The 144,179-nt window shown below is 40.9% G+C and overlaps 3 protein-coding genes across 4 annotated transcripts; 2 read left to right on the forward strand and 1 right to left on the reverse strand.

Annotated features, from left to right (window-relative positions):
* Window positions 1-6,780: 6,780 nt before the first annotated feature.
* nadk2 (NAD kinase 2, mitochondrial) lies at window positions 6,781-47,316 on the reverse strand. Of its 2 annotated transcripts, none has more exons than XM_061876792.1 (12): window positions 46,489-47,316; window positions 46,322-46,410; window positions 44,360-44,448; window positions 40,813-40,894; window positions 39,995-40,078; window positions 37,235-37,378; window positions 37,049-37,090; window positions 35,812-35,907; window positions 26,882-26,937; window positions 24,544-24,597; window positions 22,576-22,699; window positions 6,781-7,333 (listed from the first exon to the last, which is right to left on the reverse strand). In XM_061876792.1, exons 1-12 carry the CDS (start codon window positions 46,723-46,725, stop codon window positions 7,195-7,197), a joined length of 1,236 nt encoding a protein of 411 aa, XP_061732776.1. In that variant the 5' UTR covers window positions 46,726-47,316; the 3' UTR covers window positions 6,781-7,194. The 2 variants fall into 2 exon arrangements, with proteins under 2 accessions (XP_061732776.1, XP_061732774.1); XM_061876790.1 differs by having other exon boundaries at window positions 37,049-37,142; window positions 37,239-37,378; window positions 46,489-47,312.
* An 11,659-nt stretch (window positions 47,317-58,975) lies between these two features.
* Window positions 58,976-101,059, forward strand: LOC133536343 (excitatory amino acid transporter 1-like). The gene is made up of 9 exons (XM_061876793.1): window positions 58,976-59,114; window positions 62,575-62,712; window positions 71,663-71,867; window positions 71,973-72,015; window positions 88,248-88,534; window positions 88,615-88,848; window positions 91,279-91,473; window positions 94,810-94,944; window positions 99,560-101,059. Exons 1-9 carry the CDS (start codon window positions 58,976-58,978, stop codon window positions 99,768-99,770), a joined length of 1,587 nt encoding a protein of 528 aa, XP_061732777.1. The 3' UTR covers window positions 99,771-101,059.
* Window positions 101,060-123,690: 22,631 nt separating this feature from the next.
* spra (sepiapterin reductase a) lies at window positions 123,691-143,633 on the forward strand. Its single transcript, XM_061876794.1, has 3 exons — window positions 123,691-124,136; window positions 136,583-136,873; window positions 141,939-143,633. Exons 1-3 carry the CDS (start codon window positions 123,845-123,847, stop codon window positions 142,127-142,129), a joined length of 774 nt encoding a protein of 257 aa, XP_061732778.1. The 5' UTR covers window positions 123,691-123,844; the 3' UTR covers window positions 142,130-143,633.
* Window positions 143,634-144,179: the final 546 nt, after the last annotated feature.

Here is a 144,179-nt window from a genome sequence, read left to right on the forward strand (position 1 = left end):
TGCATTTATGTGTCCTCTTTTTGGGATTTCACAATATGGTCAGCCTATTTTTAGGGACCGAATGTCCCTTTGGGACAGAGGACCCTATTGTATTTCTAAGGTTTTATCATTATTATACCGCCGCCTCTTTGAGCTGTAATTTGACCCCCTTAACATGCTTCAAAACTCACCAAATTTAACACACACATCAGGACTGGACTATGTTTCATACACTTACATCCTTCAGCAAAAATCAACAGGAAGTTGGCAAAAACCCTTTCAAAACAGAAGTTTCCTAAAAAAATTATTTTTTTTCCTCTTTGAGCTGTAATTTGACCCCCTTAAAATGCTTCAAAACTCACCAAACTCGACACACACATCAGGACTGGTAAAAATTGCGATCTAATAAAAAAAAGTTTAAAATAAAAAACTCAAAATTGCGCTCTAGCGCCCCCTAGGAATAAAACACTGACAAAACTGCTCCTGGGAAGAAAACACAGACAAAACTGCTTGTAACTTCCGGTAGGAATGTCAGAAAGACATGAAACAAAAACCTCTATGTAGGTCTCACTTGGACCTACATTTCATTAATAGACATCCTTCAGCAAAAATCAACAGGAAGTTGCCAATTACCCCTTCAAAACAAAAGTTTTGTAAAAACCAGTCACCTTTTTTCAAACATTATCTCCTCTGAGCGCGTTTGTTGTGTCGGCTTCAAAAACGCACTGGAAAGAGATTGAACACTTCTGATTAAAAAGTTGCGCAAATAGTTTTTCTAACTGCTCTGGTTTTGATTTTACTTGCCTTCAAAGAACTGCTGCCGCCTCAAGATGGCCGCTTAAAAGCAGGAAGCACCAGCGTGACCACACAATGCAGAGAAGGTAGGTACTGTGCGGGCAAAGATACGTTGACTGGGTGAAAGAAGGAGGCACTAGTTTGACTCCAGGATACAGAGAAGGTAGGTAATGTGCAGGTAAAGATATGTTGTCTGAGTGATGGCAAGAAGCACTAGCATGTATGGGTGAAAGAAAGAAGCACCAGTGTGACCCCAGGATGCAGGGAAGGTAGGTAAAGTGCAGGTAAAGATATGTTGAATGGGTAAAGGCAGGAAACACCAGCACAAGTCAGTCCCGTCCATTGCTGCTTGCAGCTTCAATTATCTTTAATTTTTTTCTTGCACTGGACTTTTATTTTGTAAAACTGAAATACACATGTGTAAATGTGTAAGCTATGTGATTCAAATGACATACTGAAATGTAATACACAATATGTAAATGTTAACTTTACACAAATCAAACACCATCAAACAAATACTGCTTAATGTTGAAACTATTTCGATGGTGGAAATATACGACTGGCCACCATTTTAAGTCCTCAAAACATCCATTGAAATAGTGCACAAAAATCGTTTTTCAATAAACATCTTACTATCAAATTTAACCACTTTCCACCTTGATATTGAGTTACATAAAGAAGTTAAACAGTTTACTTACAGATTTATCTTTTCCAAGGCTTGTAAGAGCTAACACAACATGTCTACTTCTCAAATGTCTTATCAACTGAAGGGACATCATCAACCCGGAAGTGCCCAAATAAATGAAGTGTAGTACTTTCCTATTGCCACAAGGTGTCAGTAAGAGTCTACAATCAAATGGGCATAAAAACGAGTAAAAAAAACCCCACAGCTTTGTAAACGTAAACCACACAGTTGGAATAGATATTTTTTTTTTTTAATTGTGCGTGTTGGGATTTCCATATCAAATTTATTGAGATTCTTATTTAATTACATTACACATATATTTATATAAGTATACATACTTTAAAACAGTATTGTATAGACCATGGGTGTCAAACTCTAGCCCGCGGGCCAAATCTGGCCTGCCGTGTAATTTCATCTGGCCCTTGAGGCAGTGTCAAATTAACATTAGAGCTGCGGTGCCGATGTAACACCGCATTCATCGCTAATACTCATACTTCCCAACCCTCCCAATTTTCCTGGGAGACTCCCCTTTTTTCAGTGCCCTTCTCGAAAATCTCCCGGGCAACCATTTTCCCGGATTTCTCCCGAATTCCAACCAGACAACAATATTGGGGGCGTGCCTTAAAGGCACTCCCTTTAGCGTCATCACGCCCGCATTTCCTCCTTACAAACAGCGTGCCGGCCTAGTCACGTAATATATGCGGCTTTTCACACACACAAGTGAATGCAAGGCATACTTGGTCAACAGCCATACAGGTCACACTGAGGGTGGCCGTGTAAACAACTTTAACACTGTTACAAATATGCGCCACACTGTGAACCCACACCAAACAAGAATGACAAACACATTTCGGGAGAACATCCGCACCGTAACACAACATAAACACAACAGAACAAATACCCAGAACCCCTTGCAGCACTAACTCTTCCGGGACACTACAAAATACACCACCCGCTACCAACAAAACAACAATTTTATTTTCAAATGTATTAGCCTGTGGAAAAAGTTATGTTGATATTTACCTCAGAAGGCTGCAAATAGAAAAGAGGCATTATTTTTTTAATTTAAATTTTCTTTATTATGCCATTGATATTTTTTTGTTTGTTTTTTGAAAGTTGATTTTGCACTATTAAGTTATATACGCGTTGCTTGTTCCATATTCAGTGTTAAAGCAAATCAGTGTAGCAAACTGAGCAATAATTAACGTTTTATTCATGCACTTTCTTTTGCTACTTCAAGGCTTGAATGTTTGATTCATTCATTATTATTATATTTTGAAATTTATTATTAACCTGTTGAAAAAGTTTATTTTGATCTTTACGTCAGAGGGCTGCAAATAGAAAAGAGGCATTCAATTTTTACTATAATTTTATTTGATATGCCATTGATATTTTTCAATTATTATTATCATTATTTGAAACTCGATTTTGGATGTCACTATATGGGTTGTACTTGTATAGCGCTTTTCTACCTTCAAGGTACTCAAAGCGCTTTGACACTACTTCCACATTTACCCATTCACACACACATTCATACACTGATCGAGGGAGCTGCCATGCAAGGCGCTAACCAGCACCCATTAGGAGCAAGTGTGAAGTGTCTTGCTCAGGACACAACGGACGTGACGAGGTTGGTACTAGGTGGGATTTGAACCAGGGACCCTCGGGTTCCGCACGGCCACTCTCCCACTGCGCCACACCGTTGTGAAGCTTTAACACAGAGCGGTCAAGCGAACAAAATAAATAAATATAAAGCTATAAAATAAAGTTATATAAGCCTTGCTTGTTCAATATTCAATGCAAAACTTGTTTGGGTCCCTATTAAAAGGTTAGTTTGTTCAACCTTGTCCCGCGGCTTCGTTCAGTTTTAAATTTTGGCCCACTCTGTATTTGAGTTTGACACCCCTGGTATAGACCCAAGGTCACCAACCTTTTTGAAACCAAGAGCTACTTCTTTGGTACTGATTAATGCGAAGGGCTACCAGTTTGATACACACTTAAAAAAATTGCCACAAATAGCCAATTTGCTCAATTTACCTTAAATATATATATATATATATATATATATATATATATATATATATATATATATATATATATATATATATATATATATATATATATATGTCTTGATTGGATTATCCAGAGAATAGTGCTCGATACCGTGGTAGAGCGCAATATGTAGGTGTGGGAAAAAAATCACAAGACTACTTCATCTCTACAGATCTGTTTCATGAGGGGTTCCCTCAATCATCAGGAGATTTTAATGGAAGTATTCACATACAATGGTTTATATAGAGCACAGAGTGGGTGGGTACAAGCAGGCGTAGGGTGTGGTGATTGGCTCATGTATTACCTAGGAGGTGTTTCCGTCTGTGGGTGAAGTTGTATCCGCTTTCATCAAGTGCTTTCTGGTACTGGCACCCTCACTTATGAACCCACTCCAGGAAACCAACCAAAAAAGAGCAGAAAACGAAACAACATCATTTGGTACAATCCGCCATTCAGCAAAGACGTCTCAACCAACATCGGCCGCAAGTTCCTCACTCTGATCGACAAACACTTCCCCAAAGGCAACACCCTAAGAAAAATATTCAACAAGAACAACATTAAATTGAGCTACAGCTGTATGAATAACATGCAACAAATCATTTCAAACCACAACAAAGCAATTGCAAAAGGACTGCCTACCCCCAGACTAAACGACTCTGAAACCAATAATGAATGTAACTGTCGCAAGAAACCTGATTGCCCTCTCAACGGAAGGTGCTTACAGACATCAGTCGTTTACCAAGCAAAGGTAATACGCAAGGACATTAACACATCCGACACGTACGTAGGATTAACCGAAGGAGCGTTCAAAACAAGATGGAATAATCACAACGCCTCCTTTAGAAACCAGACTTTGCAGAATTCTACAGAACTCAGCAAACACATTTGGAACCTCAAAGACAATAATGTTGAATATTCAATAACATGGCAAATTCTTGCATCCAGTTCACCTTACAACAGTGGTAATAAAAGATGCAACCTATGCTTAAAAGAGAAACTGTTTATTATATATCATCCAGATTTATCATCCCTCAACAAGCGCAGTGAAATCATTTCAACATGCCGCCACAGACGGAAACACCTCCTAGGTAACACATGAGCCAATCACCACACCCTACGCCTGCTTGTACCCACCCACTCTGTGCTCTATATAAACCATTGTATGTGAATACTTCCATTAAAATCTCCTGATGATTGAGGGAACCCCTCATGAAACAGATCTGTAGAGATGAAGTAGTCTTGTGATTTTTTCCCACACCTACATATATATATATATATATATATATATATATAATGTAAATGGGTATTTCTGTCTGTCATTCCGTCGTACATTTTTTTCCCTTTGACGGAAGGTTTTTTGTAGAGAATAAATTATGAAAAAAACACTTAATTTAACGGGTTAAAAGAGAAAACAGGAAAAAAACGAAAATTCAATTTTCAAACATAGTTTATCTTCAATTTCGACTCTTTAAAATTTAAAATTCAACCAAAAAAAAGAAGACAAAATCTAGCTTATTTGAATCTTTTTTTAAAAATTAAAAAAAGAATTTATGGAACATCATTAGTAATTTTTCCTGATTAAGATTAATTTTAGAGTTTTGATGACATGCTTTAAATAGGTTAAATCCAATCTGCACTTTGTTAGAATATATAACGAACTGGACCAAGCTACATTTATAACAAAGACAAATCATTATTTCTTCTAGATTTTCCAGAACAAAAAATGTAAAATAAATTCAAAAGACTTTGTAATAAGATTTAAATTTAATCTTAAAGATTTTCTAGACTTGCCAGAATAATTGAATTTTAATCATAAGTTTGAAGAAATATTTCACGAATATTATTTGTCAAAAAAAAAACACAAGCTAAAATGAAGAATTTAATAAAAATGTATTATACTTTACAATAAAAACATTTATTTTACTTAAACATTGATTTAAATTGTCAGAAAAGAAGAGGAAGGAATTTAAAAGGTAAAAATGTATATGTGTTTAAAGATCCTAAAATAACTTTTAAGGTTGTATTTTTCCTCTAAAATGGTCTTTCTGAAAGTTATTAGAAGCAAAGTAAAAAGATAAATGAATTTATTTAAACAAGACCAAGTCTTTAAAATATTTTTTGGGGTTTTCAAATTCTATTTGAGTTTTTTCTCTCTTAGAATTAAAAATGTCGAGCAAAGCGAGACCAGCTTGCTAGTAAATAAATACAAATTAAAAAGTAGAGGCAGCTCACTGGTAAGTGCTGCTGTTTAAGCTATTTTTAGAACAGGCCATCTGGTCCTTACGGGTTACCTGTTGCCCGCTGGCACCGCGTTGGTGACCCCTGGTATAGACATTGTGTGCATATACTGTATATGTACATCATATAAGTAGAAAATATGTTCATATGAATCATGTGAACACTTCAGACTCAAAAAAAAAAAAAAAAACACTTGAAAATGGTGGTGGGATTTTTCCTTGAGTGATGAAGATGACATATTTAGACAAATGTATGCATTTACACGAAACAATGCCAAAAACCTTAGCTTTTAGTTGTTTACGGTGGGAACCAAAATCATAACTGCTCTCTTCATCAAAGACGTGGAACACAAATTTAGGAACCCACACTAAGGGTGAGTTGAGTTCATGAAAAGTTTTACTTCACATAATTATCAACTGTTACCACACACACAATTGATTGTTTTTTACTGTACGTAGAGAAAATGAATAACATTATAGAGGTGGGCCAAAGAAAAGGCAAACTGAATAATACATATATTGTTATGCAGTCAGCTTTCAAAAGGCTTGGTCATGCCTTCAATACATGGATATTATCAAACGCGATAAATGCGATCGTTTTACACGCCTCTTTACATCCAAGAGGCGTTGTTAGATGGTCAGAATGTCTGCCCTGAGAGTGGTAAGTTGTGAGTGCAAACCCCATCCGAGTCATACCAAAGACTACAAAAATGGGAGCCATTACCTCCCTGCTTGGCACTCAGCATCAAGGGTTGGAATTGGGGGTTATATCACCAAAAAGGATTCCTGGGCGAGGTCACCGCTGCTGCTCACTGCTCCCCTCACCTCCCAGGGGTGATCAAGAGTGATAGGTCAAATGCAGAGAATACTTTCAGACACTACATTCAACATTCATGCAATTGAAGTACATAGTTTACTTTTTGAAGGTTTCAGCCTGAGTTGCACATGCCAACTAAACTTTTTGAAAGTGTAAAATTTCTTGAAATAAGGCTTTATAAAACAAGTGTGTGTAATGAAGTAAAAACACTCAAAAAAACCCCACATGACTTTTATTTAAAAATGATGACAAGGAAGGATGGCACATTAGATGTCACAATACTGTTGAGGTACAAGATGCATGATTTTTCAATGTATATCCATTTCAACTTATTTCAAAAATGAGATTTAATGTGTGAAAAAATTAAATCCTTATATATAAACCTCTCAATCAGCTTGGTTCTCTATTGCTCTCGCTATAAAAACACGAGACTTCCCATCGTGTGTTCCCATTAGCGCACATAATTCTCCTCTACAGCTACAAAAATTCAAACCACGTTTCAAAAATATCTTTGCATCAACTTTCTCCATCTCCGAGTGAAAAAGCTAATAAATAAGAAAGCAGCGCTTAACCACTATTTGGTGGGAGTGTGGGTTAAGTGGTTTATAGAAGAAGTCAGTCTGGTGTGCTCAGTTGTCCAGAAGCACCGTGCGCAGCTGATCCTCCTCACTCATGCTGATTGTTGCAATGGCGCCGTCATTGAACTCGAACGACGTCCCGCCGTCTACCACCATGCATGCATCCCAGCACCGAGAGCGAACGCACACTCTGAAACAGCATTTGACAGAGTTTAAAGGAGAGAAGACTGGAGCTGTGTCTCAAATCTAATACTTTTGTCAGTACACTTTTTGTGTACTTAGTTTCTGAGTGTATGAAGAATGACAGTGTAGTGCACAGGTGTCAAACTCAAGCCCGCTACATCATTTTATGTGGCCCGTGAAAGCCTGGAAATGATGAGTTAATAAAGTAATTTATCTTTTCTTAATAAAGGTATTTGTTCTTTCAATTTTGATATTTAAAAACATGTTGTGCATGGAATTTCATATCTTTTCAACTTCAACTGTATCTAATAATGCAGCAAAATAATACATTTCCATTCATTCCAAAACATTTTTTTTTTTTAAATGAAAATAAATACTTCAATATGTGCTTGACTAATAATTTAATTGTAAATTACCCATCAAATTGTACACTAAAAATGACAAGGTAAAATTCTGGGGTTAGAGCTGCTGTTTATTTTTTTTATTTTTAAATAGTTTTTCTATATAAATTAATACACTATAAAAACAACAAGTGTAGATTTTATTGTGTAAAAACTGGCAGCTCTGTTGCATGAATTGTATTGTTTAAAAAATACTAATATATATGTTTTTTTTTAAACTAAAACTGGTAAAATTCTGGAGACTGAGCTTGCAGTTTTTTTCAGTAAAATCTGAAGATTTTTTTTTAACTGTGTATTTAAAAGAATATTCCATCCATCCATCCACCTTCTTCCGCTTATCCGAGGTCGGGTCGCGGGGGCAACAGCCTAAGCAGGGAAACCCAGACTTCCCTCTCCCAGCCACTTCGTCTAGCTCTTCCCGGGGGATCCCGAGGCGTTCCCAGGCCAGCCGGGAGACATAGTTTTCCCAACGTGTCCTGGGTCTACCCCGTGGCCTCCTACCGGTTGGACGTGCCCTAAACACCTCCCTAGGGAGGCGTTCAGGTGGCATCCTGACCAGATGCCCGAACCACCTCATCTGGCTCTTCTTGATGTGAAGGAGCAGCGGCTTTACTTTGAGTTCCTTCCGGATCTCAGAGCTTCTCACCCTATCTCTAAGGGAGAGCCCCGCTACACGGCGGAGGAAACTCATTTCGGCCGCTTGTACCCGTGATCTCATCCTTTCGGTCATGACCCAAAGCTCATGACCATAGGTGAGGATGGGAACGTAGATCGACCGGTAAATTGAGAGCTTTGCCCTCCGGCTCAGCTCCTTCTTCACCACAACGGATCGGTACAACGTCCGCATTACTGAAGACGCCGCACCGATCCGCCTGTTGATCTCACGATCCACTCTTCCCCCACTCGTGAACAAGAATCCTAGGTACTTGAACTCCTCCACTTGGGGCAGGGTCTCCTCCCCAACCCGGAGATGGCATTCCACCCTTTTCCGGGCGAGAACAATGGACTCGGGACTTGGAGGTACTGATTCTCATTCCGGTCGCTTCACACTCGGCTGCCAACCGATCCAGTGAGAGCTGAAGATCCCGGTCGGATGAAGCCATCAGGACCACATCATCTGCAAAAAGCAGAGACCTAATCCTGCGGTCACCAAACCGGAACCCCTCAACGCCTTGACTGCGCCTAGAAATTCTGTCCATAAAAGTTATGAACAGAACCGGTGACAAAGGACAGCCTTGGCGGAGTCCAACCCTCACTGGAAATGTGTTCGACTTACTGCCGGCAATGCGGGCCAAGCTCTGGTACTGATCGTACAGGGAGCGGACCGCCACAATAAGACAGTCCGATACCCCATACTCTCTGAGCTCCCCACAGGACTTCCCGAGGGACACGGTTGAATGCCTTCTCCAAGTCCACAAAGCACATGTAGACTGGTTGGGCAAACTCCCATGCACCCTCAAGAACCCTGCCGAGAGTATAAAGCTGGTCCACAGTTCCACGACCAGGACGAAAACCACACTGTTCCTCCTGAATCCGAGGTTCGACTATCCGGCGTAGCCTCCTCTCCAGTACTTTATCTGAATAAACCTTACCGGGAAGGCTGAGGAGTGTGATCCTACGATAGTTGGAACACACCCTCCGGTCCCCCTTCTTAAAAGAGAGGAACCACCACCCCGGTCTGCCAATCCAGAGGTACCGCCCCCGATGTCCACGCGATGCTGCAGAGTCAGAGTCTTGTCAACCAAGACAGCCCCACAGCATCCAGAGCTCCGAGGAGCTTTTTAACTACCTCAGCGACCTCAGCCCCAGAAATAGGACAGTCCACCACAGATTCCCCAGGCACTGCTTCCTCATAGGAAGACGTGTTGGTGGGATTGAGGAGGTCTTCGAAGTATTCATTCCACCTATCCACAACATCCGCAGTTGAGGTCAGCAGAACACCATCCGCACCATAAACGGTGTTGATAGTGCACTGCTTCCCCTTCCTGAGGCGGCGGACGGTGGTCCAGAATCGCTTCGAAGCCGTCCGGAAGTCGTTTTCCATGGTTTCCCCGAACTCCTCCCATGTCCGAGTTTTTGCCTCCGCGACCGCTGAAGCTGCACACCGCCTGGCCTGTCGGTACCTGTCCACTGCCTCCGGAGTCCTATGAGCCAAAAGGACCCGATAGGACTCCAGCTTGACGGCATCCCTCACCGGACTCCAGCTTGACGGCATCCCTCACCGCTGGTGTCCACCAAGGGGTTTTAGGATTGCCGCCCCGACAAGCACCAACTACCTTGCGGCCACAGCTCCGATCAGCCGCCTCGACAATAGAGGTGCGGAACATGGTCCACTCGGACTCAGTGTCCAGCACCTCCCTCGTGACATGTTGAAAGTTCTTCCGGAGGTGGGAATTGAAACTTTGTCTGACAGGAGACTCTGCCAGACGTTCCCAGCAGACCCTCACAATGCGTTTGGGCCTCCCAGGTCTGTCCGGCATCCACTCCCACCATCGCAGCCAACTCACCACCAGGTGGTGATCGGTAGAAAGCTCCGCCCCTCTCTTCACCCGAGTGTCCAAAACATAAGGCCGCAAATCCGATGACACAACTACAAAGTCGATCATGGAACTGCGGCCTAGGGTGTCCTGGTGCCAAGTGCACATATGGACACCCTTATGTTTGAACATGGTGTTTGTTATGGACAAACTGTGACGAGCACAAAAGTCCAATAATAAAACACCACTCGGGTTCAGATCCGGGCGGCCATTCTTCCCAATCACGCCTCTCCAGGTTTCACTGTCGTTGCCAACGTGAGCGTTGAAGTCCCCCAGTAGGACAAGGGAATCACCCGGGGGAGCACTTTCCAGTACTCCCTCGAGTGCTCCCAAAAAGGGTGGGTACTCTGAACTGCCGTTTGGTGCGTAAGCACAAACAACAGTAAGGACCCGTCCCCCCACCCGAAGGCGGAGGGAGGCTACCCTTTCGTCCACCGGGTTAAACTCCAACGTGCAGGCTTTGAGCCGGGGGGCAACAAATATTGCCACCCCAGCCCGTCGCCTTTCAGAGCCAGCAACGCCAGAGTGGAAGAGGGTCCAGTCCTTCTCGAGAGAAGTGGTTCCAGAGCCCTATCTGTGCGTCGAAGTGAGTCCGACTATATCCAGCCGGAACTTCTCGACTTCGCGCACTAGCTCAGGCTCTTTCACCCCCAGTGAGGTGACGTTCCACGTCCCAAGAGCTAGCTTCTGTAGCCGAGGATCGGACCGCCAAGTGCCCTGCCTTCGGCTGCCGCCCAGCTCACATTGCACTCGACCTCTATGGCCCCTCCTATGAGTGGTGAGCCAAAAGAATATTGTAATAATCAAATGTATAGGCAATTATAAACATGTATTGTACAGGTATACATGTATATTTATATACAATTCATTATCAAGAAGCGGCCCTCTGAGAGCAACCATTAATGTGATGTGGCCCTCTATGAAAACAAGTTTGACCTGCCTGGTGTAGTGTATTCCAAATCTATTGTTGCACACTAAGGGGGAATCTCTCCTTTCAAATGGTAAATTGCAATCACTCGTTAATTCCTCCTTTTTCCTGCTACATAGCCAAGATGGCTACTAAACTATATAAGTGTCCAGCAATGTACACTCACTGTTTTGAGCCACAGATTGACAGTGTACTGCATTTTGCCGCACTACTCAGTGCAAACACACCTGTGCACTCTAAAGACTGAGTGTAAGTACAATTACGAAAATTAAAACACAGGCTTCGTCTCAAATGGAATACTTCTGCCAGTACACTTTGAAAAATATACTATACAGTGGACTAAGTTTCTGAGTGGGCCAATTTGGACAGTGCAGTGCCGCCCCAAATTGAGTACTGTCATTGTGCACCGACCAAAAATCACAATATTTATCTGCTTCTTCTTCTGTTGACTACTTTCCACTCCTACAGGTTGATCATCAGCCGCATTTATTTAAAGTTAGCCCTGACCTTTCCACTATGTAGCTAGGATGGGAACTATTAAGCGTCTATCACTGCACATTCACTATTTTGACAGCTACATCCAGGTACTGAGTGCAGTGCATTTTTCCGTCTTCTCAGTGTGACACTAATGCATTCAAAATGCTGTCAAAGTGCAAGTCTGTATATTTCTTGAAGTATACTGTGTACTAGTGATGTGCAAGTCATTCACGAATAGTTAAAACCCGCAAGTTTTTTATTGAATCGTCCTTCACGGGTTCTCGTCGCCATTAACTCGGTCAATTAAATCCCCTCTGCTCCGCTGGCCAAGTTAAAAAATAACTTTCCTGTAGGTGTCACTTCCGCTTCCTTTTTGACTTGTGTTAATGTGTGCTATCTTGTTCTCTCTGCTAACTTCAATCGGTGCTCCAATCTTCGACCAGGTGGAGGTGGTTTCATTCTAAGTGAGCCACTATTGTGGCCCCGCTCTTTAAAGTTCTTCAAACCAGGAAATGCTTAAACGCCTCTAATTAGTGGATATTCCCTGCAGGATGTGTCTCTGGCACTCCTTCTGCCACGTTGATCTGACAGGAGTCGCGGCCCCTGGGGGTCCCGCCCATCAATTACGGGGCCGTCCGTCGTAGTTGAAGAGTTAGACTCACTCAATCCCCCCCGTTTGGCCTTCGACACTTTCTGCTTGACTTTGACTTTGAAATAACAACACTGCTGTTGCTGCTGCCCTGAGGGGGCTAACGCTGCTGTTGCTGCTGCCCTGAGGAGGCTAACGCTGCTGTTGCTGCTGCCCTGAGGAGGCTAACACTGCTGTTGCTGCTGCCCTGAGGAGGCTAACACTGCTGTTGCTGCTGCCCTGAGGGGGCTAACACTGCTGTTGCTGCTGCCCTGAGGAGGCTAACACTGCTGTTGCTGCTGCCCTGAGGAGGCTAACACTGCTGTTGCTGCTGCCCTGAGGAGGCTAACACTGCTGTTGCTGCTGCCCTGAGGAGGCTAACACTGCTGTTGCTGCTGCCCTGAGGAGGCTAACACTGCTGTTGTTGCTGCCCTGAGGAGGCTAACACTGCTGTTGCTGCTGCCCTGAGGAGGCTAACACTGCTGTTGCTGCTGCCCTGAGGAGGCTAACACTGCTGTTGCTGCTGCCCTGAGGAGGCTAACACTGCTGTTGCTGCTGCCCTGAGGAGGCTAACACTGCTGTTGCTGCTGCCCTGAGGAGGCTAACACTGCTGTTGTTGCTGCCCTGAGGAATTAGCAAGCATTCACAAACATCAATTTCTCCAACTCCAGTACAGCAGCACCTACCACCAACATATCAAGCAGACTGCCATAAAGCCTGCTGATCAAGGTACTGCAAGGTTAAACTACCAACAGTAACAATGCCTCCTAGGAAGGCACAGGTTGACGAGCTGGAAGAAATAAAACTCTCGCTTAACTTTATGTCTGAAGAGTTGTCCAGAGTGGCAAACCAACAAACTGCTCTTAGTCAACTAGTGGAGGAAGTTAGAGAGCTAAAAAAAATAATTGTAGAAAAAGACAAATCAATTAAAATATTGGAAGGACGTGTTGATGAACTTGAACAATACACAAGAATGGATGATGTGATTGTCAGTGGCTTGAACACCAAACACCGCTCATATGCTCGAGCAACTGCAGGTGAAAAGAATGGTGGGGATGAGTCCACGATGGAGCTAGAAAACCTGGAGCAACAGGTCCTGCAGTTTTTTCAGTCTAAGAACATTGAAATAGACAGTAATGCTATCTCTGCCTGTCATACCCTCCCTCGAAGGGATAACTTGGCAAAACAAGCAATTATTGTAAGGTTTACGAACAGGAAAGTAAAAACTGATCTTTTGAGACAGTCTAAAAAGTTAAGAGGTACGGCAGTGTACATTAATGAGCACTTAACAAAAAAAAACTCGGACATAGCAAGACAGGCTAGGGCCCTAAAGAAACAAGGGAAAATTCAGTCCACGTGGACACGGAATTGCAAAGTCTGGATAAAACTACAGGGCACGCCTGAAGAAGCAAAGGTTCTAGTAATCAGAGAAATGGGGGAGCTTGAAAAGTACAAATGATGAAACCAGTAATCATGTTGCCAACTTGGTAATTGAATGTTAATATAACAGCAAATGAATGAGTGAAATATGAACTTTGCACTATGTTTGAAAACGATATAGACCCTGAAAAAAATTTATTCAATGGCATAGCAATGAATTGCAAATATTATACAGATGAACAATATAATGACAGTATAAAATTAAGTAACCAATTAACAATTATACATATTAATAGTAGAAGTCTGTCTGCAAACTTTCACCATATAAAGGAATTTTTAAGTCAATTTGTAAAACCTTTTAGCATTATAGCAATATCAGAAACTTGGATAACTCAAGAAAAAAGTGTAGATTTTGGTCTGAATGGATATGAATTTGTGCATTTGGATAGAATAGATAAAAAGGGAGGAGGAGTAGCACTCTATATTGATAAAAATCTAAACTTTATTAAAGTTGAAAATATGACATCTATCATTGAACAAGTAATGGAATGTATAACGGTAGAGATTATAAGGGAAGGAAGAAAAAATATCCTAGTTAGTTGTATATATAGAACTCCGGGATCCAAAATAGAAATCTTCACCAAAGCTATGGAAGGATTATTTTATAAATTGAATAACAAAGAAATATTTATTAGTGGAGACTTTAACATTGACTTAATACATACAAGTAGCAATAGAGAAACAGCAGAATTTATAGACACAATGCACAGTATGAGTTTGATATCTTTGATAAATAAACCAACAAGAATCACATCACATAGTGCCACCCTAATTGACAATATATTTACCAATATAATGGATGACAACCTAATATGTGGAATCTTGATAAATGATATAAGTGATCATCTCCCAGTCTTTGTGGTCTACAACTGTGCCAGTAAAATTAAAATCAAGAATGAATGTGAAACTGTCTATAAAAGAATCATAACAGAGAAATCGCTCAACAAATTCAAGAATGAACTACAAAAGCAAAATTGGAATACTATTTATGATAAAAAAGAAGTTAATGCAGCTTATGAAGAATTCTTAAACACATTTAAAATACTATATGATGGAAATTGTCCAGTAGTAAATTATAAAAGGAAGTCAAAGTACGGCGAGTTTAAACCGTGGATGACTAAAGGACTCCAAAATGCCTGTAAAAAAAAGAATATTTTATATAAGGAATTTATAAAAAATAGAACTTTAGTAAATGAAAATAAATATAAAAAATATAAAATTAAACTAATCAATATAATCAGAATGTGTAAAAAAGATTATTATATAAATAAACTGGAATATAACAAGAATAATATAAGAGGTGTATGGAAAATATTAAATGGTATTATTAGAAATAAAAATGATGATAATCAATACCCACCATACTTTATGGAAAATAACAATATGATTAAGGATAAGGAGGTGATAGTAAATACATTTAATGAGTATTTTATAAATATTGGACCGAAACTAGCAGAAGAGATAAAGGTAGAAGGGACAAAAATAGATGCAGCAGATTATATCAACCCAAACCCTAAAACAATGTTTTTAAAACCAGTAGTAGAAAGAGAAATCAGGGACATAGTCAAAAGTTTTAAGAAGAAAACAAGCAAAGATGTGGATGATATAGACATGCAAACTTTAAAGTGTGTGATAGATGGAATTAGTGCTCCATTAGCGTATCTATTTAACCTTTCATTTGAAATGGGAGTATTTCCTCAACTAATGAAAATTGCAAAAGTTGTTCCTATTCACAAAGCGGGAGACGGACACTTATTCACAAACTACAGACCAATCTCAATACTACCACAGTTCTCCAAAATATTAGAAAAAATATTTATAAATAGATTCGATGGCTTTGTAGAAAAAAATGAATTATTAACAGATAGGCAATATGGTTTCAGGAATAATCGATCAACAGCACAAGCATTAACAGATTTAATTGAGGAAATAACTGATAGTATTGATAAAAATAAATATACAATAGGAGTATTCTTAGATCTTAAGAAGGCTTTTGATACAGTAGACCATAGTATTCTTTTTAGAAAAATGGAAAAATATGGTTTTAGGGGTATTGTTCTGGAATGGATAAAAAGTTATTTATCTGATAGAAAGCAGTTTGTACAGATATCACAAAACAAATCATGCTGGTTAAATATTAAATGTGGGGTACCACAGGGGTCAGTTTTAGGGCCCAAGATGTTCATCATGTATATAAATGATATTTGTAAAGTAACTGAAAACCTTAAATATGTGTTATTTGCGGATGACACCAATGTACTCTGTTCTGATGTGGACTTGCAGCAGCTCCTGAGGACCGTCACCATGGAGATGTATAAACTAAAAAAATGGTTTGATGCTAATAAATTATCATTGAACCTAAATAAAACTAACTTTATGTTATTTGGAAATAAGAAAAATGATATAGATGTAAAATTGTATATAGACAATGTTAGTATAGAAAGAGTAAACAAAATCAAATTTTTGGGTGTGATCTTGGACCAAAGGATCTGCTGGAAGTCACACATTACATACATCAAAGGGAAGTTGGCCAGAAGTATTGCTGTCCTGGGTAAAACAAGGCACATTCTTAATCAAAAAACATTACACACTCTTTATTGTACACTTGTTTTACCATATTTGAGTTACTGTCTAGAAGTTTGGGGAAATACATATAAGACGAACATCCAACCACTATTCATAATGCAAAAAAGGGCCATCAGACTGATACATAACACAGGACCCCGAGAACACACTAATGGATTATTTATAAAAACATTTGATTTAAAACTACCAGATCTCATCCAACTCAAGACTGCCCAAATGATTTATAAAGCAAGTAAAGATTTACTTCCAACAGGGTTACAGAGAAGATTTTTACAAAGAGAAGGGAATTATAATTTAAGAGGAGAACTACTTTTTAAGATCCAATATTGTAGAACAACGCAGAAACGAATGAGTATAACAATAGCAGGGGTTAAAATATGGAACTGTTTAAAGGATGAAATAAAACACAGCACCAACATAAACCAGTTTAAAAAGCTTTTTAAATCATTTATCATTAGTAAATATAAGAAAGAAGAGCAAACATTGTTTTAGAAAGACAATAATATATATGTATATAAATACAATGTATGATTTCATAATTATACATATAGGTTATATTAAAATGTATATATTACCACTTTATATGGAATTTAAATGAATTGTGTATGTATAATGTATGTATGTATGTGTGTATATGTGTATGTATATGTATATATATATATATGTGTGTGTATGTATGTATGTGTATATGTATATATATATATGTGTGTGTATGTATATGTATATATATATATATATATGAGTGTACAAATGTATATGTTTGATTTAAATGTTAAACTATGTATATGAGACGTGTGCTACATATATGTTGCTTATATATTGTTTAAAAAAAAAAAAAAAGTAATATAAGTGAAGCATGTTTTAGATTTTATATATTTTGAAGCTTGTTCTTGTTGTGATGGGGTAGGTTTATATAAGCGTTGCTTCAACCTACACCCTTTCGGCTCAATCATTGCTCAAATGAGTGTTTTTTTTTTTGTTTTTTGTTTTTTGTTTTTCTTTTCTTGTTGTTGTTCTTTGTTTTATGTGAAGATTGCCGAAATAAAAAAAGGAATACATAAACCAGATACTGTATTTTTCAGAGTATAAGTTGCTCCGAGGTATAAGTCGCACCTGCCGAAAATGCATATCAAAGAAGGAAAACAATATACTGTGTATAAGTCGCACTGAAGTATAAGGCACATTTTTGTGGGACATTTATTTGATAAAACCCAACACCAAGAAGAGACATTTGAAAGGCAATTTAAAATAAAGAAAGAAGAGTGAACAACAGGCTGAATAAGTGTATGTTATATGACTCATGAAAAAACAACTGAGAAGGTGCCTGCTATGTTAACGTAACATATTATGGTAAGAGTCATTCAAATAACTATAACATATAGAACATGCTATACGTTTACCAAACAATCTGTCTTTCCTAATCGCTAAATCCCATGAAATCTTATACGTCTAGTCTCTTACGTGACTGAGCTAAATAATATTATTTGATATTTTACGGTAATGTGTTAATAATTTCACACATAAGTCACTCCTGAGTAAAACTATGAAAAAAACTGCGACTTATAGCCCGGAAAATACGGTAATATGTAATCAATTATGCCTCTGTTAGTCTAACTGCATCTATATAAATGTATTAAATCCACAGAGAAAACAACAAAAATGGTTTCTTTCCTCAAATGAACTCTTCTTTCCACTTGTTGCCCGAGCTAAGTCAATTGCTGTGCTACAGTCGGGCGCTTGCGGCTCACTGAATCACAAACACTGAGTGTACGGACTACAAAGTGAACAATGTCACTCGCTCACTGAACATTAAGGGCAGGTCCATTGACGTTGGGGAATCAGGAAGGAATCACTGTGTGAGCCCCTTTTCCTCTGTTATAGTTATTCTATTTCATATCGCATTGTTAAAACTTACTTTAATGTTGCACTATTGTCCGGGTAGTTTTTTTTACATTTAGATTTTAGTTTGTCCAGAGGATTCACTTTGCTAAACATGTTGCATGTACATAGTGATCTTATTCAAATTTAACAGTTATTATCAGTTGCATGAGGAGCCAAACAGGTAGAGGCATGAGGGTAGCGGCTGCAGTTTAGCAAGATGAGGTGAATTTATCTTTGTTTTTACAACTGTGGAATGATTACTCTTACCTCTATAGTTGTGCAGCATTAACTTCTGAGGCTGTTAGTAAATGATATTACTTGTTTCATATGTGAGCGTCTACGCATGCGCCTTCTTACGGCTGACTCATGTATCGATTTCCGTATTCAGGGAGCGAGACTGTAGTGGCCAATCATGTGGGAGGTTCAACACATGCGCTGTGTTATGAGTGAATCAAGTGAATCGATTCACTTTGAAGAGTGACTCATAAATACTCAAGTCAGTAAAGAGAATCACGTTTATTATCACTACTGTGTACACTAAGGATATTGGGTTGATAGCAACTGGACTGTTCAGATTGTCTTTGAAGAAGTTTGGCCTCTCATTTGAGAATAAATAAATAATAAATAAATGGGTTGTACTTATATAGCGCTTTTCTACCTTCAAGGTACTCAAAGCGCTTTGACACTACTTACACATTTACCCATTCACACACACATTCACACACTGATGGAGGGAGCTGCCATGCAAGGCGCCAACCAGCACCCATCAGGAGCAAGGGTGAAGTGTCTTGCTCAAGACACAACGGACGTGACGAGGTTGGTACTAGGTGGGAATTGAACCAGGGACGCTCAAGTTGCGCACGGCCACTCTCCCCACTGCGCCACGCCGTCAGGGTTTCATCAGTTCATGCTGTAAGACTTGATAGGACAGCGCTAGTCTGAAGGAATGGTGTGGGACGGACTGTGGGATGGTGTGGAACACAAAGTGTTTTTCAACCTTTTCTGAGCCAAGGCGCATTTTTTCATTTAAAAAAATCCTGAGTCACACCTACAGCAGAAAACATTAAAAAATGAAACACAGTAGACAATAAAAAGTTGTTGTCGGAATTGTTGGATATGAATTCAAACCATAAACAACCATAGTTCACTCTTGTCTCAAAGTCAAGACCATGCCATGACTTATTTTGAGTTTATTGGTGTTTTAGTTCTTGTTTTGCGCTCCTATTTTGGTGGCTTTTTCTGTTGCAGTTTCATGTCTTTCTTTGAGCACTGTTCCCCACACCTGCTTTGTTTTAGCGATCAAGAATATTTAAGTTGTTGCTATCTTTTTTGTGTGTGGACATTGTACGGGATGTACTTCGCCGTCTCTGCTCCACACGCTGTAAGTTTTTGCTGTCGTCAGGCATTCTGTTTTTGTTTACTTTGTAGACAGTTCAGTTTTAGTTTCGTTCTACATAGCCATCCCTAAGCTTTAATGCCTTTTCTTAAGGACACTCACATTTTTGTTTATTTTTGATTCAAGCATTAGTGAAGTGAATTATATTAGATATATTTTTACCTGCACAATGCCTCCCGCATATTGTGATCACCACAAACCATCGTTGACTCACATGATGTATTACCGACATCTACAAAGCAATTAGCTACCGGCTTCCACCTACCAATATGGTATGGTATAATATGGTTACTCTGCCAAGCTCTAGAAAGCTCAACAACAGCACATCATTTGCAGATTTTAATTACTGATTTGCAAAAAATATCCATCCATCCATCCATTTTTCTACCGCTTTATTCCCTATCTCAGCTACAATCGGGCGGAAGGTGGAGTACACCCTGGACAAGTCGCCACCTCATCGCAGGGCCAACACAGATAGACAGACAACATTCACACGCCAATTAAGTGTTGCCCATCAACCTATCCCCAGGTGCATGTCTTTGGAAGTGGGAGGAAGCCGGAGTACCTGGAGGGAACCCATGCATTCACGGGAAGGACATGCAAACTCCACACAGAAAGATCCCGAGCCCGAGATTGAACCCTGACTACTCAGGACCTTCGTATTGTGAGGCAGACGCACTAACCCCTCTCCCACCGTGAAGCCCAGTTGCCAGGATATAACAGGGTGAAACCTCTGCCAGCCAACAAAAGTGGTTTGTGTGGAATCTCCCTCGTTAACATTACATTTAGGGATGTAATGGTCGTGGGCATTCTGCTGTTTTGGCAATTTTTTTAGAGATTGAAATTATTCAATCCTTGAGTAAGGAAGAAATGGACAACAACAATTATATTTACTTCCGCTTTCAAAGATAAATACTTTGGATCCCACAACATTCACTTAGACTAGTGCTGTTCTATTTTGTCAGAGTATGAACTGATAAAACCTGCTCTTCGAAGACCTCCAGAACAGCCCAGTTGCTATTGATGCATTGCTCTGAGGGTGCAATGACTGATGAATCAATCAATCAATCAATCAATCAATCAATCAATCAATCAATGTTTATCTATATGAGAATATACCTGAAAGATCTAATTTTCACTATGAGGTGCTGCCAAATTGACTTATTGCTCACTTACAAGACTCAACAATCGCAACATTCAGCTGGGTACTGAGGGTGTACAACATTCACAAACTTCTCGGTGTGATCACACTTATGTGCTCAAAAGACTAAGGGCCAGATCTATAATATTCAAATAATACGCCCTAAACAGCACGTGCAAAATATAAAATTGTGTGTACTATTAGTGGCCGTGTTGCGTGGGATCTACTGAAACCACATGTACAATTGAACAGTGGTGCAGACCGCCTTATTTAAATGTTTTTTTTTGCGTGCACTTAGCGGCTTTCACCATGTAAACACTCCATCATTTACTGCACCGTTTTGCTGTTTGTGAACAAGCAGCAGACATCTTTTTCTGGGCATTTTAGAAGCAGTACAGCGGTGCATCGACAACGGAAGTTGTGGTCATGGTAGAGGCTGGCATTAACTGCGAGTGTCCACTCCAGAGTCCAGACGCAAGAAAATGCACATTACAAGAAGTTTTTTCGCATTGAGGATGTGTTAATTAATATTTGATATGAAAAGACTAACGTCATTTTAAAACACCAACAGACACCAAAACGCATCGTTTGAATTTGTTTTAATCAGCTCCTTTAGTCATCCATCAGCTATAACATTTGATTGCTAATATAGATTTTTTGACAGTTCATAAATGTTGACAAGCATACATAGTATGAGTGTCCCACGATTCGATTCAATATCGATTCTTGGGTCACGATTCGATTCAAAATGGATTTTTTTCAATTCAACACGATTCTCAATTCAAAAATGATTTTTCCCCGATTTAAAAGGATTCTCTTTTCAATCAATACATAGGATTTCAGCAGGATCTACCCCAGTCTGCTGACATGCAAGCAGAGTAGTAGATTTTTGTAAAGGACAATGTTTTATTAACTGATTTCAATAATGTAAATTTGTTTTAACTATTAAACAAACCAAAAATATAACTTATTTTATCTTTGTGAAATTATTGGACACAGTGTGTTGTCAAGCTTATGAGATGCAATGCAAGTCTAAGCCACAGTGACACTATTGTTCTTTTTTTCTTCTTTTTTTTTATAAATGTCTAATGATAATGTCAGTAAGGGATTTTTAATCACTGCTATGCTGAAATTATAACTAATATTGATATTGTTGTTGATAATATTCATTTTTGTTTCACTACTTTTGGTTTGTTCTGTGTCGTGTTTGTGTCTCTTCTCAATTGCTCTGTTCATTGCAGTTCTGAGTGTTGCTGGGTCAAGTTTTGTTTTGGAATTGTTTTGTTGGATTGATAAAAAAATAAAAAAAATAAAATAAAATATTAAAAAATGAGAATCGATTCTGAATCGCACAACGTGAGAATCGCGATTCAAATTCGAATGGATTTTTTCCCACACCCCTAATACATAGGCTGGAGTGCTGCACAATCGCCTCCTTTTCTCACAGCCGTGTGTAACCGTTTTAGATATGCTAAATAAAAATGCAAAATATCACTTGGTTTAATTTTAATCATGATAAATTACAGTGCGTGTCCTAAATAATATTTACATCTTCTTTTCCCTGTATTGTGGGCATTCTGATGATCAGCATATATTCTGCATATTCATGAAGACAGACTCGCTAAATGGATTGTGCACCTTATTCTGCTCACTACAAAAGACACCATCCTCGGCACAGAAGTTTAGTAAAACAGCTCTGCCTGTGCTATCACATTTGCATATGTTTTAATACACGTAAACCTTTAGTTGATCAGGCCATAAGTAGGTAAGGAAAAGTATGAATTGAGACAGCATTAAATTGTGTCATATTATGAATTGAGGAACATTGACTGACTTGCTTGCGAAGCCTCTCTGCCGGCTGCTGGAGAACACTCTGTTGACGATTGGCTCCCGAATGCTGAAGAACAAACGTCTGTCCTCAGGACTGAACACCAGCGACTCGTTGTACTCATCAGTAACTATACACACACATACAAGGCAGTGAAAAGACTACAATGAATAGGAATTGTACAGGGTGTACCGAAAGTCTGAACAAGTAATATATACATAAAAACCACACAATATATATTAATATTCAAAGTAATACAATAAAAGAAAAAAATATATTTTAATTAAATTAATATTATTAGGGATGCAACGGTATTGTTGATACCCCGGTATTGCGGTTTCAAAGTCTTCAATATGCTGTGCTGTGTAGTTTTTTTCTGGTGCTTTAGCAGAGGTCAGGTCTAAAAAATTAACTACATCCATCTCTCAGAATCCTCTGCGCAGCATTGTACCAGCAAAGTGGGGGCGTAGAATAGCGTAAGCAGGAAGTAAATGTTAGTAGTACATAAGAGGAACTGTTTTTGTGGACATTTCCTGACAATTTCATCAAACTATGTCCATAACAGAGTTATATTGCTATGAAAGACACAAACAAACACTGGTGAAAACAGAACCTCTTTGGCAGGGGTAAGAAAGTCTGCGTTTTGCAACGCAAAGCGCGCCACTTTCGTCACGATCGCTTCCAAGCCGATACAGAGCCACCCGGACATGACGCACCACACAGTGTGCAGGGTCTGAATAGTTATGTAAATGGGATTGTTCAGTTTTTGTTTTTAATACATTTTTAAAACATGTTTTTTCTGTCAAGATGGAGTGCTGACTGTACATTAATGAGACATGAAATTAACTTTTTTTGATTTGAACAAAGGGCTACAATAAAACAGTGAAAAAATGTAAAGGGGTCTGGATACTTTCTGTACCCACTTTCGTGATTTAGGAGTAGCCAACGTTGGACGTTAGCTACTAGGTAGCTAGCCAGCTATGTTTTAAAGCACCTCTATCAGAGCGCCGCTTCAGTGTTTGTACAGTCACCTTCATCGTTAGTTTTAAAGCCAAATTGCATCCATTCTCCATATTCTGTCTCCACGTGGCCTGCTTATAAGTACTCAGTGTGAGTGCATGTTGCCTAACATGCGCCTCTGCTCCTTTTACCAGCAATGTCACGACGGCGCGCCGTTATGTACATAAAAAAAACAAAAATGTACCAGTATTGTTCAGAAACAGTACGGTACGGTTTTTAATTCATTAGTACCGGTATACGGGCTCCGAATTCGGGAGATGTGGTGGGGTTGAGGTGGGCGGGGTTGGGGCGGCGGGGTTTGGTGGTAGCGGGGGTGTATATTGTAGCATCCCGGAAGAGTTAGTGCTGCAAGGATTTCTGGGTATTTGTTCTGTTGTGTTTATGTTGTGTTACGGATGCGGATGTTCTCTCGAAATGTGTTTCTCATTCTTGTTTGGTGTGGGTTCACGGTGTGGCGCATATTTGCAACAGTGTTAAAGTTGTTTATACGGCCACCCTCAGTGTGACCTGTATGGCTGTTGACCAAGTATGCATTGCATTCCCACGTGTGTGCAAAAGCCGTATATATTATGTGACTGTGCCGGCACGCTGTTTGTACGAAGGCAAACCGGACGTGACGACAGGTTTTAGAGGACGCCAAAGGCAGTGCCTTTAATGCACGCCCCCAATATTGTTGTCCGGATGGAAATCGGGAGAAATTCGGGAGAATGGTTGCCCTGGGAGATTTTCGGGAGGGGCACTGAAATTCGGGAGTCTCCCGGGAAAATCGGTAGGGTTGGCAAGTATGCCATACAACATTTATACTGTACGTACATACACACACACACATACATAAATCTGGGATGTTAAAGAAAATTATAGTAAACTAGTTTTAATCAAGTTAACTTTGACACCTCTAACATACATGTGTGCATGCGCGCGCACGCACGCACACTCATAGTGTTATAAACTCACCTTTTTCAATGAATTGGCGGTTTAGTGGAATATCAAGGCCAGTCTGATACTTTCCTAAAAGAAAAAAAAATATGCTGTGATTAGGCTGGAGGCTAAGGTTACATATAATCAAATGCGAACTGCACTTTTATTTAAAATTTTGGCCATCGTTTACAATCATTATTAAAGACCTATGGATTTTTTAAAATGCATTCTAACTTGTAAATACAAGTAAACATCTTTCAGCGGACCCAATGGGAAGTCCGCCCATAAAACCCAATAAATTAACGTCTAAGAAACACCAACAATACTCCATTTAAGTTACGTGACCAAAATATTAACCAAGTATTGGTGATATTGTTATTATAAGCGCTAACGCAGACAATCTATTTATAGCAGCGCCGTGATCACTACAGTGAGTGCCGATGCTTACTTGCTCGTCAAACTTTATTGTAGATCATAAATTGTGCCTTTCACCTGGATAGAAGAAGGGCGATGATGTATTCTGACAAGTTCGTACACTTTGACAGACAAATTAGACCCGGAAATGGCAAGAATGACACAAAGACCCTTGGTTCCATCCTTTGTCTCTTTGCGAGGATTATGAGTCATTCTTCGAGTATATGAACATCCTAGCAGTCGGCATCCTAATGACAGCTGACAGTGTACAGTAAGAGATGTTTTATTATGTTTGTTGGCCTCTCATGAAGTCTGCCGTGAGTACTAATCAATTATTTTTTTAAAGAAAAAAAAATAAGCCAATGCCATGAAGCATTTTTTAATGTATGCTTGGAATGATCAAAATACATAAATAATAAATGTGCCTGTTACTACATTACATATATACTTACAGCATATACTATATAAAACCTTAATGGAGGTGTTTGGATGTTTTTATATGCTTTAAAGGCAGAATGGAGCGGCTCCCGCGGACTTATTACAGTATAAGCAGGCTTTTGATAAAATGTATTAAATATCCATCCATCCATCCATCATCTTCCGCTTATCCGAGGTCGGGTCGCGGGGGCAACAGCCTAAGCAGGGAAACCCAGACTTCCCTCTCCCCAGCCACTTCGTCTAGCTCTTCCCGGGCGATCCCGAGGCGTTCCCAGGCCAGCCGGGAGACATAGTCTTCCCAACGTGTCCTGGGTCTTCCCCGTGGCCTCCTACCGGTTGGACGTGCCCTAAACACCTCCCTAGGGAGGCGTTCGGGTGGCATCCTGACCAGATGCCCGAACCACCTCTTCTGGCTCCTCTCGATGTGGAGGAGCAGCGGCTTTACTTTGAGTTCCTCCCGGATGGCAGAGCTTCTCACCCTATCTCTAAGGGAGAGCCCCGCCACCCGGCGGAGGAAACTCATTTCGGCCGCTTGTACCCGTGATCTTATCCTTTCGGTCATGACCCAAAGCTCATGACCATAGGTGAGGATGGGAACGTAGATCGACCGGTAAATTGAGAGCTTTGCCTTCCGGCTCAGCTCCTTCTTCACCACAACGGATCGGTACAACGTCCGCATTACTGAAGACGCCGCACCGATCCGCCTGTCGATCTCACGATCCATTCTTCCCTCACTCGTGAACAAGACTCCTAGGTACTTGAACTCCTCCACTTGGGGCAGGGTCTCCTCCCCAACCCGGAGATGGCACTCCACCCTTTTCCGGGCGAGAACCATGGACTCGGACTTGGAGGTGCTGATTCTCATTCCGGTCGCTTCACACTCGGCTGCGAACCGATCCAGCGAGAGCTGAAGATCCCGGTCAGATGAAGCCATCAGGACCACATCATCTGCAAAAAGCAGAGACCTAATCCTGCGGTTACCAAACTGGAACCCCTCAACGCCTTGACTGCGCCTAGAAATTATGTCCATAAAAGTTATGAACAGAATCGGTGACAAAGGACAGCCTTGGCGGAGTCCAACCCTCACTGGAAACGTGTTCGACTTACTGCCGGCAATGCGAACCAAGCTCTGGCACTGATCGTACAGGGAACGGACCGCCACAATAAGACAGTCCGATACCCCATACTCTCTGAGCACTCCCCACAGGACTTCCCGAGGGACACGGTCGAATGCCTTCTCCAAGTCCACAAAGCACATGTAGACTGGTTGGGCAAACTCCCATGCACCCTCAAGAACCCTGCCGAGAGAATAGAGCTGGTCCACAGTTCCACGACCAGGACGAAAACCACACTGTTCCTCCTGAATCCGAGGTATTAAATATTTAGAATGAATTAAAAAAAATACATCCTGACGATTGATGTATTTTTAGACAGGCAACACTTTTTTTTAAAGTGCAGTTTCCCCTTAAATGTTTCACATTATTCAGGTTTCATACTGTATGTCTAGATGAGAACACATTACCTATTTTTAGGATCTCATTCACTGCTTGTTCAGCAAGTTTGTTGATGTTGTAGGACCTATGGACAGAAAGAAAGACAAATTAGTTCAAACACATTTCATCTCTCTCGGCATACTAAAATGCTCCAAATCGCATGTTGTGTGTGGAGAGAAGTTTGTTTTTCTGTCATTCAGATGAAATTCAAAGGAACTATCCAGAACTTTCCATGATGGCAATGAGATGTTTTTGACATTCCTGTATAATTATTGCAGGGGGAATGGATTTTCAACACTTACCACTACCAAAATAAAATGCATCAGCAAAATGGACATTAAAGTCATGCTGGACCTGTCACTCAAACATAGGGATGGGTGCTTTCACAAGTGAACCAACGCGGTACCAATTCTCAGTACCTAATTATCGATACTGGTACTCAACTTTACACATTTTTGGTACTTTTGTACTTTTCGTTAATGTGGTAATTATTTAAAGGGGTCATGGTTATGATTTTTTTACTACACTTCCTTGTGGTCTACTAGGCATGTAATGGTGGTTCTTTGGTCAAAATTTTGCATAGAATTTTTTTTTTACAGACCGCTTCAAACCACTGTCTGATGCACCGTTTTGTAGGCAGGCTTATTTACGTGCCACTACTTCGACTGTGTCTTGACCCAGTCAGCCCTGTTGTAATTTTTAGCACTTCCATATGGAGTCTACTGACTAGAGGTGGGAATTTTTGGGCACCTAACGATTCAATTATGATTCAGGAGCTACGATTCGATTAAAAATCGATTAATGATGCATCTTTAATTTATGCATATTATTGCAGGTTTACATTGATTTTTGTTTCACTAAATAAGCGTTTATCACTTGCAACTTTTAAAAACAGTGCTTTTGTAAGGCCGTGTCCACATGAACAAGGATAGTTTCAAAAAATCACAATCGGGGTTAAAACGATCTCCATCCATACAAGTATAGTTTTAAAACTGTCTATGTCTACACACAAATGCATAAACTTGCCGTCATGCACATTTAGTCTAATCAGAAGCCTGGAAAAGCAGCCACAGCTGATTTGGTGGCATTAAACCTCTTAAACCATTATAATGTTTATTTTGATATACTAGACGTACATTACATTATCTTTAAAAGCAGCCTGCATTCATTATGTATCTTTTTTTTTTAGTGTTTAAAGCGCGCATGCACACCTGTGCTGCTGAAACCCAACACTCATGGAATTATAATATGTTTAATAAGACACATGGTAATACATTACATGTGGAGTGAAATGTACATTACTTCTAAAATCAGCACGCACTAACGAGCCAAGGAAAAAACTCTTGCATGTTTAAGTGCCAATATAAAGCGCACAAACATGAATGTGCCGCTGCAAAACTCTCATGGAATTATAACTCATAATGATAACCATACATATACATGTGCAATGAGGTGTATATTGTCTTTAACATTACCAAGGAGAAAGGATACATCAAGTTTTTTTTGTTTTGTTTTTTAGGTGATCGGTTGCGTTATGTGCCTACCTCCATCTACACAAATGGAAGAAACACACGTAAGTTAACATCATGATCTGTCATTAACAAAGGATAAAAAACATGAGATAATGTTGTAGCTTACTTATGACAAAACGCAAAAGGTCTTGCTTGTCAAAGTTGTCCCATCAGCTGGAGGTCCGACAGCAATCGTGACCAAAACAGCTGACTGTCAAATTGACGGTGACAGGAGTGTCGTGAAGCCCATTTTGATGAGTTTTTTTCATTTTTTAAACTAATTTAGAGTTAAAATAGCAGCATGTTTACATTCAAACATAAAGTAAATGTTCTTATAATGTTTTAAAGGCAGCAAGGCAGTGTTGTTTGAGCTTTGGAAATGACAGCTTACAACCATGACGTCAACAGAGGAGTACAAATCTCCGTTTGTGCCGTGTACACGCATACGTTGACTGGAGAGTTTTGGAACTCTACACTTTGGCCAACGTTTGCAAAAGTCTGCATTTTTAAGGACAATAATTATGCGTTTGCGTGTGGACAAGAGGCCAAAACGCAGGGATAAGTATGCCTTCATTAGGCATCCCTGTTCCTATGGACATGGCCTAATAAGAAACAGTTAAATTAATTACCATTACATTAATCAAATTAATAGAAATGTTTTCAAAACTGGAACTTAAGTGCCTTAAAATAAGAAGCTGATCGGATCGCTCGGTGAGGTGGCTTGCTGCTGTCAGCCAAATTATATAACAGTCTGAATTATTTTTACAATAAATAAATCAATTGACGTTTACTAATTGACTTTATAATCGTCCATATCCGAATTGCGATGCATCTAAAAATCGCTTATTTCCCCCACCTCTACTACTGACAAATATAAGTTGCTAGTACTACGCTACTTTGTATGAGAAATGGCACCAGCTGAGGATGCATTTGCATGTACACACCAGACTGCCTCACAACAAGAAGATAGAGGATAAATAAACTTATTGACTACAATATTTGACTACAATAGCGGACTCGTGCAAAGCTCTTTGGCTAAAATTCTACACCTTTTTTGGCAAGAATATAGTGTGTGGGAATCTCCATATGTCAATAGAGATTGCCTTCACAGGATAGGGGGTTAACCAGAAGTTAATCCTAGCCACGACCAAACCCTAACCCTTGGGAGTAAACCAACCCCTCACCCTAATACGATTTAAAATTGTGCAGTCCGAGTAGTAGACCAAACACAATTAAAACAAAAGCAAAAAGTGAAGTGAATTTATTCATCCATCCAACTTCTACCGCTTATCCAAATTCAGGTGGCGGGGGCAGCGCCCTAATAGAAGCCCAGACTTCCCTCTCCCCAGCCACTTTGTCCAGCTCCTCCTGGAGGGGTCCCGAGGCATTCTCAGGCCAGCTGGGAGACATAAGATGTGTTTAAATTTGACAGTTGCATCCTTCGCAGTGCGCATTTGTGGAGTGCTAACGTCATCGCAGTGTGCGAAGACTGTCCAAATTCAAAAAAGCTCACTCCACACCGCATTTTCCTGAAGGAACTCTCCTGAAGGAATCAATAAAGTACTATCTATCTATTTATCTATCTATCTATCTATCTATCTAACTATCATTCATATCCCAAGATCATTTGACCACTCAACTCTGAAAATTATTTTCAACATGGCAGTGCTATGCGCAGCAAAAAATGCAACTTTAAAATGTAATTATAGCTTTATTTATTAATTTAAAACACCTAAAACCAGACATGTCAAGCTGGGCTGTCAGTAATGATATACATTTGTATTAAAATATGAGACCTCGACTATTGCAATGTTTACTGACCTCCATGCCTCTTGCTCATTTCTTTCTTTAAGAAGTTGACGTAATTATATCCTACTAATGTGTGACGGAATAGTAAAGTATTGTAAATGTGTGCATCAATGTACCGATATTAGTTATTGCTGTTTTTTTGTGTACATTTGCATGTTATTTGAAAATGTTTACTTTTACAAATGATTAATATGATCCTGCGTTTAGCTTTTGTGTTTTGTTTTCTGATTTTGCTGTGAAGAACAATCAAAGAGTTGAACAAGGGAATTCAAAGGACAACAAACCAAAAATAAATGACACAAAACACCCCTATGGATAATCATTTAAAAACTAAATATCTTTATAATTTTTATAAATGAATAAACTTGTGCTGTAACGGCAGTTGTGATTAATTTCCTTTGTCTTCATTGCAAATACGGATATGATAATAATATCATTATGCCATCCTAATTGATATCCCACCCAATATTTACTATTGCTGGGTATTGTGTTTCATCTGACATCACATTGACAAAGATAAGACCTTCTGGAGTAAAGTTCTATGGTCAGATGAAACAAAAATTGAGCTGTTTGGCCACAATTCCCCAGCATTAATGTTTGGAGGAGAAAATGTCAGACCTTTAATCCCAGGAACAGTAGTATTATGCTCTGGGCCTGTTTTGCTGCCAATGCAAACTGGTGCTTTAAAGAGAATTAATGGGACAATGAAAGAGGAGGATTACCTCCAGATTCTTCAAGACAACCAAAAATCATCAGCCCAGAGGTTGGGTCTTGGGCGCAGTTGGGTGTTCCAACAGGACAATGACCCCAAACACACGTCAAGTGGTAAAGGAATGGCTAAATCGGGCTAGAATTAAGGTTTTAGAATGACCTTCCCAAAGTCCTGACTTAAACATGTGGACAATGTTGAAGAAACAAGTCCAACAAATTTAGCTTAACTGCACCAATTTTGTCAAGAGGTGTGGTCAGAAGCTTGTGGATGGCTACCAAAAGCGCCTTATTGCAGTGAAAATTGCCAAGGAACATGTCACCAAATATTAACATTGCTGTATGTATACTTTTGACCCAGCAGATTTGCTCACATTTTCAGTAGACCCATAATAAATTCATAAGAGAACCAAACTTCATGAATGTTTTTGAGAGCAACAAGTATGTGCTCCAATCACTCTATCAGAATAAAATAAGAGTTGTACAAATTATTAGAAAGTCAGGACAGCAGCCATGGCATTATGTTCTTTACAAGTCTATGTAAACTGTTGACCACGACTGTACACTATATACCTTGTGTATATATTACCGATAAGAGTACCAATAAATACAGGTATTGGTAAGAAACATCGACAAGGGTATTGTATCTATAAAATCCTAACGATATACATCCCTACCAACAAATATTAAATCTAAAGTGTGGCAAACGATTGGATATTTTAAAAAGAATGGTCAGTAGGATTAAAGTACGGCCTCAAGCCGGCGATGAGGGAACTAGGGATGCTAACGCTAGCAGAGCATCTGGCAAGACAAGGGCACTGATTTGAAAGTCTTCCAGCCCCAACTTTGCGAGGTAATTATAGTATATACAATCAGTAATTGGCAGAGTGGTATTTAGAAAAATATTACATTTTCTTTACTAAAGCTGCTGTTTATCTTTGTGGCACTTAATTGTATATTGCACTTGTGTTACTGTGGTGTTATTAAACATCTGCGTGATGCACAGCTTGCTTTTCTATGTATTTAATTGTTGCTACCTGAGCAAACAAGAGTAAATACTGGTAGCTTTTACAAAAGTGTTTTGTTTACATCTTTTTGTAAAGTTTATGGATTGCAATGCCTTGAAACTGATGGTTTTACTATTTGCTCATAATTTATACAGGAACCGCCTAATTTAGATGTGTCTATTTAAAGGGGAACATTATCACCAGACCTATGTAAGCGTCAATATATACCTTGATGGTGCAGAAAAAAGACCATCTATTTTTTTAACCGATTTCCGAACTCTAAATGGGTGAATTTTGGCGAATTAAACGCCTTTCTGTTTATCGCGCTGGAGGCGATGACGTCAGAATGTGACGTCGCCGAGGTAACACACCCGCCATTTTCATTTTCAACACATTACAAACACTGGGTCTCAGCTCTGTTATTTTCCGTTTTTTTGACTATTTTTTGGAACCTTGGAGACATCATGCCTCGACAGTGCGTTGTCGGAGGGTGTAACAACACTAACAGGGAGGGATTCAAGTTGCACCACTGGCCCGAAGATGCGAAAGTGTCTGCCGCCAGACCCCCATTGAATGGGCCAGAGTGTCTCCACATTTTACCAGCGATGCTAAGGCAGACATGGCACAGAGATGTATGGATAACCTGCAAATGCATTTGCAACGATAGTCAACAAAATCACAAAGGTGAGTTTTATTGATGTTGACTGCCAGCTAATGGATGCTAACATGCTACGCTAATGGATGCTAACATGCTATTTACCGGCGGTGCTAAAGCAGACATGGTACAGAGATGTATGGATAACCTGTAGATGCATTTGCAACTATATTACGTTTCCTTCCACCCACATTTAATGCGAAAAAAACACATACCAATCGACGGATTTAAGTTGCTCCAGTGTCAAAAGATGTGAAAGTCCTGATCGTTTGGTCCGCACATTTTACCGGCGATGCTAACGCAGCTATTCGGCCATGCTATGGCTATGAATAGCGTCAATAGCTATTCGCTCAATAGCTTCAGTTTCTTCTTCAATATTTTCATACTCCAACCATCTGTTTCAATACATGCGTGATCTGTTGAATCGCTTAAGTTGCTGAAATCCGAGTTTGAGTCCAAGCTAATGTCACTATATCTATCCATCCATCCATCCATCTTCTTCCGCTTATCCGAGGTCGGGTCGCGGGGGCAGCAGCCTAAGCAGGGAAGCCCAGACTTCCCTCTCCCCAGCCACTTCGTCTAGCTCTTCCCGGGGGATCCCGAGGCGTTCCCAGGCCAGCCGGGAGACATAGTCTTCCCAACGTGTCCTGGGTCTTCCCCGAGGCCCCCTACCGGTTGGACGTGCCGTAAACACCTCCCTCGGGAGGCGTTCGGGTGGCATCCTGACCAGATGCCCGAACCACCTCATCTGGCTCCTCTCGATGTGGAGGAGCAGCGGATTTACTTTGAGTTCCTCCCGGATGACAGAGCTTCTCACCCTATCTCTAAGGGAGAGCCCCGCCACACGGCGGAGGAAACTCATTTCAGCCGCTTGTACCCGTGATCTTATCCTTTCGGTCATGACCCAAAGCTCATGACCATAGGTGAGGATTGGAACGTAGATCGACCGGTAAATTGAAAGCTTTGCCTTCCGGCTCAGCTCCTTCTTCACCACAACAGATCGGTACAACGTCCGCATTACTGAAGACGCCGCACCGATCCGCCTGTCGATCTCACGATCCACTCTTCCCCCACTCGTGAACAAGACTCCTAGGTACTTGAACTCCTCCACTTGGGGCAGGGTCTCCTCCCCAACCCGGAGATGGCACTCCACCCTTTTCCGGGAGAGAACCATGGACTCGGATTTGTAGGTGCTGATTCTCATTCCGGCCGCTTCACACTCGGCTGCGAACCGATCCAGTGAGAGCTGAAGATCCCGGCCAGATGAAGCCAACAGGACCACATCGTCTGCAAAAAGCAGAGACCTAATCCCGCGGGCACCAAACCGGAACCCCTCAATGCCTTGACTGCGCCTAGAAATTCTGTCCATGAAAGTTATGAACAGAATCGGTGACAAAGGGCAACCTTGGCGGAGTCCAACCCTCACTGGAAACGTGTCCGACTTACTGCCAGCAGTGCGGACCAAGCTCTGACACTGATCGTACAGGGATCGGACTGCCATAATAAGACAGTCAGATACCCCATACTCTCTGAGCACTCCCCACAGGACTTCCCGAGGGACACGGTCGAATGCCTTCTCCAAGTCCACAAAGCACATGTAGACTGGTTGGGCAAACTCCCATGCACCCTCAAGAACCCCGCCGAGAGTATAGAGCTGGTCCACAGTTCCACGACCAGGACGAAAACCACACTGTTCCTCCTGAATCCGAGGTTCGACTATCCGGCGTAGTCTCCTCTCCAGTACACCTGAATAAACCTTACCGGGAAGGCTGAGGAGTGTGATCCCACGATAGTTGGAACACACCCTCCGGTCCCCCTTCTTAAAGAGAGGGACCACCACCCCGGTCTGCCAATCCAGGGGTACCGCCCCCGATGTCCACGCGATGCTGCAGAGTCTTGCCAACCAAGACAGCCCCACAGCATCCAGAGCCTTAAGGAACTCTGGGCGGATCTCATCCACCCCTGGGGCCTTGCCACCGAGGAGCTTTTTAACTACCTCAGCAACCTCAGCCCCAGAAATAGGAGAGTCCACCACAGATTCCCCAGGCACTGCTTCCTCATAGGAAGACGTGTTGGTGGGATTGAGGAGGTCTTCAAAGTATTCCTTCCACCTATCCACAACATCCGCAGTTGAGGTCAGCAGAACACCATCCGCACCATACACGGTGTTGACAGTGCACTGCTTCCCCTTCCTGAGGCGGCGGATGGTGGTCCAGAATCGCTTCGAAGCCATCCGGAAGTCATTTTCCATGGCTTCCCCAAACTCTTCCCATGTCCGAGTTTTTGCCTCTGTGACCGCCGGAGCTGCACACCGCTTGGCCTGTCGGTACCTGTCCACTGCCTCTGGAGTCCTATGAGCCTCACTATATCTTGCTGTGGTATTCCCATTGGTTGTTTACATTGGCAGCACTGTATGACGTCACAGGGAAATGGCCAGTGTCTTCGCAGAGAGCGAAAATAAGGGACTTTAAAGCTTTATTTAGGGATATTCCGATACCGGTAAAATTAAAAAAAAAACTTCAAAAAATACAACAAGCCACTGGGAACTGATTTTTATTGTTTTTAACCTTTTTGAAATTGTGATAATGTTCCCCTTTAAAAAAAAAAAAAAAGACAATTACATTGTTCTGAGCTGATACATGATAATTTTTTCATCACCATGCAATGCTTCCATTTGTATCAAATCGCAATGTTTTAAAAAGTATTTTAAGTATATTGTATCAGACTAATGTATCTATACGGCGTGGCGCAGTGGGAGAGTGGCCGTGCGCAACCAGAGGGTCACTGGTTCAAATCCCACCTAGAACCAACCTCGTCACGTCCGTTGTGTCCTGAGCAAGACACTTCACCCTTGCTCCTGATGGGTGCTGGTTGGCGCCTTGCATGGCAGCTCCCTCCATCAGTGTGTGAATGTGTGTATGAATGGGTAAATGTGGAAGTAGTGTCAAAGCGCTTTGAGTACCTTGAAGGTAGAAAAGCGTTATACAAGTACAACCCATTTAACCCATTTATCATTTATATTCATATTGAATTGCCATTGAAGGTAGAGATGCATACCCCAATCAATTACAATTTAGATTTTACTAACAGAGCACAGGTTCTTATTGCATGCTTTACATTGAAGTCATTGGAAGTTAGTGTCTTGTCCCCATGCAGAAAAAAGCTTTCCTGATATTCTTAACTGTAACATCAGAGTACAGTGCTAAGGCTGTAAATAAAAGTTCTTCAAAGTGAAGGGAAAAATAAATATTGTGTATGTGTGTGAGTACCATGCTTTGGATCCTGTTCCAGTGCAAATACTGAGGCCTGAACTCTTCTGCTTTTCCCATGGACCGTCATCCACAGAGATCTCATAGTACGATGCTCTGGATCAAAGTAACAGAATGGGAGCTAATGTTGATTTTGTCACACAAATACAAATACACACATTTACATTTGCATATATAGTATTTCAGACTAGAAGGCGCACTCAAAATCCTTACATTTTCTCAAAAATCGAAACTGCCCCTTATAACCTTGTGAGCCTGATGTATGGATTAATTCTGGTTGTCCTTACTATTTTATTTGGTAACTGGTGTAATGATAAGTGTGACCAGTAGATGGGAGTCACACATAAAAAATACACGTGGACTGCAGGTTGAAGCCTCCTGTTCATAGAAGCACAGGTTAGCAAGCAAGCCTAAAACTTTGGTATTTCCTTGACAAAATAAAACATTACACAAAGCGCTAAAAAATCTCTAAAAATGTTTTAGTGCGACTTTGGTAAGCCACGCTGCTTGATGGATTGTCGCCGCATTACAGCTACAGTAGTAAGATGTGCTGTGCGTCAACATGGTATCATTATGGTGTGTGTATTAGGACCCCAAAATGGCACCTATTAGTAGACATTATCTGGCGTTTTGTATGCAAAACCAACTTTTGGTTCCTACCGTTATGTATTTGGGATCTGCATAAGTCCTGAAAATTTGCATGTGTCCGGAATTGTAGCCAGGCGCCATAGTCAAGAAACTCCTCCTTTTTACTCGTTGTGGGGCATTCATCCTCCGCTGGTGTCATTTGTAATATAAAGTAGCGTACAGTTTTAACTTATCTTTCATTAGCCTGCTAGGGAGGTGCTAAACACTACCGGTACAACAAAAATGACAGGAAGAAGCTGTGGAAGTGGAGCCACGTAAAAAGGAAACACCCACAAAACGGCAGATCCTGAGGAGATAGTTAGAAAGAGGCCTAGAAGATTGTCTGTAAAACATAATTTATGCAATATTTTGACCAAAGAACAACTATTATAAGTAGACCACAAAGAACTGATTTAAAATGTGGTACAAAAAAAATCATATTACCCCTTTAACGTGCCTTATAATCCAGTGCGCCTTTTGCATGAAAATAGACCTAAATAGATCCCCTCATTGGCAGTGCGCATTAAAATAAGGTGCGCCATATGGTCCGAAAAATATGATAGACACACACAAAGACAGAGTTGATAGGACTATTTTGTATAACAAGTACCTGGAGGACAAAGATTCTCCAATGAAGATTTCATTCAGGCTCCTGATGGGAAGAAGACTGGGCTTAGAGACGCTGTCATTCAGTATTCCCATCTCTGTAAACCAACCCAAATTACCAGAAGAACACAACCATTTAAGACCGATCTAAACAGAAACACCAGAGAAGTTGGTAATACAATACTGATACCTACTCTGCTGGTTATCCATGGTGGTGATGCGATGGGCTTGGCTGTGCTGCTCCAGGCTCAGCTGCTGCTCGTGCAAATCTAGAGAAGTGGGATTTATGCCGGTGCCCTCAAGGTGCAGTCGAATCCTCTGACGCCACTGCCACCTGAATGAGAACAGATGAGGTAAGGACCCAAGAGGAGCAAGGTAAAAAAAAAAAAAAAAATGTTCTGAAATTATCTTTTTAAACAAAAATAATCTTGGTTTCACAGCAAACATGCCAACCACATAGCCTCTGTGTTGTACTAATCAACTTTCTAAGGCAGGGGTGCTTGAAGAAAGTTCTGTGGGCCAGTCGTTTTGTTTGGCTTGCCAAAGGGTGGCTTCTTGAATGTATTACACATTCATATTGACCACTTTCAAGCTCCTTCAATCATTGATGGCATGTCCACAAGGATAACCATTTCTCCAATTTTCCACTACCTACTATGTGGCAGTCTGGGCTAAACTCCTCACTTATGGTGCTGCTGTGCGCCTAAAATTGCTGGGTTTTCCCCACAGCCCATTGGCACATTTTCACTTAGGTCCTTAGAGATAAAAAGTTTGGGCACCTCAGCTCTAGGGCTATACCAAGGATATGTTATTTGTGTGTAACAAGTGCAGCTCACACACATGTACACCTTAATTATGCAAAGTGCTGCTGTCTCTATCTTCCGACCCTAGTTTGATCCCCAGCCAGCGCGAAGGGGGCACATCAAGGCAGGTTGCGTGTGCATCTAGCAATACTGCGATTACAAAAGTATTGCTTAATGTTTTATAAATAATAAATGTTATTAATTTCAAATGTTAAAATAGGAATGAAAGACTTTCATTAAAATTAATTTAACTTAAGTTTGTTCTGGGTTTTTTTATAAGTAACGTAACTAAAGTTTGTATAGCATGAAGGCAATGCTACTTTATTTACTTTACAGTACTCTTAAGATTTTGTCAGATACTGAAATAGATTAAAACAAGTTGATCAGCAGCCTGGAAAGGATTTGACATCTCCATTTGATCCTAGATTTGAGAAATAAAATAAAATACTTCAAATTGAAATGCAAAACTCACATATGTTATATGACAATAAACGCACTTCTGCAAAAGAGAGAACACAGTATTAACTTTTGTGTCAACCTCAATTTTACTGCTCTCTCAGCATTGCTGTTAAATTATTATAGATCAATATATTATGAGAGTAACACCACTGGCTATCAAATGTTGCCAATAATGGTTGAATGAAACAGATTGTACAAAATATTTCTACATTTTTCATCATTCCAAAATAAACTGCATATAATTTGTTCTGGCCGAATATATATACACATACATTTCTGTGCACACACAAAAGTATTACTAGAGAAGTGATCAACAATTTGCAGTCAATGATAGCAATTGTTTGCAGCTACATTTTTCCAAATCACTATCATTAGCTGACCAAGCACACATCTAATGTGTGTGTGTTATGTGGGGTATAAATTATATGCTCAGAGTAGGAAAAGTGTAGGATATAATGCTTGGAACCTCAGGAACCTTTCGGAGCTCCTCCTAGCTAGGCGAGACTTTTCTTATCTACCAGGAATCTTTTTGGGGGCGGGCTCTGCTGCCAAACCCCGATTGGTGGAACACAGTTGGGGCCGTTCCTAAAACTAATTTTTCAAACACCACTACCGCCATTGAAATATACGTGGTGACTTGTTTATTTTTTTATTTCTTGTGTATTTCTATTACAACAAACTTGACAACAGAGAGAAAGAAAAACGAAAGAAGCTTTCGAAATGCAGGAACTTTTGTGGGGCATCTTTGTGCTGAATAACGCTATTTAGTAGAACTATTTTGGAGTGTTTTTACTAAGCTGTAGTCTTTAAACTATATGCAGTTTAATGTTGTTTATTAGTTGTTACAAACTTCATTATGTTCCTTAAAGCTATGAGAAGTGGAAAAACTCTTTAAAATGTATTTACGAAGTAGTATGTAGCTGAACTCAAAGCATCGACCTCACCTCCTTACTACTCTGACTTCATTGGATAAATGTGGAAAAAATGAGGCAGGACACAATTGGGACAAAGGTAAATAACATAAAATATTAACTATTTACTTTATTACATGTTTTAGAATTAGTCAATGACACGCCCATTTGTGTAGTTATTAACTTCAACCCGAGTGAACAGAATACCAATGCTAACAAGCTAACGCTAAAGCCAATGTTGTTGGCCTCAGATAAACCTTGACATTTCTTTGTATACAGGTATATTGTTATTTACATCTGAAAGGGACCAAAACTGATCCCCTGACCCTCATGTATTAATCATTTACCGAGACGACAACTTTCTGATTGTTGGACAAAAGCCTGACTTTTTACGAAAAATCAATACTTTATTTTTTTTAAATTATATAATCTTGCATATGATTGCTTTGTATTTAAATTACTTTTTAGTAAAGATAACTGTGACATAATATTGTCTGTATGATTACATGGTATCAGTATAGAAATATAGTAAACCAGTCCTCCATACGTCATCAGCCTGGTTTGTATAAACTATACTGAACTGTGAAAATTGATAGAAACACAAACCACACATTTCTACAGGAACCTACAGATCCAGGAATCACAGGTTACAGGAAACAGGTGTTCCAGAAACCAAAGGAAAAGGGCCTACACAGCAGCTTTAATAGCGACGTAAATGTGAAGAGCGACAAAAAGCAGTTCACTAAAGAGGTGAATACTTATTGAGTAAATACACACCTGAACTCACCACGGCAGAGTTTCCCAAGTGCCTCCGGGAACTTGCGAGTGTATTTAACAGGTAAGCACAGGTGACCTTCTGACCTTTAGTTAAAAGAAAAATGCAAAGAATGATACAAAAGTAAGATGGGCAGTTAGGTTTACATCTTGTTACCACACGTGGAAAGTGGAAGAGGATGGTTACTGCAGGAGTTCAGGTTTGGACAATATAGGAGCTTCCCCAACAACATATCATGACACAAGAACGGGCTTGCTTTCTGACATTTTTAGCTTGTATTTTGCCTAATGTGAGAGTGACAATTGATGCTAGTAAGCCTGGTTAACCATTGCTAACAGGCAAACAATGCCTAGCAACAATAATAAACAACTACTTTCCAGCACAGAAAGTCCAAGAAGACAAGAGGTGTCAAAAGAGATAAACACAACCAGGCACAAATATACAAAAGATTGTAGCATTACAGGTACAGATCATACAATTACAGAATTATAAAGGGGCAAATCAATTTAGTAAAAATAAAGAACTAAGCTCCACAATAAGCTAATGCAGTTATCAGGATGGTAAGGAGACTCTTTAGGTGGCCAACTTTCTGCAATCAAGCTTCACACATTTTTTAAAGAAAATGTATGCATCATCGCTGATTAAATTAATCATGACGTCAAGATATATGCTGACATCACATTGGTTACGCCACATTAATATTGGCAATCTGGGGATAGTTCTGAAACTCCTTGTTGGTTATATATGTGATAAAATCCCTAAAAAAGTCTCTAGCAATCCAAGTCCAGTTCAAATAGTGCTGTGTTGTGTTGTGTTATACCTCTCAGGGTCTGTGTTTACGCCGACAACTGGTTTGTCCTTGCTTAAAACCTTACTGGCAACAAGCAACATTGTCCCATCACCTAACAACACAAAGTGCAGTAAGATAATAGGCATTATGTATTTGAATACTTGAACTTGAATCCTTTGTTAGTCAAACAATGTGGGTCAGTCTGTTTATTATGTATGCCACCCCAGAACAAATACTGTAGCATTTAAAGAATATGTTTTGTTCATATTATATTGCAGGTACATGACAAATACAGTGTTACGTTGAAACGATTAATCGATTAGAAAAAAAGTTTACATTTTTCTGTTGCTTCGATTAATCGTTTGATGAGTGCTACTAAAATAATGGATAAAATCTGGACTTCAAATTCGCAGACATTGTTTCCGCATGAACACTGCATAATCAATTTTGGATGCATTGCAATTTGGACAAGGACGATTATAAAATAGATTAGTATATGTCAATAAGCAATAATAGATTAATTTATTGTAAATTAAGTTATGCAGACAGTTCTAAAATTTGGCTGACTCCAGCGAACCACCTCAATAAGAGATCCGACTTACGTTCCAGGTAAATTTCCATTAATTTAATGAATGTGGGAATTAATGAAACTGTTTCTTATTACAAATGCACTTTGTAAAAAAGTTGCACATGCTAATTTAGTTAAACGAAAAAATAAATGTAAAACTGCATCAATATACATAAATTAAAGATGCATTAATAATTGATTTTTAAGAATTATAGCTCCAGAATCGTAATCGAATCGTGAAGTGAACCAAAGAGTGTCCCCTCTACTGCATAGACAACACGAGTGGTGGTGTTGGTACTGGGATCCGGGTGGCGGACGACAGCTGTCTTTTTATTTATTTACTTTCTTTATTTTTATTGATGCGCATGTTAAAAAGTACACTTTCAACTTTAGAGATGTGCATTTATTAGAAAAAAATAATGAAGAAAAAACTGTGTTTAGTCCAACTATTTTTCCTAAAAAACATTGAGGCTATAAGATGTAATCCATCCATCCATCCATCTTCTACTGCTGTGTTTTATCCAATTATTGGAAGAAATCAATCGATTACTAAAATGATCAATAGCTGCAATCCTCAAAATGGATCGATGAGCATATAACAAACATAATTTTTCCTTTATCTTGTTGGCAAAGACAAGTTTGAACGTAGAGGTAACCGGAGAGGCACCTTTGCACTTTGCTTTTTCTTGAAATCAATAATGTTTCTCACGATCTTTATTAAGTGCGAGAACTTTCAACTTTCTTCCGCCTCATGATGGATGATTCTGCAGCCGTATTCAAATTTTAAAAAGAAACGTGCAGTGTAACCGTCTTAAGTTAGCAGATAACAACTTAGTCAACCAGTGATGACGTCACAGACGGACCATGTTGCTGGGAGAGAATGACTTCCGGGTGGAAAATTGAAAGCATGATAACACAGGCACATTTTGTAAAAATTACACCTTACAAACTGTTGAACTATGGCTACGCTTTGAAAACACAACAACACTATATAACCAACTAGGGCTATGTGCTACGGACGTTATTAAATTCTGTTTCATACGGTGTTGATCTGGAAATGTTTGCCTCTGCATTGTGATGGTGTGGGTGTGAGGCACCAAACGGAGATGTCGACATGCGGAGTAAAAACTCTTCATTGACTAGCGGGTGACTTTTCAAATGATGCTACATATTAGCAGCAATGCTACTTGTTATAGCAACACTTTTACGGTTGTCTGTTCGACATATTCCCACTTGAAGCCAAACGACCGCCAGACGATGAACCCCCTAATGTTTTTCTTGGGAATTAAATCTTCCTTCATTTGTTACCAGATTTGCACCTTCTTTCTCTCGTATTACCACTCGCACGGCTCTGCTAGCATCACAGCTAACGTTACTCTGCTCCGCGAGGGTGTATACGTATGTGACGCATGACGTGACAGAATGTGACGTGTGTAGGAAGGTGGGCTTGCTCTCTGTGAGAAGGACAGACAGGAAAGAGCGAGTAGGGCCTGTAGTGCAGGGGTCGGCAACCTATACCACTCAAAGAGCCATTTTGACCTGTTTCACAAAATAAAGAAAACAATGGGAGCCACAAAACTCTTTTGAAATTTAAAATGAAATAACACTGCATGAAGAGTTTTTTCTTTACTTTGTGCTATATGTAAACAAGGGGTTTCATACACGCGGCCAGCACTTTGATAAGAAAATTTAATGTTAGTGCGGCCCGCGAGTTTTATATGAATGCCGCTTGACAGTATTACATTTGCCAACCCTCACAAATTTTCTGGGAGGTTCCCCAATTCTCAAAGCAGCTATTCTTGCGAAAATCTGCTGAATTTCGCCCAGCTAACAATAATAAGGGAGTGCTATGAAGGCACTGCCTTTGACGCCTTTTACAACATGTGCAATCGGCTTGCCAGCTTAGTAATATGTTGTATGTGGCTTCCGCAGATACACGTTCACGACTGCAAGGTATTGTTGTTCAACAGCCATACAGGTCACACTGAAGGTTGTGATTTAAACAACTTTAACACTCTTAGTAAAATGTGCCACACTGTGAACCCACACCAAACAAGAATGACAAACACATTTCGGGAGAACATCCTCACTGTAACACAACATTATACACCCCTGGTAGCACCAAACCCCCCGCCTCAACCGACGCACGGAGGGTTTGGTGCTAGCGGGGTGTATAATGTTGCCAGGAATAGTTAGGGCTGCATGGGATTCTGGGTATTTGTTATGTTCTGTTTATGTTGTGTTACTGTGAGGATGTTCTCCCGAAATGTGTTTGTCATTCTTGTTTGGTGTGGGTTCACAGTGTGGCGCATATTAGTAAGAGTGTTAAAGTTGTTTATATCACAACCTTCAGTGTAACCTGTATGGCTGTTGACCAAGTATGCCTTGCAATCTCGTACGTGTGGTGACAGGAACAGTGAAATGCATGCGTCCGGCCGGCACGCAGATAGCATGGTGTAAAAGCGGGAGCGATGACATGTTGATAGAGGACGTCTAAAGTATAGCCATCCCTGCACGCCCTCAATGTTGTAGTCCAGGTGAAAATCAGAGAATGTTAGCCCCCGGTGATTTCTAGGAGAGGCACCAAAATCCGGAAACCTCCCGAAATAATCAGGGGCGTTGGCGATTATACAGCTGAGCCACATCAGAGTGGCCAAAGAGCCGCGGGTTGCCGACCCCTGCTGTAGAGTAATGCCCGCAGTTAAAAGCAACTGCGTGAGAACGTATACTCGAATATCACAATATAGTCATTTTCTATATCGCACAAAGACAAACCCGCGATATATCGTGTATATCGATATATCGCCCAGCTCTGTAACCAACGCATGGAATTATTTTTTTGGGCACTTGAATCCACAGAATGATATACGGGCAAACACACGTTACGCGCAATGTTTGGCGGTACAATAATCGAGACGAGGTCCAAAAAAACAGGTCAAACTTTTGCTTAAAATAGTCTTCGAAAACTAAAAAAGTACCACTGTAAATAGAAAACAGAAAAACCCTTACCTCCAGCAGAGATTATTGCATCTGCCCATTGCACGACATCAGAATCATATTCACCCCTCTTCACCACTTGCACGTCAATTCCTTCTTTGCTACAAACACACATTTCAAAAGATTTTACTAGACAAGCAGCAAGAAAAGACAACTAACATAGACTGACCATATTCTGAAATCCCAAAAAGGGGACACATATATGCGTGCCAAGGCCGCGAATCGGTGAAAATTTGCCAATGATACTCGAACTTGCTTTATATATAATATATTCATTTAAATAAAGCATTTTTTTCCTATGTTGACAGCAGTGTTGGCGCAAGGAACTTTTAAAAATGGGGTCCCAGGGACCCCATCAAATCATAAAAATGGGGCCCCTTGGTGAATTTTTAGGGTACCACTTTTTTGTAAGCGTTTTGGAAAAAAATTATAAACGTATGCATTATCCTGTTATATCTAACATTCCATGTTGTGTTTTGGAAAAAGGTTGTCATAAACGTTACTTCATCCATTAAGAAAATAATAAAAAGAAGAAAACAAATTTTTATGGATATGTAAATGTATTCAATTATATATAAACATTCATTCACTTTCTTCTTTTCTTCATGGATCTGAACTTTACTGCTGCTGGTAGTTTTTTCTGTTTTTATTTAATAAGTTGTAGGTGTATTTATTTCAGTATAAAAGTGTAAAAAGTGTTTTGCTTGGGTCATGAAATGATGATAACGGTATGCCAGGGAATACATACATTTTATATTTAACACTAAAATCTCTGTAGTCGACATCAACTTCTTATCTATCCCTCATTTCAAAATGTTTTAGTTCTTTTTATGTTGTTTGTTTTCCGCCCTTTTTTTGTCAAACAAAACTATGTTTTTAATGGCAAACGCACAAAACATGCAAAATCTTCCACCAAAAATATTTTTCCAGAGTGGAATATTTGATGTGATGTAATGGGAACCTTGGATAGGTCAATAATTCATAATAACATTGATTTTGATTCAATATTATGTTTTGAGCAATGATATCAGTCAACATTGCAACTTTTTCTAAATTACATTTCACCTTTAAGCTTTTTTTCCCACTTTTGTTATGTTTTTGTTTATTTTAATAGTATTTTTAGAATGTGCCATGGGCCTTTAAAACATTAGCTGTGGGCCGCAAATGGCCTCCGGGGCACACTTTTGACACCCCTAATTCTGATAAATCTATCATAAAAAGCAGAGCCTGGCGACGCATGTGCGTTTATCATAACTCTCTTGCTCTTTCTGTCCCTCCCTCACGAATGCTGCTGCGTGCGCACACACCTTCGCAATTAGTTTTGTTTTTAACCCCTTCTTAACCTTCGTACATCGAAAATACCGTACACGCAACCCTAACTCAAAATACCGGACTTTTGAGGCCATTTATTTATTTATTTTCTACCGCTTATTCCCTTTGGGGTCGCAGGGTGCGATGGCGCCTTTCTCAGCTACAATCAGGCGGAAGGCGGTGTACACCCTGGACAAGTCGCCACCTCATCGCAGGGCCAACTGACAACATTCCCACTCACATTCACACACTAGGGCCAATTTAGTGTTGCCAATCAACCTATCCCCAGGTGCATGTCTTTGGAAGTGGGAGGAATCCGGAGTACCCGGAGGAAACCCACGCATTCACAGGGAGGACATGCAAACTCCACACAGAAAGATCCCGAGCCCGGGATTGAACCCTGACTACTCAGGACCTTCGTATTGTGAGGCAGACGCACTAACCCCTCTGCCACCATGAAGCCCAAAATGAGCTTTAGGAAACATTGACCCTGACGTGATTTGAACACACAACCTTCTGATCTGGAGTAAGACGCGCTACTATTGCGCAACAGAGTCTAGAAATTCCGTCCGGACGGCCCCCGCAAAAGAGGACATGTCCGGGGAAAAGAGGATGTATGGTCAGTCTAACTAACACGGGGTGTCTCCTCTGGCAAGATCTTACTGTAGGCTCTTCACAATATGGTCCACGTTGTTCGTGTGGATGTTGTGTCTTTCCAGAAGGCCATTGTAGCTGGAACCCTTCATGGCGAGCTGAAAAAACAAAAACAGTCGCGTTAAATGTATTGTCAGCATATAGTTTGGGGATTTTTTCACTGAATGTGGTCTCACCAGATGTTTCAAATCCTCCTCAGAAAGACCTGCATAGCGATAACGCTGCTGTTCGAACTCATATCTTGTTGTCTTGGTGACCACTGCTATTTTTCCGGGTTTGAATCCATGTTTTGGTTTGGATGATGAATAGCGCGATGAAGTGGGAATCAGACGTGGTAAGCTTCCATGTGGTGAGGTTAAACCTGCCACTTGACTTCCAAGACTCATCAGGTGTGCCATAGAACGACGAGGCATAATGCAAACACGTTTTGATTTCAAAATGACAACCAAAAGTGCAGTGGATCAGTTGAATGTTGTCTCAATTATTACGTGACACCCAGATATCATGTCAGACTAATCTTTATTCAGCTGTAGTGGCTGTCCATTTAAAGAAGTTTGGAAGGTCACCAAGTCTATCAGCTAACTTACTTGTTCCAGCGACTTGGGGTAGTTTTGCAGTCGTGTGTCGCTACCACGCAATACAACAATTAGCTCAGTGTTTAGCCGCCATTTAACAAACTACCTAGGCGTTAAACCACCACTGTTATGATAAAGGTCCGAGCTAGCGTGACGTTACTAGCAGCACAAAGCCCAAAAGCAGCTAGCTAGTTCCTTAAAACTCGTCAAAAAAGACGCTCCGTGATTTATGTAACGACCGGATTCAATCTTATCACAGGATTAATTGAGTCTGCGCCTTACCTACTCAACCAAACATCTTTAAAAACTCATAAATTGCTGGAGTCTATCGACTTCTCGAGACAGAACCACGAGTTTCTCTACAAGCCAACTTGAACTGGGACGAAATGGGCGTAAGGACGTCGGAGTATACCGCTCTCTCATTGGCTAATGAGAAATGACGTAATACGTTGTGGCATTCATTGACCCATATTCAGCGTGTGCTTGTGTGTGTACTTATAAATATATATCCATCCATCCACCCATTTTTTACTGCTTGTTTCGTTCGAGGTCGCTGGAGCCTATCTCAGCTGAATTATATATGTATAAAAAAAAAATAAAAAATAAAAATATATATATATATATATATATATATAGATAGATAGATAGATAGATAGATAGTACTTTATTGATTCCTTCAGGAGAGTTCCTTCAGGAAAATTAAAATTCCAGCAGCAGTGTACAGAGTTGAGATCAATTTAAAGAAAAAAGTAAAAAGTAAATAATGGGAGTTTAAAAGGAAACAAAATAGAGAAATATTAAAAAAAAGAATAAAAACAATGGGAATAACAATATAACAGTAAAATAAGAATATAACAAGACAAAGTAGGCAGTATGTATACATACACATATATATATATATGTATATATATATATATATATACACATATATATATATATATATATATATATATATATATATACATACATATCCATAAGCAGTAGAAAATGGATGGCTTTTGTATTTATAAATATATAGAAAAACCTATCTATATATAAATATATATATATATATATATATATATATATATATATATATATATATATATATATTCATATCCATAAGCAGTAGTAAATGGATGGCTATATCCATCCATCCATTTTCTACCGCTTGTCCCTTTTGGGGTCACGGGTCAGCTCCATCCAGGTGGAAGGCGGGGTACACCCTTGATATATAAGTGTATATATATATATATATATATTAGGGGTGTGGGAAAAAATCGTTTTGAATACAAATCAAATCGTTTACGTTGTGCGATTCAGAATCGATTCTCATTTTTTAAAAATCGGTTTATCCATCCATCCATTTTCTACCACTTATTCCCTTTTGGGGTCGCGGGGGGCGCTGGCGCCCATCTCAGCTACAATCGGGCGGAAGGCGGGTACACCCTGGACAAGTCGCCACCTCATCGCAGAAAAATCGATTTATCTATTTTTAATTTAATTTTTTTTTTTTTTTTTTTTAATCAATCCAACAAACCACTACACAGCAATACCATAACAATGCAATCCAATTCCAAAACCAAACCTGACCCAGCAACACTCAGAACTGCAATAAACAGACTAATTGGGAGGAGAAAAACACGACACAGAACAAACCAAAAGTAATGAAACAAAAATGAATATTATCGACAACAGTATCAATATTAATTATAATTTCAGCATAGCAGTGATTAAAAATCCCTCACTGACATTATCATTAGACATTTATAAAAATAATAACACAGAACAATAGTGTAACAGTGCATCACATCTCATAAGCTTGACAACACACTGTGTCCAATGTTTTCACAAAGATAAAATAAGTCATATTTTTGGTTCATTTAATAGTTAAAACAAATTTACATTATTGCAATCAGTTGATAAAACATTGACCTTAACAATTATAAAAGTTTTTTTTTTTTTTAACCTACTACTCTGCTAGCATGTCAGCAGACTGGGGTAGATGCTGCTGAAATCCTATGTATTGAATGAATACAGAATCGTTTTGAATCGGAAAAATATCGTTTTTGAATCGAGAATCGAATCGAATCGAAAAAAATCGATATATTATCGAATCGTGACCCCAAAAATCGATATTGAATCGAATCGTGGGACACCCAAAGATTCACAGCCCTAATATATATATATCCATCCATCCATTTTCTACCACTTATTCCCTTTCGGGGTCGCGGGGGGCGCTGGCGCCTATCTCAGCTACAATCGGGCGGAAGGCAGGGTACACCCTGGACAAGTCGCCACCTTATCACAGGGCCAACACAGATAGACAGACAACATTCACACTCACATTCACACACTAGGGCCACTTTAGTGTTGCCAATCAACCTATCCCCAGGTGCATGTCTTTGGAAGTGGGAGGAAGCCGGAGTACCCGGAGGGAATCATATATAAATATGATGAACTTACATGTATATGTATATTTAAATATGTATATATATATATATATATATATATATATATATATATATATATATATATATATATATATATACATATATATATATATATATATATATATATATTTAAATATACATATATATATATATACATCGACCCGATTTCTACCGCTTGTGGATATGTATATATATATTTTTTTTTTCCACATATACATACATACATATTTAAATATACATATAAGTATATATATATAATTATATGTATATTAAAATTTAGGTTAAATGAATGTACAAAAGCAAACATGATGATAAAGGTGTTTACTTAATTATTACTTTTTTCTTTCTTGAGTCACTTTGCTCAAAATTAAACACATTTAATAAAGTTTATAGTGTAGTGATATTTAATTGTGTTTAATCAAAATGAATCCACAGTTCTGAAAATAACCTGAGTAAAAAGTTTAACCTCTTTTGACATAAATGTATGTATGTATATGTGTATTGTGTATATATGGCGGCATGGCGTAGTGGGTAGAGCGGCCGTGCCAGAAACCTGAGGGTTGCAGGTTCGCTTCCCACTTATGGACATCAAAGTCGCTGCCATTGTGTCCTTGGGCAGGACACTTCACCCTTTTCCCCCGGTGCCGCTCACACCGGTGAATGAATGATTGGTGGTGGTCGGAAGGGCCGTAGGCGCAAACTGGCAGCCACGCTTCCGTCAGTCTACCCCAGGGCAGCTGTGGCTGCTGATGTAGCTTACCACCACCAGGTGTGAATGAATGATGGGTTCCCACTTCTCTGTGAGCGCTTTGAGTATATAACAATAGAAAAGCGCGATATAAATCTAATCCATCATCATCATCATGTATATATGTATATATACATATGTATATATGTATATATACATATGTATATATGTATATATACATATGTATATATGTATATGTACATATGTATATATGTATATATACATATGTATATATGTATATGTACATATATGTATATGTACATATGTGTATATGTATATATAAATATATATATATATATAGTTGTGGTCAAAAGTTTACATACACTTGTAAAGAACATAATGTCATGGCTGTCTTGAGGTACCAATAATTTCTACAACTCTTATTCTTTTGTGATAGAGTGATTGGAGCCCATACTTGTTGGTCTCAAAAAACATTCATGAAGTTTGGTTCTCATGAATTTTTTATGGGTCTACTGAAAATCTGCTGGGTCAAAAGTATACATACAGCAATGTTAATATTTTGTTACACGTCCCTTGGCAAGTTTTTCTACAATAAGGCGCTTTTGGTAGCTATCTAAAAGCTTCTGGCAAGCTTCTGGTTGAATTTTGGACCACTCCTCTTGACAAAATTGGTGCAGTTCAGCTAAATGTGTTGGTTTACTGACAGTGACTTGTTTCTTCAGCATTGTCCATATGTTTAAGTCAGGACTTTGGGAAGGCCATTGTAAAACCTTCATTCTTTCCTGATTTAACCATTCCTTTGCCACTTTTGATGCATGTTTGGTGGTCATTGTCCTGTTGGAACACCCAACTGCCCCCAAGACCCATCCTCCGGGCTGATGATTTTAGGTTGTTCGGAAAAATTTGGAAATAAACCTCTTTTTTCGTTGTCCCATTTATTGTCTGTAAAGCACCAGCTCCATTGGCAGCAAAACAGGCACAGAGCATAATACTACCACCGCCATGCTTGACGGTAGGCATGGTGTTCCTGGGATTAAAGGTATGGAGGGCGGCGTGGTCTATGGGCCGGCCCCGTAGCGGCGTGTGTAAGGACCGGCGTCAAAGACAGCGGCAGGTGAGTTGATTGCCCAGCTGGGACTTGTTATCTAATCACCTGTCACCCTTATTAGCAGCAACCGGAATGAGACACGTGGTGGGATCTGGGAGTTGGAGCAGAGCGAGACACAAGCAGGAGAGCGGAGTGAGACACACACACAGAGCCAGGAAGCAGAGACACGCCGGACTGAAGGGTCCTAGAACATATATTGCTGAAAAGCAACCGAGCCTGGTGTGTGGCAATAAAAGACTTTGTTCAAACCTGACCACTGGGCTCCCAGAAGATCTGTCGGTACCAGGAGAACCAACCATGGAGAGAGACTTCCACACAAGGCCTCACCTTTTCTCCTCCAAACATATTGGTGGGTGTTGTGGTCAAACAGCTCAATTTTTGTTTCATCTGACAACAGAACTTTCCGGCAGGAGGTTTTATCTTTGTCCATGTGATGTCAGATTAAACAACAAAAAACAAAAACAAAAATAAAAACGAAACAAAACAAACAAAAATATATATATTTATACTGTATATATATAACCTAATTTAATATAAATATTTGTTACACAACAAAAGTGTCAGGCTGACTTCCTTTCAAATAAATATTTACAATTAACAATGTAACAAACAATGTAACAAAAATGTATTCAATGTGTTTCAATTTGAGTCTGGGTTATTGTGGGTTAACATGACTGAAAATAAACACAAATAGGTGGCAACAGGCTTTTATTCTGCCACTAAACAATTTGTGTGTATTAAAAACAGGTTAAAAAACCCCAACAACGATTCATTCATTAGCGTGACAAAAGAGCAGAATTTGGAAAAAAAAAAAGCGAGGTGACCTGATTTTGGGGTTTTCTCCACTAATTGTATTCAACTTCATTAGGGAATATTTTCCATATAGTGAGGTCATCACAGAAGCAGCTCCACTTTTTCAGCTAATTGTGGAATATCGTGTACTCTGTGGATTTATCCTTTAAACCATATCATGTCCCCAGTGAGGTGACATTTATCATTTAAAACTATGTTTTGTTGATCTCATTTTACACAAAGTAAAAAATTGCGCAAAGATTAGAATGATACGCGTGTAGATGCAGTTTGTTTTGCTCGGCGGAATGTTTTGCTGTAAGATTACCGAGACAGTATGCAAAAGGCGGTGCAATACTTTGAAAACTTTTGCTAAAAACGGAATCATATGAAACGTGAGGCGTACAACAATTGACTTATGTCCATATATAGAGTAAAGTTATTAAGCTTGAGCAAGGAATTAAAAATACACACTAATACAGGCCTGGGCAATTATTTTGACTGGGGGGCCAAATTTTGAGAAAAAAATGTGTCTGGGGGCCGGTATTATTTTTAGGAATACTAATACAAAACCTCACAATAATGTCTGATATATTGCTAAAAACGTTATGACAGACCACCTTAAAAACGGAATGGAATTTCACTTTTTTTTTTTTACAGAATGAGACACCCAGAATGTGAGATTTACAATATTGACTATGAACGATAAAACACTGAATATTTACAACATTTGAGCGTGACACCCCCTTTCCACCCACATATAAAAACACAGCAAAATATGATCGCCAAGGCTAAAAAAAACCCCAAAAAACACCTGCTATATGATAAATCTGATTAATCACTAAGCTTTAGAACAGGGGTCGGGAACCTTTTTGGCTTAGAGAGCCATGAAAGCCAAATATTTTAAAATGTATTTCCGTGAGAGCCATATCCTATTTTTTAACACTGAATACAACCAAATGTGTGCATTTTTTAAGTAACACCAACATTTTTAGAGTATAATAAGTCTCAAATTCTTTTTAATAACATTTATATTTCTTGAACAGGTGCCGTAAAGAACGGATGGATGGATTAAAATGCATGAGAATGTTTTATATTTTGAACGTTATTTTTAACATCGTGATTACCAGCGGAATTATTAATTACTGTGTTAAGCAATGTCAGCTAAGATTTATCTGAGAGCTAGATGCAGTCATCAAAAGAGCCACATCTGGTTCTAGAGCCATAGGTTCCTTACCTTTGCTTTAGAACTTTGTTGTAAAAATCTCCTTCCGCATCTGTCTGTGACACCCACATTTGGGGTTCTGGAAACACTCTGTGGAAACGCTCCCAACCCACACTGCTTGGTGCCATGTCTGAGCTGCTGTGACTTAGATTACCATAGTAACTAATTAGATTACCATAGTAACTAGTATATTATGCAAAAGTGCAGATTCCAACCATTGAAAGACTTAGCATAATTCAAGACTTCCGGTCATTAGAAAACATCACTGCACACCATAATGGCAGCTACACTTTCCAGTTTAAGATCTAGAAAAAAAAAATGATTTGGGCAGGTCCGGCGGGCCAGATTAAAAAGCTTGATGGGCCGCAATTCACCCAGGTCTGTACTAATATGAGCCAGTTTCAGAAACTGTACAAGCATCAATAAGTGAACAAAATTTCAGTGATTGCAAGGAGAAACAGTAGGAATAAATAAACTTTGCTTATTCCTGCTCCTTTTCGAGCTTGATGAAGTGTGAAGGTTTACTTTAATGTAACTTTGTTAAGCATCTTTACGTGAATCTTTACGTGTCCCACGATTTGATTCAGTATCGATTCTTGGGGTCACGATTCGATAATGTATCGATTCTTTCGATTCGATTCCCGATTCAAAAACAATATTTTTCCGATTCAAAACAATTCTGTATTCATACAATACATAGGATTTCAGCAGGATCTACCCCAGTCTGCTAACATGCTAGCAGAGTAAAACAGCTTTTATAATTGTAAAGGACAATTTTTTATCAACTGATTGCAATAATATACATGTGTTTTAACTATTAAACAAACCAAATGTATGACTTATTTTATCTTTGTGAAAACATTGGACACAGTGTGTTGTCAAGCTTATGAGATGCGATGCAAGTGTAAGCCACTGTGACACTATTGTTCTTTTATTTATTTTTTATAAATGTCTAATGATAATGTCAATGAGGGATTTTTAGTCGCTGCTATGCTGAAATTATAACTAATATTGATACTGTTGTTGATAATATTGATTTTTGTTTCACTACTTTTGGTTTGTTCTGTGTCGTGTTTGTGTCTCCTCTCAATTGCTCTGTTTATTGCAGTTCTGAGTGTTGCTGGGTCAGGTTTGGTTTTGGAATTGGATTGTATTGTTATGGTATTGCTGTGTAGTGGTTTGTTGGATTGATAAAAAAAATTGAATTTTTTTTTTTTTATTTAATTTAAAAAAATCGATTTTTTAAAAATGAGAATCGATTCTGAATCGCATAACGTATTCGATTCGATTCGTATTCCTTTTTTCCCACACCCCTATTACTAAGCAAAGTAACGTAATTGAAATACCATTACCATCCCTGCCCCTCTCTCTGTTGCTCTCTTACTTTCCAATTATAGAGCCCTGTCTCTCCTCTGAGTTGTGCGATCAGTTGCTTTGTCCTCCTGAATCCTAATAGAACGCAAACCACTTCACTCATTTAGCTCAGCCCCCACAACGTTTCGCTGAGAAAAACCAAGCTTCAAGTCTTAAGAGGTATGTGGCAACCTTTTTAATTGAATCATTATAATGGATATTGTTATGTATAATAGTGCTGTCATTTAAAATAATGCTAGTAGTTGTACAAATATTGTCAATATTATGTCATATAATTTTTTGTGAAAATGTAGATTATTTTGGGTACGGTTCAGTTTGGGCATCACATTCATCACTGTTATCACTAACTAACAGTACATAGAAGTTGAACATATATATATTTTTAAAACTGCTAATGACATTTGTAAATTCAGACCAAGTTACTATCTTAACAAATATGTAAACAAAGCAGTTATCTTGCATTGGGTTTCTAATCTGTCATTTTGTTTGATCAGTTTCAGTTTAATTAGCCCATGCTACCCCATGTGATTATTGTCATAGTTAATTTGTTTATTAGCAATATACAGTAACGATACAACAATACAATTGGTTATTTAATTGTGTTTTAAATGAACATTGTTCAATGCAATACAAAGAAGGATGCTGTGTCCATCAAATAATAGAAACAATCAGGAATTAGTTAAATTACCATAACCCTTTTAAAAAAACACTTGCCCCAGTACAGGGTGTATTGTGTTTGTGTTGCTACGGTCATTGCTGACAATAATATACAAACCCCATTTCCATATGAGTTGGAAAATTGTGTTAGAGGTAAATAAAAACAGAATACAATGATTTGAAAATCCTTTTCAACCCATATTCAATTGAATGCACAACAAATACAAGATATTTGATGTTCAAATTCATAAATATTTGTTTTTTTTATTGCAAATAATAATTAACTTAGAATTTCATGGCGACAATACGTTCCAAAGTAGTTGGAAAAGGGCATGTTAACCACTGTATTACATCACCTTTTCCTGTTACAACACTCAATAAACGTTTGGGAACTGAGGAAATTAATTGTTGAAGCTTTGAACGTGGAATTGTTTCCCATTCTTGTTTTATGTAGAGCTTCAGTAGCTCAAGAGTTTGGGGTTTCCGCTGTTGTATTTTACGCTTCATAATGCACCACACATTTTCGATGGGAGACAGGTCTGGACTGCAGGCGGGCCAGGAAGGTACCCGCACTCTTTTTTTACGAAGCCACGCTGTTGTAACACGTGCTGAATGTGGCTTGGCATCGTCTTGTTGAAATAAGCAGGGGCGTCCATGAAAAAGACGGAGTTTAGATGGCAGCATATGTAGTTCCAAAACCTGTATGTACCTTTAAGCATTAATGGTGCCTTCATAGAGGTGTAAGTTACCAATGCCTTGGGCACTACTGGACCCCCATACCATCACAGATGCTGGCTTTTAAACTTTGCGTCAATAACAGTCTGGATGGTTCGCTTCCCCTTTGGTCCGTATGACACGATGTCGAATATTTCCAAACACACTTTTCCACTTTGCATCAGTCCATCTTAGATGATCTCGGGCCCAGAGAATCCGGCGGCGTTTCTGGATGTTGTTGATAAATGGCTTTCGCTTTGCATAGCAGAGCTTTAACTTGCACTTACAGACGTAGCGACGAACTGCATTTAGTGACAGTGGTTTTCTGAAGTGTTCCTGAGACCATGTGGTGATATCCTTTGGAGCAATGGTCCCCAATCTTTTTGTAGCTGCGGACCGGTCAACGCTTGAAATTTTTTTTTTTATAAAGAAATACAAGGGACTGTATCCCTGCAGACTGTATTGATCTATATTGATATATAATGTATATATTGTGTTTTTTATGTTGATTTAAAAATTAAAAGTAATAATATATATATTTAATTTATTGTGCGGCCCGGTACCAATCGGCCTGCGGACCAGTACCGGGCCGCAGCCCGGTGGTTGGGGACCACTGCTTTAGAGATTGATGTCGGTTTTTGATACAGTGCCGTCTAAGGGATCGAAGGTCACGGTCATTCAATGTTGGTTTCCGGCCATGCCGCTTACGTGGAGTGATTTCTCCAGATTCTCTGAACCTTTTGATGATATTTTGGAACATAGATGTTGAAATCCCAAAATTTCTTGCAATTGCACTTGGAGAAACGTTGTTCTTAAACTGTTTGACTATTTGCTTATGCAGTTGTGGACAAAGGGGTGTACCTCGCCCCATCCTTTCTTGTGGAAGACTGAGCATTTTTTTGGGAAGCTGTTTTTATACCCAATCATGGCACCCACCTGTTCCCAATTAGCCTGCACACCTGTGGGATGTTCCAAATAAGTGTTTGATGAGCATTCCTCAACTTTATCATTATTTATTGTCACCTTTCCCAACTTCTTTGTCACGTGTTGCTGGCATCAAATTCTTAAGTTATTGATTATTTGCACAAAAAAAAAGTTTATCAGTTTGAACATCAAATATGTTGTCTTTGTAGTGCATTCAATTGAAAATGGGTTGAAAATTATTTGCAAATCATTGTATTCCGTTTATATTAACATCTAACGCAATTTCCCAACTCATATGGAAACAGAGAATGTACTTATTTTATATTAACCGAAAAAAGCCAGATAAAAGCTCAACTAAAACAACAAAATGTGTCCTGCTTTTGTTGTTGGTATCACACATGTTGGCCTCCATCAATATTTAATTTGAATGTTTAACTTTTTTTAGTTAATGTGTGGATTGGTGAAGAGGAGGGAGTGTATCTGTCTTCCAACAAAAGAAGAAATAGAAATATCTCATCATGAGCAAATACAATAGGCTGCTCTACCCAATTGGTGCCTTTTGCTTTCTTTAACTCTCTCAAAATAAACTTTAATTTCTGTATTTTTTAAACGCTAAATTTGATAATACCCACATTGATCTACTCAAATTGTGCATGTTTGACTGGGTTCATACCCTCAAGATGAGTCATTTGAGTAGCAGGACTGAAAGTAACAGGAGTGTGTTAGCGTAGAATTGTCAAAAAACACATAGGTGAAATTACTTTTGACTTTTCTATGGCCTGCAGAGGATGTGAACCCTGAGACTTGTGGAATATTTTCAGAGGGGGTAATGTGTTATGGTAACAAGACTAAGTAAACATTTCAGGAATAAGACAGGAGTTTAAATTGAAATTTAGAAATTGTGTAAAGAATATACATTTTAAGTATGGTTGGGATAAGGGGTAACACACATATGTAAAGATATTACATTTATAAAGGATATAATTAACCTTTTCCAACTCAATTGTATTTCATGGTAAAGTCAATTTTTAGGAAGCAATAAAAATGTTTCCATTGGTCAAGATCATTTCAATACATATTTTAAATTGTATTTTTTATATATGTATTTAGTTTAAATATGCTTGCAGGACTATATATATATATATATATATATATATATATATATATATATATATATATATATATATGGTCAAGGTTTCTGTGGTTTATCCGTTATACAGTGCTCAATACCGTGGTAGAGCGAAATATACATTTGGTCAGGAAAAAACACAGAGGCTATTTCATCCCTACCAGCCTGTTTCGCAGGTTTCTCTGCTCTGCAGGGGATTTTATACAAAATTTGAAATACCGTATTTCCTTGAATTGCCACCGGGGCGCTAATTAATTTAAAACCTCTTCTCACTCCTGCGCTTACCAAAGGCATGCGGTAGTAAAAGTAAGCATGCGCAAATTATTTTAAAACCTCTTCTCATTCCGGCACTTACCAAAGGCATGCAGTAACAATTTGAGTGTGATGTAAGCTTGGACCTTAAATCCTACTGAATAGCTTTTAATATTCTTAAATCTATGGGATTTCAAATTACCGGTATTGAAATCAGCCTCCTCCATTTTGAAAATGATGACAGGGGAAGTGTCACTCGTGACGTCACGAGTTTAACCAGGCGGTAATACTAAGCATGCGCTAATTATTTTGCGAAGCGAGTTTGACCCGGCAGTAATTCAAGGCAGGCGCATACTATATGCCCTGCGGAAATTCAAGGAAATACGGTATATCAAATATGGATTTCATATAAAATTGTATCTGACGTTTATATATATATATATACATATATATATATATATATATATATATATATATATATATATATATATAGTTACGGTTTACAGAAAGTTTTTATTTATTTATTTATTTATTTATATGTATATATATATATATATATCGTTACAGTTTACAGAAAGTTTTTATAATGCACTTTTACATTTTATTTCCTTTGAATACAAATGTCCCCTATTTAGTGTAAATGCTTATGAATGCATTAGAATTAGCTTGAAAAAACTCATGATTATTATCCTTTAATCAAAGTAAACCAATACCAAACATGCCCCTGATATGAGTAACTGTTTAACCCATATATATATTGGTTGGCTGCAGCAGAATGCAGCGTTTCAGGGAAGGCATCCACATACGCACCATGAAGGCCAAGAGGAAAGTGGAAGAGATTTCCAAAGAGGACGTCAAAACTTTCTTGAAAAAGAACGCCTTTGTTCTCTTCACAGTTGGTGCAGTTGTTGCAGGTATGTACTGTGTCTCTGTGCAAACTAAATATTGAGGTCGCAGTTGACCAATTTATTTTTTTCGCATGCTCATAATATTGCAGTTGGGTTCATATTATCTTAGCCAGGACAACAGAGGTACCTTAGTTCTTGTATACATCACTTTTCGTACGATTGAAACAAAAAGTTTTGCCTAAACCTTACCTTACTTTTTGTTTACCATCACCGTTATGCAAAACAAACTCGTCCATTTGCCCGTGTAATAATTCACAAAATCGAGTTCCCAAACAAAGAAATTAATGTGTTGGTGACTTGGTGACATGAGTATGGCTGCAGAATAATCCCCGTGGGCCCAAGGAAAGTTGTGAGTGCCAGCACTTAGCTTAAAAAGGCGAAAAACACCATTGAATTGAAGAAAAGACTTATAACTGTCACGGTTTTGTGATGGAAGGAGGACTCAAAAGCAAACTTGGAAGAGCAGACACATGGGCTTACTCTAAGCAAGGGTTGTTGAACAGAAGGGTAGTCCAAACAAAGGCAGAGGTAACGGAGAAGTGAGGCAGAAAGCAGGATCAAAAAGTCAGGCAAGGTTCAGTAACAATGGAATCAATATAAACTATGACAAAGGTAGGACATGACTGAATGGCAATGAACTCACAACAAGACTGAAGGACTAGGGAATATACATAGAGAAAGTAATGAGCTAAAATGAGGAATACCTAGTGTGGACGACTTTCCCTGTCGCCGCTCGGGTTCCACTGACCACCCAGGAAGGACATCGCTTTTAGCAGGCTTGACTCTTTTATTTTTCAATAAGGCAGCTGTCTTTTGCGCCGTCGACGCTCCCACTGCTCGCTCCTCCGTGTCTCGCTCTCCGGTCCGCTCTTCAGTCGGCCGCGTTGCCGTCTCTTGTGTCTTGCCACCTGTCGTTCTTGCTCCTTAGTCGCTGTTACCGGCTCTCCTACTCCTCCCGTGATCTCTCCTCCTTCTCCCCTTTTATACATCATGAGGAGATGGGTTAATTGTGTCCCTGAATTAGATTGCGGCGTCGTCGCTCCGCCGTATTCTCCGCCTCCTTGCCGCCATCTTGGGCAGGCCGGCAGCGTGCCCTGTCCTGCCGTCGGCCCGTCGGCTCCGCCTCTCCACACCTAGATTGGCACAGACAGACACTGATAAGGAACACCTGGAGAGGCAGACATGACAATAACAAAGTACAAAAGTGACGTCCACGTTGCTCTACTCTTTCCTCCTCCCTCTCTGCTCATCAGCATCTTCGCCACATGAATCAATAACTCAATCAATCAATCAATCAATCAATCAATGTTTATTTATATAGCCCTAAATCACAAGTGTCTAAAAAGGCTGGACAAGCCACAACGACATCCGTGGTACAGAGCCCACATAAGGGAAAGGAAAAACTCACCCCAGTGGGACGTCGGTGACAATGACTACGAGAAACCTTGTGGGCAACCCCCCCTCTTGGGTAGACCGAAAGCAATGAATGTCGAGCAGGTCTAACATTATATTGTGAAAGTGCAGTCCATAGTGGATCGAATATAACAGTGAAAGTCCAGTCCATAGTGAATCCAATATAGTAGCGAGAGTCCCGTCCATAGTGGAGCCAGCAGGAGACCATGCCAAGTGGATACGGGTCAGCAGCGTAGAGATGTCCCCAACCGATGCACAGGCGAGCGGTCCATCCTGGGTCCCGACTCTGGACAGCCAGCACTTCATCCATGGCCATCGAACTTGTGTCCCCCCGACCCCCCTCCACAAGGGAGAGGGGGGGCAGAGGAGAAAAGAAGAGAAACGGCAGATCAACTGGTCTAAAAAGGGGGTCTATTTAAAGGCTAGAGTATACAAATGAGTTTTAAGATGGGACTTAAATGCTTCTACTGAGGTGGCATCTCGAATTGTTACCGGGAGGGCATTCCAGAGTACTGGAGCCCCAATAGAAAACGCTCTATAGCCCGCAGACTTTTTTTGGGCTCTGGGTATCACTAATACGCCGTAGTTTTTTGAACGCAGATTTCTTGCCGGGACAATACAATCGGCAAGATAGGATGGAGGTAGACCGTGTAGTATTTTATACGGAAGTAGTAAAACCTTTAAGTCACATCTTAAGTGCACAGGAAGCCAGTGCAGGTGAGCCAGTACAGGCGTAATGTGATCAAACTTTCTTGTTGTTGTCAAAAGTCTAGCAGCCGCATTTTGTACCACCTGTAATCGTAGTAGTCGTTTATAACGTAAGACTGATTTTAAAAGTATTTCACATTAATTTCTGTATTCTCTATAGAATTTGATGTGTGCTGTATGTAAGGGATTAATTGGATTTACATGATTTGTTCTTATTGAATTGTTTTATGTTGCAGGTTTGCGCCAAGAAAAATTCCTAGTTTTTGAACCCATTCTCAAACAATGGCAATAAAAGCTATTCTGATTCTGATTCTGGTTTTCCGTAGAATAAGGTCTTTGCCTGACATGTAGGAAAATATTCCTTTCAAAAGCCGAGCTACCACCATATTCATGTTAACCAGCATATTCCCAATATTGTTGTCAGTAATGTTAATAAAACATTCTTTTTTTGCGAGACAAAAAGCTTGAAATTGGCGGTTTTGCACTAAAACCATTGTTTCTAATGGCGGGTGCCATCCATTTAATGACCACCAAAACCCCTGCACAATTTGGATGAAGGATGGGTTAAAAAGTTAAAGTTTAAGTCCCAACGATAGTCACACACACACACTCTTGGTGTGGTGAAATTATTCTCTACATTTGACCCATCCCCATGTTCACACCCTGGGAGGTGAGGGGAGCAGTGAGCAGGGAATCATTAGGTGATTTAACCCCCAATTCCAACCTTTGATGCTGAGTGCCAAGCAGAGAGGTAATGGGTCCCATTTGTACAGTCTTTGGTATGACTCAGACAAGGTCTTTGGTATGACTCAGCCAGGGTTTGAACTCACAACCTTCCAGTCTCAGGGCGGACACTCTAACCACAAGACCACTGAGCATGTCGAACCTGCCCAGGGTGGACAATGATTCAATTCAGTTTTCACCTATGCAGACTGGGACGAAGACTTGCGCCTCCTTTACAAAACAAGTTTCATAATATTTTATACTGTTACCGTACTTACGCCAATCGATCCACAGTGAACTCGATAATATTTAAGTATGTCAGAATAGCAATTATCACGTTTGTTTCCTCCTAACACCACAAATGTAAACCATTACCTGTCTATTTGATGCCAACAAATCCTGCATTGCTTAGCGATCTGAGCAATGAGCATGCAAACATGTGTAAACCTAATTCTGGTGTTTGATACAAGCATATGTCGGTGGTCTGAAGCAAATTTTCAATAATTAGAAAACGATAAGGATTCTTAATTGGAAATCTGCATATGTGCTAGCATGTCTTTTTCCAGAAAATTCTGGTTGATACCAGAATATTGTGTGCATTCAATCTTCTTTCTTCTTCCAGGTATTATTCTGGGATTTGCCTTGCGCCCGTATAAGATGTCTTATCGAGAGGTGAAATACTTCTCTTTCCCGGGAGAATTATTGATGAGAATGCTACAGATGCTTGTCCTACCCTTGCTGATATCCAGTCTAATAACAGGTATGAAACCACACTAACTTCATAAATTTGTTCGTGATTTCTTCCATTTTGTCAGAATCCACACTGTAAAAAAAAAAAAATCTAATTTTTATAGTAACTTACTCTAAATTTGTACTGTAATTTTTCGATTTTTGTTAAATAGTGTATAAAACTGTAGAATTGCAGACATTATTTGTAAATAAACAATCCGCCTGTTATTTAAAGTAATATGCCAGTAATGACAAACTATGTTTATTTCTATTTTTTTTTTTTACAGAAAAATACCAAATGAAGTATACATAGCATTTTCTGTTTTCTTAAATCACTTTCAAATTCATCTGAAATTACACTAATCATCTTTCATTAAGGGCTTCACGGTGGAAGAGGGGTTAGTGCTTCTGCCTCACAATACGAAGTTCCTGCAGTCCTGGGTTCAAATCCAGGCTCGGGATCTTTCTGTGTGGAGTTTGCATGTTCTCCCCGTGAATGCGTGGGTTCCCTCCGGGTACTCCGGCTTCCTCCCACTCCCAAAGACATGCACCTGGGGATAGGTTGATTGGCAACACTAAATTGGCCCTAGTGTGTGAATGTGAGTGTGAATGTTGTCTGTCTATCTGTGTTGGCCCTGCGATGAGGTGGCGACTGTCCAGGGTGTACTCCGCCTTCCGCCCGATTGTAGCTGAGATAGGCGCCGGCGCCCCCCGCGACCCCAAAAGGGAACAAGCGGTAGAAAATGGATGGATCTTTCATTAATTATGTAGCTTGTTATATAAAAGTCTATGTCCATACAGCTTGGAGTCTTGTATTTTATTTTGGTAAAAGGTGGCAACCCTAGATTTTACAAAATTGTATATTTAAAATAAAGAATTAATTTTATGTATCAATTGTAACCAAAAATTCCTTTGCGCCTGTTAAGGGGTACTTGGCTGAAAAAATAATTCACAGGATGTTCGTCACTGAGAAGGTTGACAACCGCTGCAGTAGACGGCCAATGAGAACTGTGCGTGCCATCTTTTTTGAATATACGTTAGTTTGAACAGATGCAAGATATCGCTGCAAGTCAGTATAGGTCCACAAGCAGCGGATATCTAGATTATTTGACATCTGCTTGCCAATGTTCTTGTTTTGAGCGAATCTGAGATTAAGAGATTTCAACAGAGCACAAAAGAACATAAATTGGACCTAGAATAACTTGCAGGCTGTACAAGTGTTGTTTTCACTTCCTGTCTTTAATAGGCTATAATCATTTGGATTTGAATAAATTAAAACACTTTGCATACAAAAACTAAAACACATAATGTTCTTACACTAGTCTGATAAACAGTAAAAGCAGTGATGTAAACAAATTTAAAGGAATAGAAAAATAGTCCATTGGTTTAATGTAACAAAAGCTGCAGGGTGGAATAAAGCACATGCAGTGAAATAGCGAGGCAAGGCAGGTTTACACGAGTCTACGTCTGGATGGAATTTCGATAAAGCAGGTCCACTGCAAAAAGTCAGTGTTCAAAAACAAGAAAGAAATTCAAAAAATGAGGGGTATTTTATTTGAAGTAAGCAAAATTATCTGCCAATAGAACAAGAAAATTCGGCTTGTCAAAACTTTCCAAAACAAGTAAAATGAGCTAACCCTAATGATCCCAAAAATACCTTAAAATAAGTATGTTCTCACTAATAACAAGTGCACTTTTCTTGGTAGAATTTTTTTTTAGACCTTTTTAGTCAATATGTTGAAAAATATTCTTAAATTAAGTAAATGCTCATGCCATTATCTTGACATAATGATATGCGCTCAGCATCATGACTTCTTTGTTCATGCTTGAAGTAAGAAATAATTACTTTAAAAATCAATCAATCAATCAATGTTCATTTATATAGCTCTAAATCACAAGTGTCTCAAAGGGCTGCACAGGCCACAACGACATCCGCGATTCAGCGGCCACATTAGGGCAAGGAAAAACTCACAACCCAGTGGGACATCGATGAGAATGATTATCAGAAACCTTCGAAAGGACCGCAAATGTGGGTACCCCACCCCCCATCTAGGGGAGAACGGATGCAATGTACGTCAAGGGGGTCTGACATAATATTGTAGAAGTCCAGTCCATAGTGGCTCTTAACATAATAGTGAGAGTCCAGTCCATAGTGGGACCAGCAGGAGACGACCCCGAATTAAGACGGGTCAGCAGCGCAGAGATATCCCCAACCCCAAAAATGTAGTTTCATACTTGTGAGTGTTGATGACACAGCTTTGCAACAGTTAATATTCTAGTTTCAAGCATGTTTTACTCAATATAAGTCATAAAATTTCAGCTACAAGCTGTAATATCTTACTGAGATCATTTAGGACCAAAACCCTTAAAAACAAGTAAAACACTCTTAACATAAAATCTGCTTAGTGAAAAGAATTATCTTATCAGACAGAAAATAAGTAAATATCACCCTTATTTGACATATTTAGTCTTACTTCGATTTCACTTTTTGCAGTGTAGTCTCTGCTCATCTATAACCGTTTAACTAAAAAAACGTAAAAAAATGTTTAAGTACCAATGATTGTCACACACTAGGTGTGTTAAAATGTGTTCTCTGCATTTGACCCAGCCCCTTGTTCACCCCCTGGGAGGTGAGGGGAGCAGTGGGTAAGAGCGGTGCCGCGCCCGGGAATCATTTTTGGTGATTTAACCACCAATTCCAACCCTTGATGCTGAGTGCCAAGCAGGGAGGTAATGGGTCCCATTTTTATAGTCCTTGGTATGACTCGGCCAGGGTTTGAAATCACAACCTACCGATGTCAGGGCCATACTTGCCAACGTTGAGACCTCCGAATTCGGGAGATGAGGGGGTTTTGGTAGTTGAGGTAGAGGGGGCGGGGTTGGGAGGGCGGAGTTTGGTGGTAGCGGGGGTGTATATCGTAGCGTCCCGGAAGAGTTAGGGCTACAAGGGATTCTGGGCATTTGTTCTGTTGTGTTTATGTTGTGTTACTGTGCGGATATTCTCCTGAAACATGTTTGTCATTCTTGTTTGGTGTGGGTTCCCAGTGTGGCGCATATTTGTAACAGTGTAAAGTTGTTTATACGACCACCCTCAGTGTGACCTGTATGGCTGTTGAACAAGTATGTCTTGTAGTCACCTATGTGTCCATAGAAGCTGCATACAACATGTGACAGGGCCAGCACCCTGTTTGTATGGAGAAAAAGCGGACGCGTCTACAGGTTGTAGAGGATGCTAAAAGCAATGCTATCATGGCACCCCCTCAATATTGTCCGGGTGAAATTTGGTAGAATGGTTACTCCGGGAGATTCTCGGGAGTGGCACTGAAATTCGTGAGTCTCCCGGGAAAATCAGGAGGGTCGGCAAGTATTGCCAGGGCGGACATTCTAACCATTAGGCCACTGAGTTGGAAACAAAGGGATGCGTGCTTCAGCTGCCTTCAGGTCCTGGTTGGCCCGCTCCATACAGTATGTCTGTTGGCTTAAGAATGATGACTGTATGACAGAGTATCAGATGGATATGCAAAATGACAGATGGACTTGGGACCTCTGTCTGAAACACATTTCATGAGTATGCCACGAAAGCGTAAGTGTTGGGTTATCAAGTGGTCTGCTGTTTTGAGAGCAGAGGTCGGTACAGCTGTTTTACCGTTCGAAGGAGGTAGGTCGTAATTAAGTCCGAGCATGTGAGGCCATGGGCATATGCAGTTAACACCAAGCTTCCTGTCATTTTAAGAATTAAGAAAACTCCATGTAGACAGCACGCCAGAGTGTGATTTGGCATTTGTTGTTTGCTAACTCAAACAGGGCAATTAAAAATTGTTAACGTCTTGTGTAACGGGGCCAGTCAACGTGGCTGCGTCAGGTGTACGTTTCGGTAAGTGTGCTAGGACAGTGGCTGGCGCACTTACCTTTCTGTCGGGTGATGTGGGTTTGCGCCCCTCTTGGAGCGGTGGCAGTAAGGGAAGATTGATACACAACCCGCAGCCGCTACATCAGATCCTAGTCTAAGGGACGGCGTGGCGAAGCTGGGAGAGTGGTCGTGCCAGCAATCTGAGGGTTACTGGTTCAATCAACCACCTTTTACCATCCTAGTCATGTCCGTTGTGTCCTTGAGCAAGACACTTTACCATTGCTCCTGAAGGGGCCTGGTTGGCGCCTTGCATGGCAGCCCCCGCCATCAGTGTGTGAATGGGTGTGTGAATGGGTGAATGTGGAAATAGTGTCAAAGAAGCTTTGAATTCCTTCAAAAGGTAGAAAAGCGCCATACAAGTGTGAACGACTCTTGCCGTCGTCGTGTGGGTTGCATGGACCACTCAGGATGGACACCGCTTTAGCAAAGGTTTGACTCTTTATTTTTCAATAAAGCTGCAGTGTCGGTCAGGTTGCTCTTTCAGCTCTTCCTCCGCTGTCGTCGTCTTCCTCTGTGCTGTTCTCTGTCGCTCTTTTCTTGCTCTCCTGCAGTGCTACGGATGCTCCACCTCTTCTCTCTTGATCTTTCCTCCTTCTCCCCTTTTATACACTGTGAGGAGATAGGCAGATTGTGAGCCGGTGTGTGAGCCATGCACCTGATCTCGATTGCTGCGGCGTCGCTCCCGGCACGCCCCACCTCTTCGTTCCGCCGCATTCTCCGCCTCCTGACCGCTATCTTGAGCAGGGCCAAAGCAGGTCCTGCCCCGCTGTCAGCCCTTCAGCGCCGCCTCTCCACAACAAGCATAACCCATTACCATTAGTCATAGTCAGAGCAATACCAGAAAGACTGGTGATAGACAGGTTCCCCGGTCACACCATCAAAGACCTCTCACTTGTGCAGCCGGAAAAACCTGTCTGAACGTAGAACTTCTGGAAGGCCAACTGGCAGGCATTATTGCACGGACGGAGTGTTCTTGGCTCCAGAAATCCCTGTAACCTAAGGGTTCCTGACACAAATCCAGTCTCCACTATTTTAGTCAATCATTGTGTCTTTGGGCAAGACACTTCACCCACTTTCCTACCAATGCCACCCACACTGGTGTATAAATGTGAATGTTTGGAAGTGGTTGGAGAGGTTGTAGGAACAAATTGGCAGCCACATTTCTGTCAATCTACCCTGCGCTTACAAATGTAGCTTATGTGGTGTGAATGTAAATTGGGTTCCAGTGTAATGCGCTTTGAATCACTAGAAAAAAAATGCTGAATAAATGTAATCCATCCATCATCATTATCATTATCATATGCAGCCTACTTCAAAGCCTGTTTGTGCAAAATAGTGAACTGGCTCAACCCCGCAGGATGTTGAAGTAGATTTGGAATTATAGGAAAGTGTAATGAATTTAATTGCATTTAAGAAATTTTTTTAATACAATAACAGGAGAGATGTGTCACGTTTGACAAAGTTTTGGACCTCCTGCAGTATTAAAGATCCTCTTATCATGTGCAGAGGATGGAAGAGGGGCAGGATATTTCCAGACAAGTGCAGCTATTGATGTGTATTTTTGGTCTTGTCATCCTCATCCTGACAAAAGGGTGACACGGCAGTGCAGCTGGATCAAAAGAGACGTCGGAGACGCTTTACTGAACCAAGAGTTGCTTTTGCAAGCAAGCGTCATTATACAGGACTGCAGTTCCTGGAGGAGGTCAGGTCAAGAAATTGGGGCACCCCTAATTTGAGGAAACTAAATCATCAGTTTTATATTCCTAAGATAAGTCAGGAACGCACATCCTGACCATTAAAAGAGATGTTTGTGTGTAAATGTCTGAAAAACAACTGTTTTAAGTCATAACTGAAATGCTGGCGTTGAGCTAGACAGGTAGTCTCTTCTCAAGGATAGGACTATCACCTTTGCATTACGAAGTCCCAATTAGGGCCTCTTTCCTATGAGATGTGATCCAATCCACCTGCGAATGTCAAATTAAGGGGCCCCTATCTTGTGGGGCGGTATAGCTCGGTTGGTAGAGTGGCCGTGCCAGGAACGTGAGGGTTCCAGGTTCGATCCCCGCTTTCGCCATCCTAGTCACTGCCGTTGTGTCCTTGAGCCAAACCCTTTACCCATCTTCTCCCCGTGCCACCCAAACTGATTAAAATGTAACTTTTATATATATATATATATATATATATATATATACATATATATATATATATATATATATATATATATATATATATATACAGTATACGTATATTGTGACAGACTTCCTGCCGTCCTGGTGTGGGTTACGGGGACACTTGACACACGATGCATCGTAACAGGGTTGACTTTGATGTATTCTTTCAATAAATCTGCTCTCTTCTGGCCCTTTGGTCGCGTCATTTTTCAGTGCGCGCGTACTGCCTGCTTGTCGCCGTTGCACGCCTTTCGGCGTCCGGTGCTTGCGTCCGCTGCGTCATCTCGCTCTTGGTCTCGCTTGTCGCGCTCGTGGTCTGCTTGCCGTGGTTTCCTCCTCCGTGCTTCCTCCTCGGCCGTTCCTCCCTCGCCATTTTTATGTTCTAGCAGCAGATGGAGAGGTTGTGAACAGGTGTGTGGTGTACGCACCTGGTTCAGATTGCCGCTTTCGTGTCGCTCCGCGTGCGTCACGTCTCTCCTCGCCGCCGCATGCCCCGCCTCCTGGCCTCCATGTTGGTCCGGGCCGCTGCTGCTCTCAGCCCGCTGTCGGCCCGTCGGCTACGTCTCTCCACATATATATATATATATATATATATATATATATATATATATATATATATATATATATATATTATGTGCTCAAACTGAAATACCACTTTATACTTAAACTTGGTGGTTTGCTTTCATTAAGATGAATATGAACATTCACTATATGCAAGACATAATATGAGTTAATTCATTAACTTCTCTATATTTTTAAAACTGTTGTAGTTTTCTTTCAGTACTGAGGGCATTTTAGGTCTATTATCTTTTTCCATGTTTGCCGTTAACACAAACTTTGAAACTTTTTCCTGGAAACTATCTCTGACCAGAGGCTTTCAAACAAGTGCCCTGACAAGTCTAACCACCTCATGTGTCAATATCACCCGCAGGCTCATTTAAACCGGCCCGATGGACCAATAACCATTGAGTCAATCTTTTTCACCCCCTCCAGCCAAGATGTTCTAACCCCACAAAACACCCCAAGGACTACTGACCAAGCTTGTTGCTTTGAGTCCCGTTTAAGAAGAAGTGGGGATTGAACCAGGAACCCTTAATTGCTGACAGGGCTGCTGTAGCAACCAAGCCACGCCACCTCAATGTATGATGTTCCTTTCCAGTGATCAGTCCAGGGTGTACCCCACCTTTTGTCCTCAATTTAGCTGGGATAAACTCACTGAACTGAATAAATGGACTTATAAAGTTTGATAAAAAAAATCCTAGTCATTAGAAGGTACTGTACTATAGAAGCCAAATATAGGGTTTTGTATTGTGATTGTACATTAGAGAGTGCTGCAGGAGAAAGTATGTAGTAAGTCAGGGTACAAAAGATGTTGACATACAAGTACATGACATGCAAGTTTTTGTCTGTATTTGGCACAGAGAAAACGTAAACACTGTTGTCGAGAACCTTTGAAATTATGAAGTTATTGGACTTTAGGCACCGTCCTCTTTTGGAGACAAATAAATGTTTTGACAGATTCTTACAAACCCCAAAACCAGTGAAGTTGGTACGTTGTGTAAAATCGTGAATAAAAACAGAGTACAATGATTTGCAAATCCTTTTCAACTTATATTAAATTGAGTATACTGCAAAGACAATATATTAAACGTTCGAACTGGAAAACGTTGTTATTTTTTGCAAATATTAGCTCATTTGGAATTTAATGCCTGCAACATGTTTCAAAAAAGCTGGCACAAGTGACAAAAAAGACTGAGAAAGTTGAGGAATGCTCATCAAATACTTATTTAGAAAATCCCACGGGTGAACAGGCTAATTGGGAACAGGTGGGTGCCATGATTGGGTATAAAAGCAGCTTCCATGAAATGCTCAGTCATTCACAAAACAAGGATGTGGCGAGGGTCACCACTTTGTGAACAAATGCATGAGCAAATTGTCGAACAGTTTAAGAACACCATTTCTCAAAGAGCTGTTGCAAGGAATTTAGGGATTTCACCATCTACGGTCCGTAATATCATCAAAGGGTTCAGAAAATCTGGAGAAATAACTGCACGGAAGCGATGATATTACGGCCCTTCGATCCCTCAGGCGGTACTGCATCAAAAAGCGACATCAGTGTGTAAAGGATATCACCACCAACAACAGTTGGTCACTACATCTGTAAGTGCCAGTTAAAACTCTACTATGCAAAGCGAAAACCATTTATCAACAACACCCAGAAACGTCGCCGGCTTCAGTGGGCACGAGCTCACCTAAGATGGACTGATGCAAAGTGGAAAAAGGTTCTGCGGTCTGGCGAGTCCACATTCAAATTTTTGGGGGAAACCGTGGACGTCCTCGGGAACAAAGAGGAAAGGAACTATCCGGATTTTGGAAGCCGTGGACGTCCTCTGGAACAAAGAGGAAAGGAACTATCCGGATTGTTCTAGGCGCAAAGTTTAAAATCCAGTATCTGTGATTGTATGGGGGTGTATTAGTCCCCAAGGCATTGGTAACTTACACATCTGTGAAGGCACCATTAATGCTGAAAGGTACATACAGGTTTTGGAGCAACATATATTGCCATCCAAGCAAGGGTATCATGGATGCCCCTGCTTATTTCAGCAAGACAATGCCAAGCCATATGTTACAACAGCGTGGCTTCATATTAAAAGAGTGCGGGTACTAGACTGGCCTGCCTGTAGTCCAGACCTGTCTCCGATTGAAAATGTGTGGTGCAATATGAAGCCTAAAATATCCCAACGGAGACCCTGGACTTTTGAACAACTTATACATCAAGCAAGAATGGGAAAGAATTCCCCCTGAAAAGCTTCAAAAATTGTCTTATTGTGTTTGAAGTTTTCATATGTCCATATTTTTACAGATAAAGACAACTGTTTTTTTCTTCCTCTGTCCATTAGGAATGGCCGCTTTGGACAGCAAAGCCTCAGGGAAGATGGGCATGAGAGCTGTGATTTACTACATGACCACTACTTTCATCGCAGTCTTCATTGGCATTCTTGTTGTCCTCATCATCCACCCAGGAAAGGGGTCTAAAGATGAATTTGGAAAACAGCAGAAAATTGAGCAAGTCAGTCCTGCAGATGCGTTTTTAGATCTGATCAGGTACCTGACAATTGTGTGTGAAAGTAACATAGTGGGTGTATGGGGAATACACTATTACTTGTATCATGACTAGTAATTGCATCGCTGAATGAATTCTCGTTTCAGAAATATGTTTCCTCCAAACCTGGTCCAAGCTTGCACACAACAGGTGAGCCACATAATTAATGTCAAGTGTGTCCATTCTATTTTCTATAAATTGGGACGGTGTGACTCAGATGGAAGGGTGCAACTCACACTGGTATATGAATGTGAAATAATGTTTGGTGGAGGTTGGAGGGGCCGTGGACGTAATTTGGTAGCCATACCTCTGCCGGTCTACCACAGGGCAGTTGTGGCTACAAATGTAGCTTACCACCATAAAGTGTGAAGATGGAGTGAATGAATCCTGGATTTTGTGTTCTCTCTGATGCACTTTGGGTGTCTAGAAAAGTGCTGTATAAATATAGTCTAGACCAGGGGTCGGCAACCTAAAATGTTGAAAGAGCCATATTGGACCAAAAATACAAAAACAAATATGTCTGGAGCCGCAAAACAATAAAAGCCATATCACTTTCAGATAGTGAGTCATTGGATATAAATTGAATTAAGAGGACTTAAAGGAAACCAAATGTGCTCAAATATACCTACAAATGAGGCACAATGATGTAATATGTACATATAGCTAGCCTAAATAGCATGTTAGCATCAATTAGCTTGCAGTCATGCAGTAACCAAATATGCCTTATTAGCACTCCACACAAGTCAATAACATCAACAAAACACACCTTTGTGCATATATGCACAAATTTAAAAGTTTGGTGGACAAAATGAGACAGAAAAAGAAGTGGCATAAAACATGTCTTAAAACAGGGGTCTGGAACCTTTTTGGCCGAGAGAGCCATGAAAGCCAAATATTTTAAAATGTATTTCCGTGAGAGCCGTATAATATTTTTTAACACTGAATAAAATTAACTGCGTGCATTTGTAAGTAAGACTAACATTTTTAGAGAATAATAAGTATTTTATTCTTTTTAATAACGTTGTTATTGGGGTAGTACATCTTGGATGATAGAGTGGCCGTGCCAGCAACTTGATGGTTCCAGGTTCAATCCCCGATTCCGCCATCCTAGTCACTGCCGTTGTGTCCTTGGGCAAGACACTTTACCCACCTGCTCCCAGTTCCACCCAAACTGGTTTAAATGTAACTTAGATATTGGGTTTCACAATGTGAAGCGCTTTGAGTCACTAGAGAAAAAGTGCTATATATACTGTATATAATTCACTTCACAATATAATTCACTTATTCTAAAGCTAACCAACAATAAATAAAATACTTCTTACCATTAATGCGACTTCTTGAACGGGTGCGATAGAAAATAGATGGTTGGATTAAAATGCATGAGGATGTCTTATCTTTTGAACGTTATTTTTAACACTGTGATTATCAGCGGAATTATTCATTACTTATCATGTTAAGCAATGTCAGCTAAGATTTATCTGAGAGCCAGATGCAATCATCAAAAGAGCCGCATCTGGCTCTAGAGCCATAGGTTCCCTACCCCTGTCTTAGAAAGTCGGAGAAAGTTGTACATGTAAACAAACTACGCTGAGTTCAAGAACCGCCAAAATTAGTAGGACAAAACGGCACTCGCCAAATACTCGAATCAGTGAAGCATGTTTAATATAAACAGTGTGATTTATAACAATTAGGGAGGTTTGGGTCATGTTTGTCCTCCTGCAGAGACCATAGTAAAACAAAAAATATATATTTTATATGTTTTTTCCCCTCATCTTTTTTCATTTTTCATACATTTTTGAAAAAGCTCCACAGAGCCACTAGGGCGGCGCTAAAGATAGAGCCGCGGGTTGCCGACCCCCGGTCTCCTGTCCAAAGGCAAAACCTAGTATCAATCAATCAATCAATGTTTACTTATATAGCCCTAAATCACTAGTGTCTCAAAGGGCTGCACAAACCACAACACAAACCACTACGACATCCTCGGTAGGCCCACATAAGGGCAAGGTGTAGTAACTAGTATAGTAACTCACTTCTAGCTGATTTTGAGAAAACAAAGGAAAACCAATCTATCTTGATGCTGTCTCACAAAGATCTACAAAGTCATCAAACGTATAGATGTTTTCTTGAGCTTTTATTTTACAAAGATCTACAAAGTCATCAAACGTATAGATGTTTTCTTGAGCTTTCATTTTCTTGCCGATTGAGCCATGGATTGAATCTGCTCTCATGAACGTGTGCCCTTTCTCCAGATATTTTATCACAATATCGGGTGGGCCCCATTCTGCGTTTGCACAGCGTCCAGTTTTTATTTTGACCTCCACAGTTATCTGCCCAAAAGAGTATGCAAGGGGAAGAATCAAGAACAATACATTTAATGAAGGTGCTTGCAACGTCCTGGGCCAATCTTCCAAATATCCCCTCGTGCCATAATATCACATAATCAGGTTGACCGTCGGCCCCCATTCGTGCAAATGTCTTATTAAAGACAATAAGGCGACTGACAAAGAAGCTCCGATTGGTCCCTTGAGACACTAGGTTTTTCTGTTGTATCTACGTGGTTATGTGGTAGTTGCTAGGTCCTGCCATGCGCGTATCAGCTTACTTACGGAACAAATTACAATATCGCATACACTAATGTAAAGCATATCACCTAGGAACTCCAAAATTATTATCAGCTCAGTTTTGACCAAAACTGAATGCCTTTGGACGGGAGCGGTCTAGACTGACCATAGGTCCTCTTTTCCTCGGATAGTTCCTCTTTTGCGGGGCTGTCCGGGCGGAGTTTCTTAAATGCCTCAAATGTCCAGCATTTAGAGTTAGGGTTGCGTGTATTTTCAATGTACGTCCAAGATTAAGAAGGGGTTGAAAACAAAACAAATTGTGTAGGTGAGCGCACGCATCAGCATTCGTGAGTGAGGGGTAGAGACACAGAGACAGAGAGAGCGGGGGAGTGGATTGATTGAAACTTTTATTAGTAGATTGCACAGTACAGTACATATTCCGTACAATTGACCACTAAATGGTAACACCCGAATAAGTTTTTCAACTTGTTTAAGTCGGGGTCCACGTTAATCAATTCATGGTGCAAATATATACAAACGTAGTATCAGCACAATACAGTCATCATACAAGTTCATCATCAGAGTATATACATTGAATTATTTACAATCCGGGGGTTGGGATGAGGAGGAAGGTGTGGGGTTGGTTAGGTTAGGTTGCTGTATCAGCATATTTCAGTCATCAACAATTATATCATCTGGGAAATGGACATTGAAACAGTGTAGGTCTGACTTGGTAGGATATGTACAGCGAGCAGAGAACATAGTGAGCTCAGAAAGCATAAGAACAAGTATTTACATTAGAACAGTGGTTTTTAACCTTGTTGGAGGTACGGAACCCCACCAGTTTCATATGCGCATCGACCGAACCCTTCTTTAGTGAAAAATTCAAATTTTTTCAAATTCAAGACAAAGTTATATGATCTTTTACTGGTGCACAACCGTGCATGAACATCACCTTGTTCAAAGAACAAAACCAACACAGTTTATGAACTCGGAACAAATTACACAGCTGCAAATCAGTTTGGGTTCTTCTGTTGCCGTACCCCTAATAGGCCGATAGGGAGAAGTTTTTATGTACACGACGAGTCGGGTGTGGCTTTAGTGGAGGCTCCACCGAACCCCTGAGGCCGACTCACCGAACCCCTAGGGTTCGATCGAACCCTGGTTAAGAACCACTGCATTAGAAATACATTTGATTATTTACATTTGATTATTTACAATCCGGGGAGGTGGGATGTGGAGGGGGGAGGGTATTAGTAAAGGGTTGAAGTTGCCTGGAGGTGTTGTTTTAGAGCGGTTTTGTAGGAGGATAGAGATGCACTTACATTTACACCTGTTGGGAGTGCATTCCACATTGATGTGGCATAGAAAGAGAATGAGTTAAGACCTTCGTTAGATCGGAATCTGGGTTTAACGTGGTTTGTGGAGCTTCCCCTGGTGTTGTGGTTATGGCGGTCATTTACGTAATGGAAGTAGTTTGACATGTACTTCGGTATCAGGGAGGTGTAGCGGATTTTATTGACTAAGCTCAGTGCAAGTTGTTTTACTCTGTCCTCCACCCTGAGCCAGCCCACTTTGGAGAAGTGGGTAGGAGTGAGGTGTGATCTGGGGTGGAGGTCTAGAAGTAACCGGACTAGCTTGTTCTGGGATGTTTGGAGTCTAGGTTTGAGGGCTTTGGAGGTGCTGGGGTACCAGGAGGTGCAAGCGTAATCGAAAAAGGGTTGAATGAGAATCCCCGCTAGAATCTTCAAGGTGCTTTTGTTGACCAGAGAGGAGATTCTGTAGAGAAATCTTGTCAGTTGGTTCACATTTTTGATTACCTCAGTTGCCATTTTATCACAGGAAAGATTGGCCTCTGGAAGGGAACCTTGGTAGGTGATCTCATCTTTCCTGCTGATAACAATGTGACCCACTTTAATAGTGAAGTCACTGACTTTCTTAAGGTTGATTTGGGACCCAAATAGGATGGATTCCATTTTAAAAAACATAGTTTTGTTTGACAAAAAAGGGCGGGAAACAAACAAATGAAAAAAACAACATAAAAAAAACTAAAACATTTTGAAATGTGGGATGGATGTGAAGTTGATATTGACTCCAGAGATTTAAATGTAAATATAAAATGTATGTATGCCCCAGCACAGTGGTTCTCCACCTTTTTTCAGTGATGTACCTCCTGTGAACATTTTTTTAATTCAAGTACCCCCTAATCAGAGCAAAGCATTTTGGGTTGTAAAAAAGAGATAAAGAAGTAAAATACAGCACTATGTCATCAGTTTCTGATTTATTAAATTGTATACCAGTGCAAAATATTGCTAATTTGTAGTAGTCTTTCTTGAACTATTTGGAAAAAAAAGATATAAAAATAACTAAAACTTGTTGAAAAATAAACAAGTGATTCAATTTATAAATAAAGATTTCTACACATAGAAGTAATCATAAATAAATAAATATATTTCATTTTTTATTTATCTCATTCATTGATGTGCATTTAGAACGATAGATAATTATATCACAATTATACAATTTAAATTCACACAATTCCTGAGAAGGAGCAGGATGAAGAAAATCTTATAATTTCCTGCCCCCTTTGACATAGTACATTATCTTACTTCATGAATATCATTTAAGCCGACACATATATCCAAATGTAATGAAACAATCAAAAACAAAAAAACACAAGAAAAACACAACAAGTGCAAAACTTCATAAAGTACAAACCGAACCAAGAAAATAATAGTAATAATGTAATATACACCTCACGGAATGATACAGAGCAAATACAAAATCAGACAAAAAATAAGTAAAATAATAAATAAAAAACAAAATGTAAACACTTATGGCTGTCCATATGATCTTATTGTTCTATCTTTATATATTTTTTTCAATTGGAATATATTTTTACAGTTTTTTATCTCATTGTAAAGAGAATTCCACAATTTTACCCCCACCACTGATGTACACATTTGTTTTGAAGTTGTCCTTGAATATTGTTGTTTGAAATTACCTTTTCTTCTATGCTCTGTATTCTCAGAAGTGATGACAAACATTTTTTGTAAATTTGCTGGTAATGTTTTACTTCTAGCCTTAAATATGACACACAATGTTTGTAGCTTTACTAAACTTAAAGTGCCCTCTTTGGGGATTGTAATAGAGATCCATCTGGATTCATGAACTTAATCCTAAACATTTCTTCAGAAAAAAAGAAATCTTTAACATCAATATTTATGGAACATGTCCACAAAAAATCTAGCTGTCAACACTGAATATTGCATTGTTGCATTTTTTTTTCACAGTTTATGAACTTACATTCATATTTTGTTGAAGTATTATTCAATAAATATATTTATAAAGGATTTTTGAATTGTTGCTATTTTTAGAATATTTAAAAAAAATCTCACGTACCCCTTGGCATACCTTTAAGTACCCCCAGGGGTACGTGTACCCCCATTTGAGAACCACTGCCCAAGCAAAACACTTTTTACACTTTTAAATAAATACACCTACAACTTATTAAATAAAAACATAGAAAAAACTACCAGCAGCGGTAAAGTTTAGATCCATGAAGGAAAGAAGAAAGTGAATGAATGTTTATAACTGAATAAATTCACATATGCACACAAATGTGTTTTCTTTTTCTATTATTATTTTTTTATTAATTAAGGAACGTTTATGACAACCAGTTTCTAAAACACAATATAGAATGTGAGATATAATAGGATAATGCATACGTTTATCATTTGTTTTCAAAACGCTTAAAAAAAAGTTGGACCCCATTTATATGACTTGATGGGGTTCATGGGACCCCATTTGGAAAGTTCCTAGCGCCAACACTGCTGTCGACAGAAGACAAAAAATGCTTTATTTAAATAAATATATTATTTATAAAGCAAGTTCGAGTATCATTGGCAAATTTTCACCCGCCTTGGCACGCATATACAGTATGTGTCCTCTTTTTGGGATTTCACAATATGGTCAGCCTAATATAGTCAATCAATCAATCAATCAATGTTTACTTATATAGCCCTAAATCACTAGTGTCTCAAAGGGCTGCACAAACCACCACGACATCCTCGGTAGGCCCACATAAGGGCAAGGAAAACTCACACCCAGTGGGACGTCGGTGACAATAATGACTATGAGAACCTTAGAGAGGAGGAAAGCAATGGATGTCGAGCGGGTCTAACATGATACTGTGAAAGTTCAATCCACAATGGATCCAACACAGTCGCGAGAGTCCAGTCCAAAGCGGATCCAACACAGCAGCGAGAGTCCCGTTCACAGCAGAGCCAGCAGGAAACCATCCCAAGCGGAGGCGGATCAGCAGCGCAGAGATGTCCCCAGCCGATACACAGGCAAGCAGTACATGGCCACCGGATCGGACCGGACCCCCTCCACAAGGGAGAGTGGGACATAGAAGAAAAAGAAAAGAAACGGCAGATCAACTGGTCTAAAAAGGGAGTCTATTTAAAGGCTAGAGTATACAAATGAGTTTTAAGGTGAGACTTAAATGCTTCTACTGAGGTGGCATCTCGAACTGTTACCGGGAGGGCATTCCAGAGTACTGGAGCCCGAACGGAAAACGCTCTATAGCCCGCAGACTTTTTTTGGGCTTTGGGAATCACTAACAAGCCGGAGTCCTTTGAACGCAGATTTCTTGCCGGGACATATGGTACAATACAATCGGCAAGATAGGATGGAGCTAGACCGTGTAGTATTTTATACGTAAGTAGTAAAACCTTAAAGTCACATCTTAAGTGCACAGGAAGCCAGTGCAGGTGAGCCAGTACAGGCGTAATGTGATCAAACTTTCTTGTTCTTGTCAAAAGTCTAGCAGCCGCATTTTGTACCAACTGTAATCTTTTAATGCTAGACATGGGGAGACCCGAAAATAATACGTTACAGTAGTCGAGGCGAGACGTAACAAACGCATGGATAATGATCTCAGCGTTTTTAGTGGACAGAATGGAGCGAATTTTAGCGATATTACGGAGATGAAAGAAGGCCGTTTTAGTAACGCTTTTAATGTGTGCCTCAAAGGAGAGAGTTGGGTCGAAGATAATACCCAGATTCTTTACCGTGTCGCCTTGTTTAATTGTTTGGTTGTCAAATGTTAGAGTTGTATTATTAAATAGAGTTCGGTGTCTAGCAGGACCGATAATCAGCATTTCCGTTTTTTTGGCATTAAGTTGCAAAAAGTTAGCGGACATCCATTGTTTGATTTCATTAAGACACGCCTCCAGCTGTCTACAATCCGGCGTGTTGGTCAGCTTTAGGGGCATGTAGAGTTGGGTGTCATCAGCATAACAGTGAAAGCTAACACCGTATTTGCGTATAATGTCACCTAGCGGCAGCATGTAGATGCTGAAGAGTGCAGGGCCAAGGACCAAACCCTGGGGAACTCCACACGTTACCTTAACGTAGTCCGAGGTCACATTGTTATGGGAGACACACTGCATCCTATCAGTAAGATAAGAGTTAGTCCATTATTATAACCTTATTGTCCAGCACAGGGGCTTCACGGTGGAAGAGGGGTTAGTGCGTCTGCCTCACAATACGAAGGTCCTGCAGTCCTGGGTTCAAATCCAGGCTCGGGATCTTTCTGTGTGGAGTTGCATATTCTCCCCGTGAATGCGTGGGTTCCCTACGGGTACTTCGGCTTCCTCCCACTTCCAAAGACATGCACCTGGGGATAGGTTGATTGGCAACACTAAATTGGCCCTAGTGTGTGAATGTGAGTGTGAATGTTGTCTGTCTATCTGTGTTGGCCCTGCGATGAGGCGGCGACTTGTCCAGGGTGTACCCCGCCTTCCGCCCGATTGTAGCTTACATAGGCGCCAGCGCCCCCCGCGACCCCAAAAGGGAATAAGCGGTAGAAAATGGATGGATGGATGGATGTCCAGCGCAGCTCTATCAGGGCCCCTCTAATGTTGACAACATTGGCACTTACTTCATAGTTCTGGACTTTAAAACTATGCTTGCAGATAAAATCCCTCCAAAAATAGACAGTATTAAAACATGTTTAAACTTAATAGCACATGAATATGCAGAATGTATGCCGATCGTCAGAGGGCGCAAAGTGATTTATCAAAGCTGAAACTGCTCTGCAGGATTTATTTTGTGTCTTTGTTCAGCTCATCTGAAATCTACTTGCAAACTAAGACAGTTTGCAAGTAAGACAGTTTGCAAGTAAGACGCTACAGTATACTGTAGCGTCCCGGAAGAGTTACTGCTGCAAGGGATTCTGCTTATTTGTTCTGTTGTGTTTAAGTTAAGTTAAAGTTAAAGTACCAATGATTGTTACACACACACTAGGTGTGGTGAAATTTGTCCTCTGCATTTGACCCATCCCCTTGATCTCCTCCTGGAAAGTGAGGGGAGCAGTGGGCAGCAGCGGTGCCGCACCCAGGAATCGTTTATGGTGATTTAACCCCCAATTCCAACCCTTAATGCTGAGTGCCAAGCAGGGAGGTAATGGGTCCCATTTTCGTAGTCTTTGGTATGACTCGGCCAGGGTTTGAACTCACAACCTACCGATCTCAGGGCGGACACTCTAACCACTAGGCCACTGACTAGTTTGTGTTGTGTTATAATGTGGATGCTCTCCCGAAATGTGTTTGTCATTCTTGTTTGGTGTGGGTTCACAGTGTGGCGCATAATTGTAACAGTGTTAAAGTTGTTTATACGGCCACCCTCAGTGGGACCTGTATGGCTATTGACCAAGTATGCCTTGCAGTCAGTTGTGTGTGAAAAGCGGTAGATATTATGTGATTGGGACGGCACTCAAAGGCAGTGCCTTTAAGGTTTATTGGCGCTCTGCACTTCTCCCTAAAGTCATAAATTTTACTTTTTGAAACTGATACCGATAATTTCCAATATTATATTTTAAAGCATTTATCAGCCGATAATATCGGCAGTCCGATTTCATCGGACATCTCTAATTGTAATCATACATACACATCTTGTCATTGTCAACGAGGAAGTTTGTATGCAGTACTGTACTACACTACCTATGGTTAGCCCAGAAAATGGGCTAAACTCCAAGTGTTTATGACATTTGCGCTGTTAGAGCAATTAATGTTGAGTTATTGTTGTTATTGTTCGTGGTTTGTCCACACAAGAAAAACAATTGTTTACAGCAGGGGATTTCAAACTTTTTTCACAGAGGTCTGCATAATGAAAAATGAAAGAATGCAGGAGGCCAACTTGAGACATTATGTATATTATTGATATTAAAACTAATTCATTGTTCTTCTGTATATGATAACCTAATTGAAAAAAAAAACAATGGTATCTAAGCTTTTGTGTTGTAGGTGACAAGGCAAATAGTTGTTTATCTACTATACTGCAAAAAGTCAGTATTCAAAAACAAGAAAAAAAAAATACAAAAAGGAGGGGTATTTTATTTAGACTAAGCAAAATTATCTGCCAATAGAAAAATAAAATTTGGCTTGTCAAGATTTTCCAAAACAAGTAAAAATAGCTAACCTCAATGAACCCCAAAATACCTTAAAATATGTATATTCTCACTAATAGCAAGGGCACTTTTCTTGGTAGAAAAAAAAGAGACCTTTTTGCTCAATTTGTTGAAAAATATTCTAAAATGAAGTAAATGCTAGTGCCATTATCTTGGCATAATGATATATGCTCGGCATTACATTTCTTGAACCCAGCAAACTTATACTAAAAACTAATTTATTTTTCTTAATGGAAAGGAAAAAAGGCAACCGTTTGTTACTCTCGAGGTCTCCTAGCCGTTCAGGCAAATCATTTGGTCTAAAAATGCATTTTTCCATCGACAACATGACATCATCGCACCAAGTGTGTGCTCTTTCAGTCAATTAGTGTGCATGTATACAGCCCGGCCCCCGGCCAAAAAGTTTTTAATTGTAATTTTGAGGAATTCATCTGAATGTGCATAAACTATTTCTGTTCAAAATTGTTTGAAATGTCAAATGTTAAATGTTTAAATATTAACTTTTAGTTCAGTTTAATGTACTGTGCCAACTGTACTACTATATGAGTACCTATTTTCTATTGTTTCATTGGAAATAAAACAGCAAAGTCCATTTGGCTGTCATCTGTTTTAATCATGAGACACATTTGTGTCAAAGTCAAAAATGTTTAATTCATGCTTGAAATAAGTAATTATTATTCTAAAAAAAGTAGTTTTATACTTGTGAGTGTTGATGATACACCTTTGCAACATTTAATATTCTAGTTTCAAGCACGTTTTACTCAATGTAGGTCATCAAATCTGAGCAATAGGCTGTAATATCTTACTGAGATCCTTTAGGACCAAAACCCCTAAAACAAGTAAAACACTCCAACATAAAAACTGCTTAGTGAGAAGAATGATCTTATCAGACAGGAAGCAAATATCACCCTTATTTGAGAAATTTAATCTTACTTAGATTTCAGTTTTGGCAGTGTATACCTCAGTCCGTGACCTTCCGTTCATTCTATTTCCAATTCTGAAACGCAAATCAAAAAACTGAATTAGGGCCGTTTTAGATTTTTAATATATGTGGCAGATTTTAAAAGGAACAAAAAAGGGTTGATTTTTCATTAAAATATTGCCATTGAATCAGATTTGGTGCTGTTTTCCTTTTTGTTTGTTTTTTTATTTTTCCAGATAAACACAAAAATCGTATATAAGTTCATTTAAAAATGCAAAAATACGTGGTTATTTGTGTGATCACAAATTGAACAGGAAGCAGTGTTTTAGCTTTTCCGGGGACTCCGGTCCTGCCTCCTCCTCGCTTCCACAGTCCTTGGAAAAGACATTAACTTTCTGTTTGATTCTAATACATGAAAGACAACAGGAACACCTTCATCTTGCTTCCTCCTACACCAGGGGCAGGGAACCTATGGCTCTAGAGCCAGATGTGGCTCATTTGATGACTGCACCTGGCTCTCAAATAAATCTTAGCTGATATTGCTTAACACGATAAGTAATGAATAATTCCGCTGGCAATCACAGTGTCAAAAATAACGTTCAAAATATAAAATATTCTCATGCATTTTCATCCATCCATCCGGTGTCTACCGCACCTGTTCAAGAAGTTGCATTAATGGTAAGAAATATTTTATTTATTTTTGGTTAGCCTCAGAATAACAATGTTATTAAAAAGAATAAGAGACTTATTATACTCTAAAAATGTTGGTCTTTCTTAAAAATGCACGCATATAGTTGTATTCAGTGTTAAAAAATAAATAAATGATATGGCTCTCACGGAAATACTTAAAAAAAAATTTGGCTTGTATGGCTCTCTCAGCCAAAAAGGTTCCCGACCCCTGCCTTACACAGTGGGGTTTTTCGAGCCTTACTCTTGGTTGGTTCCAAAGACAGCTTTTGTCTTCTCACCAGACCCTCAATGTAACACTGAGTTTTTGTGATAACTTACAAACAATTATTCTAACAGGTGAAGTTATAACACTAAAACGCCCTGAGGAAGAGTTGCTTTAAGACATGGCTAGCGAGGCGAGGTAGTGCGAGCTAGTGCCTAAAGTCCAGGCCCAGTCAGCGGTGTTGTAGCTACTTCTAAATCACTAATCCTCGCCTCCATGGCGACAAATAAAGTATGTTTCTTACAAGTATCATCCCTGCAGGATGAGGAACAGGTAAACTTGCTTCACTTTACCATGAATTGATTTACGTGAACCCGACTTAAACAAGTTGAAAAACTTATTCGGGTGTTACCATTTAGTGGACAATTGTAAGTAATATGTACTGTACTGCGCAATCTACTAATACAAGTTTCAATCAATCAATCAAAAACTACACACTGTAGATCACCGGTGGATCTACACCTAACATCCACTGTAATGATACCAAGTAGAAGAGCGTATCTAGTCGATGATATGTCGATATTTTTGGCACCATATCTTCTTTCGTTTTTAAAGATGTAAATTATGTTTATAACTCAGGAAATATGTTCCTGGAAACATGAGGACTTTGAATATGACCAATGTATGATCCTGTAACGACTTGTATCGGATTGATACCCAAATTTGTGGTATAATCAAAAACTAATGTAAAGTATCTAACAACAGAAGAATAAGTGATTATTACATTTTAACAGAAGTATAGATAGAACATGTTAAAAGAGAAAGTAAGCAGATATTAACAGTAAATTAACAAGGGGATTGATAATTAATTTTCTACCACTTGTCTTTAATAATTTTGACAAAATAAAAAAATGGAAAATGACACAATATGTTACTGTATATATCAGCAGACTAAATTAGGAGCCTTTGTTTGCTTACTTGTTACTAAGAGAAAAGTTGTCTTGTATTTTTACTATTTTATTTAAAGTCAAACTTTCAATAAGAAACATATTTTGAATGTAGATTTTTTGTTAAAATAAAGTCAATAATGCAATTTTTTGTGGTCCCTTTTATTTAGAAAAATATTGAAAAGTGTCAATCAATCATCGATCAATCATTAATCAATGTTTATTTATGTAGCCCTAAATCACAAGTGTCTCAAAGGGCTGCACAAGCCTACAATGACATCCTCGGTTCAGATACCACATCAGGGCAAGGAAAAACTCAACCCAGTGGGATTACAATGAGAAACGTTGGAGAGGACTGCAGATGTCACCGGTGCAATGTACGTCGAGTTGGTCTAGCATAAATCTAGTCCAGACTGGATTTAACATAATAGTGAGAGTTCAGTCCATAGTGGACCTAACATAATAGTGGGAGTCCAGTCCATAGTGGATTTAACATAATAGTGAGAGTTCAGTCCATAGTGGATCTAACATAATAGTTGGAGTCCAGTCCATAGTGGATCTAACATAATAGTGAGAGTTCAGTCAATAGTGGATATAACATAATAGTGAGAGTTCAATCCATAGTTGATATAACATAATAGTGAGAGTTCAGTCCATAGTGGATCTAACATAATAGTGAGAGTTCAATCCATAGTGGATATAACATAATAGTGAGAGTTCAGTCCATAGTTGATATAACATAATAGTGAGAGTTCAGTCCATAGTGGGGCCAACAGGATACCATCCCGAGCGTAGACAGGTCAGCAGCGCAGAAATGTCCTCAGTCGATGCACAGGCGAGCGGTCCACCCCAGGACCCGATTCTGGACAGCTAGCACTTCATCCATGGCCACCAGACCTGTGCCCGCAGAGCAGAAAATAAAAGAAACGGCAGATCAACTGGTCTAAAAAGGGGGTCTATTTAAAGGCTAGACTCCACAAAAGAGTTTTAAGATGGGACTTAAATGCTTAAGTACCGAAAAGTATCGAATTAATTTTAGTACCGGTACCAAAATATTGGTATCGGGACAAAACTAGTGTACAGTTAAATTATTGCATCCCTTGATGGTAATCTGGCACTTAATCCCAATTTGTAAAAGTAGAAAAAAATGGAATTGTTGCCTATCACATCTAGTCTGTACTTTGATATCATTTTTATCGAGTGGAACTCAGCTGAGTGACTTTTTCATTTTGCATCCACATAATGGCATTTGGGCAGCACGGTAGGAGAGGGGTTAGTGCGTCTGCCTCACAATACGAAGGTCCTGAGTAGTCCTGGGTTCAATCCCGGGCTCGGGATCTTTCTGTGTGGAGTTTGCATGTTCTCCCCGTGACTGCGTGGGTTCCCTCCGGGTACTCCGGCTTCCTCCCACCTCAAAAGACATGCACCTGGGAATAGGTTGATTGGCAACACTAAATTGGCCCTAGCGTGTGAATGTGAATGTGAATGTTGTCTGTCTATCTGTGTTGGCCCTGTGATGAGGTGGCGATTTGTCCAGGGTGTACCCCGCCTTCCGGCCGATTGTAGCTTAGATAGGCACCAGCGCCCCCCACGACTCCAAAAGGGAATAAGCAGTAGAAAATGGATGGATTATGGCATTTTTAAAGGGGAACATTATCACAATTTCAGAAGGGTTAAAACCAATAAAAATCCGTTACCAGTGGCTTATTTTATTTTTCTAAGTTTTTTTCAAAATTTTACCCGTCACGCGATATCCCGAAAAACGGCTTCAAAGTGCCTGATTTTCACCATCGCTATATCAACCCGTCAATTTTCCTGTGACGTCACTGCGTGATGCCAATACAAACAAACATGGCGGATAGAACAGAAAGATATAGCGACATTAGCTCGGATTCAGACTCAGATTTCAGCGGCTTAAGCGATTCAACAGATTACGCATGTATTGAAACGGATGGTTGGAGTGTGCAGGCAGATAGCGAAAATGAAATTGAAGAAGAAACTGAAGCTATTGAGCCATATCACGACAGACGGCGGCAACGAGGACGAATTCGGCGATCACCTTCTGACCAACGATTGCATCTTTTGACCACTGGTGCAACACGAATCTGTCGATTGGTATGTGTTTGTTTGGCATTAAATGTGGGTAGAGGGAATATAGCTACAAATGAGGCATAATGAAGTAATATGTACATACAGCTAGCCTAAATAGCATGTTAGCATCGATTAGCTTGCAGTCATGCTGTGCGCAAATATGTTTGATTAGCACATAAGTCAATAACATCAACAAAACTCACCTTTGTGATTTTGTTGACTTTATCGTTGGAAATGCATCTGCTTTGAATGTCGCAGGATATCCACACATCTCTGAGCCATCTCTGTCGTAGCATCGCTATCGTCAGTAGCGATACTACGACAGAACACAACAAACGAGAGACTTTCGCATCTTTTGACCACTGGTGCAACTTGAATCTGTTCATTGGTATGTGTTTGTTTGGCATTAAATGTGGGTGGAGGGAAAGCCTGGATGCAAATATAGCTACAAATGAGGCTGCCACGCCAAATTTCTTCCCCCCTACAAAAACCTTCCCACCGGAAGACATTTGGCGTGACAGACCCTCTAATGCCTGAAGGACCCCAATGCGGGTGGAAGGACCTTAAAACAGTCCACACAGCTGCCTGTTTTAAAAGCAGTTATAATTGGCTGATTGTCATTGGTGAAAAATAACGGTAAGGAAAAAATATTAGCATTCCAGCATGCTAACCTTTCAAGCTATTTTTGCTTCGCTAATTTTGCAGTCGTAACCCTTAAGAGTCATATAACTTGCATAAAGCAGCCCTCACAGCTGCCTATTTTAAAAGCATTATAATTGGCTGATTGTCATTGGTGAAAAATAACGGTAAGGAAAAAATATTAGCATTCCAGCATGCCAACCTTTCAAGCTATTTTTGCTTCGCTAATTTTGTATCTGTAACCTTTAAGAGTCATATAACTTGGTATTATCACGCCCTCATTGGGGTCCTTCAGGCATTAAAGGGGCTGTCACGCCAAATGTCTTCCGGGGGGAGGTTTTTGTAGGGGGGAAGAAATTTGGCGTGACAAGGCATAATGATGCAATTTGTAAATACAGCTAGCGTAAATAGCAGGTTAGCATCGATTAGCATGCCGTGACCATTGATATGTCTGATTAGCACACTCCACGTAAGTCAACTTGAATCCGTCCCTGTTCGTGTTGTTACACCCTCCGACAACACACCGACAAGGCATAATGTCTCCAAGGTACAGAAAACAGTCGAAAAAACGGGAAATAACAGAGCTGATTTGACTTGGTGTGTGTAATGTGTTTGAGAAAATGGCGGTTTGCTTCCTGTTGTGTGAAAGGTTATCGCTCCGATTGAACAATTGAAAGGCGTTTCAATCGCCTTTTAAAGTTCGGAAATGGGTTAAAAAAAACATATGGTCTTTTTTCTGCAACATAAAGGTATATATTGACGCTTACATAGGTCTGGTGATAATGTTCCCCTTTAAACTGTATCCAATGATGATGCAGCATGTGTAATTTAATGCTTGCTTCTCCCTTATGTCCAGTATAAAACCAAATATGGAAAGCAAACTGTTCATATGACAGTGACAGTGACAGTGAACGACACCCTCTTCAACACCACCAACGGCACCCAGGAGGTGATGGAGATGAGCCGAGAGGAAGTGATTCCAGTGCCCGGTCAGGTGAACGGCGTAAACGCGCTCGGGCTGGTGGTCTTCTCCATGTGTTTCGGGCTGATAATTGGCAACATGAAAGAACAAGGCCAGCTTCTGAGGGATTTCTTTGACAGTCTCAATGAAGCCATCATGCGCTTGGTTGCCATCATCATGTGGTAAAACTCCACTTCCTTCTCCCTTTAACGCACATGTTGCAGTCACACTTCTCCCTGACTTTATCTTCTCCTTCTCGCAGGTATGCCCCCATTGGTATTTTGTTTCTAATTGCAGGGAAAATAGTGGAGATGGATGATCTGACCCAGATGGGGGGCCAGTTGGGGATGTATACCATCACGGTTATCATCGGCTTAATGATCCACGGCATTCTAATTCTGCCCACTCTGTATTTTGTCATCACTCGGCAGAACCCTTTCATTTTCATTGCTGGTCTTCTACAAGCTCTGGTCACAGCATTGGGCACCTCCTCCAGGTGAGGTTCATGTGTCGCAATTAGAGATGTCCGATAATGGCTTTTTTGCCGATATTCCGATATTGTCCAACTCTTAATTACTAATTCCGATATCAACCGATACCGATATGTACAATCCTGGAATTAACACATTATTATGCCTAATTTTGTTGTGATGCCCTGCTGGATGCATTAAATCAGGGGTCACCAACCTTTTTGAAACCAAGAGCTACTTCTTGGGTACTGATTAATGCGGAGGGCTACCAGTTTGAAACACGCTTAAATAAATTGCCAGAAATAGCAAATTTGCTCAATTTACCTTTAACTCTGTTATTATTCATAATTAATTATATTTATCTTTGTGGAAACACTGATCATCTTATTGATTTCTCACAATAAATATATATGAGACAGATATATATATATATATATAAGAGTATTTCTGTCTGTCATTCCGTCAGACATTTTTTTCCTTCTACGGAAGGTTTTTTGTAGAGAATAAATGATGAAAACTCTTAACTGAATGGTTTAAAAGAGGGGAAAACACAAAATAAATGAAAATTAAATTTTGAAACATAGTTTATCTTTAATTTCGACTCTTTTAAATTCAAAATTCAACCGAACAAAAATGAAGAGAAAAACTAGCTAACTCGATTTTTTTTCTTTTTTTAATTAAAAAAATAATGTATGGAACATCATTAGTCATTTTTCCTGATTAAGATTAATTTTAGAATTTAAATGACATGTTTAAATAGGTTAAAATCCAATCTGCACTTTGTTAGAATATGTAACAAATAGGACCAAGCTATTTTTCTAACAAAGACAAATCATTATTTCTTCTAGATTTTCCAGAACAAACATTTTAAAAGAAATTCAAAAAACTTTGAAAGGAGATTTAAATTTGATTCTACAGATTTTCTAGATTTGCCAGGATATTTTTATTTTACTTTAATCATAATAAGGTTGAAGAAATATTTCACAAATATTCTTCGTCGAAAAAACACAAGCTAAAATAAAGAATTGAATTAAAATGTATTTATTATTCTTTACAATAAAAAAAAATACTTGAACATTGATTTAAATTGTCAGAAAAGAAGAGGAAGGAATTTAAAAGGTATATGTGTTAAAAATCCTAAAATCATTATTAAGGTTGTATTTTTTCTCTAAAATTGTCTTTCTGACAGTTATAAGAAGCAAAGCACAAAAATAAATGAATTTATTTAAACAAGTGAAGACCAAGTTTTTAAAATATTTTCTTGGATTTTCAAATTCTATTTGAGTTTTGTCTCTCTTAGAATTAAAATTGTCGGGCAAAGAGAGACCAGCTTGCTAGTAAATAAATACAATTTAAAAAATAGAGGCAGCTCACTGGTAAGTGCTGTTGTTTCAGCTATTTTTAGAACAGGCCGGCGGGCGACTTATCTGGTCCTTACGGGCTACCTGGTGCCCGCGGGCACCACTTTGGTGACCCCTGCATTAAACAATGTAACAAGGTTTTCCAAGACAAATCAACTCAAGTTATGGAAAAAAATGCCAAGATGGCACTGCCATATTTATCATTGAAGTCACAAAGTGCATTTTTTTTTTTTTTAACATGCCTCAAAACAGCAGCTTGGAATTTGGGACAAGCTCTCCCTGAGAGAGCATGAGGAGGTTGAGGTGGGCGGCACTGGGGGTAGCGGGGAGTGTATATTGGGGCGGCATAGCTCGGTTGGTAGAGTGGCCGTGTCAGCAACTTGAGAGTTCCAGGTTCGATCTCCACATCCGCCATCCTAGTCACTGCCGTTGTGTCCTTGGGCAAGACACTTTACCCACCTGCTCCACGTGCCACCCCTGGTTTAAATGTAACTTAGATATTGGGTTTCACTATGTAAAGTGCTTTGAGTCACTGGAGAAAAAGCGCTATAAAAATATATTTCACTTCACTTATTTGTAGCGTCCCGGAAGAGTTAGTGCTGCAAGGGGTTCTGGGTATTTGTTCTGTTGTGTTACGGTGCGGATGTTCTCCCGAAATGTGCTTGTCATTCTTGTTTGGTGTGGGTTCACACATATTTGTAATAGTGTTAAACTTGTTTATACGGCCACCCTCAGTGTGACCTGTATGGCTGTTGACCAAGTATGCCTTGCATTCACTAGTGTGTGTGATAAGCCGTAGGTATTATGTGACTGGCCCGGCACACAAAGGCAGTGCCTTTAAAGTTTATTGTCGCTCTGTTCTTCTCCCTATGTCCGTGTGCACAGCGGCATTTAAAAAAGTCATACATTTACATTTTTTAAAACCGATACCGACAATTTTGAAACAGATACCGATAATTTCCGATATTACATTTCAAAGTATTCATTATCGGACATCTTTAGTCGTAATATCTTAATATAACCACCACGCAGCCCTATATCAAAAGATCCTAATTGAGGTTTCTCGGTGAAAACATTTTATTTGTCATTTCTTAGCTCTGCCACACTCCCTGTCACCTTCAAATGTCTTGAGGAGAACAACAAAATTGACAAGCGAATCACTCGCTTTATTTTGCCGGTGGGTGCTACCATCAACATGGACGGTACTGCCCTATACGAGGCTCTGGCAGCTATTTTTATTGCTCAAGTCAACAACATGGAGATGAACTTCGGTCAAATAATCACCATCAGGTAAGAATAGATATACTAACCCCAAAACCAGTGAATTTGGCACGTTGTGTAAATTGTAAATAAAAACAGAATACAATGATTTGCAAATCCTTTTCAACTTATATTCAACTGAATGCACTGAAAGGACATCCATCCATCCATTTACCACCGCTTGTCCCTTTTGGGGTTGCGGGGGGTGCTGGAGCCTATCTCAGTTGCATTTGGGCGGAAGGCGGCGTATACCCTGGACAAGTCGCCACCTCATCGTAGCACTGCAAAGACAAGATATTTAATGTTCGAACTGTGAAACCTCATTTTTTTTGCCAATAATCATTAACTTGGCAGCAACACATTGCAAAAAAGTTGGCACAGGGGCATTTTTACCACTGTGTGACATGGCCTTTCCTTTTAACAAGACTCAGTAAACTAAGGAGACCAATTTTTGAAGCTTTTCAGGTAGAATTATTTCCCATTCTTGCTTGATGTACAGCTTAAGTTGTTCAACAGTGTGGGGTCTCCGTTGTATTCATATTGCGCCACAGATTTTCAATGGGAGACAGGTCTGGACTACAGGCAGGCCACTCTTTTACTATGAAGCCACTGTTGTAACTTGTGGCTTGGCATTGTCTTGCAGAACTAAGCAGGGGCGACCATGATTACCTTGCTCGGATAGCAACATCTGTTGCTCCAAAACCTGTATGTACAAACCCCCGTTTCCATATGAGTTGGGAAATTGTGTTAGATGTAAATATAAACGGAATACAATGATTTGCAAATCATTTTCAACCCACATTCAGTTGAATGCACTACAAAGACAATATATTTGATGTTCAAACTCATAAACTTAATTTTTTGGGGGAAAATAATAATTAATTTAGAATTTCATGGCTGCAACATGTGCCAAAGTAGTTGGGAAAGGGCATGTTCATCACTGTCTTACATCACCTTTTCTTTTAACAACACTCAATAAACGTTGGGGAACTGAGGAAACTAATTGTTGAAGCTTTGAAAGTGGAATTCTTTCCCATTCTTGTTTTGTGTAGAGCTTCAGTCGTTCAACAGTCCGGGGTCTCCGCTGTCGTATTTTACGCTTCAAAATGCGCCACACATTTTCAATGGGAGACAGGTCTGGACTGCAGATGGGACAGGAAAGTACCCGCACTCTTTTTTTACGAAGCTATGCTGTTGTAACACGTACTGAATGTGGCTTGGCATTGTCTTGCTGAAATGAGCAGGGGCGTCCATGAAAAAGACGGTGCTTAGATGGCAGCATATGTTGTTCCAAAACCTGTATGTACCTTTCAGCATTAATGGTGCCTTCACAGATGTGTAAGTTACCCATGCCTTGGGCACTAATGCACCCCCATACCATCACAGATGCTGGCTTTTGAATTTTGTGTCGATAACAGTCTGGATGGTTCGCTTTCCCTTTGGTCCGGATGACACGATGTCGAATATTTCAAAAAACAATTTGAAATGTGGACTCGTCAGACCACAGAACACTTTTCCACTTTGCATCAGTCCATCTTAGATGATCTCAGGCCCAGAGAAGCTGGTGGCGTTTCTGGATGTTGTTAATAAATGGATTTCGCTTTGCATAGTAGAGCTTTAACTTGCAACTACAGATGTAGCGACGAACTGTATTTAATGACAGTGGTTTTATGAAGTGTTCCTGAGGCCATGTGGTGATATCCTTTAGAGATTGATGTCTGTTTTTGATACAGTGCCGTCCGAGGGATCTAAGGTCATGGTCACTCAATGTTGATGTCAGGCCATGCCGCTTATATGGAGTGATTTCTCCAGATTATCTGAACCTTTTGATGATATTATGAAGTGTAGATGTTGAAATCCCTAAATTTCTTGCAATTGCACTTTCAGAAACGTTGTTCTTAAACTGTTTGACTATTTGCTAACGCAGTTGTGGACAAAGGGGTGTACCTCGCATTTTTTGGGAAGCTGTTTTTATACCCAATCATGACACCCACTTGTTCCCAATTAGCCTGCACACCTGTGATATGTTCCAAATAAGTGTTTGATGAGCATTTTTCAACTTTATCAGTATTTATTGCCACATTTCCCTATTTCTTTGTGTCGATAACAGTCTGGATGGTTCGCTTCCCCTTTGGTCCGGATGACACGATGTCGAATATTTCCAAAAACAAATTGAAATGTGGACTCGTCAGACCACAAAACACTTTTCCACTTTGCATCAGTCCATCTTAGATGATCTCAGGCCTCTGGCATCAAATTCTAAAGTTAATGATTATTTGCAAAAAACAAAATGTTTATCAGTTTGAACATCATATATGTTGTCTTCGTAACATATTCAACTGAATATGGGTTGAAAATGATTTACAAATCATTGTAATCCGTTTATATTTACATCTAACACAATTTCCCAACTCATATGGAAACGGGGTTTGTACCTTTCACCATTAATGGTGCCTTCACACATGTTCCGGATGGTTTGTTTTCTCTTTCGTCCGGAGGACACTACGTCCACAGTTTCCACAAACAATTTGAAATGTGGACTCGTCAGACCACAGAACACTTTTTCCACTTTTCATCAGTACATCTTAGATGAGCTCGGGCCCAGCGATGCTGGCGGCATTTATGGGTGTTGTTGACGAATGGCTTTCGCTTTGCATAGTAGAGTTTTAACTTGCACTTACAAATGGAGCAACAAACTGTAGTTACTGACAGGGTTTTTTTTAAGTGTTCCTGAGCCCATGTGGTGATATCCTTTACACACGATGGCGCTTTTTGATGCAGTACCGCCTGAGGGATCAAAGGTCCGTAATATCATCCCTTTTGTGCAGTAATTTCTCTAGATTCTCTTGAACTTTTGATGATATTACAGTATCCCCTAAATTCCTTGCAATAGCTTCTTGAGAAATGTTTTTCTTAAACTGTTCAACAATTTGCTCACGCATTTGTTCAGAAAGTGGTGACCCTCACCCCATCCTTGTTTGTGAATGACTGGGCATTTAATGGAAGCTGCTTTCACACCTAATCATGGCAGCCACCTGTTCTTGATTAGCTTGGTCACCTGTGAGATTTTCCTAGAAAGTGTTTGATGAGCATTCCTCAACTTTCTCAGTCTTTTTTGCCACTTGTGCCAGCTTTTTTGAAACTTGTTGCAGTTATCAAATTCCAAATGATCTAATTAACAAAGTTTACCAGTTTATCGTCTTTGCAGTCTATTCAATTGAATTTGGTTTGAAAAGGATTTGCAAATCATTGGATTCTGTTTTTATTTACGATTTACACAAAGTGCCAACTTCACCGTTTTTTGGGGGTTTTAAAAGGCCTATGAGTAAATAATTACAAAAGCTTGAACTTGTTGTTTTAACCAAGTATTACAGCGACTGCGGCGAGTATTGGTGCGGCTGGCATCCCACAAGCAGGCCTGGTCACTATGGTGATTGTACTGACCTCTGTTGGACTTCCAACTGATGACATCACTCTCATCATTGCGGTCGATTGGTTCTTGTGAGTATCCTGCACCTTCACAAACGTATTATTCCACATGCATCCACCATGAATCATCGCTAGATGACTTCCATCTCTACTACCACCTAGTGACACACTTCTCCTTTTTCCCTTAAGTCCTGCTCCACATCTTTCCTTTTGTATTGAATGTTTTCTGGAGTGAGTTTTAACATAGAAACATAATTAGGTTTCCCAAATTAATCATTCCATTTAGAATACCCGTCTCATAAATTGCTTGGCTAACTGGGGCAATCAGGAAAAGTCCCTGTCTCTTTTAACTTGGATGGTCCAAATATGAACGTCTGTCCTCTTTAAAGTCACTTAATGTTTGTAAACTAGACTTAACTCGTACACAGCCAGATCCATTTGTGCTTAAGGTAAAGCAATGGTATGTCATGACGAGGACTTTGGTGTGGTTTGTTTTCCCGTGGTGCAAAGCGACTGAACCGGACACGATGTGAAGGTAATGACATTTTTTAATTAATCTATCAAAAAGTGAAAACAAAAGGCGCTCACAGAGTAGGTACAAAACTTAGCTAAGAAAACAAAACTATTACTATAACGTGAACTATGGACCTGAAAACAAGAACTAAAAAAAAAATCACTAAACTGTGGCTTGAATAAACAAAAAAAACTTACGTAGCAAGAAAAAAGCAGCATGAACTATGACCTGGACAGAGTACTCAAAGTGTCAAGAGTGCAGAGCATGAATGTGATGTCGCGGGCTGACTGCCTGGCAACTACAGGCTTAAATGGTGGTGACGTGACAACCCATTAGTGAAAACTAATAGGTTGTCAGGGAACCAAAACAGGGAGTGAAAAAACAGGAACTGAGAAAATCCAAAAACCGAACAGAACATAGCCAAACTAAACATGATCACCAAAACATGACATGGTGGATATACCACACCATTTTGTGATGTTTTCTTTAAAATATACCAAACAAATTTATGTCACCGATGTACCATATTACATATTTGTCACATTGTTCATGGTAAACTTCACTTATCAGCATTTTCATAGCAATTTTAAGGCTAAAAGTCCAACTATCCATCCATTTCTACACAGATAGACGGACAACTTCACACTCACATTCACACACTAGGGCCAATTTAGTGTTGCCAATCAACCTATCCCCAGCTGCAAGTCTTTAGAGGTGAGAGGAAGCAGGAGTATCTGGAGGGAACCCACGCAGTCACGGGGAGAACATGCAAACTCCACACAGAAAGCCCGGGAATCAAACCCAGAACCTTTGTATTTTGAGGCACACGCACTAACCCCTGGGCTAAAATACAGTAAGATTAGTGTGATTGTAATATTTGACATCCTTTTAAACATTACAACGATTAAGTGGTATTAAACATTATGAGCATTGATGGCAAAAAATAAGATAGTGTCTTCAAACTGACCGCGCCTCAACGAAATACTGTCATCAAAACCCTTCAGGGCTGCCTTCAACTAATGATTTTCATAGTTCAATATGATTCCTTAGCTTTTGCCCTTAGTGGACAATAATTCGACAATAAGACAACTGTATACATGTGTCGCCCGAGGCAAAGTTCTTTTAAAGGCCTACTGAAACCCACTACTACCGACCACGCAGTCTGATAGTTTATATATCAATGATGAAATATTAACATTGCAACACAGGCCAATACGCCGGGTTTAGTTTACTAAATTTCAATTTTGAATTTCCCGCGGAGTTTCTTGTTGAAAACGTCGCGGAATGATGACACGTGCGCGTGACGTCACGGACTGTCAGGAAATATTAGCGCAGCACCATTTGCGGCTAATAGTCATCTCTTTTCATCGCGCAGTTAAACAGTATTCTGGACATCTGTGTTGCTGAATCTTTTGCAATTTGTTCAATTAATAATGGAGAATACAAAGAATTTTGCTGTTGGTGGAAAGCGGTGTATTGCAGCTGTCTTTAGCACCGAGACACAGCCGGTGTTTCTTAGTTTTTAACACAGAGCGGTCAAGCGAACATGTTTTTCTACGTCAACCAGCATTGTGATATATATATCTTACCGGAGACATCATTGGATTATTCATCCTCCTGCAGTAGCTGTTTAAAAGGCAGCTGTGAGCTTTGCTCCTCGGCTTCTCTCTGAGACACTGCGTGTTCATCGCAGCTATCCGACCTCGAGGTATGTCTTTACAATCTCACTAAAACATTATTAAAACAATAAGCAGATAAGGGATCTTCCAGAATTATCCTAGTAAATATGTCTAATTACATCTGAAACGCTCAGATGGAGCAGTCGCTTTTTATTTTATTTTACGTTTTTTTTTTTCTAGTCCTTCGCTATCAATATCATCATCAACAAATCTTTCATCCTTGCTCAAATCAATGGGGAAATTGTTGTTTTTTCGGTCCGAATAGCTCTTGCCGCTGGAGGCTCCCGTTATAAACACTGTGAGGACGTGAGGAGCCCTCACCCTTGTGACGTCATCGTCTGCGACTTCCTGTAAAGCATGGGTGTCAAACTCTGGCCCGCGGGCCAAATTTGGCCTGCCGTGTAATTTCACTTGGCCCTTGAGGCAATATCAAATTAACAATAGAGCTGGCCCGCCGCTGTAACACCGCATTCACCGCTAACACTCTTAATCGCCAACCCTCTCGATTTTCCCAGGAGACTCCCGAAGTTCAGTGCCCCTCCCGAATTTCATCCCGGACAACAATATTTGGGGTGGGCTTTAAAGGCACTGCCTTTGGCGTTCTCTACAACCTGTCTCCACGTCCGCTTTTCCTATATACAAACAGCGTGCCGGCCCAGTCACATAATATATGCGGCTTATACACACACACAAGTGAATGCAAGGCATACTTGGTCAACAGCCATACAGGTCACACTGAGGGTGGCCGTATAAATAACTTTAACGCTGTTACAAATATGCGCCACACTGTGAACCCACACCAAACAAGAATGACACATTTCGGGAGAACATCCGCACCGTAACACAACATAAACACAACATAAACACAACAGAACAAATATCCAGAACGCCTTGCAGCACTAACTCTTCTGGGACGCTACAATATACACCCCCGCTATCACCAAACCCGGTCCACCTCAACTCCACCGCCGAAAAGAGGTATTCCATTTGTATTTAATTTTTATTTAATATGCCATTGATATTTTTAAATTATTATTATTATTTGAAACTCGATTTTGCATGTCACTATAAAGTTATATAAGCCTTGCTTGTTCAATATTCAATGCAAAACTTGTTTGGGTCCCTATTAAAAGGTTAATTTGTTCAACCTCGGCCCGCTGCTTTGTTCGGTTTTAAATTTTGGCCCACTCTGTATTTGAGTTTGACACCCCTGCTGTAAAGGCAAGGCTTTTTTATCAGCACCAAAAGTTGCGAACTTTATCATCGATGTTCTCTACTAAATCCTTCCTGCAAAAATATGGCAATATGGCGAAATGATCAAGTATGACACATAGAATGGACCTGCTATCCCCGTTTAAATAAGAAAATCTCATTTCAGTAGGCCTTTAAATGAACTGTAATTCTGATCGTTGCGCTCGGCTGGATGGAGACTGTGACTGGCATAGGCGATCACACTCTCCTTCCCTTCCTGTACTTGGGCCAGAACTTCTCCCAGGCCTTGCATATGCCTAAAGAGCTGCATTTATCAAGGCTTCCTTGAACTGTCCAAAGGGCTGCTGACATTCAGGGGACCAGCTGATTGGCGCTGACTTCTTATCATAAGAGGTTTCACGTGTCAGTGCAATGTACTGAAAACTCAGGAATAAATCAAGCAATGATTTTATTTGTTTTACCGTCTGGGGCACAGGCTAGTTTTCCACTGCTGTAGTCTTGATTGGGTCAGTAGCCACACCCTTCTCACTGATCACATGTCCAAGGTAAGTCAGCTAGTGTTGGAAAATGCGACACTTCTTGAGCTGTAATGGAAGCCACCGGATTTGTACCAGCTGCCTTTCTTTGCTGGGAGGAAGAGGAGTCCAGTGAGTGGCCGTGTTCCTTGACCACTATCAGCTTGGCTACGGCCTCCTGCACCAGTCTTTTCTGCGACGCCGCTGGGAGGAGAGCAGTAAGCAACAGTTTGTCATAAACAAACACGAACACCAGTCACAGAATTTTTTCGCTTTCCTTTACTTAGCGTATTGTGAGTGTTGAGTCAATATCTACCGTCGGCATGTGCTCGTCCTGGCCACCTGACGTCTCTCTGCCTTGCGTTGTCACTCCAGTGCATTGCTTTGATTGTAATAATATCACAATACCATGATAACATACTTTGCGCGTGACTATAGATGTTTTCATTCAACCAAGTCATTGTATTATCATGGCATTATTCTTAGCAACTATACTGTTGTCTTAGCAGACGTTTCACCTTCTTATACTCAGCAAGACAACAACGAAACCATCCTTGCTTGTGCACACCCTCCTCTTTTTAGAGTAGAAATTGTTGGGGTTTTAGCACCAGCCTTCAGACTGGATCTGGCCAATTACACTGAACTGATGAAGCCTGCTAGGGAGAGAAGCGAAACATCTTCTAAGACCAATGAAACAGTCCAGTTGAATGGCCTGAGAAAAGTCTGCACATATTACATTTTATTTTTCTCTTCCTCTTGGGCTATAGGGACCGTCTGCGTACCACCACCAATGTTTTGGGGGACTCGATTGGAGCGGGCATTGTTGAGTTCCTCTCCCGGCACGAACTAAGCTGCAAAGACGTAGAGATGGGAAACTCTGTGCTCGAGGAGAAAGAGAGGAAGAAGCCTTACAAGCTCATCTCACAAAATAGCGATTTGGAAAATAACAGGTGTGGTCACAACGAATCGAGCATGTAGTTTACTACTTTGCTCTCTTTAAACGTAACTGGTGAGGCTGATGCTGTTTAGTTTTTGTGTTTTTTCTACATTTCGATTTCACACTGCCTTTGCTTTTTGTCGTGTTTGAATAATGACAAATGACAAACATTCCTCTTCCATTCAAAAAGTGAAACAAATGGAACTTATTACTTAGTCTCCGATAGTGGCGGTGGTTTATTACATGAATAAATGCTCTTTAATGTAATTTTAATGCAAAGATGGGGTCAGTGTAGCTTTGTGCGCAGCTACAAAACATTTGATTGAAGAGGAAGTGAAGGTCTGTAAAAAATAAACTCCACTTAAAGCTGCTATGTCAACAGGAAGCAAATTGAGGACTATCAGTGTAAGATTATGAGACTATATTTCTTATACTTTCACCAACATTTTTTTCAAATCACATTCTTTAGTTTATGGGAACGCTTAGCAGAGTTTGTCAAGTCTTCTTCTCACATCTACGGCAGAGTTTTACATGAAATGTGTCTGTGAAAGTCTGACTAGGCCAAATCCCGTGACTCTGTGGTTGCAAGTCAAGGCCGCAACGCTTCAAACCCGATGGTGGACACCAGAAGTTAAGATAGCCGTCAAGCTTGGTAAGAAGGAATTTTATGCCATGATGGCTTGTGGGACTCCTGAAGCATGTGACAGGTATTGACAGATTAAGCGGAGTGTGTGCAGTTGGAGAAAAAAAACTCTGGTGTGAGAGGAGAGTTCAGTTAGGTCATGGAGCACAAATTTTGGTCGGCTTGTAAGAGGTAATACCTCAGGTAAGGCAGTCCCCACATAGTGAAGGAAGCCTGCTGACCTCAATTGTAGGGAATTCTTCTTAATCCCACAGACACACTTTCTCGAGAGGAATCAACGTCTGCGGACACATCTATTTCTGTGGCTGAGATATCTGAGGAAGTCAAAACCTCCACAGTGACAAGATGCACTGGATGACATTGTGTGGAAGTCAGAAATAGTTGCTCTGGATTAGCAGACTGGAGTGCCAGTCCCCCTTGCGTCTAACCGTCCGTTAGTTGGACCTTGGGTACAGAAATGTGTTTTTCATCCGAGCCATAAAAACACTGGATCAGCTCTAGACTATTGCAAGGTACTGGAGGGTGCATGGTTGTTTGCCCAACCAGTCCATATGTTTTTGTGGAATTGGAAAATATATTTGACCATGTCAGGGTGTATTGTGCAGGGTGCATCAGGAGTACAGGGTTCATGTGCCACTCTGTTCTAGTACAACTAGAGCAGGAGTCTAGTTTGCATTGCCGGCGGTAGGTGGATCCTGTTCACAGTGACTTTTGGCCTTCGTCAAGGCTGCCCTCTGTCATGGTTCTGTTTATTATTTTTATAGACAGAATACATAGTTGCACCCAAGACATTAGGGATGTCTGGTGTAGTGGAAATTTCTTAAAGACGATCCTTTAGTGACAAATAGCTTTAAAATTATTTATTAAAGTAACAAACAAATAGTAACAAGCTTTGCAAAGCGAGACCAAACCAGAACGACACATCCGTTCGTTCAAGCTTGTTCTAACCCCTTTAGAATTTGACATGACAATTATACATTCTCAGAAGTCCCACCCTCTATGCTCATTTACATACAGTACACCAGTGGAATGAATACCCAAAGTGCTGTGAAGAAGGAGAGGGTGTCGTTTGCCCAGAAGGGGGGGGGTCACTCAGGAAAGGGGACCAGTTTAGCTCTGTTGGGGGTCAGGAAGAGGAAAAAACACATGCCCAGGTCCATTATAGTCCACATGTTACATCAAAGACACAGGAGACAGAGCTTGATCAGATAATAGATCTCTGGCTAAGTGTCACATTCTTGAGGCCAATAAACAACTTTTGGCGACCCGTTCAAACATCATCAATTAAAACGAGTACAAGTAATTTTGCTATCACACTGGTTTGGGGGCTTTCAGATTCATGGGGTCCTGATGGCCTAATGCAGTTGTGACTTTCATACTGTGGTGGGGTTTTTTTTTAAGCTTTCTTAATGACACTACACACCACCGAATTTAAAGCTATGATTCTCGGCCGGAAAAGGGTGTATTGCACCGTTTGGGTTATGAGTGAGGTTTTGTTCTTATCTCGAAACCCTAGTCATGGGTGAGGAAAGGCTGGAGCGTCAGATTGACAGGTGCAGCAAATCCAGTAATGTGGTCACGAGGGATGGGAATCAAAACCGGCTTGCTAATTTTTCAAACGATTCCCTTAACGATTCCTGCAGGTAGGAAGGACATCACTACGCAAAGTTCGTAGTCTTACGCAATGTGCGTAGTGATGTCAGACACCGGGAAACATGGTGTCCAGGTGGCGGAAACATTTCAAAGTTTGGCTCTATTTACTAACTAACACAGTCTATCATGTCAAAGCTGCTATTATCTCTTGAAATGAATGCCTTCCCACTTAGATGACAGATTGTAACTACGGATGTCACAGAGCAGTGGTTAAGTTTGTGGTCAAAAGCTTGCACACATTTGCCAGAGTAGATCATGCTGCTGATTTTAAGTAGGTGACTTTTCAGTTATAGTCAGAGAAAAGTTGCATGTTTTCCCCCAACCCGATTGTCAGTCAGTCATACCTTTTTATCATTGGGAAGTATCTTTAGTCCCGAACTGTAGTTTGGGACATACCGACCTCTTTAGTTGGCTCTGTGAGTCGGGAACCAACTAAACGAGTTCACAGACTTGATTCTTAAAAAGGATAATGCCGCTTTTCCCTGCAGGAATCAGGCTTTACTTTTCATGTCAAACACGGCAGTTTTCCAGCACTTATAACTTTTATAGCAACAACTTTTCTTCTCACCTGTTACTCACACACCTCTTTCTCTATCGCCACCCACTTCCTCTCTCATTATGCACCCGCCCCCAGGACAGGTCACATTTCACAGATGACCTCAAACATAGCGGACCAGGGCTATGCCTGTAACACCATTATATATTTTCCAGGGATATAACAAAAATGTACATCACTTAAAATAAACCCACAAACAGAGATATTTAAAGTAAATGGTAATGTACTGTAATTGTTACATTTGTGGGTAATTTACACATGTTTTTTTTAGTTAAATTCCACCGAAGAATATTTTTATTTATTATATTTATTTTCAAGAAAGATATATCTTTTGGAATGTGCCTCTTAAGACCTCACTGTTGGCTTTATAAGGTCATGTTACTTCTAAACTAAACAATGTTGATGCTAATCCACCTTTTTGTTTTGTTTTTCCCCCCAAATAATAATCCTTAAAGGGGAACATTATCATCAGACCTATGTAAGCATCAATATATCAATCAATCAATCAATGTTTACTTATATAGCCCTAAATCACTAGTGTCTCAAAGGGCTGCACAAACCACCACGACATCCTCGGTAGGCCCACATAAGGGCAAGGAAAACTCACACCCAGTGGGACGTCGGTGACAATAATGACCCAGTGGGACGTTGGTGACAATGATGACTATGAGAACCTTGGAGAGGAGGAAAGCAATAGATGTCGAGCGGGTCTAACATGATACTGTGAAAGTTCAATCCATAATGGATCCAACACAGTCGCGAGAGTCCAGTCCAAAGCGGATCCAACACAGCAGCGAGAGTCCCGTTCACAGCAGAGCCAGCAGGAAACCATCCCAAGCGGGGGCGGATCAGCAGCGCAGAGATGTCCCCAGCCAATACACAGGCAAGCAGTACATGGCCACCGGATCGGACCGGACCCCCTCCACAAGGGAGAGTGGGACATAGGAGAAAAAGAAAAGAAACGGCAGATCAACTGGTCTAAAAAGGGAGTCTATTTAAAGGCTAGAGTATACAAATGAGTTTTAAGGTGAGACTTAAATGCTTCTACTGTGGTGGCATCTCGAACTGTTACCGGGAGGGCATTCCAGAGTACTGGAGCCCGAAATGAAAACGCTCTATAGCCCGCAGACTTTTTTGGGGCTTTGGGAATCACTAATAGGCCGGAGTCCTTTGAACGCAGATTTCTTCCCGGGACATATGGTACAATACAATCGGCAAGATAGGATGGAGCTAGACCGTGTAGTATTTTATACGTAAGTAGTAAAACCTTAAAGTCACATCTTAAGTGCACAGGAAGCCAGTGCAGGTGAGCCAGTACAGGAGTAATGTGATCAAACTTTCTTGTTCTTGTCAAAAGTCTAGTAGCCGCATTTTATACCGACTGTAATCTTTTAATGCTAGACATGGGGAGACCCGAAAATAATACGTTACAGTAGTCGAGGCGAGACCTAACAAACGCATGGATAATAATCTCAGCGTCTTTAGTGGACAGAATGGAGCGAATTTTAGTGATATTACGGAGATGAAAGGAGGCCGTTTTAGTAACACTTTTAATGTGTGCCTCAAAGGAGAGAGTTGGGTCGAAGATAATACCCATATTCTTTACCGTGTCGCCTTTTTTAATTGTTTGGTTGTCAAATGTTAGAGTTGTATTATTAAATAGAGGTCGGTGTCTAGCAGGACCGATAATCAGCATTTCCGTTTTTTTGGCGTTGAGTTGCAAAAAGTTAGCGGACATCCATTGTTTAATTTCATTAAGACACGCCTCCAGCTGACTACAATCCGGCGTGTTGGGGCATGTAGAGTTGGGTGTCATCAGCATAACAGTGAAAGCTAACAACGTATTTGCATATGATGTCACCTAGCGGCAGCATGTAGATGCTGAAGAGTGCAGGGCCAAGGACCGAACCCTGGGGAACTCCACACGTTACCTTAACGTAGTCCGAGGTCACATTGTTATGGGAGACACACTGCATCCTATTAGTAAGATAAGAGTTAAACCAAGGCAGGGCTAAGTCTGACATACCAATTCGTGTTTTGATATGTTCTAACAAAATATTATGATCGACGGTATCGAAAGCAGCGCTAAGATCGAGGAGCAGCAACATAGATGATGCATCAGAATCCATCATTAGCAATAGATCATTAGTCATTTTTGCGAGGGCTGTCTCCGTGGAGTGATTTGCCCTGAGACCGGATTGAAAGGTTTCACATTGATTGTTAGACGCTAAGTGTTCATTTAACTGCTCCGCAACAATTTTTTCGAGGATTTTTGAAATAAAGGGAAGGTGACACACCGTTCGGTAGTTTACCATGAGGTCAGGATCGAGCTTAGGTCTTTTAAGAAGAGGATGAATAACCGCTTTTTTAAATGCTAGGGGAACAGTGCCCGAGGAAAGTGATAAGTTTATAATATTTAGCACTGATGGACCTAATAATACAAAGAGCTCCTTGATCAGTTTCCCAGGAAGAGGGTCAAGTAAACATGTTGTTTGTTTTATTCCATTTACACGTTGTAACAATTCCTCTAATGTTATTTCCTCAAAACGAGAGAAACTATTTTGGAGGGCAGTATCCGCCGTATGTACAATCATATCAGTGTTAATAGAACCCAGTTGTAGCTGGGACGCATTGTCTTTAATCTCCTTTCTAATGACTTCAATTTTCTTACTAAAGAATTCCATAAAGTCATCAGCTGAGTGGGTGGAGCTACTGGAAGGGGTCCCTTGTTGGGTTAGCGATGCTACCGTACTAAACAAAAATTTAGGATCGTTTTTATTACGGTGGATGAGATTTGAGTAATATTTAGCTTTAGCTAAGGTAAGCATGCGTTTATAAGTTATTAAACCATCACTCCATGCTTGATGGTGCACCTCAAGTTTAGTTGTGCGCCATTTGCGTTCCAGCTTTCTACATAATAATTTCTGAGCTCTAGTTTCTTCTGTAAACCACGGGGTGCGCTTTTTTGGAGCCTTTTTTAACTTTAGCGGTGCTATGTTATCAATGGTTTCGCGCAGGGCGTCGTTAAAGTTGTTAGTGAGGTTATCAATAGAGCCCACATATTTTGGGAATGGTGCCATTACCGAGGGCAGTAGGTCAGCAAGAGTTGTCGTTGTGACCATATTAATGTTCGGCTGCTATAGCAGTTATTATTATTATTAGTTTGACGAACATGCGTCTGAACCTCGAATTTTATAAGGTAATGATCGGACAATACTTCAGTATACGGGAGTATCGTAACTTTGGAAACGGTGATACCCCTGACAAGCACTAGGTCTATCATATTACCGTTGCGATGCGTGGGTTCATTTATTATTTGTGTGAGACCACAGCTATCAATTATAGTCTGGAGTGCTACGCACGGTGGGTCCGATGGGGTATTCATATGGATATTAAAGTCCCCCATTATGATTATATTATCGGCGCTGTCACTAGATCAGCAACGAACTCTGAGAATTCATTGATAAAGTCCGAATAGGGCCCTGGCGAGCGGTAGATAACAGCCAGGCACAGAGGCAGCGGTGTGACAGACCTCATAGTAAGCACCTCAAACGATTTATATTTATTATTTATGTTAAGACTAAGGTTAAAGTTTTCGTTGTATATTAGTGCAACCCCCCACCCTTTTTAAGAGGACGGGCAATATGCGCATGTGTAAAGTTAGGAGGACATGCCTCATTTAGTGCAAAAAAGTCGTTTGGTTTAAGCCAGGTTTCGCTGAGACCGATGACGTTAAGATTGTTGTCTCTGATGATATCATTAACTAACAACGTTTTGGGAGACAATGATCTTATGTTTAAAAAACCTATATTATAGGTAGTGGGTTGTTTTAGGGAATTTTTGATCAAATTATCCGTAGTAGCAATATTAATAATGTTGTGTTTATTATGCCCAGTGCATTTGGTATAATTACGACCATATCTAGGAATTGATACGGCAGGAATTTTCCGATTGTTTGATTGTTGCTTTGATAAACTGCACGCATCATAGTTTGCCAACTCAGTAGAACGCATGTTCCGATTGTTTGTTTGTTGCTTTGATAAACTGCACGCATCATTGTTTGCCACCTCAGTAGAATACATGTCCAACTCTGAAACAATCAATAATTTAACTGACTCCTTACCCACACCAGTAGTCTCGCATCTTCCATTTAAATCCGGCTTCAGGATGGAGGGAAGTGGTGTTCTGTGGGGATTAGCCTTCTGCTTTGTTTTTAGCCCCGCTCGACATACGCGTTTCTGATCACACTGCTGGCGTCTGCTCCGTAGACAGCCCCCGCTGCTACTATACTCACCTGCTTCACAGGCCGCTGGATGTAGCCGCCGAAGTATTCCCATGCTAGTTAGCACGTCTAGCAAGCACGCGTCTATCAGTCCAAAACGGCCCGATATGTCCACATCCAGAAGTGTCTGGCGATCGTACATGATCACGGAGTGACCACGATGTGAGCCAGCCATGAAGTTTGCAGAATTGTCCGGTATTTCTGCCAAATGTTCCATCTTTAGCAAGAGCTCTGCGATGTTGCAGCCCGTCCGGGCGCCGCCATCTTGGAATGTATATATATATACCTTGATGTTGCAGAAAAAAGACCATATATTTTTTTAACCGATTTCCGAACTCTAAATGGGTGAATTTTGGCGAATTAAACGCCTTTCATGACGTCAGAACGTGACGTCACCTAGGTAATAAAGCCGCCATTTTCTCAATCACATTACAAACACCGGGTCTCAGCTCTGTTATTTTCTGTTTTTTCGAATGTTCTTCACAGTGGCAGAGGGGTTAGTGCGTCTGCCTCACAATACGAAGTTCCTGCAGTCCTGGGTTCAAATCCAGGCTCGGGATCTTTCTGTGTGGAGTTTGCATGTTCTCCCCGTGAATGCGTGGGTTCCCTCCGGGTACTCCGGCTTCCTCCCACTTCCAAAGACATGCACCTGGGGATAGGTTGATTGGCAACACTAAATTGGCCCTAGTGTGTGAATGTGAGTGTGAATGTTGTCTGTCTATCTGTGTTGGCCCTGCGATGAGGTGGCGACTTGTCCAGGGTGTACCCCGCCTTCCGCCCGATTGCAGCTGAGATAGGCGCCAGCGCCCCCCGCGACCCCAAAAGGGAATAAGCGGTAGAAAATGGATGGACATTACAAACACCGGGTCTCAGCTCTGTTATTTTCTGTTTTTTCGAATGTTTTCCGTCCCTTGGAGACCTCATGCCTCGTCGGTGTGTTGTCGGAGGGTGTAACAACACTAACAGGGAGCGATTCAAGTTGCACCACTGGCCCAAAGATGCGAAAGTGGCAAGAAATTGGACAAAATTTGTTCAAAATATGAGGGTGTGGGGAAAGCCAACGAAATGGTCAGTCGTTTGTTCCGCACACTTTACCGACAAAAGCTATGCTACTGCAGAGATGGCAAGATTGTGTGGATATCCTGCGACACTCAAAGTAGATGCATTTCCAACGATAAAGTCAAAGAAATCTGCCGCCAGACCCCCATTGAATGTGCCGGGGTGTCTGCACATTTTACTGGTGATGCTAAGGCAGACATGGCACAGAGATGTATGGATAACCTGCAGATGCATTTCCAACGAAAAAGTCAACGAAATCACAAAGGTGAGTTTTGTTGATGTTATTGACTCATGTGCTAATCAGACATATTTGGTCGCGGCATGACTGCCAGCTAATCGATGCTAACATGCTATTTAGGCTAGCTGTATGTGCATTTGAAACTATATTTGCATCCAGCGTTTCCCTCCATCCACATTTAATGCCAAACAAACACTTACCAATCGACAGATTTAAGTTGATCCAGTGTGACAAGATGCAAAACTTCTGATCGTTTGGTCTGCACATTTTACCGGCGATGCTAAGGCAGACATGGCCGAATAGCGTCAATAGCTATTCGCTCAACAGCTTCAGTTTCTTCTTCAATTTCGTTTTCGCTATCTGCCTCCATACTCAAACCATCCGTTTCAATACATGCGTAATCTGCTGAATCGCTTAAGCCGCTGAAATCCGAGTCTGAATCCGAGCTAATGTCGCTATATCTTGCTGTGCTATCCGCCATTTGTTTGTATTGGCATCACTGGATGACGTCACAGGAAAATGGACAGTGGCTTCACAGAAAGCGAAAATCAGGCACTTTAAAACCTTTTTTCGGGATATTCTATGATAAGTAAAATGTTTTAAAAAAACTTCGAAAAATAAAACAAGCCACTGGGAACTGATTCTTATTGGTTTTAACACTTCTGAAATTGTGATAATGTTCCCCTTTAAGAGAATCGATAAAGAACCGAATCATTAGCAGAAACAACAGCGGAATCGTATCAATTCTTATCCCTGGTGGTCACTTTAAAAAGAGAACGCTGACCCAGAATGCAAAGCTGACCTACAGAGCATCTGTCAAGTATTCACACCCTTTTATTTTTTTTCCCACATTTTGTTATGTTACAGCCGTATGCCAAAATGGGGTAAATTCATTTTTGTCGGTGAAATTCTACGGACAATATCCCATAATGAAAATGTGAAATTTAAAAAAAAATTATTTTACTTTTCCCAAATTTACTAAAAGTTAAAAATGAAAATTAACAAAGTCACATAGGAGTATCCACAGCCTTTGCTCAGTCCTTTCTTGATGCACATTTGACAGCAATTACAGCCTAAAAGTAGTTTTCAATACGATGCAACAAGCTTGGCATACCTATCTTTGGGCAGTTTTGCCCATTCCTCTTTGCACATTCCTCTTTGCAGCACCTCTCAAGCTCCATCAGGTTAAATGAGAAGCAATGGTTTCCATCCAGAATGTCTCTGTACATTGCTGCATTCATATTTCCCTCTATCCTGGCAAGTCTCTCCGTTTCTGCTGGAAAACATCTCCATAGCATGAGGCTGCCACCACCATGCTTGACTGTCGTGGCCTGTTGATTAGCGGTGCCTGGTTTCCTCCAACTATGATGCCTGAAATTCACGCCGAAGAGTTCAAGCTTTGTCTTATCAGACCATTTTGTTTCTCATGGTCTTAGTTTTTTTCAGGTGCATTTTGGCAAACTTTTGACCAAGAATTGGCTTCCTTCTGGCCACTGCACCGTACGGGCCTGATTTGTTCGATTGGTGCAGAGATGGTTGTTCTTCTGGAAGGTTCTGTTTCTACATGGGAATGCTGCAGCTCTGACTGACGGACAATCGGGCTCTTAGTCACCTCCCTGACTAGGCTAAGACAACTGCAGCAATCTACAGACACATCATGGATGACTGGAGGAGGTCTCTGGAGACCGTTAAGTCTGGGTTTCCTGGCTAAAACTGCCAAACCTGAGATCCAGAACTGGATAAGTGGAAGAAAATGGATGACATTAAAGAAATGTAAATATATTTATATAGATGCAATGATTTCTCCTAAGGTGTGGTTGTATGTAACTCTATGGCAGGCTGTATACAACATTACTATTTTATAATAGTATTATTTCATACATAGCTAGCTTGAAAAAAACGTGTGGCTATTGACATTTTTAATCAATGCAGTTCCTTTTCGGGTGAGACGAATAAATATCATATAAAAGGTTGAAGGATTGGTTGTTCAGTGAAACATTGAATGTTCATTGTTGTATTAATTTTATTCATTAATGTTTTATACAATATTAGAAGTGGTAAATGTTTGTCATTGGGTGGATGGATGATTATAATAAAACTAATTAAATAAATGACCAATGAAAACATCCATTCATCTATCCATTTTCTACTGCTTGACACTTTCGGGGCTGATCCCAGCTGCATTCGGGCGGAAGGCGGGGTCCACACTGGACAAGTTGCCACTCATTGCAGCCGAAGAAAACAAAACATTTACCATGTTTTTAAATGTCAATTGACCCGAAACCTCCTGTTTCATCTTTCACTTGGACAAGATTTGCATCTTAGATCTTTTCTTAGCGTTGAAATGCAAAACGTTGCTGGACATCTTTGTTTGATTTAGAAAGATCAACAACAATACATACATCCGTCTAAGGAAAAAGTAAAGACCTACACCAAAACAAATGAAAATATGTATTTTGTATAGATATTGTGTAGATTTCTTCAAAGGGATAGAATGTAACTGTTTTTTCTTGTTCACCAAAATGGACAGTTTATCTCGTCGTGTCTAATCTGCTTCCTGCTGGCCCGTTTCAAATATGTATTATTATATTGTCATTTGCATTTGCTTGGAAAAACACATTTTAATATATAGGGCAGCAGTATATGAGAATTTTCCACCAAGTGCTGCATACAGAATAATGGAAGGACTTTACTATCTTTTATGGGAGTAAAGGTTATACAATCAACTTATGCTAAGCTATCTAGACCAAACAGCTTGACATTGTGTCTTAAGTGATGAAGCAAATTAGTGTAATATGTTATCCAATAATATATCAATAATTAATATTAACTCACTCAACAATTAATTATTTACTTTTTATTTTTCACGATATGTCAATATAAAAAGTGTTGTTGGCTGAAAATAATCCTTGGGCACATTGGACCCCCTTGATAAAATGAAGACATTTTTAGAAGTATGGCGGATAGGTGTGAAAAAAATACAGATTTTGGTGTAATAAATGGATTTTTGAAAATAAAGTGGTTTAAAACACAATACACAGTCTACTTTGTGTTTTATCTTTAATGTTGTACTTCAAAAAATGGAAGAATGTACAGTATCACTCTGATAGCAACTAAGTAAATAAATAAATGATAAATGGGTTGTACTTGTATAGCGCTTTTTCTACCTTCAAGGTACTCAAAGCGCTTTGACACTACTTCCACATTTACCCATTCACACACACATTCACACACTGATGGAGGGAGCTGCCATGCAAGGCGCCAACCAGCACCCATCAGGAGCAAGGGTGAAGTGTCTTGCTCAGGACACAACGGACGTGACGAGGTTGGTACTAGGTGGGATTTGAACCAGGGACCCCCGGGTTGCGCACGGCCACTCTCCCACTGCGCCACGCCGAAGGCAAGATAGAAGTAGAAGGCAAGATACTGAAAAGAATACTAATGAAACTTGTTGTAATTTTTCCTTTAATTTGTACAATAAATGTTATGTTTGCAGGAGGGAGTTGCCTGCACAGACCAAAAGATTGGGTAGAAGATCTATGATATATATACATGTATATATATATATATATATATATATATATATATATATATATATATATATATATTTGTATATATATATATATATACATATACATATATATATATATACAAACTATATATGTATATACATATATTTATATAAATAATGACAAAACAATATATTTAATTAAACAACAAGGGAATGGAGTGTGACAAAAATCCAAAGGGGTGTTTGGTGTGAAACTATGTGTGGGAATTACTTGTTGAGGGTTTACCGTGAGTGTTGAGCGAAGAATTGGACATGTCCAAAGGGGTGAGGCAGAAGAAAGTCCGTGAGACAGGCAGGTTGTCGGGAAATATAGCAAGGTGTCTGAAGGAGTCTGTGTCCAAGCAGGGGGTCGATGATCGAGGAAGGTAGTCCAAAGTCCAAAGGGGAGTGGAGACACACAGCTTGATCACGGGAGACACGGGAAGCACAGCGGGAAGACACAAGGGACATCAGACACAGGAACTGGTAGGACACAGCAAGCGAGCAAGTACGTGGGAGGGAAGCCAGAGACGGGATACTTACTACTGGAGTGTAATTACGTTTTGGCAAAGTATCATCGGGTACGCTGGTCTTTATGCTGTCCTCCCTCATTAGTCCCAGGTGCGTGATGCGGCCAAAAGTGAGCAGGGGCATGTCTGGCATGATGGCAACGAAGGTGATGGCAGAACTTGCTGCCGATGAAAAGTGGGTTCAAGGCCGTGCCGTGAAAATAAAATATGGGACACAAATCTACGGCAAATGCAAAAGAAACATTCTACAAATGTAAAAAACACACAAACACCCCCAAAACCACAGAATTATAGAAATGCTGCTTTTGTAACAGAACAAAACAGAGATTTGCCAGGCTATCAGGAAATTAGCCAGACCTCTGATATGTGACATTTTATATCATGAAAGTACAACTGATGTTTACACCCAAGACTCAGAGCCTAAACTACTAAGATCCCAATAGATGCTAAATAGCTTGTGTGGTAAAAAAAAATATATTAAGTGCAGAACAACAAGTGCACATGTGGTGCAGACCTCCCTATTTGATTGAGGTTTTTGTGTGTGTACTACCAGCTGTCACAATTGGGACACCCATTTCTTCCACATTCCTCATGCTCCAAACCGGTGTTTTGGAATATGCAGCACTCAACTATAATCTGCATCACCTTTCTTGGGCTACATAGAAGCATGCTCTAGACATCAGAACCTATTTAATAAAACAATGGGGCTGCACTCTGGGACATGCAGTGTGCCAAAAACACTGAAATAACTTTGATAGTGTGCTGGAATCATGCAGTGGCAAGAAAATGCATGTTGCAAGTTTTTTCATTTATAAAAAAAAGTTAAGTGTTGTGCTTGTAGCTTGAAAGCAAGACAACTTCGAGTATCGTTGACACACAAAAACGTGTGCGTCCTTTAATCTTTCAGAACCAACGACCATGAAACTTAAACACTCAAAATGGCGGGTAGAACAAACCCCCACCTTTGGGAGAATCTCCTGACGGCCACTTAAAGGGGCCGCGCCGAATTACCTGCAACGGAACAACCTTGTCATGTGCCTAATTGAAGAGTACAGTGAAACTGAACAACATTGTCATGTGCACAATCAAACAGTACAGTGAATAATAACAATAAAGTCAAGCACTAGGTGTGGCGAATTATGTCCGTAAATCAACCGCTACACACGTCCCCCCAGAATTCGCCATCACTAAGAAACGGTCAATAGACAGAGGCACGAACAGGCCTACCAGACCGGGTGCGCCGGACTGGTACTAACGCCGGGGAGTCAGCAGGGGGAACCGGAAGGGTATCTGCACAGTCCGAGGTACCGAGGGATTGCTCAGAAGGATGCAAAAAGTTATTATGGGGCTTAGGTAAAGCGGGCGGACGACCCCGGCGTGGGGGTACAGCTGTGGTAACCGGCTGACTAAGATCTAAGTGGGCCGCTTTCAGCTGGTCCACCGTGATCTTTTCAGACCGACCCCCGATATCCAAGAGAAAATGTCTGTCCCCGCTCTCTAGGACGCGAAATGGCCCATCGTAAGGGGGCTGAAAGGGGCTGCGGTGGGCGTCGTGGCAGACAAAAACAAAAGCTGCACCCCTTAAAGAAGTGGGAACATGAGACGGCGTAAGGCCGTGCTGAGAAGTGGGGATGGGGGCAAAACCCTTGGCAGCATCGAGGAGAGCGGCTCGTTGCTCACCAGCGGACCAAGATGCCGTCGTGCTAGGAATGAAATCACCTGGCACACGCAGGGGCTGCCCATACACCAACTCTGCCGAGGAAGATTGCAGGTCTTCCTTGGGGGCAGTCCGAAGGCCCAGCATTACCCAAGGGAGTTTGTCTACCCAGGCGCTGTCCTTCAGGGACGCCCTAAGCGCTGCCTTCATGGATCTGTGAAATCGCTCACACATACCATTGGCCTGTGGGTGATACGCCGTTGTGCGGTGGAGTTTCACTCCCAAGCTCTCGGCCACAGCGGCCCAAAGCTCAGAAGCAAACTGAGAGCCCCGGTCGGATGATATGTCCAAAGGGGTACCGAAACGGGCAACCCACGTACCAATGAATGCGCGTGCCACCTCTGCGGAGGTGGCGGACGTCAGAGGTACCTCCCCCGGCCAGCGGGTGGTCCTGTCGACCATCGTGAGGAGGTATGTGTAGCTGCGTGAGGATGGAAGAGGGCCGACCAAGTCCACATTGACATGGTCAAAACGGCGCTCCAGAACCGTAAACGGTGCCAGTAGAGCCCGTGTGTGGCAGTGCACCTTTGAGCGCTGGCATGCTACACAGGTGGAAACCCAGTCCCTAACATCTTTCTTTAATCCCCGCCAGACAAATTTTGCAGCTACTAGCCGCTAGGAAGATTTCCTCCCCGGGTGAGAAAGGCCGTGGAAGGAGTCGAACACGCGCTGCCTCCAACAGGCGGGCACAAGGGGCCGTGGCCGACCGGTAGCGATGTCACAAAGAAGCATAACCCCTGTGTCCTCAAAAGGGACTTCAGACAACCGTAACCCTGTGGTTGCAGCCTTCAGAGCTTTGATGTCAGGGTCGTCGGCCTGGTCAACTGCCATTTGAGCAAAATCGAGCCCGACATGGACAGCGCGAGCGACGGCTCGGGAAAGGCAGTCAGCAACGACATTGCTCTTACCAGCAAGGTGTTGGATGTCTGTCGTGAACTCTGAGACGTAGGAGAGGTGCCTCTGTTGCAGAGCCGACCATGGTTCAGCTGTCTTGGCCATCGCGAAAGTGAGCGGTTTGTGGTCCACAAAAGCTGTGAAAGGCCGGCCCTCAAGCAACGAACGGAAATGGCGTATGGCCAGATAGAGGCCGAGGAGCTCACGGTCAAATGTGCAATATTTCCGATCGCAGGGGCGCAACTGCCTGCTAAAGAAAGCCAAAGGTTGCCAAGTGCCGCCCACCCACTGCTCATACACTGCACCTTCGGCATAGTCTGACGCGTCCGTGGTGATTGCAATGGGAGCATCGAGTAATGCGTGTGCCAGCAGGGTAGCGTTAGCGAGAGCAGACTTGACCCCCACAAAAGCACTGTGCCGCGTGTCAGACCAGTCCACCATGTGCTTGGGAGCAGTTCCTTTAAGAGCATCATACAGCGGCCGCATGAGGTCAGCTGCCCGGGGAATGAAACGATGGTAAAAATTAACCATGCCAAGGAACTCCTAAAGAGCGTTAACCGTGAGTGGGCGGGGGAAGTTTGCGATGGCAGCAACCTTCGCTAGGAGGGGAACTGCCCCGCACTCCGTGACACGATGACCGAAGAAGTCGATCACAGACACCCCGAATTGGCACTTAGCCGGGTTAACAATGAGCCCGTGTTGGCTAAGGCGCTGAAAAAGAGTCCCGAGGTGGGTCACATGTTCGGCTTGAGAGGTGCTCGCTACCAGGATATCGTCCAAGTAGACAAACAAAAACGGCAAATCACGCAAAACAGAGTCCATCAACCGCTGGAAAGTCTGTGCGGCGCTCTTAAGGCCAAAAGGCATACGTAAAAATTCAAACAGTCCAAATGGGGTAATTACCGCTGTCTTCGGAATATCAGAGGGGTGGAGCAGCACCTGATGATAGCCCCGGACGAGATCTACCTTAGAAAATATAGTTTTACCAGCCGGGTTGGCGGAAAAGTCTTATATGTGGGGGACCGGATAACGGTCCGGGGTAGTCGCCTCGTTGAGTCTGCGGTAATCCCCGCACAGCCGCCAACCACCTCCGGGCTTCTCCACCATGTGTAGGGGCGACGCCCACGGGTTGTCTGAGCGGAGAATTATCCCGATGCGTTCCATGGTCTCAAATTCAGCTCTAGCGATGGAAAGCTTAGCGGGGTCCAGGCGCCGGGCACGTGCGTGCACAGGGGGGCCCGTGGTGGAGATGTGGTGTTCCACACCATGTTTGGTGGTAGCTGACGGGAACGTGGGCTGCACCAAGGTGGGGAAATCGGCAAGGAGGCGCAGAAAAACGTCTGCGGTGGGTAGCATGCTGGAAAGTCTGATTGAGTGTCGCGCTGAGACTGCACTTGTAGGAGCAGAACATAATTGCATCCACCAAACGCCACAAGGAGGCCGAAAGCACAGAGAAAATCTGCACTGATGAGCGGCACTGTCACTTTAGCAGTCACAAAGTTCCAACTGAAACGCTGTCCACCAAAACACACTTCCACGTACCGTATTTCATAAGTGCGGATAGGGCTGCCGTTGGCCGCTTCCATGGGGGGGCCATGTGACTCAGACAGCATGTCCAACCTTGATGCTGGCAGGACGCTCCACTGCGCGCCCATGCCACACAGGAACCGATGTCCAGAGAGGGAGTCTTGGATGAAGAGCAGCCTGCCAGTACTGCCGACACTCATGGCTACTGCTGAGCGCCGGCCCTGGCGTTTCCCGGCGGCGGTCCTCGAAAACTGCACGGGGGGCGGCACCGCCTGGCTTTTGTCCCGAACTTTGCATGGAAAAAACATAGTCCAGAATCCGGTTGCCGCCTGGGGGGCGCTGTTACCACGGCGGCAGCAGCAGTAGTGGACGAATCTGCCTCAGCCGGAAGAAATGCAGCCACATAGGTCGGTTGGGTGGCTACAAAAAACGTATCCGCTTCCGCAGCTAGTTCGCGGCAGTCCAAAATGGCGGTGTTAGCCAAAGCAGCCCGCACCTGAGAAGGCAGGAGTGTCAGGAAAAGCTTCACGAACAGGAATCCGGGTCTGTGCTCACCCAAGAGGCTTAGCATTTTGTCCATGAGTTCAGAGGGCTTACAATCGCCAAGCCCTTGCAACGAAAAAAGGCGGCGAGCTCACTCCGCGTCGGTAAGTCCAAATGTCTGTAACAGGTGAGCCTTCAACGTGAGGTACTTGTTCCTCTCCGGTGGGTGCGTAAGGACGCTAGCCACTCTGGACGCCGTCTCGCTCCCGAGGGAGGACACGACAGAATGGAACTTAGTGTCGTCTTCGGTGATAACTCGCAAGGTGAACTGTGACTCGGCCTGGGCAAACCATACAGTCGCGGAAGATTCCCAGAACTCGGGCAGCTTAAGAGAAACTGCATTCGCCGTCATGGTCGAAAAAAAAAATTCACTGAATTCGTTCAGTGAAGCGTCGGAGTCACCAGTATTGTGCTTGTAGCGTGAAAGCAAGACAACTTCGAGTATCGTTGACACACAAAAACGTGTGCGTCCTTTAATCTTTCAGAACCAACGACCATGAAACTTAAACACTCAAAATGGCGGGTACAACCAACCCCCATCTTTGGGAGAATGTCCTGACGGCCACTTAAAGGGGCCGTGCCGAATTACCTGCAACGGAACAACCTTGTCATGTGCCTAATTGAACATTATAGTGAAACAGAACAACATTGTCATGTGCACAATAAAACAGTACAGTGAATAATAACAATAAAGTCAAGCACTAGGTGTGGCGAATTATGTCCGTAAATCAACCGCTACAACAGCAATTAAAAAAACGCCAGCAGACACCAAAACTAATCACTTTGAGTTCCTTTTAATCGGTCTCTTAACTAATCCAGCAGCTATAGAATAGCATCGCTAAATAATATTTTTTATTTTTGACAGTTGAAATATGTTGACACACACAGAAGGAGGCTTTTCTCTCTAAGGTCATGTAGAGAGAAGTGTGATCACCTCCTTTTCGTGACCATTTGTGCAAAACTGTGCCATGCAGTTTCAATGTACAGCATCTTCAAAAAATGCTAAATATGACACAAAAAACGCTAAATAGATAGATAGATGGATAGATAGATAGATAGATAGATAGATGGATAGATAGATAGATAGAGGGGGGGGGGGTTGCCCACATCTGAGGTCCTCTCCAAGGTTTCTCATAGTCAGCATTGTCACTGGCGTCCCACTGGATGTGAATTCTCCCTGCCCACTGGGTGTGAGTTTTCCTTGCCCTTTTGTGGGTTCTTCCGAGGATGTTGTAGTCGTAATGATTTGTGCAGTCCTTTGAGACATTTGTGATTTGGGGCTATATAAATAGAAATAAACATTGATAGATAGATAGATAGATAGATAGATAGATAGATAGATAGATAGATAGATAGATAGATAGATAGATAGATAGATAGATAGATAGATAGATAGATAGATAGATAGATAGATAGATAGATAGATGGATAGATAAGTAGATAGATAGATAGATAGATAGATGGATAGATTGATGGATTGATAGATAGATAGATGGATAGTACTTTATTGATTCCTTCAGGAGAGTTCCCTCAGGAAAATTCAAATTCCAGCAGCAGTGTACAGAATTGAGATCGAATTTAACAAGTAAAAAGTAAATAATGGTGGTATAAATGGAAATAAAATAGAAATATAACAGTAAGATTATATTTGCATTTTCTCTTTCCAGTATTGTGGCCATTCTGATGTTTAGAATATATGCTGTATATTCATGAAGGCAGACATGCTAAATTAGGGGTGTCCAAAATATGGCCTGGGAGCGTGTTTTTTTTTTTATTGACCCGCTACACATTCTAAAAAAAACAAAAAAAAACAACACGTACCGAATTAGAACATTGCACAAAAAAACTGAGAAAAAAATTGAAACTGGCCCTGTTCTCCCCAAAAATTGAGACCTGAAAACCAAAATGGCCAACAATTGTATACGGTTTTTGATGATTACAACGCGTCTTGTTATGATCATGTCTTCAAATTTCCTGCAAGATATGGTAAGTGAAAGGAATTTAATATCTCAAGGGAGTTAGATTAGGCAAGGCAGGTTACGGTAATTTTAAAGCACAATTCTTATGCAAGACAAATTAAAATGCTTTACAAATAAATATATACAATTGCGAGAAGGTGTAAAAAATATCATTACAGAATGCAATCATTCAAAAATATCCTTAATTATTTTACTTTGCTTTGATATCCTATAACACAAAGCTAAGATGTGGATGTTATGTTCTGATAATTAACCATATATTGACCTACATTGTAATGGTTTTATTATCTTTAAAGTACAAAATGTATCAAAATGGCCCTCACATCCTTAAAAATGTTATCGTTGGAAAAAGATTTGGCACCCCTGCTAAATGGATTGCCCTTGCTATTTACACTGAACAAAAATATAAACAAAACACTTTTGTTTTTGTTACTATTTTTCATGAGTTGAACTCAAAGATCTAAAACTTTTACTACATACACAAAAAACATATTCTTCTCAAATATTGTTCATATATCTTTCTAAATTGGTGTGTAGAAGTCGTTGCCTCGCGGTTCCATGAATACACACGTCAGAGTAGCCAGGCGTACAGAGTTGTACAACAGGTTTAATGTTTTTTTTAACACACTCATCAATCAATCAATGTTTATTTATATATCCCTAAATCACAAGTGTCTCAAAGGGCTGCACAAACCACAACGACATCCTCGGTAGAGCCCACATAAGGGCAAGGAAAAACTCACACCCAATGGGACGTCATTGACAGTGACAATGATGACTATGAGAAACCTTGGAGAGGACCGCATATGTGGGCAAACCACTCCCCCCCCCCCCCCCCCCGGGGGACTGAAAGCAATGGATGTGGAGCAAGTCTAACATGATATTGTGAAAGTCCAATCCTAACTTAACTGACTCCTCACCCGGACTAGCCCCTGTGACCGGGCTTGCTCTAGTGCAGTTAGTCAAGTGTGATTCAAACAGAAATCTATGTTCCTAGTCAATATGATAGCGCCTTCCCGGTTAGGGTGAAGGCCGTCTCTCATCAGCAAGCCAGGTTTGCCCCAGAAAGAGGGACAATTATCAATGTACGTTAGTCCCTGTTGTCTACAGAAGCTAGCCAGCCACTTATTAAGCGATACTAATCTGCTATATCTCTCATTATTGCCTCTCGCAGACAGGGGACCAGAGACAATTACTCGATGCCTGGACATCTTTCTAGCGAGATCACAAGTCCTGGCTATGTTTCTCTTTGTAATCTCTGACTGTCTCATCCTAGTGTCATTGTCCACAGTGACACGTTCTATCCAGGACTATTCAGTCTCTCTCCAAACTTCCTCCTCCTCCTGTTCCCGGCCGTTACTGTTAAAGACAACAGGTGATTAGATAACTCGTACCACCTGGGAAATCTAATCACCTGTTCAACTGTGTCTCGCCGTTGGCGCTGCCACGCCCCCCTCTGATGGTGCTCTGTCCTCAGCACCATGGACAGAGGCGGTGACCTTCGCTTCTGCAAGCAGCGCTGGCCACACCTCCCTCCACATACCTTCACCGCCAGACTTAGGCCGGGACAATAAATCAATGTTTATTTATATAGCCCTGAATCACAAGTGTCTCAAAGGGCTGCACAAACCACAACGACATCCTCGGTAGAGCCCACATAAGGGCAAGGAAAAACTCACACCCAATGGGACGTCGGTGACAGTGACAATGATGACTATGAGAAACCTTGGAGAGGACCGCATTTATGGGCATCCCCGCCCGCTCCAGGGGAATGAAAGCAATGGATGTGGAGCAAGTCTAACATGATATTGTGAAAGTCCAATCCTAACTTAACTGACTCCTCACCCGGACTAGCAGGCTCTGTAATTGCCTGTGACCGGGCTTGTACTAGTGCAGTTAGTCAAGTGTGACTCAAACAGAAATCTATGTTCATAGTCGAGATGATAGCGCCTTCCCGGTTAGGGTGAAGGCTGTCTCTCATCAGCAAGCCAGGTTTGCCCCCCAGAAAAAGGGCCAATTATCAATGTACGTTAGTCCCTGTTGTCTACAGAAACTAGCCAGCCACTTATTAAGCGAGACTAATCTGCTATATCTCTCATCATTGCCTCTCGCAGGCAGGGGACGAGAGACAATTACTCGATGCCTGGACATCTTTGTAGCGAGATCACAAGTCCTGGCTATGTTTCTCTTTGTAATCTCTGACTGTCTCATCCTAGTGTCATTGTCCACAGTGACACGTTCTATCCAGGACTATTCAGTCTCTCCCCAAACTTCCTCCTCCTCCTGTTCCTGGCCGTTACTGTTAAAGACAACAGGCGATTATATAACTCATACCACCTGGGAAATCTAATCACCTGTTCAACTGTGTCTCGCCGTTGGCGCTGCCACGCCCCCCTCTGATGGTGCTCTGTCCTCAGCACCATGGACAGAGGCGGTGACCTTCGCTTCTGCAAGCAGCGCTGGCCACACCTCCCTCCACATACCTTCACCGCCAGACTTAGGCCGGGACAATAAATCAATGTTTATTTATATAGCCCTGAATCACAAGTGTCTCAAAGGGCTGCACAAACCACAACGACATCCTCGGTAGAGCCCACATAAGGGCAAGGAAAAACTCACACCCAATGGGACGTCGGTGACAGTGACAATGATGACTATGAGAAACCTTGGAGAGGACCGCATTTATGGGCATCCCCGCCCGCTCCAGGGGAATGAAAGCAATGGATGTGGAGCAAGTCTAACATGATATTGTGAAAGTCCAATCCTAACTTAACTGACTCCTCACCCGGACTAGCAGGCTCTGTAATTGCCTGTGACCGGGCTTGTACTAGTGCAGTTAGTCAAGTGTGACTCAAACAGAAATCTATGTTCATAGTCGAGATGATAGCGCCTTCCCGGTTAGGGTGAAGGCTGTCTCTCATCAGCAAGCCAGGTTTGCCCCCCAGAAAAAGGGCCAATTATCAATGTACGTTAGTCCCTGTTGTCTACAGAAACTAGCCAGCCACTTATTAAGCGAGACTAATCTGCTATATCTCTCATCATTGCCTCTCGCAGGCAGGGGACGAGAGACAATTACTCGATGCCTGGACATCTTTGTAGCGAGATCACAAGTCCTGGCTATGTTTCTCTTTGTAATCTCTGACTGTCTCATCCTAGTGTCATTGTCCACAGTGACACGTTCTATCCAGGACTATTCAGTCTCTCTTCAAACTTCCTCCTCCTCCTGTTCCTGGCCGTTACTGTTAAAGACAACAGGCGATTATATAACTCATACCACCTGGGAAATCTAATCACCTGTTCAGCTGTGTCTCGCCGTTGGCGCTGTCACGCCCCCGTCTGATGGTGCTCTGTCCTCAGCACCATGGACAGAGGCGGTGACCTCCGCTTCTGCAAGCGGCGCTGGCCACACCTCCCTCCACATACCTCCACCGCCAGACTTAGGCCGGGACAATAAATCAATGTTCATTTATATAGCCCTGAATCACAAGTGTCTCAAAGGGCTGCACAAACCACAACGACATCCTCGGTAGAGCCCACATAAGGGTAAGGAAAAACTCACACCCAATGGGACGTCGGTGACAGTGACAATGATGACTATGAGAAACCTTGGAGAGGACCGCATTTGTGGGCAACTCCGCCCGCTCCAGGGGAATGAAAGCAATGGATGTGGAGCAAGTCTAACATGATATTGTGAAAGTCCAATCCTGCCACGCCCCCGTCTGATGGTGCTCTGTCCTCAGCACCATGGACAGAGGCGGTGACCTCCGCTCCTGCAGGCAGCGCTGGCCACACCTCCCTCCACATACCTCCACCGCCAGACTTAGGCCGAGACATCGTCCGGCCGCGCCTACTCCCCCCCACCTCCCGCAACAGAGCGGGAGAGGAAGTCCGCCATGGCCATTGATGAGACAAGGCAGCCGGGCTAAGATTTTTTATTTTTTTTCCCACCACGGTGTAAGCATCCGACGGTCGGTGGCGGCCAGTGGGAGGAGGCAAGAGAGTCCACAGCAGCAGGAGAAACGACGCAAACTCTCCGCTCATGTCTACGGTAAGAGTCGAATGTAAACAAGGAAACACCGGCTGTGTTTGTGTTGCTAAAGGCTGCCGCAATACACCGCTTCCCACCTACATCTTTCTTCTTTGACGTCTTCATTAGTAATTGAACAAATTGCAAAAGATTCAGCAACACAGATGTCCAGAATACTGTGTAATTATGCGATTAAAGCAGACCACTTATAGCTGTGATCGGTGCTGGATCAAAATGTCCGCTACAATCCGTGACGTCACGCGCATGCGTCATCATACCGCGACGTTTTCAACAGGATACTTCGCGAGAAATTAAAAATTGCAATTTAGTAAACTAACCCGGCCGTATTGGCATGGTTTGCAATGTTGAGATTTCATCATTGATATATAAACTATCAGACTGCGTGGTTGGTAGTGTTTCGGTAGGCCTTTTATTTATATGTGTGTCTGTGTGTGTATATAGTGTTTACCTTTTTCTCACCTTTTTTGAAAGGGGCGCCGAAAGTTGGCACACCCGTCAGCGATCCTGTTCTGTCTCCTTGTAATGTTAGTCTGCTTTTGAATGGGATTGTGTGGAAAATCTAAATTTTTCACTGATTAAAATATTTGTCCAGTGTTTAGGATGATTATATTCATGATCATCCAATTAAGGACATAATCACGAAATATATTCTTAAATTTTCAAGTAAAAAGTATCAGTGTCAAGCCCTGGATCGTATTTACTTGGTATCGGACTGATACCATCATTGCAGTATCGCTCGCTGCAAGTGTGAAGGAGGAGAGGAAGACCGAGAGATGGCGACAAAAATGTTGAGTCACGCTTGTTAAACCCATGAAGAAGAAGCACCGAACGAAGGTCCACAAGTGGTTTAGTTCCACTCACTTCACTTCAGAAGCGAAAAAGTCCGGAGAGAGAAAATGGAGGAACTTGGCCGAGCTATGTGCATCATCACCGGGGCCTCCAGAGGCTTTGGCCGGGCAATAGCGAGGGAAGTGTCCCGGCTGGTGAAGCCCGGGTCGGTGTTTGTCCTGGTGGCTCGGTCCGGTGACGACCTGCGGGCTCTACAGAAAGAAATGGCTGAATCCGACTTGGTAGTTCGGGTTGTGGTGGCAGACCTGTCGTCTATGGAAGCAGTAGAGAATGTCACCCGGACCGCGAAGGAAGCTTTTCATGAGGACATCCGACGTCTTATACTATTTAATAACGCCGGTAAGGTAATTGTTTCATAGTGAGAACTGTTTTTTTCTGAAGTCATGAACGTAAAACTACTTTTTTAATGTATTTGTTTGTCCATCCATCCATCCATTTTCTGCTGCGTATTCCCTTTGGGGTCGCGGGGGGCGCTGGTGCCTATTTCAGCTACAATCGGGCGGAAGGCGGTGTACACCCTGGACAAGTCGCTATCTAATCGCAGGGCCAACACAAATAGACAGACAACATTCACACTCACATTCACACACTAGGGCCAATTTAGTGTTGCCCATCAACCTATCCTCAGGTGCATGTCTTTGGAAGTGGGAGGAAGCCGGAGTACCCGGAGGGAACCCACGCATTCACGGGGAGAACATGCAAACTCCTCACAGAAAGTTCCCAAGCCTGGGATTGAACCCCAGACTACTCAGGACCTTCGTATTGTGAGGCAGACGCACTAACCCCTCTTCCACTGTGAAGCCTGTGTTTGTTTGTGTGGAGACAAAAACTTTTTATTTTTCTGTTGTTAGTTTGTACTTTTTACAGACATTGTGTGGGTCAAAACAGGCCCATCCGTCGCACACTTATTCTTAACATTATTATGAAAAAATCCATGCAGAATATTTTCAGCTAATATAATAAAAAATACAAACTGTTTAAATTAAATTAAAGGCCTACTGAAATGAGATTTTCTTGTTTAAACGGGGATAGCAGGTCCATTCTATGTGTCATACTTGATCATTTCGCGATATTGCCATATTTTTGCTGAAAGGATTTACTAGAGAACATTGACGATAAAGTTCGCAACTTTTGGTCGCTAATAAAAAAGCCTTGCCTGTACCGGAAGTAGCAGACGATGTGCACGTGATGTCACTGGTTGTAGGGCTCCTCACATTGTTTATAATCATAGCCACCAGCAGCAAGAGCGATTCGGGCCGAGAAAGCAACGATTTCCCCATTATTTTAAGCAAAGATGAACGATTTGTGGATGAGGAAAGTTAGAGTGAAGCATTCGGGAAAAAAAAGGCAAGGGCAGTGAGAGCGATTCAGATGTTATTAGACACATTTACTAGGATAAATCTGGAAAATCCCTTATCTGATTATTGTGTTACTAGTGTTTTAGTGAGATTATAAAGTCATACCTGAAAGTCGGAGGGATGTGGTGACCGCCAGTTTCTCTGATGGAAGCCCTGGAGGAGCCAAGAAAGTCACAGCTGCCTTTTTGACAGCTGCTGCAGGAGGACGCAAGCTTTGCTCATGTCTCCGGTAAGAGCCGACTTATTACCACAATTTTCTCACCGAAACCTGCCGTTTGACATGTGGTCGGGAAACATGTTCGCTTGACCACTCTGTTCCATATTACAGGCCTACTGAACTGAGATTTTCTTATTTAGACGGGGATAGCAGGTCTGTGTCATACTTGATCATTTTGCGATGTGGCCATATTTTTGCTGAAAGTATTTAGAGAACATCGACAATAAAGTTCGCAACTTTTGGTCGTTAATAAAAAAGCCTTGCCTATACCAGAAGTAGCAGACGATGTGCGTGTGACGTCAAGGGTTGTAGGGCTCCTCACATTGTTTATAATCATAACCACCAGCAGCAAGAGCGATTCGGACGGGGAAAGCAAAAAAGGGGGAAAAAAGCAAGGGCAGTGATAGCGTTTCAGATGTTATTAGACACATTTAATAGGATAATTCTGGAAAATCCCTTATCTGATTATTGTGTTACTAGTGTTTTAGTGAGATTATAAAGTCATACCTGAAAGTCGGAGGGGTGTGTTGACCGCCATTGTCTCTGATGGAATCCATGGAGGAGCCATGCAGCTGCCTTTTTGACAGCTGCTGCAGGAGGACGCAATCTCCGCTCAGGTCTCCGGTAAGAGCCGACATATTGCCACAATTTTCTCACCGAAACCTGCCGTTTGACATGTGGTCGTGAAACATGTTCGCTTGACCGCTCTGTTATCTATTGAAAGCCTACTGAAATGAGATTTTCTTATTTAAAAGTGGATAGCAGGTCAATTTTATGTGTCATACTTGATCATTTCGTGATATTGCCATATTTTTGCTGAAAGGATTTAGTAGAGAACATCCACGATAAAGTTCCCAACTTTTGGTTGCTAATAAAAAAGCCTTGCCTGTACCGGAAGTGGAAGCCGATGTGCGCGTGACGTCACTGGCTGTAGAGCGCCTCACAACTCACATTGTTTATAATCATAGCCACCAGTAGCGAGAGCAATTCGGACCGAGAAAGCGACAGTTTCCCCATTAATTTGAGCGAGGACGAAAGATTCGTGGATGAGGAACATTAGAGTGAAGCACTAGAAAGAAAAAAAAAAGGCGAGGGCAGTAAGAGCGATTCAGATGTTATTAGACACATTTACTAGGACAATTCTGGAAAATCCCTTATCTGATTATTGTGTTACTAGTGTTTTAGTGAGATTATAAAGTCATACCTGCAAGTCGTAGGGGTGTGGTGACCGCCAGTGTCTCTGATGGAAGCCGTGGAGGAGCCAAGAAAGTCGCAGCTGCCTTTTTGACAGCTGCTGCAGGAGGACGCAAACTCCGCTCATGTCTCCGGTAAGAGCCGACTTATTACCACAGTTTTCTCACCGAAACCTGCCGTTTGACATGTGGTCGGGAAACATGTTCGCTCGACCGCTCTGTTCCATATTACAGCCCTACTGAAATAAGATTTTCTTATTTAAAAGGGGATAGCAGGTCAATTTTATGTGTCATACTTGATCATTTCGTGATATTGCCATATTTTTGCTGAAAGGATTTAGTAGAGAACATCGACGATATAGTTCGCAACTTTTGGTTGTTAATAAAAAATCCTTGCCTATACAGGAAGTAGCAGACAATGTGCATGTGACGTCACGTGTTGTAGGGCTCGTCACATTGTTTATAATCATAGCCACCAGCAGCAAGAGCGATTCGGGCCGAGAAAGCGACGATTTCCCCATTATTTTAAACAACGATGAAAGATTCGTGGATGAGGAAAGTTAGAATGAAGCACTAGAAAAAAAAAAGGCGAGGGCAGTGAGAGCGATTCAGATGTTATTAGACACATTTACTAGGATAATTCTGGAAAATCCCATATCTGATTATCGTGTTATTAGAGTTTTAGTGAGATTATAAAGTCATACCTGAAAGTCGGAGGGGTGTGGTGACCGCCAGTGTCTCTGGTGGAAGCCATGGAGGAGCCAAGAAAGTCGCAGCTGCCTTTTTGACAGCTGCTGCAGGAGGACGCAAGCTCCGCTCATGTCTCCGGTAAGAGACGACTTATTACCACAATTTTCTCACCGAAACCTGCCGTTTGACATGTGGTCGGGAAACATGTTCGCTTGACCGCTCTGTTCCATATTAAAGCTTCACAACAAACAAAGAAACGCCGGCTGTGTTTTGGTTGCTAAAGGCAGCTGCAATCCACCGCTTTCCACCACAGCATTCTTCTTTATATTCTCCATTATTAATTGAACACATTGCAAAAAATTCAGCAACACAGTTTTCCAAAATACTGTGTAATTATGCGATTAAAGCAGATGACTTTTAGCCGTGAGTGGTGCTGGGATCAAATGTCAGCTCCAACCAATAACGTCACAAGCACGTGTCAATCATTCCGCAACGTTTTCAACAGGAAACTTCGCGGGAAATTTAAAATTGCAATTTGGTAAACTAAACCGGCCGTATTGGCATGTGTTGCAATGTTAATATTTCACCTTTGATATATAAACTATCAGACTGCGTGGTCGGTAGTAGTGGGTTTTAGTAGGCATTTAAAGACATAGATGTGTACAGTTTTCATTTTTTTACTGCTTACTGACAGCATAAGCAGCGTCAGACTATAGTGATATACATACATACATACATAGTGATGTGTATATATGTATATATATATATATATATATATATATATATATATATACACATATATATATATATATTTATATGTATATTTTTCACCCGACTGTCAGCTTCACTTCAGAATTACTTTTCTCTCATCTCATACGATTTGAAATTAAACTGATTGAGCGAGCTTGTCTCATTTGTAGAACAGTGAAACTGTTGTTAAAGCATTTGCCAGCACATCCATTTCCCCTTTCAGAGTGCATAGTAGTCGTTATGCCGCTAACCGCTGATTTAACAGGGATTTGTGCTTAAAATGAAAGCCCCTTATTGTTTCCCCATAATCCTTTCCAAAGGGTCAAACACTACGGCCAAAACATTTTTTCCCTAAAAACAACGCAAATCCAAAAACAAAACACTTTTTTTTTTTTTTTTATTGCGAAATATTTTAGTTTTATATGCTGTGAATCAGGGTTGTCCAAACTACGGCCCGCGGGTCAAGCGCGAGCTGTCGAAGTCTTTAGTGCGATCTGCGAGACATCACAAGTTTTAACAAGAAAATTGGCCTACGCCCACAGCATGATTTTGCCTAAAGTTAGTCCCGTTACGGATTGAAGTGGAGTGATACTGCCACCCCCTAGTGCAGACCCGGGCAAATTAAGGCCCGGTGGCCACATGCGACCCATTAAGTATTTCAAGCCGGCCCGCTGGACATTCCCAAATAATTCATTTAGATCTTTTAGATGGAAAGTGGAGCTGCCATTATGATGTGCAGTAATGTTTTCTAATGACCATAAGTCTTGAACTATAGAAAGTATTTCAATGGTTGGAATCTGCGCTTTTGCATGATATACTAGGTACTATGGTAATTAATTAGTTACTATGGCAATCTAAGTCACAGCAGCTCAGACGAGGCACTAAGGAGTAGGGGTGGGGAGCGTTTCCACAAAGTGTCAGCCTGAAATGTGGGTGTCAGGGACAGACGTGGAAGGAGATTTTCACAACAAAGTTCTAAAGCTTAGTTATATATCATATTGTATATTGTATTTTAACACTTTGCGTTCATATTTCCCTGTTTGTCGCATTTTTGTCGCGTTTTTCTTGATTGTAAAATATGTCGATGGAGAGGGAGTTCATACGTTGTCAATATTCAGTGTGTTATCGTTCATAGAAAAATTTAAAATTCCATTCCGTTTCTTAAAGCGGTCTGTCAAAATGTTTTTAGCATTCAATCAGACATTATTGTGAGGTTTTGTGTTAGTGTTCCTAAAAATAGATGTACCGGCCCTCAGGCACATTTATTTCTCTAAATTTGGCTCCCCAGTCAAAATAATTGCCAAGGCCTGCTCTAGTGTATCTGGCCCTGACCACAGAACTCCCCTCCAGAAGGTCTTATCTTTGTCCACGTGATGTCAAATGAAACAGACATTTTGCTGTTTGGCACAATACCCAGCAATATGTTTGGAGGAGAAGAGGTGAGGCCTTTAATCCCAGGAACACAATTCCCATCGTCAAGCATGGTGGTGGTAGTATTATGCTCTGGGCTTGTTTTTCTGTCTATGGAACTGGTGCTTTAAATGGGGCAATGAAAAAGGAGGATTATCTCCAAATTCTTCAGGACAACCTAAAATCATCAGCCCGGAGGTTGGGGCTTGGGCGCAGTTGGGTGTTTCAACAGGAAAATGACCCCAAACACACGTCAAAGTGGTAAATGAATGGCTAAATCAGGCTAGAATTAAGGTTTTAGAATGGCCTTCCCAAAGTCCTGACTTAAACAATGCTGAAGAAACAAGTCCATGTCAGTAAACCAACAAATTTAGCTGAACTGCACCAATTTTGTCAAGAGGAGTGGTCAAAAGTTCAAACAGATGTTTGCCAGAAGCTTGTGGATGACTACCAAAAGCGCCTTGTTGCAGTGAAACTTGCCAAGGGACATGTAACCAAATATTAACTTTGCCGTATGTATACTTTTGACCCAGCAGATTTGGTCACATTTTCAGTAGACCCATAATAAATAAAAGCCAAACTTCATGAATGTTTTTTGCGACTAACAAGTATGTGCTCCAATCACAAAAAAATAAGAGTTGTAGAAACTATTGCAGTGTTTTCCACAGGTCAGGCATCTATTTGTGGTGGTGTGGTCGGGTGGGGGGGGGCTTTGGGTGGATGAGGCAGCGGCGGCGGTGATGACCAAGAAAAACGCGGAGTTTGAATATAATTTCAACACTTTATGTACATATTCATATAATATTTACATATTTATATAATATGTAACTACAAGCTCCATTCACAGACAGAGTCCCATTGTTTTTATGAGCGGTTGAGCGAGTCAAAAGCCGAAAAAATAAATAAATAAATAAAAATGGTTTTATTTTTTATTTTTTTTCCCCAAATTTTTTATTTGTGTTGGCCGTAATTATTTCGTGGCAGGCCGCCACAAATAAATGAATGTGTGGGAAACCCTGTATTGGAAACTCAAGACAGCCATGACATGTTCTTTACAAGCGACCGTATACACACAGTCCGGCCCCTGGCCAAATTTTTTAACCCAATGCGGCCCCCGAGTAAAAGAAGCTTGGGATTCCTACTCATGCGTTTGAAGATAGATATGAAAAGCAATTGCTATGAGTTTCATTTGAAAGGGACCTCAAGCACAGCATCAATATATATGTCCCAATCCAAACAACTTTCCACACTCATGGTTTAAGTTAACTATTATTAACAAAGTAAACATATGGTCGCACAAAACACACCTCCTGCTCATTGAACTTAGTGGACAATATAAAACAAGTATATATAATTTAAAACTACACATGTATAAATTAATTACAGTGCATGGTGGTTATATGCAAAACACTCTCTCCACACCATTTTGGCGCATTTTAGCTGCGTGATATTTCTGATTAATAACAAGGAGGTTGTCAGAGAAGTAAGTAAACAACATGGGAGTCAAACCTTTAGAAGCTTAGTTTTGAATGGCAGAGTCCCTGGCTCCTGCTATCACATATTGATAAAAATATAACATTTAGATAATAAAAATCAACCACAGGCTTCCCAAATGCTGCAATAAATTATAATGATGAGTTAAGCATATGTCAGCATGTGGCCCCACTTTTAACTCTTTTTTTTTTTCAAATGTTTATTGCAAACGCTTACGTACAGTAAGTCATTATTGGTACTTTAACTTTAACTTTATTTTGTCATTATTTTGACTTAGTAGAAACCCCGTTTCCATATGAGTCGGGAAATTGTGTTAGATGTAAATATAAACAGAATACAATCATTTGCAAATCATTTTCAACCCATATTCAGTTGAATATGCTACAAAGACAACATATTTGATGTTCAAACTGATAAACTGTTTTTTTTTTTGCAAATAGTCATTAACTTTTGAATTTGATGCCAGCAACACGTGACAAAGAAGTTGGGAAAGGTGGCAATAAATACTGATAAAGTTGAGGAATGCTCATCAAACACTTATTTGGAACATCCCCCAGGTGTGCAGGCTAATTGGGAACAGGTGGGTGCCATGATTGGGTATAAAAATAGCTTCCCAAAAAATGCTCAGTCTTTCACAAGAAAGGATGGGGCGAGGTACACCCCTTTGTCCACAACTGCGTGAGCAAATAGTCAAACAGTTTAAGAACAACGTTTCTCAAAGTGCAATTGCAAGAAATTTAGGGATTTCAACATCTACGGTCCATAATATGATCAACAGGTTCAGAGAATCTGGAGAAATCACTCCACGTAAGCGGCATGGCCGGAAACCAACATTGAATGACCGTGACCTTCGATCCCTCAGACGGCACTGTATCAAAAACCGACATCAATCTCTAAAGGATATCACCTTATTTGTAGCGACAAACTGCAGTTACTGACAGTGTTTTTTTGAAGTGTTCCTGAGCCCATGTGGTGATATCCTTTACACACTGATGTCGCTTTTTGGTGCAATACCGCCTTTTCTCAGTCTTTTTTGCCACTTGTGCCAGCTTTTGTGAAACATGTTGCAGGCATCAAATTCCAAATGAGCTAATATTTGCAAAAATATTATAGTTTTCCAGTTCGAATGTTAAGTATCTTGTCTTTGCAGTCTATTCAATTGAACATAGGTTGAAAAGGATTAGCAAATCATTGTATTTTGTTTTTAGTTATGATTTACATAACGTGCCAACTTCACTGGTTTTGGGGTTTGTATATATGTATGTGTATATGTACAGTAGATATGTATGTGTATATGTACAGTATATATGTGTGTGTATATGTACAGTTGGAGCGGACCAGAACTTATACTACTGCTGTAGTTTTTACACTTTTTTTAGTGGTTTTGTTTATAATTTCACATTGTTTTGGCACATTTGCACTGCAATATAGTCAGACTGAACTTTTATAATTTAACAACAGAATACATAAATGGTCAATCGAGTACTTTGTACCACTGGAGATCACCAGACCACCCCTGGTCACACCCGCAGAAGCAAAAGAGAGGGAAGCGAGGGGGTGTCTCGGCAAAGGTTTGAGGCTAGCCAGTTCCGACCACAGCTTCCTACCATCTTTCTCTCTAATTCTCAGTCAATCCGGAAAAAGATAGATGAGATTCGACCTCAAATTTCCACAGAGAGAGCCCTGAACACCTGACTAGACACCTCCATCCCGGACTCTGCTACTCAGCTAGAGGGATGTACCGCCTACTGAGCCGACAGGATCGCGGACTCTGGTAAGAGGACTAGCGGTGCACTAACGTCACGGTAAAGCATAATCTGTGTAGTCCAGAGGCGGAAGTTTTGCTGCTGAAGTGCCGTCCATTTTATCCCCCGAGAGAATTTACGGTATAGGGCAATGGCCTACCTCACCTCTAACTCCTGCTGCATTCATGGTATACACCCAGAATCAGGATCACCGGTTCCACTGTCAGAACCGTGAAATTATGGCCGGACGACGATATTCCTATGCTTCAGTAGTGTTTTTATCACACAGACTGGGATGTATTTAGAGAACAGGACAAAGATGCTCGTGACACTTTGGATAATTACACATCCACTGTTTTAAATTACATCTGCTTCTGTGTGGTCACATCATGGAGACAATTCTGTGTGTTTCCTAACACGCTACCTTGGATGACACATGAAGTACGGCTAGGAATAGTGCTTTTAAAGGCCTACTGAAACCCACTAATACCCACCACGCAGTCGGATAGTTTACATATCAATGATGAAATATTAACATTGCAACACATGCCAATACGGCCATATTAGTTTACTAAATTGCAATTTTAAATTTCCCGGGAGTTTTTTCTTGAAAACGTCGCGTAATGATGACGTGTACACTTGACGTCACGGGCTGTTAGGAAATATGAGCATTGCGCACACACACAACTAAAAGTCGTCTGCTTTAACGGCATAATTACACGGTATTTTAAAGATCTGTGTTGCTGAATCTTTTGCAATTTTTTCAATTATTATTGGAGAAGTCAAAGTAGAAAGATGGAGTTGGGAAGCTATAGGCTTTAGACACACAAACACACGGTGATTCCTTGTTTAAAATTCACGGAGGTGAACCAGCAGGTTTCGGTGAGAAAATTGTGGTAAAAAGTCGCTTCTTACCGGGGATTAACTGAGCTTGTGCTGCCCATAAAGCTGCCGTCGACTTGCCCGAGACACTGCGCGTCAACACACCCGTGGAAAAACACCTCTGACTATCAGGTACTGTTAAACTCACTAAAACACTAGCAACACAATAGAAAGATAAGGGATTTCCCAGAATTATCCAAGTAAATGTGTCTAAAAACATCTGAATCTGTCCCAATGCTATCGCGTTTTTTTTTTTTACTTGTTTTTTTTCCCTAGTCCGTCGCTATCAATATCCTCAAACACGAATCTTTCATCCTCGCTCAAATTAATGGGGAAATTGTCGTTTTCTCGGTCCGAATAGCTGTTTTTGTTGGAGGCTCCCATTAACAACAATGTGAGATGTGAGAGCCATCAACATGTGACGTCATCATCTGCGACTTCCGGTAGAGGCAGGGCTTTTCTGTTAGTACCGAAAGTTGCGAACTTTATCGTGGATGTTCTCTACTAAATCCTTTCAGCAAAAATATGGCAATATCGTGAAATGATCAATTATGACACATAAAATGGACCTGCTATCCCCGTTTGAATAAGAAAATCTCATTTCAGTAGGCCTTTAAGTCTGGAGACCAGGAGGTGTACAGCAATGAGATTAGGCATTCATACTGGCAGGCAACAGAACAATAGGCATATTAAAGCCAGGTTTTATAACACCACAAATCCCAGATTGGGATGTGAGGGCATCAAGGCCATCACACACTATTAGAGGAAGCCACCATCTTTCTCTGCTGACAGCCCAACCTTAGCGGAGCACCTAATCCTTTTTTATGCCCATTTTGTCCTGCTCCTCCTCCCTTCTACAGACCCTGGAAGGCACCTGCACTAGATGGGGTGCCTGGACGGGTGCTCAAAGATTGTGCTGCGGAGCTGGCGGACATCTTCACCTTCATCTACAACACCTCACTGTCCACTTGGGTTCCGGCCTGCTTCAAATCCGCTACAATAGTCCCCCTTCCAAAACAGTCAAATGTCACAATGATCATAGGCCTGTGGCACTCAACTCAATCCCTGCCAAATGCCTGGAGAGACTGGTTATCAAACACATTAACACTGCCATACCCCTATCACACAATCCATATCAGTTTGCTTACAGGGAAAACCGATCAACGGTATGCTATGACCATCGTGCTCCACATGCTACTGAAACATCTGGAGCATAAAAACACGTATGCATGACTCTTCTTTGTGGACTACTATTCGGCTTCTAACACCATTTGACCATCCAAACTCCGCCCCAAACTCCAACAACTGGGACGTGACTTACCACCCTGTGCACCTTACTTAACAAATCGCACACAGTGTTAGAGTGGACAATAACACTTCCTTCACCCTTATCACCAACACAGGGGCGCCTATGGAGTGTGTGCTGAGCCCCCACTACTGCTCTGCCTCTTCCTCCAACGGACGACATCCTCGGACTCATCACCTACGACGTTGAGATGAATTACAGGAATTAGGGGCAACATCATGGTGTGACCAGGGTGTTGAGGGTATCTGGTTTGGTGGCTGCAGAATTAGGTCTCTTCTTTTTGCAGAAGATGTGGTCCTGATGGCTTTATCTGGCCAAAATCTTCAGCTCTCAATGGATCGGTTTGCAGCTGAGTATGAAGCGACTGGGATGGAAATCAGCATTTCCAAGTCCGAGTCCATGGTTCTCGCCCGGAAAAGGGTGGAGTGCCATGTCCGGGTTGGGGAGGAGATCTTGCCCCAAAAGGAGGAGTTCAAGTACCTTGGAGTCTTGTTCAGAAGTGAGGGAAGAGTGGATCGTGAGAGCGACAGGCGGATTGATGCGGCGTCTTCAGTAATGCGGACTCTGTATCCATCGGTTGTGGTGAAGAAGGAGCTTAGCCGGAAGGCAAAGCTCTCAATTTACCGGTCGATCTACGTTCCCATCCTCACCTAAGGCCATGAGCTTTGGGTTATGACCAAAAGGAAAAGATCACGGGTACAAGAGGTCAAAAGGAGCTTCCTCCGCCGGGTGGCGGGGATCTTAGAGAGAGGGTGAGAAGCTCTGTCATCCGGGGGGAGCTCAAAGTAAAGCCACTGCTCCTCCACATCGAGAGGAGCCAGATGAGATGGTTCGGGCATCTGGTCAGGATGCCACCTGAACGCCTCCCTAGGGAGGTGTTTCGGGCACGTCCGACCGGTAGAAGGTAACGGGGAAGACCCAGGACATGTTTGGATCCCCCGGAAGGAGCTGGACGAAGTGGGTGGGGAGAGGGAAGTCTGGGCTTCCCTGCTTAGGCTGCTGCCCCCACGACCCGACCTCGGATAAGCGGAAGAAGATGGATGGATGGATGGATCATGGTGTGACAATAATAACCTGGTCTTAAACACCAAAAAGACCTTGGACATTATTGTGGATTTTCACAAAAAGAGACTCAAGAATCACCGTAAATTCCTGGGAGTGACTGTAGTGGAGGACCTGTCCTGGGGAACTCACATATTCTCCACAGAAGGGAAGGCCCAACAACGCCTCTACTATCTGAGGAAGCTGAGGAACCTACGTTTCCAGACCTCTGATGGTGAATGTGGGACAGTAACTACATCCACCAACAATATCACTGAATTAGACTTTGCATTGCTGCACTCTGGTCACCATCTCCATGTATCTGTTACAATGTTGCAAGGGTGTCAAAAATTGTTAATTGTTAATCTGTTAAATATTTACACTCTGTTATTTATGGGGATTTTTTGGGATTTCGGAACATGTGTAATTTTACATCGAATTATGCAGTGTTGGTGCTCTTTTCATTGTTCTTTGTGACATGACAATAAATTGAATTGATTGAATATATATATATATATATATATATATATATATATAATATATACAGTATATACTCAATTAATTGAACAAATTAATCGATAGATAATCCCGTCACAAAAATAATCGATAGCTGCAGCTCAAGTATTGATATTGTATATTTATCACATTGCTTTGTAAAACATTCACTGTAGAGAATTGTACTTCTCTATCTCCTTCCAGGTTCCCTGGGTGATGTGTCACGTTATTCCTCGAGCTTCACCAGCATGGCTGAGGTGGACGCATACTTGTCTTTCAACGTGAGCTCTGCCCTGTGCCTCACCGCCAACGTGCTGCAGGCTTTTCCAAAGCAACCAGGTCTGCAACGCTGCGTGGTGAACATCTCCTCACTATGCGCCCTGAAGCCATTCCCATCCTGGGTGCTGTACTGTACCGGCAAGGCAGCCCGAGACATGATGTTCAAGGTTCTGGCAGAAGAAGACCCAGATCTGCGTGTGCTAAACTATGCTCCAGGTGGGATATTTTTTACATTGGAAGAAAATAGATTAATTTCCACTAAAGGGGAAGTGCAATTTTTTTAAATGTTGCCTATTGTTCACAAGCCTTATGAGAGACAAGAGCAGATACAGCGTTTCCCACAGGTCAGGCATCTATTTGTGGTGGTGTGGTCCGGCGGCCGGGCGGGGGGGGTGAGTGGCAGCGGCGGCGGCGATGACCAAGAACGTGGAGTTGGAATATAATTACAACACTCTATGTACTTATTTATACACATATTTATATAATATTTACATAGTTATATAATATGTAACTACAAGCTCCATTCACAGACAGTCCCATTGCTTTTATGAGCGGTCGAGCGAGTCAAAAGCCGGAAAAAAAACCCCCAAAAAATATTATTTTTATTTATTTATTTATTTATTTTTATTTGTGGGGGCCGTAATTCTTTCGTGGCAGGCCACCACAAATAAATGAATGTGTGGGAAACCCTGAGATATGTTTGATTTTTTTGTTTTTGCACTCTAATATGTAACTAGAAAATTCCTGCAGAAATTTTGATGGACCTGCTATCTGTGCCCTGGATCTCTGGCCGGGGGTCGGTGGTAGCCGGCGTACTTTTAAAATGGTGCCGAGTGTCCGAATCTGTGAGTTTTAGGTTTCAGGGTAGTTAAATAGCTAGCCTAAAATTTTAGCATGCTAACATTAAAATGCTAACACTTAGCATGTGTGTTAAATGTTAGCTTGCTAGCATGCTAACATTAGCATACTATCAGTTAATAAGTGTCACATACCAAGTTATATAACTCTGTGGTAAACTGTTTCAAAACTAATTTAAAAAGTTAGCCTGCTAACATTTTCCATGTGTCTCCTACCAAGTTATTTGACTCTAAGGTGAATGGCTGGGGAATTGGACAAAAAAAGTGTAAAGTCAGCTGAAAAAGTTGGTTTGTTAATGTTAGCTTGTTAGCATGCTAACAGTTAACAAGTGCCACACATCAAGTAATATAAAAATGGGGTAAACGATTGCAAAACTACCTCAAAATGTTAGCATCCAAGCAAGCAAAATGCACTATTTCTTGCTAACCGTTAACGTGCAAGCATGATTTTCAGGTTTAAACATAAACATTGTAACAACGCTGCGGTGAGGTGGCGACTTGTCCAGGGTGTACCCCGCCTTCCGCCCGAATGCAGCTGAGATATGCTCCAGCTCCCCCCGCGACCCTGAAACCCTGAAAGAGACAAGCGGTAGAAATGGATGGATTGTAACAACGTTAGCATGCTAACATTTTATCCTATCTTTTTTTTTGTTTTTTTTGCTAATTTTATATGTTTATACCTGAAAATCATGGTTTGTGAGACTCTGTGCTGTCATGCAAGTATGGTAATAGTTAACGTGCATTAGCACGTTTACTGGTAGCATATTTGTGAGAATGTTAGCAAGCTATGCTAGCTTTTTTGGCTACTTTTGTATGATTAATCTGGAAAATCATGGTTTGTGATATTCTGGTCAGCGTCAGCTCTTCAACGTTCAAACACTGTCAACATTCAAACGATTCCCAAAGTCATTCTATAGCTAATCAGCATTTCAGTTCAGCTTCAGCATCGCGACATTCACACACAATCCTACCGGAATTGCATATTCTAATTTACTGGTTGGAATGCATTTAAAAATATATGTGTGCTTGTCTTACATAACAATTGAGAATAATAGGGAAAATTAAAAAAAAAGTGCAGTTCCCGTTCACATTTACACAGCCAGGGCATGCCGGTTCTCACTCTTGGTGTCAGGTTCAAACACTGATGACATCTATTAAACAGACAAAGAAGCAAGGAATTAAAAAGAGACGGAATTAAATTTGGCTCAATTGAGGAGAGACGTCCAGCCTGTACTTTTTGTACAGTTCCACCACGCTCTGGCGAAAGATTGTACGCCTCTTTTATTTGGAGTTTCCCTGATTACATGGCAACAGCTGTTTCTAAGGGACAGGGGTCGTAAACAGCCATCGCCTTTGATTAAAACAGTTCAAAGAAAAGGTCCCTGGAGGGAAGTCGGGTCCTGCTTCCTCTTCACTTTGTAGTTTTCGGGTCAAAACAACATCTTTCTGTTTATTACAATACATGAAAGAAACAGAACACCTTCATGTTGCTTCCCATCCTAAACAGTGGACTTTACAAGACTTTTGCTTAGTCCGATCAAAGACCGCTTTTGTCTGCTTGCCGGGAACTCATTGAAACCCAAAGTTTTGTGACAACTTATATAAAAAATTTCTGACACTTGGCTTCTGTCTAGTCCAACATTTTACCCTCCCTTTGTGCTTGCTCAGCTTCTGTAACTATCTATTAATCCTTCCTATATTCAGGTTCAAAACGATATGGTTGTAAATCCTCATTTGTCAAAAAATAGTCATCTTTCCCGTCTATTAGGAAGTCTGCTATAATAAGAACACACTCACATTTTTTACCAGAAGTAGGAACATACATTTGTTACTAGAATTAGTAAGTGCGTCGCTACGGGCACTAAAATAAATGCGCCCAGGAAAGATGTTTAGGTAATGCTTAAAATTACCAAAATACGGTAAATATTGTACATGTGACAAATTGTTAGGAATTTGTCTGTTACTTGCAGTAAAACATTGGAGGGTTTTGAAGTTGTTTCAGAGGGCTTTGAAGGCAACATAAGGGAGATGCATCTTGCAAACCTTTTTTAATCCCCCAAAAAATGTGTGTTTTTGTCTCTCATTATTGTGAAGCAGAGACAAAAAAGAGTGAAATTTCCCTTTAAATCAACGTCTATTTTATCCAGCCTTGCAACTTTGTCCAATGCCCACAACTTCACCGCACATTCTCATTTAGTCGAATTTGTCTCTTAGCTGCTCTGAAAGGCGCAAGTCAACTGTCTAATCAAAATGTATGTTTGTTTCTTGTGTAGAAGAAGCAGGAACAACAACAGTATATGTCACAATATATCAACTCTTTATTGCCCAAGTAGCACAATTGTGATCCTCCCACACAGCTCAGACCTATGATGTTGAAGTGTGATGATAATATCTAATTTTCTCTCATTTACTAACAAATACGTGCACTAAAGATCGCTCAACAGTTCATGCAGGGGTAAATGTGTTGGAACATGAATACATATTAGATTGGCGAAAGGTTTTCAAGCGTAAAACATACACTGCAAAAAGTCAGTGTTCAAAAACAAGAAAAAAATACAAAAATGAAGGGTATTTTATTTGAAGTAAGCAAAATTATCTGCCAATAGAACAAAAAAATTCTGCTTGTCAAGACTTTCTAAAACAAGTAAAATTAGCTAAACTCAATGAACCCCAAAATAAGTATATTCTCACTATTAACAAATGCACTTTTCTTGGTAGGAAAAAAATGAGACCTTTTTTGCTCAATATGTTGGAAAATATTCTTAAATTAAAAGCCTACTGAAATGAGATTTTCTTATTTAAACGGGAATAGCTGGTCCATTCTATGTGTCATACTTGATCATTTCGCGATATTGCCATATTTTTGCTGAAAGGATTTAGTAGAGAAAATCGACGATAAAGTTCGCCACTTTTGGTACTTCCTAAAAAAGCCTCGCCTTTACCGGAAGTCGCAGATGATGACGTCGCAAGTGTGGGGGCTCCTCATATATTCACATTGATTTTAATGGGAGCCTCCGACAAAAACAGTTATTCGGACCGAGAAAAGGAAAATTTCCCCATTAATTTGAGCGAGGATGAAAGGTTCGTGTTTGAGGATATTGATAGCGACGGACTAGAAAAAAAAAAAAAAAGAGTTAAAAAAAAAAAACTGCGATAGCATTAGGACGTATTCCTATGTTTTTAAATACATTTACTAGGATAATTCTGGGAAATCCCTTATCTTTCTATTTTGTTGCTAGTGTTTTAGTGAGTTTAACAGTACCTGATAGTCGGAGGGGTGTGTCCACGGCCGAGTGTTAACGCCAATGTCTCAGGGGAGTCGACGGCAGCTATGGACGGCACAAGCTCAGCTTTTATCCGGTAAGAAATGACTTTTTAACCACAATTTTCTCACCGAAACCTGCTGGTTGACATTTGGTCTGGATTCATGTTCGCTTGACCGCGCTCTGATCCATAGTAAATTTTCACCTCCGGGAATTTTAAACAAGCAATCACTGTGTGTTTGTGTGGCTAAAGGCTAAAGCTTCCCAACCCCATCTTTCTACTGTGACTTCTCCAATATTAATTGAACAAATTGCAAAATATTCAACAACACATATATCCAAAATACTGTGTAATTATGCCGTTAAAGCAGACTACTTTTACCTGTGTGTGTGCGTAGCGCTCACACTTCCTAAAACCCTGGGACGTCACGCACACACGTCATCATTACACGACGTTTCCAAGACGAAACTCCCGGGAAATTTAAAATTGTAATTTAGTAAACTAAAAAAGCTGTATTGGCATGTGTTACAATGTTAATATTTCATCATTGATGTATAAACTATCAGACTGCGTGGTCGGTAGTAGTGGGTTTCAGTAGGCCTTTAAGTAAATGTTAATGCCATCATCTTGACATAATGATATGCGCTCGGCATCATGATTTTTTTTTCCATGCTTGAAGTAAGAAATTATTACTTTAAAAAAGTAGTTTTATACTTGTGAGTGTTGATGACAAAGCTTTGCAACAGTTGATATTCTAGTTTCAAGCATGTTTTACTCAATATAGGTCATAAAATCTCAGCTACAAGCTGTAATATCTTACTGAGATCATTTAGAACCAAAACCCTTTAAAACAAGTAAAACAGTCTAACATAAAATCTGCTTAGTGAGAAGGATTATCTTATCAGACAGAAAATAAGCAAATATCACCCTTATTTGACATATTTAATCTTACTTAGATTTCAGTATTAGCAGTGGTATAACATCAATAGATTTGCTTTACAATTTGTGTCGCATTCCTGTGCTTATTTTTTTTCAATTTATAATTGTTTTTATTTTTGAATATTTAATTTATGCCGTTTAAAGCTTACACGTCCTATACTGCGTGTACTGTACTCCTAATTAACAAACTGGCAAATCATTTTCTGTCTGCATTCCAACAGGTCCTTTGGACACAGACATGCAGTTGGTGGCCAGGACCCAAACGGCAGAAGCGAGGACGAGGCAGGCGTTTGCAGACATGAATGCTCAGGGCCAGCTGCTCACGTGTGAGGCCTCCTGCGCTAAGCTCATCAAGCTGCTGCTGGAAGACAAATACAAATCAGGCGACCATGTTGATGTCTATGATGTTTAAATGCTGGAAGTATAATTAACATGGCACTGAGTTGACACCCGACGACATGTGCAGTAAGTGTCCTTGTAGTGATTGTTGAAGCTGTTTCCAAATGCAGTAGGACCAAATGTATCTTACATCCAGTTATTAATTATTAGTGATAGTAATGAAATATGTCAATCTTTGAATACCGTAAATTTGGGCTTAAAAAACGCTCCTTTTTTCCTACGCTGTCAAAATTTGGGTACCGTAAATTCAGGTTTATGAACTGCTAATTTTTCTACGCTTTAAATCCTGAGATTTATAAAACGGTGCGGCTGATTTTTGGATTTTTTTTTCGCCGAAGGCCAAAATGCAAATAGTAAAAAAAAAAAACCTAGCACAAACAATAACACACTAAATGGGTGTGTTTTTGTTTGTGCCACGTCGCCATCTTTTGGACGAGTTTGCTCAATGCAGGTGCTGCAGTGTCCTTTTATTTCGTGCTTTCAATCAGAAATAGAAGTGCCGTTCCGTATTAGCCGTGCATAGCGGTTTTACTCGTTTGGATTCGTCTTTCATTACTCCAAGAAACTTTTGTACGTTTTACAGTATAACTAAAACAATTATTACTTACTAAAACATCCCAAATGTAATGTTTGTAGAAGTTGCTTCCTAGCAGTTCCACTGTAAACTTGTCACCAAAGCCAGGCGTGCAGTTTTTAACGAATGTTTTAATGCTCAACAATGAATTAAAATGTTGTTTTAGAAGTCCGTGACTTTTCAGTCTCTCCCAGTCCCTCTCGCCTCCCCTGCTCTTGGCTGCTTACTGTTAAAGACAACAGATGATTAGATTTACATGTACCACCTGTGAAATCTAGTCACCTGTCAGCTGTGTCACGCCGTCAACACATCCCCCTGCCCCATCCGATGGTGCTCGTCCTCAGCACCATAGACAGAGGCGGTGACCTTTGCTCCTGCAGGCGCGCTGGCCACACCTCCCCCCACAGTTTTTTCATGCATATTTGTACGTGCCATTGTAATGTAATGAACCCAGCGTCGTTAGCATAGCTATAATGCTAACACGTTTAAGAGTGTTTTTATTAGTATTATTTTTACTTGCAATTGCCTTTTTTTGTACAGTTTCAGTTTCGTAAATTCACCAAAGCACCACCGTGGACTTATTGAGTACGTTTAGCTCAGGGCTCGTCAGCCCGCGGCTCCGGAGCCACATGCGGCTCTTTGATCACTCTGATGCGGCTCAGCTTGTCACGGCCAGGACGCCCTCATCTTTGCGCTCTGCTTGTCAAATCTCGGGACACGCCCACGGCCGCGCACAATCAGGGAGACGCCGACAAAGACATGCGGTTGTCCAAGTTAAAGCGCTCAGAATCACAAATGGTGTGATATTGAACACCTCGCCAAAAAAGACAAACTTGTGTCCGAAACTTGGAACGCTATCCCCGACTTTTATGTGAACATGAAAAAGTATGCACTTTGAGTCCTGTTTTAATGCTCAACAATGAATTAAAATGTTGTTTTAGAAGTCCGTGACTTTTCTCTGGATCCACGTATGTATGTGAGCAGGTGTTCTCCAACATGAAGTTTATTAAAAACAAACATAGCACACGCCTCACAGATGAGAGTTTACAATCCTGTGTGAAGATAAAGGTGACGTCATGCAGCCCTGATGTGGAGACGCTGTGCGCTGCGGTTCAGGAGCAGAAATCACATTGACCAAGTATGATAAATATTTTTAGTTTCCACTAATTTTGCATATATTTGCATTTTTTAATTGTTCAGTGAAATAGACATTTTATAATTTAGGTTGGCAGCTGACTGCACGGCGCCAGTAAAAGGATGACAGCACAGAGAGAGAGAGATAACTGCATTTTTGGTTCTCTGCAAATGGATAATTCAAGTTTGGCCTTTTGTTTTTTCATTACCACAAGGAGAACTTAAAGGCCTACTGAAACCCACTACTACCGACCTCGAAGTCTGATAGTTTATATATCAATGATGAAATTTTAACATTGCAACGCATGTCAATACGGCCTTTTTAGTTTACTAAATTGCAATTTTAAATTTCCCG

Source organism: Nerophis ophidion, linkage group LG17, assembly GCF_033978795.1.
Source record: "Nerophis ophidion isolate RoL-2023_Sa linkage group LG17, RoL_Noph_v1.0, whole genome shotgun sequence".
Taxonomy (NCBI): domain Eukaryota; kingdom Metazoa; phylum Chordata; class Actinopteri; order Syngnathiformes; family Syngnathidae; genus Nerophis; species Nerophis ophidion.

Excerpts from the sequence above, each read along its gene's own strand:
- nadk2 (XM_061876790.1), bottom strand. The coding sequence starts at position 46,725 with ATGCCTCGTCGTTCTATGGCACACCTGATGAGTCTTGGAAGTCAAGTG. Across the intron at positions 24,598-26,881 it reads GAATGAGATCCTAAAAATAG|GAAAGTATCAGACTGGCCTT; the intron begins GTAATGTGTTCT and ends TTTTTCTTTTAG. Across the intron at positions 22,700-24,543 it reads CCGCCAATTCATTGAAAAAG|TTACTGATGAGTACAACGAG; the intron begins GTGAGTTTATAA and ends GTGTGTGTATAG.
- LOC133536343 (XM_061876793.1), top strand. The coding sequence starts at position 58,976 with ATGCAGCGTTTCAGGGAAGGCATCCACATACGCACCATGAAGGCCAAG. Across the intron at positions 59,115-62,574 it reads AGTTGGTGCAGTTGTTGCAG|GTATTATTCTGGGATTTGCC; the intron begins GTATGTACTGTG and ends TTCTTCTTCCAG. Across the intron at positions 62,713-71,662 it reads GATATCCAGTCTAATAACAG|GAATGGCCGCTTTGGACAGC; the intron begins GTATGAAACCAC and ends TCTGTCCATTAG.
- spra (XM_061876794.1), top strand. The coding sequence starts at position 123,845 with ATGGAGGAACTTGGCCGAGCTATGTGCATCATCACCGGGGCCTCCAGA. Across the intron at positions 124,137-136,582 it reads TATACTATTTAATAACGCCG|GTTCCCTGGGTGATGTGTCA; the intron begins GTAAGGTAATTG and ends ATCTCCTTCCAG. Across the intron at positions 136,874-141,938 it reads TGTGCTAAACTATGCTCCAG|GTCCTTTGGACACAGACATG; the intron begins GTGGGATATTTT and ends GCATTCCAACAG.